The sequence below is a fragment of the Mirounga leonina genome, unplaced genomic scaffold (assembly GCF_011800145.1).
Source record: "Mirounga leonina isolate KUSES-001 unplaced genomic scaffold, KU_Mleo_1.0 Mir_92, whole genome shotgun sequence".
Lineage (NCBI taxonomy): Eukaryota > Metazoa > Chordata > Mammalia > Carnivora > Phocidae > Mirounga > Mirounga leonina.
This window is the reverse complement of record NW_023270852.1, coordinates 3,205,665-3,346,298: the sequence shown is the minus strand read 5'-3', so window position 1 is coordinate 3,346,298 and position 140,634 is coordinate 3,205,665. Positions and strand designations below refer to the sequence as shown.

Here is a 140,634-nt window from a genome sequence, read left to right as displayed (position 1 = left end):
AGGAAGGAAGGAAGGAAGGAAGGAAGGAAGGAAGGAAGGAAGGAAGGCAGGCAGGCAGGCAGGCAGGCTTAATCATGTAACTCACTGAGAATTCCTTAATGGCTCTAATCCTTTACATCCAGGACTAAGTCTGAAATCCTTAGCATGACAAGTAAAATTGAGCTCCCCCTAACCTTCCTAACCTCATTTTTTTTTTTTAAACCACTACCCTCCAGCCCACTTTGAACTCCAAGTATATCAAACTACTTGCATTTGTTACAGCTGAATCCTTGCCTATCTGTAGAACACTTACTAATCTTTCAAAATGCCACAAAGCCCTTCCTAACCTTCCTTCCCCACTCCCCCCCACTTTAAGAAAAATGACCAAATTTCTACACAGACTCCCACTTTACCTAGCACAAGCTTCCTTTGCACCACTTACCATTATATATTACACATATCTACTCTACTTATCTGTCTTCCCTTACTCAACCACAAATTACCCGAGGAGAGATCTTTTGTCCTTTGGTAGCTCCATCCCTTCCACAGAATTTGCTTAAAAAATGCTTATTGACTGACTGACTGCCTCTATATAAGTTAGTGCCTAGGTGGCCTGGGAACCAATGCCTATACAGACTTTTAGACTCAGTTCAAAAGTTCTCCTTTGGTAACATATCCTCCTCCTTTTTACAGCCTTCTGTATGGTTAGCATTTTTCCTCTACGATCCCAAAGCACACAGTATATAAACTAGCGCCTCTGACATTGTGTTGTACTTATATATTTTACTTATCTATTTCCTCCTGTTGCTTGGCAGTTTCTTGAGGACAGTCTATGGTTCATTTCTGTACATCCATGAATACAGTACAATGTTTAATATAATAGCAGATGCCCCCATAAATGATGAATGAGTGAATGAATGAACAGATGCAGGTCCTGTCCTCAAGAAATGTCATACAACTACTTATTACAGAAATTCTTTAATAAAAATATTCAAACATCACATGCTATAAAATAATTCCTTACCTATATTACCGAAAATTATTCCATTTTCTGTTGAGGCTACTTTAACATTAGCTTTAATATTTGCAAAATCATGAGGAGCAAGAGTCAAAGGAGATGGCTTTTCCACAAGTTTCAGATCCCCTGAAAAAACATTTAGATATGGTTAAAATATACATTAAATCACATATATATCTCATCATAAATCTTATCTCCCAAAAAATAAAATCTTAAAATGTATGCAGCTTAATAGCTTCTAGCAAAATAAGGAACAAGAGAAGAGTTATGATTCAAATATTTTGAGGACAAAATAAAGAAATCATTTAACACCTTATTATTCACATCAATTTGCACATTTTCTTTGAAAAGGTTAGCAGGTTCCTCAGAATAATTCTTTATTCAGTTTGTGGGTGTGTGTGTGTACACTCTGGGTTTACCATTTTATTTCAGTGATTGAGTATAAACTTCTCAGAAAGCTTAAGTCTTAAACTATAGACTCCACTACAAAGAAAGATAAAATAATCCATGGAAAGACTTATATACATTCTTTATACAGGCATCAAGCTATGCTGAGAAAGACACAGGGCAGAAGTATCTTTTCCCTTGATATCTTAAGGTCCTTTAACTATTGCTTAAGCCACATGGAATTTCCTAGAGGCACTGACTGTTCCTTCCTTCCTTCCTTTTTTTTTTTTAAGATTTTACTGGGACTCCTGGGTGGCTCAGTTGGTTAAGCGTCTGCCTTCACCTCAGGTCATGACCCCAGGGTCCTGGAATCGAGTCCCACATCGGGCTCTGTGCTTGGCAGGGAGTCTGCTTCACCCTCTCCCTCCAACTCTCTCCCCGATTGTGCTGTCAAATAAATAAAATCTTAAAAAAAAAAAAGATTTTATTTATTTGAGAGAGAGTGCAAGAAAGAGTGCATGAGCAGGGGGGAGAGGCAGAGGGAGAAGCAGACTCCCCACTGAGCAGGGAGGCCGATGTGGGGCTCAAGCCCAGGACCCTGGGATCATGACCTGAGCCGAAGGCAGATGCTTAACTGACTGAGCCACCAGATACCCTGGCACTGCACTGTTTCTATATACAGTTTATATTTTCCAACTTCAAAATCATTGTAGAAGTGGTCAGAGAGAGTATGATTCATGTGTTTTTATTAAGAAGAAAAACACATCTCAAGTTGCTAATTGTAATAATAATATATTACGTTGGGCACATGTGGTAGGTATCAGCTACAGACTCAGAAAATACCTAGTTCTGTTTTAAGGCAATTAAAAATTTAACTAAGTGAGCCATGTGGTAAATCTGTAACTTAAACAACTCTTATTTACAGCTAGAAAAACTGACATTTGCTAGGTTGAGCTTATTAAATAAATCCATCTGGATGTACCAAGAGCATAAACCTAAGAAAGTCAAGTATCACAGAGGTTCAGAAAATTGGAGCTGAAGGAGACTAAATATTAAATGTAAAACTAAGCCTTGATTAAAAATTCTTATACTAAAAAGATTTCTTATACAAAACTTGTACATATCCCTTAACAATCTGTCATAAAGACTTACTATGTAACACAATCTGTCCTTTATGGTAAATTTCCTTACCCAGAGTAGCTAACTCTAATGTGCAGTTCTGCAAAGTATCACTGGTTTGGTTTACAACAAGTACATCCAGGACAATATCATACTGGTTGACATGAACATAAGCTTCTGCATATACAGGATCTGAGAAACCTGTCAACTGGGTGACCTGTCGAACAAAAATAAAGAGAAAATTAAGTGACTGAGACAATTTAACCAAACATATCCTAGCCAAATGACTAAGTCTGTTAGGTAATTAACAGATGTGCTTAGATTAGACAAGTCATTCTGAAATTGATACAATAAAATTGTTGTATAATACAGAGATGGTAATTGCAAATGGGGCATTAGAAATAACAGGTACTAGAGTTTATAGCTCAGTAGGAGAAAGATGTTAAATATGTTGAGCAAATATATTAAACATGATCTCAATTTAAGAACTGAATAGATTTGGATACATTTTCAGTTAAATCCTTCAGTATCTCAGCTCACTAGTTGCTTTCCAAAATTTGAGAATTAAATAAAATCCAAATCTCGTGGTAGTCCCTGCTACCTAAATTCAGGAACTAAATAGATTATATACCAAGAAATGCTTGTAATTCCACAAAGATAAATTTTACATGCTCCCCCCCCACCAAATTTAAAAAAACAAAAACAAAAACCCAGAGTACAGCACTTTAAACTTAATATTGTCACCAAAACTACAGGCAAGAAAAAAAAAAGATAAAACTGGATTATATCAAAATGAAAAACTTTTGTGCATCAAAGGACATTATTAACAGAGTGAAAAGGCAACCTACAGAATGGGAGAAAATATTTGCCAATCATACATCTGATAAGGGACTTGTGATCCAGCAATTTCACCTCTGGGTATAACCGGAAAGAAATGAAATTAATGCCTCAAAGAGATATTTGCGGTCCATGTTCATAACAGCATTATTCACAACAGCCAAAAGGTGGAAGCAACCCAAATGTCTATCGACAGATAAATGGATAAACAATATGTAGTATATATTCATAATGGAATATCACTCAGGAAATTCTGACACATGCTACAGTATGGATGAACCTTGAAGACACTATGTTAAGTAAAATAAACCAGGCACAAAAGGGCAAAGTATGATTCTGCTAATATAAGGTACCTGGAGCAATCAAATTCATGGTGATAGAAAGCAGACTGGTGGTTGCCGGGGACTGAGAGGAAGGGAGTGTGGGGAGTTATTGTTCAATGGGCACAGAGTCTTAGCTTTACAAGATGAAAAACGTTCTGGGGATGGATGGCTGATGGTGACGGTTGCATAACGATGGGAATATACTCGGTGCCACTGAACTGTACACTTCAGGGTAGTTAAGAGGATAAATTTGATATTATGTAAATTTTACCACAATTTTAAAAAAAAATTTTATTATAAATTTAAAAATGTATAATTGTAATACTGTCGATGTCAATTCCCAAATTTAAGGGAGAGAAAGTGTTTTAGTAGTTCCAATTCTGCTACTAACCTTATCTTGGACCAATCAATCTGAGACAGTTTACTCATCTAATAGAAGGGACTAAACTAGATCACTGATTTGTAAATTTATATACTTTCAGAGTAGGAAAACCTTCCTAATAAAATCCTACGTGGAAGTCAAACACTAAGAATATGACTCGCCCTGTTTAAAGTAACAAGGGGCAGGAGAAACAGAGCAGGGTGTCAGAGTAGAGGCCAGAGCCCTGCTCTTTAAAAGTTTTGGTTTAACTTTGGGCACTTGGGTCGCTCAGTCAGTTAAGTGTCCAACTCATTTTTTTTTTTTTTAAGATTTTATTTATTTGACAGAGAGAAAGAGAGAGAGCACAAGTAGGCAGAGTGGCAGGCAGAGGGAGAGCGAGAAGCAGGCTCCCCACTGAGCAGGGAGCCCAACGCCGTGCTCAATCCCAGGACCCTGGGATCATGACCCGAGCCAAAGGCAGATGCTTAACCGACTGAGCCTCCCAGGCGCCCCAGCATCTGAGTTTTAATTCATTTTTCATGAACCTATCAATCACAGTGACTTGACAAAAACTGATGCTGTATAACAAGTTTGTTTTTCTTTTAAAAAACAGTGGGACCAGCCACTTCCTGATTACTACTTTCTTAAGTGGCCCATATAAATAATTCACCAGTGTATTTGACATTTTGTTACCTTGTTAAGTTTAGATGCTAGGGGATCTGCTGCCTCTTTCCTCTGTGTGTTGCCCATTGCTGCCAGCAAACTCAGCTGAAACTGATCTTCCTTGCAGTTCATTTCATTCTTTGCAGTTAGTTGCATAAAGGAAATGGGGTCATCGGGCTGTACTGTTACATTTCTCTTTTCAGATTCTTTCTGTGTTGAGAAAACAATATACACGTCTCTCTTTAATATGGAAAGAAAGACAGCTTTCTGTAGGCCTATAATAGGCAACAGCCCTCACATAGGACTGAAAAGCCAATAAAATTTTTTAAAAACCCACAAAGCACTTTTAGAACTTAATCATGTATACCTTACCTTCTGGGATAATTTCTCTTCTTCGAGTTTAGCAGACAACATGTGAGAAAGGGACTGTCTGCATTCCTTATTGAAGATGTCATTCATTAAAGGTGAACATTCAGACAAGACCTTGAGACACAGGGAAATTCGATCTACATCATCATCTGTAATTGGCTTCTTAGGAAGAGAGGATTTTCCCAAATGAAGGATAGTGGCCATGAGCAACATAGCCTCAGCAACAAAAGACTAGAAAAGTAGAGAAATGGATTGTTTACTGTCACGGTTCTCCAATTCAGTAATGTCACTTTATTATAACTCACAATCCAAGAAATAAACCTAATTTTCACTTCACCTGAGTAAGAGTTCAAACGCTTTAGATTTTTATCTCCATATATTTGATGCACCCTTTTCCTTCCTTTTTTTTTTTTTTTTAGATTTTATTTATTTGACAGAGAGAGACAGCGAGAGAGGGAACACAAGCAGGGGGAGTGGGAGAGCGAGAAGCAGGCTTCCAGCAGAGCAGGGAGCCCGATGCGGGGCTCGATCCCAGGACTCTGGGATCATGACCTGAGCCGAAGGCAGACGCTTAACGACTGAGCCACCCAGGCGCCCCTCCTTCCTATCTTTTTAACTGCCACCCTCTAATACTTTCATGAACCTTCAACTGAAAGATAACAACAGCTTTTTAACTGTTTTCCCTTACTCTAACTCCTTCACATGCCAATGCTATCTTTTTTTAAAATTCCAACTACAGGGATGCCTTTGTGGCTCAGTTGGTTAAGCATCTGCCTTTGGCTAAGGTCATGATCCCAGGGTCCGGGGATGGAGCCCCACATCGGGGTCCTTGCCCTACGGGAAGCCTGTTTCTCCCTCTGCCTGCCGTTCCTCCTGCTTGTGCTCTCTCTCTCCCTCTGTCCAATAAATACATAAAATCTAAAAAAAAAAAATTTTAAAAAAACCAACTACAGAAAAAGTTAAAAGAATAGATACACTTTACCAATTGCTTACATTATGCCATATTTGCTTTCTTATTCTACCTGTACATGTACACTTACTTTTTTGGCTAAACATATGACAGTAAGATTCTTCACCCCATAAGTACTTTAGCATAAATCTCTTAAGAATCAGGACAGTTACCATTCTCTACCTAAGAAACAGAATAATTCCCAAAAACTTTACACTGAAATTCAAATTTTCCTAATGTCACTAAGTGTTTTTATGGGTTTTTTGTTTTGTTGTTTTAGATTTTATTTATTTGACAGAGAGAGACACAGCGAGAGAGGGAACACAAGCAGGGGGAGTGGGAGAGGGAGAAGCAGGCTTCCCGCTGAGCAGAGTCTGACGTGGGGCTCGATCCCAGGACCCCAGGATCATGACCTGAGCCGAAGGCAGACGCTTAACGACTGAGCCACCCAGGTGCCCCGTGTTTTTATGTTTTTTTTAATACAGGATAAGCTTCATGCATTTTATTTGGCTGTTATTCTCTTTAGTCCCTTTTAACCTAGACCAGTCCCCCTGATTTTTTGTATTGTTTTCCACCACAATGACTTCTAAAAAAAAGGCTAGGCCAGTTGTTTTGTAGCATGTCCTTCACTCTTTTTTTTTTTTAAGATTTTATTTTATTTATTTGACAGAGAGAGAGAGACAGCTAGAGAGGGAACACAGCAGGGGGAGTGGGAGAGGGAAAAGCAGGCTCCTGGCCAAGCAGGGAGCCCGATGCGGGGCTCGATCCCAGGACCCCGGGATCATGACCTGAGCCGAAGGCAGACGGTTAACGACTGAGCCACCCAGGTGCCCCAAATGTCCTTCACTTTTGGTTAGAATACCAGATAGGTGATGTTTTATATCTCTTACTGTACTGTATTAGGAGACCCATAATGTCAGGTTGCCCCATTATTGGTGGCACAAAGTGATCACCTGCTGCTGCTATCTTAATCCTTATTGTGCACCAATCATTTCACTCCACACGCAAGTACCTTCAGTGACTTCCTACAGCCTTCATGTTGAAATCCGTGCTATCCGGCCTGCTATTCAAGGTTTCCACAAGTGACTCCAACTTGCTTTTTTAGTGTTGTGTACAATTATCCTGACAGATGCTCTATACCCTTGCCAACCCATCTTTGGCTAAGTGCTGATCTGCACACATGCATGAAAAGACTCCCAGAGGCCTGGGAACAAACCAGCAGAAGAATGAGTGTAATAATCCTGAGTCTGGATACAGGCTCCAGAAGAAGAAGAAAGGGGAAGGGACAGGAAAAAAATAGCTACAGAAATTGTGGCCAAAAAGTTCCCAAATTTAATAAAAACTATAAACCTGCATATCCAAGAAGCTCAATGAACCACAAACAAAGGAAACATGAAGAAAACCACACCAAGGCAAACCCTAATCAAATTACTGAAACCTATGATAGGGAGAAAATCTAAAACCAGCCAGAGGGAACAGGACACATTCCACACAGAGGCATAAGAATGACAGCAGGCTTCTCGTCAGAAAGCCAGAAGATACTGAAGCTACATCTTTATAGTAAACTGCAAGACAGAAGACAATGGAGTAACCTCTTTACAGAACCAAAAGAAAAAAACTGTCAATTTTGAATTCTATATCCACAAAGTATCTTTCAAAAATGAAGGAAAAATAAAGGCTTTTTCAGACAAACAAAAACCAAGAAAATTAGTTGCCAAGAGACCTCACTGTAAGAAAAGTTAAAGCAAGGGGTGCCTGGGTGGCTCAGTCGGTTAAGCAGCTGCCTTTGGCTCAGGTCATGCATGATCCCGGGGTCCTAGGATCGAGCCCCCGCATCGGGCTCCCTGTTCAGCGGGGAGCCTGCTTCTCCCTCTGCCTCTGCCCCTCCCCCCCAACTCGTGCTTTTGCTTACTCTTGCTCTCAAATAAATAATTTTTTAAAAGTCTATTAAAAAAAATTAAAGCAAATTCTTTAGCCAAAAGGTATATAAAACCAGGGAAACTCTTGGGGCACCTGGGTGGCTCAGTTGGTTAAGCGACTGCCTTCGGCTCAGGTCATGATCCTGGAGTCCTGGGATCGAGTCCCGCATCGGGCTCCCTGCTCGGCAGGGAGTCTGCTTTGCCCTCTGACCCTCCCCCCTCTCATGTGCTCTCTCTCTCAAATAAATTAAAAAAAAAAAAATCTTTAAAACCAGGGAAACTCTAAAAAAGGCATAAGTGAAGGAGAGTCAGGAAGGTGATAAACAACCCAACTTCTTCCTGCCTTGTACTACATGTAGCAAACTTCATGAACCAATTACTAGAAAACTGGTTCTCTTAAACAGATATCAGCAAATGCTCAAATGGTCTCCCAGTTTGGAGAACTGAGCAGCTATTCCATGTAAGGAAATCAAACCGGACTCAGAGATAAAAAATTTTGGAGACTTTTAAAAAGCAAAGAATTTATTTATTTAAAGAATAGACAATTTATTTAAAGAATAGACAATAGACAATTAAGAATAGACAATGACAAAAACCTAAATAAATAAAGTGTAACAGAGAGAGTTACAAAGTAAATTATTGCCCATAAATCAAAATAAATTGATAAAAAAGAGATAATACAGGGGCGCCTGGGTGGCTCAGTCGATAAGCACCTCCCTTCGGCTCAGGTCATGATCCCAGGGTCCTGGGATCAAGCCCCACATCGGGCTCTCTGCTCAGGGGAAACCTGCTTCTCCCTCTCCCACTCCCCCAGCTCGTATTCCCTCTCTCGCTGTCAATAAATAATAAAATCTTTAAAAATAAATAAATAAATAATCTTTAAAAAAAAGAGAGAGAGAGAGAGAGAATACACCTTATAATTTACTTGGCCCTCTAAATCTCACTTATGGCTCTTTTCATGATAGAATAAAAAAAAATCCTTTGAAAACTCCAAATCTAAAATGAAAATGTCTAATTATATGGGAGCTTAAGTAAACAAAGGAATCTAATGGACTATTACACAGCTATTAACTATTAGGACTAGGAAGGGCTTAGAGAAACATGGGACTGTTACAATGTGAAGTGAAACTGCAGTGCTGTAAAACACAGAATGAGCAATACTGGGGGAAAAAAGTGTTTCACAGAGAAAAGCCATATTAAACTTTCTGGAGGAAGAAAGGATTTTTATTATCATATTTGGGCAACGTAATTCTATCTTTTGATGTTTCTATCTATCTCCACTACAATATTAGTAAGATTTGTACTTCAGTCCTCTAACCATGAGTGATTTTTTTCTCATTAGTTTTTGTTACCTCACTCCTTATTTTATTTATTTTTTACTATGTTATGTTAATCACCATACATTACATCATTAGATCTCACTCCTTATTTTAACAATATTAAAAATGAACAAAAATAAAACACTTTCACAATCCTACCACAGAAAGATCTGTTTGAAATGAAGGCAAAAATTTTTTCAGACAAATGAAAGCTGAGAGAATTCATCATGAACAGACATGAATTATAAGAATGATTAAGTTCTTTAGGCAGAAAGAAAATATCACATGGAAATCTGAATTTACGCAAAGGAATGAAAAGCACCATAAATGGTAAATATGTGGGTAAATATAAGACTTCTTCCTCATTAAAAAAAATCTTTAAAAGAATATTAACTATTTACAGCAGATAAATGCATAAACAAAAACATCACATTATACAGGCTTAAAAGGGAAAAATTCTGATACATGCTACAACATGGATGAACTTTGAAGACATTATGCCAAGCAAAATAAACCAGTTGCAAAGGACAAATTTTGATGATTCTACTTATATGAGATATGTAGAATAGGCAAATTTATAGAGGCAGAAAGCAGAACGGTGGTTGCCAGGGATGGGGGTGGGGGGTGGGGAGGAGGACGATAGGAGGGTTATTGTTTACTGGATACAGTTCAATTTGAGATGATGATGAAGTTCTGAAGATGGATGATGGTAATGGCTGCGCAACAATATAAATGTACTTAATGTCACTGAATGGCACATTTAAAAATGGTTAAAATGGTAAAGTTTACATTATATATATTTTACCATAAAGAAAAAAAATACCAAAAAAAAAGTCACTCAGAAAGGTACTTGCACTTTGTCCTGTTCCCAACTCTCGACTTCTTACAACTAATTATGCTCCCCCCATACCCAAGCCCAGCCAAATACTAGATAAATAAGAAATGTTAAAAATAAATAAATAAATAAAAATAAAATAAATGATGTATATATATGTATATAAACACACACAAATAATTCTTAACTATTTACAGCAAAAATAACAGCAATGCATGTCAGGGTTGATAACATGACACACAGAAATAAAATGCAGGACAACAGCACAAAAGGTTGGGGGGAATGGAAATGGAGTGTAATGAGTATAAAGTCAGAATAGGCCAGAAGCTATGATGAAGGCATAAACTGTAGAAATGAGAACACACTGAAGAGACATTTCTGGGATAAAAAAGACAATGACTGACTGGATGAAAATGCTTGAGAGAGAGGTCTTTCCTTCTCTGGGCCTTGACTGGTCCTAGCAAGCAAATGACTTCATAAGCCCTTACATCTCTTCCACTGGACTAATCACAAGGTAACATTATTGTATTACTTTGTCAATTTTACAATAACATTGTATTACTATGTTCATTTCCCCCATTACCATAAGCTCTTTAATGACAAGAACTTCAGCATTCACTTTTAGGTCCTTCACTGTCCAATGCATATGGTAGGCACTCAACATTTGCTGGGTAAATGGAGGATAAATGAACGATAAATGAACTTACATTTTGCTTTTTCTTCTCCTGAACCAAAGCTACGTAGCGCAAGGCAATCTTGGTCAGAGTTGTAGCAAGGGAGGCAGCAACAAAGAAATCTCCATCCAGAAGGAAGCCTCTCAGGGGAGGTCTGCAAAGCAATCAAGGAAAATGAAACCCAACCATTTCTTAAGCAGCATGCAGTTTTTGCATAAATTATTCAAATAAGCCTATTTAACACTCTCACTGCCACCCTACAGTGAAGAGGATCTCAATTAGCTCCCTCTTTAGCTTTTAGAATAGAAAAAGGGAAATATACATGGTTTTACAACTTATCTTCAAAAGAGCTAGAGCCAAGTGAATATGGAAAGAGAAAATGATTCCGAGTGTATGTACTGGAGCCAATGAGCTACTTCAAATTCCAACTTATCTATTTATTGTGTCCCTACAGGTAAGTTACAAACCTTTCTAAGCCTCAAATTCCTCTTCCGTAAAATGGGGATAATAATAAACTGTATCTCAATAAGTTGTTAAGACTATAAGAGACAAACTACTTACTACAATGCCTAGCATATAGTAACAACCATTAAAATTTTAGGCATTATTTTTATCACGTTCGTTATAAAATTGGAGAGCAAAATAAGGCAGAAAATATTAAAATTTTAGTCCATCAACTAGAAGTGGAAAATCTTCAAAATATGTTTCCCAAGCACTAATACAGGCAACAAAATTCACAGTTACCTCCACTGAGCATTTTCTTTAAATCTTTTTTTAGGATTTTATTTATTTATTTGAGACAGAGAGAGAGCGTACAAATGGGGAGAGAGGGAGAGAGAGAGGGAGAGGCAGACTCCCCGCTGACTAGAGAGCCCAACATGGGGCTCGATCCCAGGACCCTGAGATCATGACCTGAGCCAAAGTCAGATGCTTAACTGACTGAGCCACTCAGGTACCCCTCCACTTAGCATTTTCCATGTGAGTTAAAATAATTTTAAACTTTTTTTTTTTTTTTTATTAATTTTATTTATTGATTCATGACAGAGAGAGAGAGAGGCAGAGGGAGAAGCAGGCTCCCCACAGAGCAGGGAGCCCGATGCGGGACTCGATCCCGGGACCCTGGGATCATGACCTGAGCCGAAGGCAGACGCTTAACCATCTGAGCCACCCAGGCGCCCGAGTTAAAATAATTTTAAAGAGAACAGTTATTTCAATGAAAACAGTTTTAAGGAGCAGAGGATTAAAACCATCAACACAATTCCTAGGAGAAATTAAACATCCTCCTTTCAAGTATCTTAAATGGCAAAGATTTCCATTTTGGTCAAAAAAAGCAAATAAGAGGAAAAAAATCATTTGTTCTATACTCAGGAGTAGTAATTTAAAAAGTATAGATGGTAGGGCACATGTGCTGTAGATTACCTTTCTTCCTCTTTCTTCGTGGGTCGAGAACTGCTTAGGGCACTCTGAGTTGCATAGGTGCCCATCTCAGTTACCAACTTCTGAACTGGCCCCACAGTTATTTCCTCTTCAGGTTTTAATTCTCCAGCTTCTTTCTTTATTTCTGACTCCACAATTGGGATCTACAAATCAATTGGAAATACCAATTTAGTAATAACATCAACAGCAAGCAAAATCGTATTTAAATATTCAATCATTTCTATGGAGAAGGCAATTCCACCAATGGGATTTTTGCAACTCTGCATTCAATTTTCTTTCCTTCCCAGGATGACGTAGTGGGAAGAACAGGGGCTTTGGCGTTGGATGCTACTTAGTTGTTGAATGGTTCTGGGCAAGTTAATTAAACTACTCGGTTTCTTTATCTCTTAAATGGAAATCTTAAATCTATCCATACAAGTTACTTAATAGGAAAATGCTTAGGACAGTGACTAAGACAAAGTACATACTCACTAAGCCTTATTCCTCTTCTCTATCCCTTCCTCTGAAATACTAACCAAAACAGCACCTGTTCCAAAATGAAATAAATCTGACTTATGTGTACAGAATAACTTTATCAACTACCTTTTTTTTTTTTTAAAGATTTTATTTTATTTGATCAACTACCTTTTAAAAAACCAGATGGCTACTATGTATTTATTCCTCAATACCAATCATCTAACTTAAGCTGTAAGAGTCTTCAATCATTATTGGTCAATTCCTTTTTTCATACGTGAAAAACCTGAAGTCCAGTCAGTTAATATAAATTAAGAAATTTATATCCAAGGTCCCAGAGTTAATTAATGGCAAAAGCAAGACTGTAACCCAGGTCTCCTGACAAGCACTATTCTTCCTATTCTACCATTTGGTTGTTTGGGTGAGGAAAACACTGCCAGTTTTAGTACACAAATAGTCTAATGTCGGGCGCCTGGGTGGCTCAGTTGGTTAAGTGACTGCCTTCGGCTCAGGTCATGATCCTGGAGTCCCGGGATCGAGTCCCACATTGGGCTCCCTGCTCAGCACGGAGTCTGCTTCTCCCTCTGACCCTCCCCCCTCTCATGTGCTCTCTCTCTCTTATTCTCTCTCTCAAATAAATAAATAAAATCTTTAAAAAAACAACAAAAAAAACCAAATAGTCTAATGTCAGCAGGTTCTTGTAATACTCGCATTCTCCTTTCAGAATATACAGGGCTAACACAGAGTTTTACAAGTCTTTTTCTTCTTTTCAAACACATAACCTTTGGTTCAAATAAAATCTTACCTGAAAGGGTAAATAAAACAGGCAAAAGAACAGGTGTTATGGCTCAATGCAGGGGAGAGGGATGCCCCTAGTTTCCCACAGCCTCTAAGCTTTAATTATCTGGGTAATTAAAACACATTTTTCAGTGTTTTTAACTCCAATACTACTAAATAAAAACATAAAAGCAAACCACCACATAAAAGTCAGATTTACTAAAGTAAAAATCACCATTTACAGTAGCATTTACTGAAGGAGAACATACCTCCCCAAGGGACCTGCGGACCTCAGTCATCACACTCTGAATGTCTTCCTTGGTACTACAGTATTCTCCCAGGATCCATAATGCTCCTCGGTAAATCCTAAGGGAAGAACAAGTTCTGAAACAGGGACATTGCTAACAAATCTTAAAGCAAAGTGAATTTAAGCTCAAGAAAGAAAGATTCTGCAGTTCCAAGAGACTATGGATGAAATTTTAAGAAAGAAATGTAACAAAGACACTAAGTTTGATTCTCTCCAGAAATCACAAGGATTAAAAGGAAAATAAGTATTCTCACCCATTATTATTAGGAACACTTTAAAATTGGTAAACTCATTAGTAAAAATAACAAAATGTCTCCCAGAAAGGTGTTATCCTCCATTTAGGACAGAGTTAAGGTAAATTTTATCATTTACTACTATAAAAAATGTACAACTTTGATATAAAAAGTAATTCACTTTTTATTTGTAGTCACTGAAAAGGCAGGATGCTAAACAGATAAGGAAGGAGTGCAAAGGATCAGTAATTAAAAAACTCCAGAAACATAAAGAAAGCAACAATTCTCTAGTTAAGAATGTTAAACTGAATGAAGTCTTTAGTTATCTTTTCCTTAAGATTTTCATTAAATTTATTCAGAAAACTTTTTAGAAACTAAAACTTTTTTTTTAAAAGGTTTTATTTATTTGACAGAGACAGACACAGTGAGAGAGGGAACACAAGCAGGGGGAGTGGGAGAGGGAGAAGCAGGCTTCCTGCGGAGCAGGGAGCCCGATGTAGGGCTTGATCCGAGGACCCTGGGATCAGGACCTGAGCCGAAGGCAAGACGCTAAACGACTGACCTACACAGGTGCGCCCCCCACCGCCCCGCAAAAAAATATTCTTAAAGGGTATACCTTCCTAGTTTTTCTCTTTCCTGAGACTGGCCTCCTGATATAAAGACTGGAGCTCCAGTAGGCATCTTAGCCATGTAGATGAGGGCCCACACCCTAGAAAGAACCTGGGTCCTAATGACTTATATTGTCCTAAGTTGTCATAACTGCCCTCTGAATCTTTTTTAAAGATTTTATTCATTTATTAGAGAGAGAGCACAAGGGGGAGTGACAGAGGGACAGGGAGAAGCAGGCTCCCCGCTGACCAGGGAGCCCCATGTGGGGCTTGATCCCAGGACCTGAGCCGAAGGCAGCCGCTTAATGACTGAGCCACCCAGGTGCCCCTAGGCTGCATTTTCAATCCCTCATTTTAATAAATACTAATGGGGGATATAAATAATGGTATCCAAAAAGTGATACACTTTAAAAATATGTTCCTTAGTCACTTGAGGATTCATCATGTTTTAGAGGAAATAAGGATAGAGAAACCTAGCTAAATCACACCTACAAAAGCAAACTTTTGCCCACAGATTATGGATTTACTGAGGTTGGGGTGAGGGGATGTCTACTGTGATACTTATATTGACTTTAGTATCTTGATTCATTTCTTCTCCCTTACATGTTCTATCAACTGACCCTTTATATTTTTATTTTTTTATTTTTTTTAAGATTTTATTTATTTATTTGAGAGAGAGAGAGAGAATGAGAGACAGAGAGCATGAGGGGGAGGAGGGTCAGAGGGAGAAGCAGACTCCCCACCAAGCAGGGAGCCCGATGCGGGACTCGATCCCGGGACTCCAGGATCATGACCTGAGCCGAAGGCAGTCGCTTAACCAACTGAGCCACCCAGGCGCCCTCAACTGACCCTTTAAAGATAGAAACTGATAAATTGCTTGCTTGACCTTAATTAATTTATTTTTTAAAGATTTTATTTATTTATTTGACAGAGAGAGACACAGTGAGAGAAGGACCACAAGCAGGGGGAGTGGGAGAGGGAGAAGCAGGTTTCCCGTGGAGCAGGGAGCCTGATGCGGGGCTCGATCCCAGGACGCTGGGATCATGACCTGAGCCGAAGGCAGACACTTAATGACTGAGCCACCCAGGCGCCCCTTGACCTTAATTTAAACAGACTTTAAACCTACTTGACAGATTTAATAGCATGAAAGACTTCAAGCATCTTCTCAACAATAAGCATTCTCAGGTTATCAAAGCGCTGAATGGCTTCACGAACAAACTCCAACACATCAGCAGCTGCTGCTTCATTATTGTCACTGAGAAATTCCATTAACTGAAAGGAAAAAAAGGAAAACAGGGTAAGTTATATAATTTTTTAAAAAAGATTTATTTATTTGAGAGAGAGGGAGGCCACATATGTGCACACAAGTCGGGGGAGGGGCAGAGGAAGAGGGAGAGAGAGAATCTCAAGCAGACTCCACACTGAGCACTGAGTCCGACATGGGACTCAATCTCATGACCCTGAGATCATGACCTGAGCTGAAATCAAAAGTCGGACACCTAACTGACTGAGCCACCCAGGCGCCCCATAAGTTATATAATTTTCACAAAGAAAATTTTAAGTTTTTTAGTTTTAGGGTTTTTTTTTTAGATTTTTATTTATTTATTTGACAGAGAGAGACACAGAGAGAAGGAACACAAGCAGCAGGGGTGGGAGAGGGAGAAGCAGGCTTCCCGCTGAGCAGGGAGCCTGATGCGGGGCTCGATCCCAGGACCCTGGGATCATGACCTGAGCCGAAGGCAGACGCTTAATGACTGAGCCACCCAGGCGCCCCGAAAATTATCTAAGTTTTAAGAAGTAAACAAATTTACAAAGACTATAATAATTTTTGAACATATAACAAAATGTAAGTTGAGAGAAAAAGCACTGCTATGTAAACAAAGTCACAATGTCTTTCCTGGGTTTTGTGCAGCCAAGCTTATTATAAAAAACTCACTATAAAATGAAAGCTGGAAATACACAACTCAAAATAAAGTAACTGGATACTCCTAAGTTGTAACTAAAAGTAAAATCATTTCAGAAAAAATCTGTGGCGTTCAAAGACAAAATTTCAAATTACAACATACCTCATTTATCTGACAGTGACAGAAGCCAATGATTCTAGGTACATATATATTTCCTGTAACTAAATCCTTCAACTTTTAAGAGGTAAAACTATTTGAAAGAAATACTTGTTTGTGCTACTGAATGATATATATATATATACACAGCATAATTTTATCATAGGTAACTGTAGCAAACACTGATTATAGTAATATGTGGAGGTATTTTTGTCATTATATTTTTGTGTTTACTTTTTTAATGAAGATGTAAGAGAAAGAAGTCAGATTCCTTATCCTTCTGAGCTTAAGGGTGAACAGAAAGGTCACTTCTGACCACAAGATTTAGTGATTCTACTAAACAGTTTAACTGCTAAACAACTAAACCTTTCTATTCTTTTAGAGAATTTCAAAATTAAAGTCATCAGAATTACATACCACAGGAATAACATTTGCAGCCATATCTGGAAATCGGACAGAACAGGAATGCAATGTTCTCACAAGGAGTTGTCTGTATTTGTCAGTATCTTCATGCTCAGACACATTATTTGTTTTAATCACTTCCTTCTTCAGAACAATAACCAACTAGAGAACAAAGTAAAAATACGTGGGAATTACATCATGTTTGGCCTGATGGCTTACAACAGTGCTGTCAGAGTTTTGTTTTACCTCTTCAACATTCCTAGAAGAGACAAGATCCAGTGCTAACTGCAGAGTTTTCTTGCGTACTTCTAAGTCTGGTGTGCTCAATACTCTCAGGATGTCCATAACCAGATCCTGAGAAAGAACAAAAAATCCAGAATTAACACCAATATTAAGAGAAAAAAATCCTAACCACAGAATAGAGGGTTCTGACCATCATCACCTTAATTCTTTCAATAATAAAATCACTGGTGGTGGAAGAACCAGATATTTTGGGTATCCTGATGTAACACAATATGAAGTATATAATATCACATATGATGCATTCAAACTGCAAATGTTTACTGTGACTCTATCAAGCTTTAGCTCAAACTCAGTTTATAGAAAATTCAGAAGTCAGAGAAACAAACTAAATGACACCACCAGAAAGTAATCAGATGTATCTACAAGGAGGGGCATCTTACAGGACAACTGGTCTGGTCTCTTCAACAAGCCCATATCATGAAAAAAATTAACTGCTCCAATTAAAACATCAAGGACATAACCCGGTAAGACATATGGTCATGAATTAGACAAGCCAAACAAAAGGGGTATTTCAGGGACATCTGGGAAAATTTGACTTTGGAGTTGGTATTAGATAATATTAAGAAACTATTAATTTTGTTAAGTGGGATAATGTTATTTTCGCTCTGCAGGAAAATGTAATGTTTTAATGGCACATACTTTAAAAAACACTATGGCAGATAAAGATTTTAAAATACAGCACAACTAATTTACAAATGATTTTACTTCTTTAAAACTTTAAAAAAATTTCACTGATAAAAAAGTTCTAAAAATCACGGGGCGCCTGGGTGGCTCAGTTGGTTAAGCGACTGCCTTCGGCTCAGGTTATGATCCTGGAGTCCCTGGATCGAGTCCCGCATCGGGCTCCCTGCTCGGCAGGGAGTCTGCTTCTCCCTCTGACCCTCCCCCCTCTCATGTGCTCTCTCATTCTCTCTCTGTCAAATAAATAAATAAAATCTTAAAAAAAAAAAAAAAAACAAAACTAAAAGTCAATTCCTATATAACTTTCATTTACACTCACAGTTGTTAATATTTTGCCACACATACTTTATCCCACTCTCGCTACACCTAAACATTTTAATGTACATCTCCCATGAATAAGGATAAACTCTTATATAACCACAATACAATTATCAAATTCAGAGAACATTGGTAACAATGATATCACATAATATACAGTCCATAATTCTCATTTCTCTAATTGTCCCAATCATGTCCTATAGAGCAAATTTTTTGTTGTTGCTCTGATCCAGAATAACATTGAATTTAGCTGTCATCGGGCTTTATTTTTTTTTTTTTTTTAAGATTTTATTTATTTATTTGAGAGAGAGACACAGAGAGAAAGGGAAACAAGCAGGGGGAGTGGGAGAGGGAGAAGCAGGCTTCCCGCGGAGCAGGGAGCCCGACGCGGGGCTCGATCCCAGGACCCCGGGATCACGACCTGAGCCGAAGGCAGACGCTTAACGACTGAGCCTCCCAGGCGCCCCAGGGAGAAGCAGACATCCTGCTGAGCAGGAAGCCCAATGCGGGACTCGATCCTGGGACTCCAGGATCATGACCTGAGCTGAAGGCAGTCGCTTAACCAACTGAGCTACCCAGGCGCCCCCATGGGGCTTTATTTTTATAAAAATCATTATTCTCACAGATTTCACAGGTATGCTGATAATTCCATAGAATTATCTTTTATTCTCAATCAGTTGGCATATTTTTCAAAAACAATAAATTATATTCAAATTAAAATGAATGTATCTCTATTGTTAATACCAAATGTAGTACAAATAGAAAAGATATAAGATAACACATTAATTCATATTAGAAATATTTTTTATGGCAAATACCCTAAAAGGCTATAGTGATTCAAGAGTTACACCTTAGCTGACCAAAATTTAAATTGCCCAGTCTCCAAGAATTTAAGTTAACCAAGATAGCAAAGCTTGAGTGTTACCTCAATTTGAAAAAGATTTTATCTAGGATTTCTCCGTTTCAGATAACATTTACCTGTAGTACTCGTTCATGAGCAGGATGCTCTTTTAATTCTATCAATCGATCCAGAACTATGAGCTTTACGTTGTTGTCACTCTCCTTAATAATTAAATCAATGTAACACTGAGCAGCTGCCTATATAAAAAAGAAACACATTTTAGGAACACATTCATCCATCTTAAACACAGAATCTGAAAATAAGAAAAAAAAAAAGTCCCCAAAGAAGCCAAAATACATTCACTACTCCTGCACTAAAAGTTTATGAATATTTCCCAAAGGAATGTGTCCCTCTGTTCCCTATATTCTAATAAATCTCATTATTTTCAAGTTTAAAAAAGTTAAGAAGAATCACAAGTTAAAAGGATGAAAAGGGGCTGTTAGAGGCAGAAATACTAACAGTCAAAAATTAAGGGTTGAAACTAAGGAACAAGGCAGAAAAAAGCTGAAAGAGTATCCCCCAAAATATAGCTACTGAGTATCTTTGAGTTTAGGTGCGAAGTCTAACACACCTGCATTACAGTACAGAAAAATCAAGGCTATAAAGATGACCCTGACTCATTAAAAGCAGAAGACAAAGGAGCAAATCTGAAAGAGCTCCCAGTGGCCAAAGCTGGAATAGTATGATCAATGAAACAAATAACAATAATGATTATAATACATAGAATAAAATGGCCATACTGATATGAAGAATGAAGAAGGGAGGGAGGGTGGGAGGTAAAGGGACAGCTCTTCTTGCGGGACTCCAGTTAAGAAATGTATAATGAGGGAAACAGAAAGTCACCATTAGAATATCACATTAATAACTGCTATACAGAAATGCTAAAATCAGTTGGTATAGGTTTGAAGAGAAATAGGTTATTTGCAGTTTCAAAGTATCTTCCCATGTTATTTACTGATTACAAAAGGAAAAATCATAACTTAACAGTGGAGATATCTGGCAGGCATCACCTTAACCAACTGATCAAGGTTAACATCACTAACAGTATTCCAACATCATGTACACTCCTTCACTGAGAAAGGTTCATCACTTCCATGGTATTCTTCCCCAAAATGCACAACCTCAATCTAACTGTGAGAAAACATTAGACATACTCAAATTGAGGGACATTTTACAAACAAATTGACCCAGTATTCTTCAAAAGTGTTAAGGTCATGAAAAACAAGAAAAGGCCTGAGGAAGTGGCACAGATTGGAGGAGACTAACACATGACAACTAAATGTAATGTGGGATCCTGGATTGAATCCGGTACAAAAAAAGGAGATTGGTGAAGTAAATTGGTGGAATTCAAATAACATCTACAGTTTAGTTAACAATATTGTTCCAATGGTAATTTCTTAATTTTGACAATTATACAATTGCTATGCAAGACGCAAACATTATGGGAAGCTGGTGAAGGGTAATGAGAACTTTGTCCTGTTTTTACAACTTTTGCTGTTTTGTTGTTCTGTAAGTCTAAAATTATTTCAAAATCAAAAATTAAAAATTTTTTTTCTAAGTATTGGCAGGTAAAGCAATCGAGTCTCCTATTAATACAAGCTGGCTTTATAGAACTATTCATTCTCTGACTATATTAGGGGTTCCTCATGTAGTCTTTTTTTTTTTTTTTAAAGATTTTTTATTTATTCGAGACACAGAGATAGAGAGAGAGAGAGAGAGAGCATGAGCAGGGGGAGAGGCAGAGGGAGAGGGAGAAGTAGGCTCCCTGCTGAGCCAGGAGCCCAATGTGGGGCTTGATCCCAAGACCCTGGGATCATGACCTGAGCTAAAGGCAGACGCTTAACCATCTGAGCCCCAGGCGCCCCCCTCATTGCAGTCTGGATACAGTAAATTAGAGAAGAGAAAGCTAACATTCCAATATTGAAAACATGCACTGTAATCTTTTTTTTTAGGATCCATCATGTAGGATCCAAAATTCATTTTCCCAGATCTAGGTTTTAACGTAATTAAAGTATGGGGAGAGATCTTAAAATACCAGTATCATTCTCCAGAAACTAGAAATATTAGCATTCTCTCTGTGTCTCCCTTTCTTCCCATGTATATGTATGAAAGCAGGAAGGAAGGAAAAAAAGATTGGACTATGTAAGGAATCCAATAATTTCACATTTATAAACTGTTATTTCTGTGCCATGTAATGCCACGTAATCACAAAGTAAACTGCAATGCCACTAAATCATTAAGCGCTGGGGTGCCTGGGTGGCTCAGTCAGTTAAGTGTCTGACTCCTGGTTTTGGCTCAGGTCGTGATCTTGGGGTCCTGGGATCAAGGCCTGCCTTGGACTCCAAACTTCCCTCAGAGTCTGCTTGAGATTCTGTCTCTCTCTCCCTCTGCCCCTTCCCTCCCCTGCATTCTCTCTCCCTCTCTCTCTCAAGTGAATAATAAATCTTTTAAAAAAGAGAACAAATTAAAAAATAAAAAAATAAATAAGTGCTAAGACAGCGTATCTATCATCTAACTGGCACCAAAAGAAATAAGCAGTACCTTGATTGCAGTAGGCGCACTAGAGAGTGTCACTAATGTTCCGGCAGCTTCATATTTTACAGCTGGGCTAGATGACTGTAATAAGTTATAGATGCAGCGAATGAAACGAGCCCTTTCTGATGGATTAGCATGACAGACCTGGAGAAGAGAACATTTAGGTTTCAACTGACTCCAGGGACACCTGCTTTCAAACAGATTTTTTTATAGATGTCAGCTTAGATGCTAGTTTTCTTAATCTGAAAACAAAGAATAATGATATAAGGGCATCTGAAGATGTCAGCCAACATGAGATAAGACACTGTGACTGGTAATTTCAGGAAGAAATAGGTTTTACTTCAGACAATTGTTACAGCTACTCATTCATTTATTTATTCAATCACAATTAATATTCTCACTCTTTCACAAAAGATTTTCAAATGGTTTATAATAAAAGATATGCATACTATACACAAGTGAAAAAGAACAAGAGAATGTAAAGTAACAAAATCAAGGACCAAGGACGCCTGGGTGGCTCAGTTGGTTGAGCGACTGCCTTCGGCTCAGGTCACGATCCTGGAGTCCCGAGATCGAGTCCTGCATCGGGCTCCCTGCTCGGCGGGGAGTCTGCTTCTCCCTCTGACCCTCCCCCCTCTCATGTGCTCTCTCTCTCCTCTCATCCTCTCTCTCAAATAAATAAATAAAATCTTTTAAAAAAAAAATCAAGGACCAAGTGCATTAATATGGGTACTGTGACAGGATATTAAATTTGGTCCTAAATTTTTACTCTGGATGTCATGTCAAAAAGGGAAACATGATGGATATCAATCTCAATAGCTAATAAAAGGAAAATACCTATTCTTAAAGCAAGAAAGATAACCCCTTTCTCAAGTACTATTACTTATTTATTTGGAACCATATTCCATACTGTGGAGACAACTAAAATTTTCTATGCTATCCTAAATATATTTTAATACCTTTACCCACGAAGCAAATATTCCTTATTCTTCCTTTTTTGAAGTTGGTTTTTATGTCAGATTTTCCTTTAATATATATATATACAGTCAAATCTCTTTTATTTAGGCATGGCTCAAAAACTATTTCCTCTTACTATAACCTGGATCCTGATAGACAAAGAAGTCTCTGAACAGCAGAGAATTCCTATTTTTGAGAGCCTCAGCAGCATCTCTAAACCATACAATGAATTAAAAAAAACTATATATTTACAGTTCTGGTTTCATCTTAAATGCCAAACCTAAATGACTGATTCCCTGTGTTGAAAGGGGCCCTTTTCTTTCAGAATCAAAGACAGCGGTCATCAGCAGTGTCTGCTGTGGGTACTTTGTCAATATTGTCCTATTTAGTAAAGTCACTCCTGATGTGTATTTTTGTTGGCCTCCAATGGTGTCAATAGCAAAATTGGAAGTTATTTACCTTTTATCAGAACATTAAGATACAATCAATTCTTTCAAAGAATATATCAAATTTAAATGTTGCCAATAAAGCACTTCATTTTAAAACCCAAATCTCATCTAGTTTTAGACTTCCTATTGGTCAATGGCTAACAATGTCATATTGATATATTTAAAATCTATTTTCCTTTACAAACAGGGAACACAGAAAATATTTAAAGCTTTTCTGATTTGTTTTTAGATTTCCAAAGTAGTCTGGTGTGTACTCAAGAAAAGATCTTGAATTTTTTTTCCAAAGCCTGATTCATAATCTATTCAGTTACTGAATAGTGCACGATGATTTCTCTGCTGCTGTATTGGGTCAAGCCATGAGTTTTTAATAGAATTCTTTTAGGAGGTTTAGAAAAATTGGAAGTGCTTGGAAAACACAATAAACCAAAGGAAAAAGAAAAAAAAGGCTTTCATAGATTATGCTATAAAATATTTCTACTACTAAAACATAATACCCCAGCAATTAAGCAACATTCCAGAAAAAGAGAATTTAACCTTGTCTTAAGCTCTTAGAGTGTATGTTACCCATTTTAGTCTTACCTTATAAATTAATTCAACAATAACCAACTGAAGAATGTCTCCAAATGTTTGAACTTGATCAATGCAAGTACTTAGGTAATCCAAAGCTCGATCCTAACAAAATAAAAATACATTTATCAAATTCCACCTCATTCAATAAAAGGACTTAATCAGTGCAACCTTTAAAAAACATACACAACTGAATATAAAAGAAATGAGGAACTCAGGGCAAAGAAAAATTAAATGAAGGGAAAAAAAGAAGGTTAACACATACATGTAAGAAATAAAGTCCAATACATTTCCTAGAAATGGGCCAAAAATTTGGGGTCTGAATTTTCTAGCAGCTAAACTGAGGAGAAAAACACTATGTATTACATGATTCAGAGTACCCATACAATCAAAACAAACCAGCTGTTTAGAAGCATGGTTATTCCTACTTCTAAAACTTAAAAGAAAAATCTCAACGATTCTCATATACTGAATACTGATATAGAAAACTATGACCTCAACAATATCTCTACAGCAAAAGTATCAGGAAATTTTATTGAACTTTTTCTGATTATGCCCCCCGTGTAGGTAAACAGCATAACACCAAATATATAGGTCAATAAAACCAACTGTACAAGAGGACAAAAGATCCTGGCCCAAATAAGGAGCTTTCTTATAATCTTGTTCACAAGATAAAATGACAGCATCTAGATTTCAGAGAAATGGACAGACTCCGTATCTTTCAGTCTTCATTATTTCCCACATTTGGAGAATACTGGACAGCAAAAATTCCAAGATTAAATGCCACCAAAGTATGCAGTCACTGCTGACCACCCTGCCATCCCCCCACCCCCCTGCCGATCCATACACTTTAAGCACTAGCAGAGCTGGATGTGGAGTTGACAGCAACTTATGAAATCTGAAGAGCCTAGTAAGGATACACATCTACACTGAAGACCACGCTTCTTTCACAGACATGGCTCAGGGTGAACCCTATACAAAGCTACCACTTTTCTCTATTAAACAATTTTAGATCTATACCAATAGAAGGAATAACAGGTTCAAGCCCCAAAACAGAGTGTTACAAAATATGGCCATAATTATTTCAATCTGGAAAAACTGTCAAGTGGCTATTATTAAATATCTCTCAGTTGTTTACTAAAAAATAAAGTATATACATAAGCAATTGTCTGGAGAAAGATTAAGAAAAAACTATTTTATACAAATTAAGTTCAAAAATCTAAAAAAACCCAAAATACACGAACACTTGTACTATAAAAAAATCACTGGGCGCCTGGGTGGCTCAGTTGGTTGAGCGACTGCCTTCGGCTCAGGTCATGATCCTGGAGTCCCTGGATCGAGTCCCGCATCGGGCTCCCTGCTCAGCGGGGGGGTCTGCTTCTCCCTCTGACCCTCCCCCCTCTCATGTGCTCTCTCTCTAATAAATAAATAAAATCTTAAAAAAAAAAAAAATCACTGACTAAAAACTTGATTAGGCCTATGTAAATACTTTTAATTATCATTTGAATACAGTCATAAAAGTATTTTTTAAAAAGTACTTCACCTGATCTGCATGAATTAACATCATAAAGGCATTCCTTTTGCAACTTGCATCCTTCTCATTCACCAGAAAATCATGTATCAGTTCAGGAGCATCAGGTATAAGATGTTCAAAATTCCTTGAAATAAAACAGGTAATATTCATATTAATGAAAACCTACTTTGTTATTTTAGTAACTGCCTGGACACTACTAAAATTAATCTTTATCAAGCTTTATAACACTGTCAATTGTTTTGCTTTTTGAAACCTTAAGTCAATTAGAACTGTGGGTAGAAATCACAAACTTACATCTTCATCTATTAAATTATCAAATTATATGCTTTCTACATTAATAAAGAAAAAGCTGACTTTTTCCACAGCTATCGTTCACCGGAATATCTCTAATAATTGTCTTTCATATACTTTATATACTTCATAAACTTTAGGAATACAAGATCAATGCTCATGATGACATTCTCAGTGTACTGAAAGAGTCTTAAGAATTATCAGGAATAAAAACAGTCCCTTGAGGGGTGCCTGGGTGGCTCAGTCAGTTAAGTGTCTGCCTTCGGCTCAGGTCATGATCCCGGGGCCCTGGGATTGAGCCCTGCATCGGGCTCCCTGCTCAGCGGGAGAGTCTGCTTCTCCCTCTTGTGCTCTCTTTCTCAAATAAATAAATAAATAAAATCTTTTTAAAAATAGTCCCTTGAATTGTATAATTATGCATTATAATTACTTATTCACTTACTTGCTAACTTACTTCCTATTCAGGAAAATTTTAAGTATTTGTAGTATACAGAATAATGAAACCAGCTTAAAAACCATCACCTGACTTCAACAATTGTTAATTCATGGCCAGTTCTGTTTCACCTATACCCCTGCCCACTTCTTCTCCTCCCATATTATTTTGAAGCAAATCCCAGACCACTTATCACTTCTTCTATAAATATATCGGCATATTATAATTGAGGATACTTTTTATTTTATTTTTTTTTAAGATTTTATTTATTTATTTGACAGAGAGAGACACAGCGAGAGAGGGAATACAAGCAGGGGGAGTGGGAGAGGGAGAAGCAGGTTTCCCACCAAGCAGGGAGCCCGATGTGGGGCTCGATCCCAGCACCCCGGGATCATGACCTGAGCCGAAGGCAGACGCTTAACGACTGAGCCACCCAGGCGCCCCATAGGATACTTTATTTTTAAAACAAATCATAATACCATTATCATACCTTAAAAAACTTAAAATTCCTTAATGTCATCATATACAGTGTTCAAATATCCCATTGTCTTATAAATGTCATGATTTTTGTGTATGCAGTCTAGTTTAAGTTCTGAAATTTGTGTAGTCTGTATGTATGTAACTTTCAAAGAACTCCACATTAACCAGAATACCACTTCCCCAAGAGATAACAAAATCTAATGTAACAATAAGAGAACTATGAAATAGAACAATCAACTCTTAAAGTACAAAGATATTTATAAAAGTTACATCCTATGTCTAAATAGATTGACACCAGTAATTACAAAAACCAAGCATTCTAGTCTTATCTAACTGGTTCTTTTAAGTCGTTTTTATTTTATTTTTTATTTTTTTAAAGATTTTATTTATTTATTTGAGAGAGAGAATGAGATAGAGAAAGAGAGCATGAGAGCGGGGAGGGTCAGAAGGAGAAGCAGACTCCCTGCTGAGCAGGGACCCCGATGCGGGGGCTCCATCTAGGACTCCAGGATCATGACCTGAGCCGAAGGCAGTCGCTTAACCAACTGAACCACCCAGGCGCCCCTCCCCGCCCCTTTTTAAAGATTTCTTTAAATCATTTTTAAAGTCCAAAATCTTCAGCTTTCAAAGAACAGGAATCAATTGAGAACTGCAACCTTTCTCATTAAAAAGTTCCCTCCTTGGGTGCCCGGGTGGCTCAGTTGGTTAAGCGACTGCCTTCGGCTCAGGTCATGATCCTGGAGTCCTGGGATTGAGTCTTGCATCAGGCTCCCTGCTCAGCAGGGAGTTTGCTTCTCCTCTGACCCTCCCCCCTCTCATGCTCTTTCTCTATCTCATTCTCTCTCTCAAATAAATAAATAAAATCTTTAAAAAAAAAAATTAAAAAAAAAAGTTCCCTCCTTAAGGCTTCTAAGGGTAAAAAGACAAGACCCACATTCCACACAAAGAGAATTCAAAAACAGGGTCAAAAACTCAAAACCTACAAGGGCTAAGCAAGTTAACTAATTAAGTGAGCTGAAGTACAACTGAGAATGATAGGCACTGTAAACTGCAAAGTATACAACTTATTTAAAGGGAGCTATTGTCAATTTCAGCATAATGTTGTCATGCAGAAACTAGGACCCAGGGTTGCCAGATCTTTTCAATGTTGACAACATAATAATAAGAAGAAGAAAAAAAAACATCGTTCAGGCTAAACAAACATTATCTGCAAGCTACGTACAATCTGCAAGGAACTGCTGTGGTACCTCTAGTCTAAAAGACTAAATAATCCTCACAAAACTAAGCCACAGGAGTACCTTTATTTACCTATAGATCGTATAGATGGCCAAAACAGCATTTCTTCTAACATAGCTGTGTCGGTGCTCCAAACAAGCACGGATAGCTGGCATTAAAGGTTCTAGCAATTCTGCTTCTTTCAATTTGCAAAGAAAACGAAGAGTGGATCCTCGAATAAATTCATTAGGATGCTGAAGATCCTGATAAAGTTTAAATATGAAATGTTGAGTTCCAGCATTTTACAAAATAACACACAATTAAGTGCAAAATTTCCTATGAAAAAAATAAGAAAGTAAGTTTATGGAAAAAGATCTAGATTATCAGACAATTTCCTTCAGATTCCTGTCAAATCAATTTTTACTTATCACATCAATGTCTCATATTTTGTGTGTCACTGGTTTTTTTTAATTAGTAACATAAAAATGCATGAAAAATGTCCAAAGAAAGTTACAATAAAATTTTTTACAGTAACTTTTTACAACTTCAGTTCCAATTATCAGTAACTTAGATCTTATCCCAGATTTAATTTTAAAAATTAAAACAAATCCCATTCCATGAATTTTACAATTAAAATCAAAGCAATATTCAGAAATAACCATGGTTTGGTTTACCTTTCTGTATGCATCACATACAAGGATCATTTCATGTAAAAGTCTCCCATCTGGAGTTGTTTTAGGAACAATTTCCCAAAATACCAGAAGTAATTTTTTGATGGTATGATCCTGAAGAGGTAGCACAAAACGAATGATGGTCATCAGAAGTCCAGGAAGCTTTTCACCATTCAGAATCATAATGATTACTTTCTTCAAAGCTTCAGTCTTCGACTTCACATCTCCTTTTTCTGATTCAAAAAAAAAAAAAGCACAATCACTTCAAAGGAAAATTCTCCAGATAATTTTACAATTCACAAAACATTTTCTCACTTTACCAGCAGTAATGATAATAAAGGCACTAAAGAAAGTGACAAGGGGGGGCACCTGGGTGGCTCAGTTGTTAAGTCTGCCTTGGCTCAGGTCATGATCCCAGGATTCTGGGATCGAGCCCCGCATTGGGCTCCCTGCTTGGTGGGGAATCTGCTTCTCCCTCTCCCACTCCCCCTGCTTGTGTTCCCTCTCTCGCTGTGTCTCTCTGTCAAATAAGTAAATAAAATCTTAAAAAAAAAAAAAAAGAAAGTGACAAGGTTCTCGACCTAGCTCAGCTCTGCCACAAACAAGCTGAATGATTTTACACAAGTCATTTATCTCTGAACCTCATGTTACTTTACATAGAACATGAAGGCACTGGATTAGATCTCTGGTCCCTAACCCATGGAGTTAATGTAGAAGCCACGAACCTGTAGGTATACCAAATGATGCATGTCTCAAACACAGATGTAGCTATTTTTCACAGTGTAAATAGATGCTGTTAGAATAAATGGCTTCTATCAACATTGCTTTTAGTCAGCTGTGTATTTCCTCAAAGTTACCACCACTATCATGAGGAGAGGAAGGGGAGGATCAGTGGCATTTGTTTTTAACATTAGATCTTCAAACTCAAAAAGGCTGGGAACTAATACACTAAACCCAAAATCCCATCATATTTCTACGGGACTATAAATCTTACGTGCTCGCTTCAGCAGCACATATACTAAAATTGGAACAGACTACAAAACTTCAGAATCTTTCTTAAGAAATCAACTAAAAAACTGGAATAAAATTAAAATGTACTAGATAAGTAGCCATTATTTAGAATTAAGGATGAGATATTTAAGATACTAGCTTGTTACTTAGCTTAAAGCAATTTACACTATAAACTATATTATGCAAAACAATCTATAATTTCATCATTATCACTGCATACTGAAGAATTTATGGTAAAAATATTTTGTGTCCAAAATTCAAAGGCAGGAATGTAGGAGGCAAGCACATCGCTACAACTGCTTAGATCACAGAAATAAGCAAATATCTAGGAGACGGGAGGACAAAGAGGGATGACGAAGTTTTTAATAATCTTACAGTTATCATGAGGAAAAGAACAGAACTAGGAATACATTTCCAACAATTAGAGCTAAGTGGCTATCAAATGAAGAGTTCCTTGTTGTTGCCAAAGAGACAAGAGACTGAATGACCAGCTGGTATTTACAGAAAGGATTTAAGTTTTCAAGAATTATAGTAGGTAAATCAAAATTTCTTTCCAGCCCCCAAGGGCTCTATATCTATTACTAGCTTGGTATGATATTTTCACATGTTGCAGAATAGAGAATATTCTCAGGTTCTCAATTTGTGTTCAATTGAGAACACAGTAAGGGTTCTTGCCAAACTTATTCCACAAGGGTGAACATTTTTGTTTAAAACACACTTTCTCATGTGTCTCTCCCTGCTTCAGAGTATCATATCTCCTGCCACATATGGAAAAAAATTGGTATTGCCATAGCAAATCAAGAAACAAACAACTGGGGGCGCCAGGGTGGCTCAGTTGGTTAAGCATCTGTCTCTCAGGGTCCTGGGATCAATCCCCGCATCTGGCTCCCTGCTCCACCGGGAGTCTGCTTCTTCCCCATCCCCCCAGTTCTCCCCCCCTGCTCGTGCATGCATTCTCTCTCTCGCTCTCAAATAAATATATAAAATCTTAAAAAAACAAAAACAAAAACAAAAAACTGTAAAATTATGGAGTACCAATCTGTGCAAACCTTCAGTTTTTAAGTCTGTGAGGATGACAAAAACAAAGCATCGGGAAAGGTGACAGTAGCCGAGAGCAATCACCCTGATAATAAGACAGATTGGGCAAAGTTTTAAGTGGCTAAAGTTGTATTTGCTGAGCCTAAATAGGTTTTCTTATCTTTGCCCTGAGCTTCCTTTCTGAATATTAAAAAAAGAAAAAAAGTTTTTTTTCCTAATCTGTTTGATAGCATAAAGGACACAAAGTCCAAAAGGCATAAAACTGTTATCATTATAAAGCTGATGTCTTCTTTCGTTCCAGTTTTTGACTACTTTTCCCAAATTAGCAAATCCTAAGGGTTTAGCAGGATAAAGCTTCACTTGTAACTACATGTTAAAAAGTTTTAGAAGTTTCATAGAAAACATGTAAAAAATCTGTATCATTTACAATTCAAGCCCCCTTAGCCCGATTTCCATTTATTCCAACAATTCAAACTGAGGTGAAGGATGTTTTTTTCCTACATCTTCAAACTTTTCAGAACTTCTTTTCTTCCATACACTACTAAAAATATGGAAAATTTCTGGGCGCCTGGGTGGCTCAGTTGGTTAGGCGACTGCCTTCGGCTCAGGTCATGATCCTGGAGTCCCGGGATCGAGTCCCGCATTGGGCTCCCTGCTCAGCAGGGAGTCTGCTTCTCCCTCTGACCCTCCCCCCTCTCATGCTCTCTCTCTCAAATAAATAAATAAAATCTTTAAAAAAAAAAATATGGAAAATTTCAAATATTAATTCAATTCGCCAAAATCTACCAAGTACTTCCTACTCCAGGCTATGTATGGTCATCAGATCTCATGTCCAGTGACTAAAAGCATAGGTAAAGTAACTCAATATTTCACAAAAAACGATTTGTTACTCAAACTGGAAACTACTTCTAAACTTTTTCTCACCTCAACTCTTAAGATACAGTAAAAAAAATACACATAAAATTTGAGATTTGAGACTACTTATTTATTTCTTGATAGGGGGAAGACAGTTAAGGCAGCTGTAATTAAGAAAAAGGTATTGTTACAATTAAGGGCAGGTTTTGTTCTTTATCTTCCCAGCTGTAACCTTAAGTATCTGGGAGTCTAAAAGTGAAAACTTTTTTTTTTTAAAGTAAGCTCTATGCCCAACATGAGGCTTGAACTCAAGATCCTGAGATCAAGACTGAATGCTCTACCCACTGAGCCAGCCAAGTGCCCCGAAAACTTTTAAATTATAAGAAAAAAAAACAGTAATGAAAGTTTATTCATTAACGTGCATTCCATTCTACTATCATACATAAACATGAAAAAAAAAAAAGATCTGTGGCTTTTGTATATAGGGGTATAGATTTAAGTGCCATAAAGGAGGGTTTCTTTTTCCTTCTCTAAAAATGGATCTCTTGGGTGCGTGGGTGGCTCAGTTGCTTAAGCGTCTGCCTTCAGCTCAGGTCATGATCCTGGGGTCCCTGGATCGATTCCCCCATCGGGCTCCCTGCTCAGCAGAGAGTCAGCTTCTCCCTCTGACTCTCCCTTTCTCATGCTCTCTCTCTCTCACGCTCTCTCTCTCAAATAAATGAATAAAGTCTTTAAAAAATAAATAAATAAATAAATAAATAAATAATAAAAATGGATCTCAATAGAAACCTAATATTAAGTAGCCTAAAATCAGGATATTCCATTACTGCTGATTAAGAGGTGGGACTAGGCAAGTAAAATATTGTCTCCTTTCAAATGGCAAACTACCTTCTAAAAGATACTTTCAAGATCTGAAGCATAATTTTCACTCTTCGTCTTAAACAGTAGTTACCAGTTTAAGTTAAACTTATTTTTAGTAGTTCAACGAAACAAGAACCATTATTTTGGAATGTGCATTACCTTGAAAAATTATTTTTCACAGAATCACTCACAGAAAGGATACAGAGTATACACTTTTAAAATCCAGAAATATACTTGTTTTCTTTTTGTATAAATGCTTTATAAAAGCTTAAACCTTTTTAAACCTCAAATACTCAAAAAGCTTAAAACTTTCTGGAAAACACATGTGTATTCCAGGGTTGACTTCATTAGTTCAGTAGGTGGTAAACCCAAAGAACAAAGTTCTTTTTAGTTTTACAAGCTAAGTAATATGAAGTTAAGTGCACAGAGGAATTGAGACATTCAAATACACATTCTCAACCTGTTACCTACAGAGAACCGTCAGCTACACTTAAGCATAACATATTAAACTACATAAGCCATTATGTTATTTTGAGGAATATCTAACAACTATTACATTTCTTTAGCTTTACTAAGCTAAGCTGAGATGCTGTTTTATTTCCAAAAACCAATATTGCAAGTCTAAATGTAACAAGTTTTTTTTTTTTCTTTTTCTAGATTTTATTTATTTGAGAGAGAGCACAAGCGGAGGGGAGGTGCAGAAGGAGCAGAAGACTCCCCACTGAGCAGGGAGCCTGAAGTGGGGCTCAATCTCAGGACTTGGGATCATGACCTGAGCAGAAGGTATAAGCTTAACCGACTGAGCCACCCAGGCGCCCCAAGTTTTCATTTTTAATAAGACCAAAGCTCTACTGAAGAGATCCTAGAAAAAAACTAAAATATTTCTAATTACAAATAAACTTGAAATGGAAATGAGCCTTTTATTTTCATTTTTTCTCCATTTAATTTTCATAGTATTATCAGAGTTTACCTAGATCATTTTTTAAGCTAATTTCAGATGGTGGTTCTGAATCCATGGGCACGTTAATTAACGTATAGCACACGTTCTCGGCAGCCGTCATGGTTTCCGGATATAATCAAACCTCGATACAAGATTTAAGGATGACTGATGCCAGAAAAATCTAGAAAAATAGAAGGATATCATTACAAGTAAAACAAAACAAAACAAAACAAAAACACAACCAGTAACTATCGTGATCTTTACTGTCTAAAGTTCATTCAGTTTGGCTGAGTTTTAAAGTATTAGAAGGGTAGGGTCAATTTATACTGTGTCCCATAAAAATAATGCCTATTTTAGTAAAAGACACGCCTGTCTGCCTCGCTCTAAGGTACAGACCCCACAACCCCGCCCAGGGCTTGAGAATGCTGTACTGCAACAACTAAGGCCCACAGTACAGTGACAGTCCCCCAGTCCCGCCCAACCACGTAACAGAACAATGGTTTTTAAACATAACACACAATCTGAATTGCTCAAGTTAAGAGACCCTGTGCACGAATACTCGGCTAAAAACCTTAAAACATTTTCTTGCGTTCATGGGTGGACCCGACTGTGTGTCGGTCAGTCAATCAGTATGCTGCACCCCCACCCCCTTCCCTTCCTCCAGCAAAGCAGCCCCCGGAACGATGAGCCCCGGGGCCCCGGGAGGGATTAGACCCCTGGCCAGTACAAAAGACCGGGAAAGGGCGTCCGGCCCAGAGCTTCCCAGCCCCCCGTTCCACTTCGCCAGGCCCGGACGCGAGCGGCCTAGTCGCTCCCCTTCCGCAAATTCCCGCCGGAGCGCCAGTTCCTCCGACTCAGCCCAGCCCAGCACGCCTCGGGGACTGGGGGCTTTTGGCCCGCTACCTGGCTCCAAGGGGCGGCGGCTACGGCAACGGTGGGACCGCGGACTCCGGCTCCAACCCGCAGCAGCAGCCGCTGCTCCGCACAGTCCTAGGCTGACGTGGAAGGGGGTGGGGTGACGAGGCCAAGCCACCTAGCACCTACGGCAACGCAGAGAGGACAAGCCTTCTCCGTCCTGCGCCTGCGCTCTGTAAGTATGCCGCAAGTTCCTTCCCTGTAGTCCACGGCAGTTTTAGGTGGCAGGGGCATCTGGGAAGACGTTAAGCTTTCCCTGCAAGCCAAACGCCGAATTAAGCGCTGTGGTCATTTACATGCTACCTAGAAATTGTTTCCTCTTCCAGGAACTACAACAGCCAAGGAAGGAAGGAAGTGCTCAGAAAGGGAAGCCCATTTTGTAAGGGCTGTATGGTCCAGGGGGAAAGAGCAGTAGACTGCGAGAACTGGAAGCCCTTTTGGAGCTCAGAGAAACAGGGAAAGTAACTAATTATTATCTGGGAAAGTCACTTCAGTTCTTCTAATAAGTGAGGGTAGATTCTGTGAAGATCCATTTTAGTTCTTAACGTCTCCAGTAGTCTCAATCTCTGCCTCTGCAGTTAGGCTGGGGTTGCTGGGACATCGAAGTCGCACTTTATTTCGTAATGGTCCCTTTCACGCTTTCTGAGCATCCAAGAGATTAACTTTTTTTTTTTTTTTCTCAAAAAGGGAGATTGACAGTCACTGTTTTTAAAGGATTTTACCTTTCTCCAAAAACCCAATTGTTACAGCTACTATCGGCCGTAGCACCTTCGGTATTGCTCATATGAGGTTCCATATGCCCCCACGTAGCACTTCCCCCCCAAAAAGTTTTCTGGCCAATTATTATTAAAGAAAAATCTTTTTTGAAGCCTTGAGCAAAATACTGTGAATAAAAGACATCTGACAGAACTCGCCCTTAACAGGTACACTTCCGTTAAGAAGATAGAACACAAATAGTCTCATGTATCTAGAATCCAGCTATTTGAGATTTCTTCTTTTTAGAACCATCAAGCAAAATATAAATTCTTTGAGCACCCAAAATATATCACAAAGGCCATGTGTTTACAGCACTTTCTAAGAATGTTCTTCAAATCCTATGTATTGATTTTTTTTAAAAAAACCTTTTATCTTGAGATAATTGCAGAGTGACCTAAATACAGAGATCCCATATATTCTTCCCCTAATTTCTCCCAGTGGTAACATTTTGCATACAGGTCAATACCAAATCCAGGAAGTTGACATTGATATAATTTACTCCTCATTCAGATTCACCAGTTTTTACATGCACTCTACTTGTCTATTTAGTTCTAGGCAATTTTACCATGTTTAGATTCATGTGACCTCAACCAGGCATGATACAGAACAGTTTTAAGGATCCCTCCTGCTATCCTTTTATACAGCCACTTCCCTCCTTAACCCCAGCAACTACTAACCTGTTGTCCCTATCTCGGTAATTTTGTCATTTCAAAGATGTACAATGTAACCAGTGAGATCGTTTTTTCATGCAACATAATTCCCTTGAGATCAACCCAAGATGTGTATACAACAGGTTGTTTCACTTGTGTATTCATGTTTAACATGAAATTTTTACAAGAACAGTATCTGGTTTCCAAGCCCACTTATCAAGAAGTGACAATCTGATGGCATGAAATGAGGCCCCCAAAAGCATAAAAACTAGATTTAGCAATAAGAAAGCTCAGCAGTGTAGAGCCACCATAGTGTAGGACCAACCATACCCACTGCAATCGCCCTGGAGGCTCATTGAGTTACAGAAGAAAATTTGAAGACTTATCCTGACCAAGTCATTAAGGAAACTATTAAATATGAAAAGACAAGAAAACATAATGTGTTTTATAAAACCTCATTTTAAGTCTGCACTTAAAATGTCATTGGCAGTGTATATACATTGTTGTATACTTTTTTTTTAAGATTTTATTTATTTATTTGACAAACAGAGAGCACAAGCAGGAGGAGTGGCAAGCAGAGGGAAAGGGAGAAGCAGGCTCCCCGCTGAGAAGAGAGCCTGATGTGGGGCTCCATCTCAGGACCCTGAGACCATGACCTGAGCTGAAGGCAGACGCTTAACCAACTGAACCACCCAGGTGCCCCACATTGTTGTATATTCTTAAATACAGAGCTCGTTCAATAGATATCAGGACCTTATATAGACGATTTCTTCCTGACTTATAATATGCACCTTGTCTTGGGTCTTATGTTTACTCTAGTATGTAATTGTATCATTGTGAATGCTTTTTTTTTTTAAGGTTTTTTTTTTTTTTTGAGAGAGAGAGAGAGAGAACAGGGGAGAGGCAGAAGCAAAGGGAGAGGATCCAAAACAGACTCCCTGCTGAGAGGGGAGCCCCACTCAGAGTTCGAACTCATGATCCTAAGATCATGACCTGAGCCAAAACCAAGAGTCCGACTGAGCCACCCAGGCACCCCTCATTCTGAATGCTTTTTTTTTTAAAAAGATTTTATTTGGGGCATCTGGGTGGCTCAGCCATTAAGCGTCTGCCTTCGGCTCAGGTCACGATCCCAGGGTCCTGGGATTGAGCCCCACATCGGGCTCCCTGCTCCACGGGAAGACTGCTTCTCCCTCCCCCACTCCCCCTGCTTGTGTTCCCTCTCTCGCTGTGTCTGTCAAATAAATAAAATCTTAAAAAAAAAAAAAAGATTTTATTTATTAGAAAGAAAGGAAGACCAAGAGCGAAGGCACTAGCAGGCAGAGTGGCAGGCAGAGGGAGAGGGAGAGGGAGAAGCAGGCCCCCCCACTGAGCAGAGCCAGACACAAGGCTCTATCCCAGGACCCTGGGATCATGAGCTGAGCCAAAGACAGATGCTTAACCGACTGAGCCACCCAGGTGCCCCCTCCCCTTTTTAAAGATGGAATGCTTTAAATTTGAGAGCAAAAGCCTTGTCATATACCAAGAGTCATAAAAAATTAGGTGTCTAGGAAATCAAGGCCTAAAGAAAAGGAACTTGTCCTCAAATCACAAAATGGCCAAACATGAGAAAGCTGGTATTAGAACCCGAATCCTGTCACCTACTTTACTGCCTCTTATTTTTTAATCATGAGTTCTTCAAAGCTGCACCTATAGATGCCTAATAAATTCCAGGTGAATTGAATACTATTTTTCTATCAGTGATAGGGTTTATGAAAGGATTATTATTAGGAATTTTATTGTTTATAATTATTTAACACAGATTAAACAGAATAACTAAATATAACACACTAGACAAAACAACAATGGAAAGGCATCACCATGAACAGACAGTGGAGTTGACTGAATCTTATTGGGGTGGAAACGATTTTAACATTCTAAGGTCAGTGCATAAGACTAACATCACATATTGAAAAGATTACTAAGGGGTACCTTGGTGGCTTAGTCACTTAGGCATCTGCCTTTGGCTCAGGTCATGATCTCCGGGTCTTGGGATCAAGCCCTGCCATCAGGACCCATGCTCAGCGGGGCTCTGCTTTTTCCTCTCCCTCTGCACACCCCCACCCCACGCCCTCTGTTTTAAATAAATAGAACTTAAAAAAAATAATAAAAAACTAAAAATAAAAAGATTACTAAAACTGCCTCCAAAGAACAATACAGATGACATTTTTTTCCCTAGGAGTACCAGTCAAGTAATTGGTCTACATTTAGAGAACAGATACAAAATGTTATGCATTATCTTTAAACAACAGAATCAGCCAACAAGACAGAGACTCACACAATGATAGGCAGAGGAAGAGAGACCTGCCTGAGGCTTTAAAGAGCAGATTATGAAATTTCCCACTTATGTTCCCTCCTCCAGACTATATAATAGCCTTTGAGTCTGAAGGCAGGTGGGACAACTCCCTCTCATTCACTACGTGTGTGAAAGTTGCACATGCTCAGTGCAACTCTATGGTAGGTCAAATGGCCACATGCTTCTTGTGGCCTCATCCCAAGCTCAAATGGCCAACTCCTGAGGCTACTTCCAGAACAGAGACCCAACACCTCACACATTCCTGTATTTAGTCAGGTCTTTCTCTCAACAAGGTTGCCAGAGTTCCTCTTAGCACTTTACCTTCAAGAAGTCAGAGAGATTTAAATCTACTAAAGCTTTTAAAGTTTTGGGCAATCTATGGGGCACCTGGCTGGCTCAGTCGGTAGAGCGTATGACTCTTGGTCTTAAGACTTGTAGGTTCAAGCCCCACATTGGGTGTAGAGATTACTTAAAATCTTTATTTTTATTATTATTTTTTAAAGATTTTATTTATTCAACATAGAAAGCACAAGCAGGGGGAGCGTCACGCAGAGAGGGAGAGGAGAAGCAGGCTCCCGGTTGAGCAGGGAGCACCATGTGGGGCTTGATCCCAGGATGCTGGGACCACGGCCTGAGCCAAAGGCAAACGCTTAACCAACTGAGCCACCCAGGCACCCCAAAAATAAAATCTTAAAAAAAAATAAATTTTTGGACAATTTGGGAAAAAAAACTAACATTTTATGAATTTTAGAGTGTACAAGGTGTTTCCACATAAATTCTCCCATTTAACCTTCACAATAATTCTCCAAACGGTAACTAATTAGTAGAATTAGATCTAAAATCCAAGTTCCTATCTACAAATGAACTGCTCCTCTCTAGAAAGATAGGAATCTCAGGAAATAAAAAACTCAAGGTTTCTTAGCAGCAAAATTTTTGGAGTGTTTTGTAAATCAGATTTCCTCGAATTTCATTTTGCATGGCCTAAGATAAAAATTGTTCTGCAGTATCTGCATACACCGCTCACAAAAATAATGCAAGGCAGTCTAAAGATTACGCCAGGGTGGGGCTGGGCATGATAAGAGGAAATGATGGTTTGGGATTAAAATTTCCCTTTTGTTATTTTTGCAAAAGTTCCCTACACTGAGACCAGAGCTATCACTACTGCCATCTGCTGGTTGTAAAGAAAAACCATTTAAAAACCTTGCTACTATGGTGGCTGGGAAGTGGTGGTTTCTTACATTTTAATAAGGATCTCCAGGGTTGAACCCAGCAATTTGTATTCTGAACCAAATCTCCATGGATTCTCATGTAGCCAGTCCATACATAGGGAATTGGCATAAGGCTGTGACAGATAAGAGGTATTATTTTCCCCCCTCACTAAACATAAGGCAAATTAATTTGTCAAACATGGCAGATGACCAGTTGTAATCTCATTACTATTTATAGTTGAAGCTACTTAAAAAACAAACAAAAACCCAATACACAGGCAGGTGAAACAATTTTATTTCACAGTTGTCTTTAAAACCACAAAGACACTATGTTCTTCATATAAAAACATCAGTACAGATACCTATACTTTCTAGAAAATGATTATATAGACCCTCTCAAAGAAAAATGCACACCATTATATGGTTTCAGACAAGTTGCTAGGGAAAAACACATCTGGACTGATTCCTACGTACAGATTATTGTCATCAGTACATGTTCCTGCATTCTTACAGATTTGATAATAAACATACAGACTGGCTTGTAACTTAATGTTCCATTGGTTCATCAGCCTTTTCTGCAGGTTCATCAGCAGGCTGAGCAGGCTGTTAAGAGGAAGAAAAAAGAAAACAGGTTAAAAAAAAAACACTTGACCAATATATACTTCTAATCACAATTATTATAAAAGAATTTACAAGAAAAAGGGGTTAGGAGACATTTTGGATACTCAATTTTAGTTCATTGTCCTGTTAAAATTTCTGAACAAAGGTGTTTTGTTTTTTTGAAACATAAATAATTTTAGAGGTCTGAAAACCTAAGCATCATTGAACAATTCCAGCATTTTATCATACTTTGTCTTGTTCAGGAATAAAGGATCAGTACTAGCCTTAGAATATAATCAGTACATTTTCCACATTCTCATCCTCTTTAGCACTAATAAACACAGAGAAAACATGACCAAACAAATCAGCTGTGTGGAACTCACAGCAACAGTTCTGGTTCTTATCAACAACAGTTTAAATAATGCAAATCCTACTCCTCCAAATAGTACCAACAATATCCTCTCCAAGTTGAAAAAAAACTCACACTATAGAAAATATTTCTCTCCAGGACACTTTATTTTCAATTACACAGCTATCAAATAAGTATCTATAAATAGCAACTGTGTATTCTAAATACACAACAAAACAGACCAGTATTTAATCTGAGATTTCCCAATACTTCCTGATCCTTTTCTCAATATTTGTAAAGGGCCAATTTAGTTTCCAAAGGGTCCCCAATGAACTTTCTTTCAGTCCCCTTTCCTACAGACTCTTGGCTGGCCTTATGATTTCCTTTCACCAACAGAATGAGCAAAACTGATGCTGTGCCACTCCTGAGCCTCAGCCTTTAAGAACGTCTAGCACCTTCCACTTTTGAGCTTTTGAACTTCTGCAAGCTCTGAGCTGCTACCCTGATAAGGAGACCCTGGTAAAGAGAGGCTCTGAGATTACATGGACAGTAGTCCAGCCATCTTAGCAGAGGTCCCAGCCTTCTAGCTGTCCCTCTAGGATATACCTAGAGAATATGAATAAAGAAGACTGTGAATAAAGCCATCTTGAAAGTTCCAGTCCCACTGCTTCAACAGAGTACAAGAGATCCTAAATGAGACCAGCAAAAGAATGACTTAATAATGAAAAATAGCAACAGATAACCAAATCATCAACCCCTGTTGTTTATGGAGATCACTGCCCCCTCAGTATTTTACATTATTCAGTTCTAAGTTTTCCTACTGCCATTTGAACTGCGAGCCTACTAAACAATTGTGGTAGGAACAGTAGTTTATGATAGAACTAAAGCCTCTGGTGTTATGATTAGTTATATACCTGTGCCTTTCTCTGTGGTCTTTCTTCAAGACCTTCCAGGAATGGAGATACATCATCATCATCATAAATCGTAAACTCCAAGTCTTTACCAACAATTCCAATGGAAACATTCTGGGGGGAGGGGGAAATTCAAAATCAAGAGAATTTATGTTGGAAAAATGCTTTTGATTAAATGTTGGGTGAAAAATGCAGAATAAAAGTTTATATAGCACTTAATAAGACTAAAAAATACTTAAGTATAGAGAAAAAAGGAAGAAGAAAACTAGCACATCCTCATAACTTGCAGATTTAATATTCACTTTTGCTAATCATGAGTAATGCCAAAGATCTATGCCACCTAGAAATTTGTAACTTGGCTCATAATGGAAATGTGTTGCAGACCAATGTTACCAGAGCAAGCAACTTAACTGGGAAGTAAGCCTAACTCCAAAGAAATAATCAGGTTTGTTTCTTGTGTAAGTTAAGACATGATGGTTCTTAACAAGGAAAGAGAGTAAGTTTTAGGTTCTAAAATGTTAATTTGGTGGGGTCTTGGAACTATTTTCTACATGTTAAAATTAAAGAGCAATTCTTAAAATGCTCAGTGAATGCTTACCAGTATAAAAAAGGCTCCTGTAAAATTAAAATTTTAGTGGAAATTTGAGGCGTAAGAATATACAGGCCTGGGTGCCTTGGTGGCTCAGTTGGTTGAGCAACTGCCTTCGGCTCAGGTCATGATTCTGGAGTCCCAGGATCGAGGCCTGCATCGGGCTCCCTGCTCGGCAGGGAGTCTGCTTCTCTCTCTGAACCTCCCTCCTCTCATGCTCTCTATCTCATTCTCTCTCTCAAATAAATAAATAAATAAAAATCTTTAAAATATATATATATATATACAGGCCTTCTCTCAATGATTTCACTAAATCATTCTCCATGATTCAGTAAAAATACGAAATCAGAAAGCCAAACAGCTGAGCAAACTCTTCCAAATTGTAAATGTCAACAGGTAACTGTAAATCCAAAATTTAAAAGACAGTCATCTTGGAGTGATGGCATTATGGGTACTTTATTTATTTTGGGGGGGCGGGGAGGGAGAAAGGAGAGAGAGAATCTTAAGCAGGTTCCACACTCAGCATGGAGCCTGATGCGGGCTCGATCTCATCATGACCTGAGCCAAAATCAAGAGTCAGATGCTTGACTGACGGAGCCACCCAGGCGCCCCTATGGGTACTTTAAACAAATAAAAATAATGTACATTCCTGATTTTGTTGGGAAAAAAAAATTATTTTTAGGATAGGAATAATTATTTTTAAAAGATTACACAGACTGTAAATTCTTCACATACATATTAAATAACAATTATCCAATCCTATAATAAAATGGATTTACAAAATGCTGACTGATCTCACTTTAGTTAATGATCATTAACCACAAGGAGGCCCATAGTGGTTCCTGCATTGTACTATACAGGTCCCTAGATCATCCAATCTCCTCTTCTCCTGGACATCTTTCTAGCATTTTCCATTCTTCTTGCTCCTTATTTCACTGAGAAAACAGAAGCAATTAGAAGAGAATGTTCACAAGCTCCCATAGTAACTACTGTTTCCTGTATCTATGTCCCTAAATTCTCTCCCTTCTTGTTAGTGTGAATGAATGATCCAATTTCCTCTCTAAGGTCTACCTTTCCACCTGTGTACTGTTTAAGGACATTGGTCCAGCAGCTTTTCTCATATTTATCCTATATAAATGTTTTCCTTTACACTGGATTATTCTTAAAACCAGGCAACAGACGTGCTGTAATTTCTCCCATCTTAAAAAACCAAAACAACAAAAAACCCTCACTACATTCTCTTCCAGCCAGCACCCCATTTCTCTGAACCTGCAGGAGAAAATCTCCATAAAGCTGCCTCCAATTCCTCTTCTCCCATTCTCTCCTGATTCCATTCCTTTCAGGCTTTGGGCTCACCATTCCAATGAAATTGTCTAGTCAAGTCCCCATCATTGCTAATCTAATGGTTAATTCTCATTCCACATCTTCCTTGATCTATTAGCAATTATTCATTCCCTCCTCCTTGAAATACTTTCTTCATTTGTTTTCAAGAATGTCTCACTTTCCAAGTTTTCCTCCTACCTCCCTGGTCATCTTTCTAAGTCCCTTTTTGCTGATACTCACCTTCCAATCTCTAAAGGTTAGAGTGCCCCTTGCCCAGGCCTCAAACTTTTTGTGAAACTATTCGATTCCTTTAGTGGTTTCATCCAGTCCAATCTCTAAGTGCCATTTCTACAAAGACTCCAACATTTGTTAAGTCTAGCTAGACCATTCTCCACCAAACTCCAGGGCATACACATCTGATGGCTGTTTACTTTTTTTTTTTTTTAAGTAAGTTTTACGCCCAACATGGGGCTTGAACTCATGACCCCAAGATCAAGAGCCGCATGCTCTACTGACTGAGCCAGCCAGATGCCCCAATATATACTTATTCTATATCACCAATAGACAGTAGGCATTTCAAGTTTTCTAAGTCCTAAGCTAACTGCCTGATCTTTCTCCACAACTCCTACCCCAAGACATGTTCCTTCCACTGTCTTATCCAGCTCAGTAAACCATAATCTCTCCTTCGTCTAATCAAGCCCAAAATCTTGAAAACAACTTTTTTTGTTGTTTTTACACCCTCACAACCAATTCACTAGCAAATATTTTTAGCTCTAATTATAAAACATACTCAAAACCGAACCACTTATTCCCATCTCCAACTCCAAGCTCCTTTACTTCACCACAATTTCTCATCTGTATTACCGTAAGTTTTAAAACTATTTTCACGCATGTTGCCCACTACAATCTATTTTCAGAATGGCGACCAGAATAACTCTTTTGAAACCTAAATCAAATCAAGTATTCTTCTGTTCAAACTCTAACAATCCACTCAGTAAATCCAAAGTACCTGCAATGGTTTATACATGATCTGGTCTCCATTATCTGACTTTATTCCTTCTCTTCCTCTTGATCATTGCCTCCAACACCCCTGGCCTTCTTGCCTCAATTAATATTCTGGACTCAAGGCCCTTATACTTGTATTCCTGGAATGATCTTCCTCCAGACATCTGAATCACTCACTCACTCACCTCCTTTAGATACTTCCCTCAAATTTCACTTTCTTAGTGAAGCCATCCTTGACCACCCTATTTTAAATTTCCCTCACCAAACCCCCTTCCTATACCCAGATGGTCCTCCTTTCTCCTCTTAACCTATTTTTTCTGTAGTATTTATCATTTTCTAATAATATTATATAATTCACTTATGGGTATATTGTCTATCTCCCCGATTTGGATGTATGTTCCATGAAGGCCAAGATGTTTGCCATGTTTATTATATTCTCAATGTCTAGTGCCTACACATGGTAGGTGCTCAATATTATATATTTGTTAACTGAGTTAATAATATGAAGATATTCCTACCTGCTGAAGAAACTGAAGGACACTGCACCTAAGACTTATTGGTTTTATTGCTTTATTCCAAAAAGAAATGTTTGAAAATTATTTCAAAATCAGATCATTTAGTGAATAGCTTAAAGAGAAAGAATGAACCAAGGCAACCATCTCCCAAATTAAAGAACTGTTAAGTATATACTCCTCTATTATATTTATGAAATAAATGATTGACCTGTAATGTTAAAATCTGAAATTGAAAAATATGATATCTACCTTTGTAGTTAGGTCCTGTTCTGCAGGAAGTGTCTCTCGTAAGGCACGCAGACCATGTTTAACCAGTTCATTCAAATTGCCTATATAATAAATCAACAATTATTTCTTAATTTCATCTTCATGCTAGGTGGCTTTTATTTGTCAGGTCTGTAGTCTGAAATTATGGTTTCAGTCACATACTAAATATATCACAATAAAAACAGCCAAAATTGTAATGTTTAGCCATATAATCTAATAAAAATAACATCACTATTACTTTATTTAATAAGAGAACATGATTTTTGTTACTAAATTTGACCTTTTTATGCTAAATTAAATGAGAATCCTGATTCACAAATGACACAGCACAAAGGTTTGTAGGATGTGTTCTATGGAAGGTATTTGCTCTTTATAAACAAAGTCTCCAACTCTTTCTATGTGGCCAGTATTAACCTGATAACAAAACTAGACAAAGATATCACAAGAAAATAAAACTACAGATCAATAACCCTTATAAATACAGACACAAAAAACCTCAACAAAGTATCAGCAAAATGAATCCAGCAACATTTATGTTTACATAAACATATGTATGTATGTGTGTATATATATATATAGTCTATATTATAAATCATGAGCAAGAGTGATTTATCCTAGGAATGCAAAGCTGGTTTAACATCCAAAAGTCAAATAATGCAATACACCACAATAGAATGAAGGGGAAACAACCACATGGTCACCTCAAGAGATGTCCAAAAAGCATGTGTTAATCTAAGACCCTTGCATAAGCAAAGCGCTTGAAAACCTATCCTATGATCACATCTTACATCAACCTTTTTACCTTTCTTTCCCAAAGGTACATTAATTTTTTACTTGTTTATGGACTACTTAATGTAGGAATGTCTGTGTGGCTAAAAATAAGATGAGAATCACAGAAAACTAAAAGTTGGTAACAGAACTTATAATTGGTAACCAAGTGGTTCTCAACTCTGGCTGGGGCACACTTCAGACCAACTGAACCAAGAGTTTTCAAAGTTGAGGACATCTGTATTTTCGTATTTGTATTTTGACAAAGGTCTACTAGTGATCGAAACTACTGTGATGACTAGATGGGGTAATAACCATATGCATAATAGAAATAATGAACACTCCATGGGCTTATTTAAAAACAAAATAAAACAAAAAACTCTGTAAAGCTGATAGTTTTCTTCATTTAGGATACTATTTATTCACTATATAAAGACTGGAGGGGACCAAAAAAAATCACTTACACTCCATAAACCCAGACATATGTCTCTCCAAGTAAGTACGAGCTGATTGAGAACGGGCTCCAATGGACATGGCTCTACAGTCAAAATAGTTGGCAGATGGACAGGTTTGGAAAATGTGAGGGCCCATATCCTACAAACAGAATATATATACACTATATAATTTCTAGTCAGTTTTTTAAAAATCATTAAAATATAACAATTCTATGAACTTACGTCATAACCAGCAATAAGCAGCCCAACACCATATGGTCTCCGGCCATATCGTTGTGTTGGTATCTGGGTCTCTTAAACTAGTTAAAGAAACTGTTCTAATAAGGAATAAAGTACTACCTTTATTTTCAAATTAAGCACTATTGACAAAGAGCTCTGTTTTTTTTTAGTCGCTGCATAATCCACCACAGCAAGAAGAAAATAAAAGAGAAATATTTCTTTGGCCTAGTGTTAAAAAATGTTAGGACTACCCACCAAACTCAAGAATAAGCGCTAGCAAAATGATCTCTTCTCATGTAGAGAACCTCATCTGTTTTGGCTATAAGGGGTCAATAATTTTGAAGGACATCTAGAACCACCAATAAAAAACTTTAAAAATCTTCTCTAAAAATGAGACTCGAATGGTTTTCCTCAAATTGGGCTTATCTGGGTCTGGAAAAGGGCTGACGAAAGAGCAACCCAATTCCTTATTTAGAGATTTTATGTATTTATTTATTTATCTGAGAGAGAGAGAGAGAGTGAGAAACAGCAGGAGATGGGAGAGGGTCAGAGGGAGAAACAGGCTCCCCGCTGAGCCAGGAGCCCGAAGGAGGACTCGATCCCAGGACTCCGGGATCATGACCCGAGCCGAAGGCAGTTGCCCAACCAACTGAGCCACCCAGGCACCCCCCAATTCCTTATTTAGAACACATTTTTCCATGGCAAAACGTCCCACAATTCTCCTTCTAAATTTTAAACATTCTGTTATTGAAAAGTAACTAACCTTAAAGTTTTCAAAATCTTACCTACGCTATGTATTATATGCCCAATAATTAACATAATGCTTAAGTATCAAAACTCTATCTAAAGTTCACATCCATAAATGCTACAAAAAAAGGATACTGCTTCCAATTAGAGATACAAGACGAGACACAGGAAGAGGTCTGTCAAATACAAATCTGGAATCCAAACACTCTTGGCGCATAAAATTACTAAAAAAGAAACAAGGAAAATTAGTTATTTCATATCAGAGTTATTTCAATCTAAATGAAGTAATTTCATTTCTTTTTGCCTGCTTCACATGGATTACATCCACACAAGGGAATGAGAAAGACATGCCACAAGGATGCATATTTATACCAAACTCTTGGGCCACCTGAGGTTTTTAAAAAAAAGATTAAAATATTCCTTAGCTCTAGATAAACTTGGTCTCTGAGCACTTTAGAGAACAGAGAAGGCTGAGCAAGAGAAAAAGAGCAAGCTCTCTTTTCTTACCCTTCCCACTGTGCCAAGATTGTCTTAATGCTAGGTCTTGAACCAGCTGAAGTTTCCCCAGTAGAGCAACTTCAAGAAATAGAACCTGTCCTAGGGCACTGCGACATGTTCTTGCCAAAAGTGCTTCTACCCACAAGCAGCACTCTAGAGGAGACGCTGGACACCAGACTTTTGAGCCTCACTGTTAACCCTGGCAAGATTCAAGCAAATGCAACCCTGGGGAAAAGGGAATTCATGCCTAACTATTAAAGACAAGAGGATAAACAGCAAGAAATGGATATGCACCTTTCCTTCCATGTTGCTTTGTCCAGTTTATGTGTATGTCACATCTGAGAATCAAATGTTGACTGCGGGAACCATGCTATTTGTTCAGTACTTTGAAGGCCATTTCCCAAGGCTATCTAAACTGCACTGCTCAACATGGCAGGTACTGGTTATATGTGACTATTCAGCACTTCAAAAGTGGCTAGTCTGAATTAAGAAGTACTGTAAGTGCAAAATACACATGAAATTTCAAAGACTCAGTGCAAAAACCAATGTAGAAGAGCTCATTAACCAGGTTTTTATATTGATTACATGTTGACATGGCAATATTTGGATAGATTGGATTAAATAAAACGTTTAACCATGCAACATATTTTACATTTTCAAGAGCTTTCAGAAACCAATAATGCTCTCACTGTATCGCCAACCCAAGAGAGCAGGGAGCTTGCCGGGTAATCTGAAAACTTAAAACAGTAGCACTACTATTTGCCCTTAATGCTTATATTCTTTCTTCCCTAATTAAATCACAGACTTAAGAAATTAGTTTTGGCTAACTACCTTTGATCTCCCAACACACATTCATATATTACCTGAAAGGCACTGTGTTAAATGCTCTACATGTTAGGCTCTTAAACAATAACCTTGAAAAATAAAATACTAAAAGAATTGATGGGGGAAAAAAAAAAGAGTCGATGGTTTAAGTCACCAGCCTCATCTCAAATACTAAGTGGTAAAGGTGAGAACGAAACTCAATCTGCATGACTTCAAACCCCAGCTCTTCATTTATACAACACCTCTCAACTAGAAGTAATCTCTATCTCCCCTGGACTCTCACAGAAATCTACCTGGTATTATAGATATACTACTAGATTTTAAGTTCCTAAAAGACGAGATGCATATCTGACTCACCCTTGTGTACCATGTGGTATCCAGTATTGAGCTTCACAAAAAATATATGTCTAATAAATACTGGCATATTAAAGAAAGGAAGGGTAGTTCCCCCGATCATTAGAAACCAGACAAAAGGGTCAAGCTCTTCTTAGACATAACATTGTCTCAAACAATATACCCTGAGTTAACAAGTATCACATTATTTGGTGACTTCTCTAAAGCTTTACTCTTAACATGGTTAATTCTAGTAGTTACTACTATAGGGATCAAGAAATAGAGTACTTAGTAACTGAGCCCAAATCCACTAAGGTATCACAATCTGAACTTAGAAACTCTGCCAGACAACTTCCTCAAATATCTTAGCTGGATGAATCAAAAGGGATGTTTCTTTTGTTTTTCATGATCATACTCACCATAACAGTCTAGCATCAGCAGTAAGTCCCGCAATTGAGATACCAATATGGTTGTCAACATGGAGAATTTTTTTCTGATGAGCTGCAAGCTCTGACTGTGCTCTCTAAACAGAGACATTATAAAACATAAAAACACATTTATAATTTTATTATTTATACAGTGAAACTTACATTTGTTAGTACCATTTTCTACATGAGGAAGATTTATTTACTGCCTCACTCACCTTCAATGCAACCAACACTGCATGGGTTTTTGATTTCAGACCAACTGTGGCTGAACCTTGCTTGACAGCTTCCATTGCATACTCAATTTGATGAATTCTGCCCTAAAGAGAAAACAACAACACATCTTAGAGTCATCTTACAAGACCATTTTATATATTTAAAATTGATCTAGTATTCCCAAATCTCAGGTGAATATAGTTAAATCTCAAATGATTTTTCTTTTAAATTAGAAAACTTACTTTAATGATAAATTTAGGTTCCAGGGATGTCTAAAATGATTATATTCCATTTTCTCACAGCCTACAATTTCATGAATTCCTTTCTTTCTTTCTTAAGTAGGCTCCACACACAAAGTGGGGCTCAAACTCACCACCCCAAGACCAAGAGTTGCATGCTCTAACAGTGAGCTAGCTAGGTGACCCTCTAAAGCTACTTCACAAGTATAAAACATTTTTACCTGAGGGCTCCAAACAGTGACATCATTGTCATACTGGTTGCGAAACTGAAAGCAAAAGAAAAAACACCTATTGATTTAAGAACATTACAAATTCCAATTTTTAATAAGCTCTATCATTAAAAAATGTTCTCCCATCTGTTTAGATTCAACATTAACATGTGCTGTTAATACAACCTCATTGGAAGATTACTCAGTTGCAAACATGAGATAGAAGTGAGGAGCAGATCTAGATGGGACCTAACTTCCCAACTTTCAGTTCTACGTAGCACTCCCTTTGGGTTCAATTACTAAAGCTCATAGTGTCAACTTTCCTTCCCTTCCCTGCTTATGCTCTTCCCTCTTTTTCTTTAAACTAGCTCATATGTCTACCTCTTTAAGTCTTCTCCATCTTTTCTCCCAAAATTCCAACATATACTCCCACCGGTTCTTTATCCACACGTCCTCTTCTACTTTATGATTATGGATATGGCAAATTTATCTTTGAATCCTTACTGCACTTAAAACAGTGCCTTGAACATATAAACATTCATATTGAATGAATAACCACAAGAATATTCTCAGGAAGTTAGACACTGACACAAATAGCTACAGCATCAGAACCATTACTGCTTTAATAAGGACATTAAAACAAGTCTACTAGCCGAATCTTGGGAGAATAATCGGGGGACGGAGGGGAGAGCGAGAAAGTTGAGTGCTGGAATGGCAGATAGGAGTCTGGAAGCCCTGAGGCTAGGTGGTAACCGTGATATCACCACTTCTCTCAGCCTCCGTTTATTCATCCGTAAAAATAGGTGAGTGGACAAAGTGATTGAAAAGAACCCCCCCCCTTTTTTTTAAGATTTTATTTATTTATTTGAGAGAGAGAGAGAGAGCACAACAGCCGGGGGGACGGGGAGGGAGCGAGAGGGAGAGAAGCAGACTCCCTGAGGGTCAGGGAACCCGACAGGAGGCTTGATCCCAGGACCCTGGGATCATGACCAGAGCCAAAGGCAGACGCTTAACTGACTGAGCCATCCGGGCGCCGGGAAAAGAACCCTTTCTGATCAAGCTCTTTGGGAGAGAGAAATCAGATGAACCCACAAGTAAAATGGACGCTGTCCTGGAACCCAAACCCTGGGATCAAGTCTGCACTAGCATTACAGTGAAGCCGAGAAGTCAAGTCCCTATTTCCTCCTCCCTCCCACACAGAGCACGAGGGTGGCGCCACTCTGGGCCGCTCAGAACCACACCACTGAAGGAACTGCAGGAGCGAACTCAGATAGCTGACCGAGGAAGTAGCGTCCCAGGCCCGCCAGAAAGCGAAACGAACCCCGGAGAATGGTCGCACGGAGTACCCACCGCCCCTCTCCCGGCCAGGCCGGAGATGCTGAATCACTGCCGGAACCCTCCCGTTGGCGGAGGTTCCCATGCCCCGTGGCCCCGGGCCGCTCTGAGGATGACAGGAGGAGCGGCTCGCCACCCCCTCGCCGGCGGACCTCACCCCCAACCCTGTCGGCGCTCAGAATCCAACGCACCATGGTTCCGGCGCGAGTCTGGCTGCGGCCTCCTGCAGCGGTGCGGTTTCAGGAAAGTTGCCGAAACTACCACTCGGCGATCTACAGAGAAGCCTTCGGGATTTTGACGGAGGCGGCGCAGGGCAGGGCAGTCTATCCCAGAGATATCGATAGACACCCAACGCTTCCCCGCCCTCAAAGCTCGCAGCCCCTCCAAAGTGGGCGGGGCCTAGGAAGAAGGAGGAGTTGAGATTGGCGGGAAATCTTGGGCTAGGAGTGCCTGCGGCAGCTGAGAGCTGCGGGGCGGCCTCTACGAAATCGCCCTTCTTGGATTCTCAGTGGTTATTGCCTGTGTGTTGCAGATTCCCGCCAGTTCCTCACCCGCCCGGCCGATACACCTGAAATCGATCGAGACGACGCCTGCGACTCCAGGTGATCCAGTGTGCCGCTGGACATCTCTCGTTCAGGGTCCACAGAGATTTGGGGTGTTGTCTGACTGGGAGAAGGACGAGGCTGTAAGAAGGGCCACAAAATAATGGTCTGTTTGTATGTGTCAGCCACACTCTTCGTCAAGTATGTTGTCTGTGTATATGCGTTTCTTTCTCCTTTGGAGTCCTTTTCTCTATTTCCTGGAGAAAACATTTCTCAAGGCTCTGTTGCCATTGATCACTCTATCATTATTGGTTTCCTCTACAAGACTTTGAACTCCATGAGGGCAGTAATGTCTTTCTGTGGTCTCAAAACCAAGCATGATGCTTGGTTTTTATGTGTGGGGTTTTTTTTTTTATGTAATTTTTTAATCTGGTAGATTAGACCCTGAAAAAAAAACTGGGGATTTACTTCTGAAACACATATTTTCTCTGTTGAGAACTTTTGGTAAATCCCCAGATGAAATACTTTAGTACAGTAACATCTACTTTGCGCCAATGGTGACTTATCTTCTTTATAAAGCATAAAAGATAAGTACCGAGGCTCAGGTAAGGTACGAATTGAAAGGATCCTTAATGATCTGAACTTTGCAGATGAAGTAACAGACTCAGATCACTTAAGTGATTTGCTCAAGTTCAGAGCAATTTAGTACCACACTCTTTTTAAACCTTTCACTTTTATATTTTGGTCTTTTTTTCCCTGTTAAACATTTTTAGGTTAAATACGACTTTCTAGTATTCTGCATTATGAATGTACGATGTTTTATTTACACAAGTCCGCATTGTTTAATATTTAGATTCCCCCCTACTCACCCACTCATTTATGAGCTTCTTGATAGATATCTTTATACTCCCCCCCCTTTTTTTTAAGATTTTATTTATTTATCAGAGAGAGAGCACAAGCAGGGGGAGTGGCAGGCAGGGGGAGAAGCAGGCTATACTCCTTTCTTTAGAATAAATTCCTAAAAATGGAATTGTAGGGTCAAATGAAATGGATTTTTCTAAAACTTTTAATAGAAAGTGCTAAGTTGCCCTCCAGAAATGTTTTACCAGTTTATACTCTGCACAATATTATATGAAACCTCCCTGGTGGTCTAGTGGTTCAGATTTGGCGCTCTTCACAATAATATATGAGGGTCTCCTCCTCCTCAAATTCACCAATGCTGGTTGTGGTCATTTTAAAAAATCACTGGCGCCCAGTGTCCGACTCTTGATCTCAGCTCAGGTCTTGATCTCAGGGTTGTGAGTTCAAGCCCCACATTGGGCTCCACACTGGGCATGGAGCCTACTTAAAAAAAATATATATATATATATATTTATGTATATGTATATGTATAATAAATATATAATTGTTTTTACAAATAAGATCATACTAAACTGTTTTATACTACACTTAAAAAATTATGGCAGGGGGCGCCTGGGTGGCTCAGTTGGTTAAGCGACTGCCTTCAGCTCAGGTCATGATCCTGGAGTCCCGGGATCGAGTCCCACATCAGGCTCCCTGCTCAGCGGGGAGTCTGCTTCTCCCTCTGATCCTCCCCCTCTCATGCTCTCTGTCTCCCATTCTCTCTCTCAGATAAAAAAAAAAAAAAAAGTTATGGCAGGGACACCTGGGTGGCTCAGTCGGTTAAGCATCTGACTCTTGGTTTTGGCTTAGGTCATGATCTCAGGGTCATGAGATAGAGCCCCATATCGGCTCCACACTCAGTGGGGAGTCTGCTTCAGATTCTCTCCCTCTTTCCCTCCCCCTCTGCCCCTTTCCCTCCTTGTGCCTGTGCGAGCGAGCGAGCTCTCAAATAAATAAACAAAATCTTTTCAAAAAAGTTATGGCCATGTTTTCATGTTCATTAAGTAATGATATATATTATTTTCAATAGTTGCATATATTCCATTGGTTAGAAATACGATAATTAACTATGGGTGAGCCATTAGATTATTTCCAAGCCTTTGCTATTATAAAAATACTATAATGAATATTCTTATACGTACACACATTTCCTGATTACCTCCTTATGATGAATTCATAGTAACAGAATTGCCAGATCAAAGGGAACCTGCATTTACAATTAGGATAAATATGGCTAAATTACAAAAAAGTAAAAAGTTAATATCAATTTATATTCTACAGTGCCTGAGAGTTCCACTTTCTTTATGACTTCACCAGCACTGGATAGGGTGAGTACTTTTTACCTTTACTAAGCTGATAGGCAGAAAAAGAAAAAAAACAAAACTTTAATTTGTATTTTTTGATTACTAGCAAAAAAAATCTTTTCATGTATTTCTTGGCCATTTATGTTGCTCTAGTGAATTGTCACTTAATTCCTTTTCTCAATTTATTATTATTAGTCATTTTCTCATTGATCTGTAGGAGTTGCCTTCCATTAACTTGTTACTGTGTTACTTTTGTAGAAAGAACCTGTTGAATGCAAAGAAAAGACACCCAGTGAAGCTAACTCAATTAAAAGTTGGGGGGTACAGCATGGGGATACTGTAAATATGTAACAGGGAATCACATAAATACTCAAGGATAGGAATTTTTTATTTACTGAGGTATTTCTAGTGCTTAGGACAAAGCCTGGCATAATAATAGGCACCCACTAAACATTTGTTGAATGAAAGAGTGATGAATCTCTTATTCCCAAACTTGCCCTTTTGGGTATTATCTCCTAAGCAAATATCTGGGGCTTTGTGATATATTATTCATTCACAGTGATTGGCTCTTATCAAAGCTCCACTTATGAGCCATCAGAAGGGGCATTTGGTTGTCCTTTTTGTCAAAACTGAAGGTCCTAAGTACTTAATAAAGTTTTTATATGACTTTCAGCTCTTCTCTGCATGTTTTGGGGATTTGGCTTGGGATACATCTTGGTCCTTAACCAAGAGCTGAAAAATTGGTCAGTAAAGATATTTTGTAAGAAGACTGGGTCAGCAAATGTAGCACTACTTCTTTCATTGGTTAATGTATGTCAGGCTTCTTAATTTTATTTTTTATTTGTTTTATTTTTTTAAAGATTTTATTTATTTGACAGAGAGAGAGCACAAGCAGGGGGAGCAGCAGAGGGAGAGGGAGAAGCAGGTTCCCCGCTGAGCAGGGAGCCCGATGCGGGGCTCAATCCCAGGACCCTGGGATCATGACCTGAACTGAAGGCAGATGCTTAACCGACTGAGCCACCCAGGCCGCCCCTATTTTTTATAAAAATATTTTATTTATTATTTATTTGAGAGAGAGTTGGTGAGAGAGAGAGTACAAGCAGGGTAGGGGGAGAGGCAGAGGGAGAAGCAGACTCCCCGCTGAGCAGGTAGCCTGATACAGGGCTCCATCCCAGAACCCCGAGATCATGACCTGAGCTGAAGGCAGACACTTAACCAACTGAGCCACCCAAGCACCCCTATACCAGGCTTTTCTAGAATCAAATAAAAAGTAAATGCTAAATAAAAGCCAAGTTGAAATTTTTCCCCATGGGCATGTAAGTCTCAATATGTTACTCTGGTTAGCAATTGTAATTGGTATATTGTACAAATGAGATATAGGCTGCAGTTTGCAAATAACTTACTATTTTCCCCCATATATTACAACACACCCAGTAGATGGTGTGCCTGGGTGGCTCAGGCAGTTGAGCATCAGCCTCTTGATTTTGGCTTGGGTCATGGTCTCAGAGTCATGAGATTGAGCCCGGAGTGGGGCTCTATGCTGAGTGTGGAGCCTGCTGAAGATTCTCTCTCTCCTTCGGCCCCTCCCACACTCCCCCAGGGCCCATGAGCCCTCACACTCTCTGTTCCTTAAAAAAACAAAAATAAAAACCATACCCAGTGAAGTTAATTCCTCCCTGCTCCTGGAATGAAACGGGGCACAAATATCACCAATATTAGCTAGTCAATTCAACAGCCTCAGAGCAGCAATTAATATGTTCAGTATAATAATAAAATCTTTAGGAATGAAGCCTCTTCCCTCCAGCTTGAGCCTGCCATGACAAAAGGGGAATGGTTGACTTCTTTTTTAATACCCTGTTCCATTACCAACACCCAGTAGGTTGGAACAGAGGGAAGGGCAAGAGAGTTCTTAACATGGCAAATACAGTTCTGTAATTAAGGGTTGATGCTCTCTGAGCTTAACAGGTGTTTACACCTGACACTTGTTATTTTATGCATTCTTTTTTTTTTTTTAAGATTCTATTTATTTAATTAATTGACACAGAGAGAGAGACAGCGAGAGAGGGAACACAAGCAGGGGGAGTGGGAGAGAGAGAAGCAGGCCTCCTGCTGAGCAGGAAGCCTGATGTGGGGCTCGATCCGAGGACCCTGGGATCATGACCTGAGCCGAAGGCAGTCGCTTAACCAACTGAGCCACCCAGGCGCCCCATACTTTATGCATTCTTCAGAAACACCTCTACCCTCACCTTACCCTGATGAGCAAATACTGGCAATCTCTTGCTTGCACTTGGGTAAATATATGTCATCTGGCAATCAGCTCAATGTCAGTTGCCAGCATCTGTGCTATATGCCTCAAGCTTCTTTCTGTGCAAGTCTCTACTCTTCCACTTGACTTTCTTCAGTAGCCCATATCTGATCCAGATATCCAGAATGGCTTTGCCTCACACCTCTGGGAGTATAGATTTTGATCGAACTCAAAACTCATCTTTGCAATTAGCCAGCCATCTTTGCTTGTCCGACTCCACTTTGCTTGTCCGATATTGGCTCCATGAAAGCAAGGAATTTTCATATATTTCATTCACTGCTGTAGTCACCTGTGCTTAGAATCGTACCTGTACTTAATAAGTGCTCTGTGAGTATTGAATGAATGATTTCCTCAATAGGATCCTGACACTAATCCACTGTGACCCCGTGGAACCCTCAACTCTAAGGGCTGTTAAGGGCCATATATCAAAGTTCCATTAAAGCCTCTCTCCCTAGGCATGAGGTGAGGAAAAAGCAATGTCAACACACTGCACACTGAAAACCCTCTCAAAATCTTCTAAACTTCAGCTTTTTTCTGACTTAGAAGTGGATAGACAAGTAAGAGTTACAAAAACAGCCCCCACCATTTTTTTTTCAATTTCCACTTTAGGTGGCCTTCCACTTTACTGTGGAATGTGGGAATAATTTACTTTCTTAGAGGCGCAGACAGAAGTGAAATACAAAGAGTCTCATTTTAACATCCTGCTACACACATACAACAATTGCACCTGTTTGTTTACATATTGTCTCCATCTATTAAATCATAAGCTCCTGAAGACACGGCCTATGTTGTATATATACACACATATATATGGTATCATACAAACTGGGTGCTCAATATAGTTTAAAAAGTTAGGAGTGGGGCGCCTGGGTGGCTCAGATGGTTAAGCGTCTGCCTTCGGCTCAGATCATGATCCCAGGATCCTGGGATCGAGCCCCACATCGGGCTCCCCGCTCAGCGGGAAGCCTGCTTCTCCCTCTCCCTCTGCTGCTCCCCCTGCTCATGCTCTCTCTCTGTATCTCTGTGTCTCAAATGAGTAAATAAAATCTTTAAAAAAAAAAAAGGAATGAATAAAAGTGCTTTAGCAGTAGTAATAATAATTCCAAACATATTGTACAGTACTAAAGATTAATTCTTTTTTTTTTTAAAGATTTTATTTATTTATTTGAGAGAGAGAATGAGATAGAGAGTGCATGAGAGGGGGGAAGGTCAGAAGGAGAAGCAGACTCCCTGCTGAGCAGGGAGCCCGATGTGGGACTTGATCCCAGGACTCCAGGATCATGACCTGAGCCGAAGGCAGTCGCTTAACCAACTGAGCCACCCAGGCGCCCCCAAATTAATTCTAAAACTGTCTTTTGAGTACTCTTCTAGTAGAAATCTTTAAATTTGGAAGTATTTTTTTCCTATTAAAAAAAAACTTTATTTTTTTAATTTTTTTTATTTATTTTTTATTTTTTTATTATTTTTTATTTAACAGAGATAGACAGCGTAAGTAGGCAGAGTGGCAGACAGAGGGAGAGGGAGAAGCAGGCTCTCCGCCAAGCAGGGAGCCCGATGCGGGGCTCGATCCCAGGACCCTGAGATCATGACCTGAGCTGAAGGCAGCCGCTTAACCGACTGAGCCACCCAGGTGCCCCCCAAAAAACTTTTTTTTTAATTGAAGTATAATTGACATATTAGTTTCAGCTACAACATAGCGATCTGACAATTATGTATGTTACAAAACGCTCACGACAGTAAGTGTAGTCACCACCCGTCCACCATACGAAGTTATTACAATATTATTGATATATACCCTATGCTGTACTCATCATCCCTGTGACTTGTTTATTTTATAACTGGAAGTTTGTACCTCTTAATCCCTAAATTTGGAAATGTTTATAGCAAATTTGTAGGATTGCTTGCTCCTTGATGTTTCTGTGCTAGGTGGTCTCCTTTGCCCCTAGAGATCTCCTTCAGCAACGTCCCTTTCCCGTCTGGCTTCTGGTTGAGCTCAGCTGATGGAGGGCACTAGCAGGAGATCAGAAGGCAGTGGGAGAAAGATCAGCGTATTTATTACCTTCCCTCCCTCCATATTGGCCCAAGTTGGCAGTGGTACTGTATCATCTCTTGCTGTTTCCCTGCCCACATTCTGATTACACTCTATTCAGTTGTGCCTTTTGAGTGTGCCATCTGTTTTCCTGCTGGGACCCTGACTGATTCAATCATATTTTAAATTTTTACAGGGTACAGGAGGTATACAATACTTTTTTTTTTTTATGTGAGAAAAGCCTGTTTTCTATTCCTGAAGTTGAGCTTATATTATACCTCTAAGAATGTTAATATTGGTAAGTCTGAAACAGCTGAAAAATAGAACCTAAGATTATGATATATGCCCTTCCCTGTTTTTTACCTATTCAGATATACAGGAAAAGAAGTCAGCTTACAGTTGGTTTTATAATTTTTTTCCAATAATAAAAGGAATACACATTTAAACTTTTTCAAATGCAAACACTATGAAAAAAAAATCCCTTATAATTTGTTAGGTGGAGAAAAATCACTGTTAAAATTTTAGTGATTTTTTTTCCCCTTACAATAATATATATCTAAAGAAAGGAAGAAAATTACCCTGAGAATATATTTTCTAATATTTATACTATGCGATACCTTGTATATGCATATGTGTATTGTAGGTATGGCTTTCACTCCATAGAAATAAATATTGCATTTCTTTAGATCATCCTGAATCTAGCCCTAAGCTCCCACCCTGCCATGCCGGTGGGAAAGTCAGTCTCAGTTACTGACATTTCCTGTCCACCTAAGATTGTACGAACTTTCTAGCGCCTTAATAATTGTGGAAGTACCTGGAAATTATTACTCTTTAAAGGTTTTATTTTTCATTTATTTGAGAGAGCTAAAGAGAGTGCACGAGTTGGGGGGAGGGGCAGAGGGAGAGGGAGAAGCAGACTCCCCGCTGAGCAGGTAGCTCCATCCCAGGACCCTGAGATCATGACCTGAGTCACCCAGGCGCCCTGTACCTGGAATTACTTAGTTGTCTGTCCACATTGATTTACTGCTGAGATTTCCTTTTATGCCATCTTCCCTTCTGGTCTGATGACACCAGTATTCCTTTACCACCCTTGGATCTCAAGAATCTGGAATCAAATGAGTGAATCTGGCAACCCCAGCACCCAGGTGCAGCCTTCTGCTTTGAGGTTTTGCCACCATCCTGGGCTCTGTCACAGAGCAAGACGGAAGACTTAGCTGCTCACTCAACCTTTTGGGTTTCAGACTTTCAAAGGCATTCCTGTCTCCTCCCCCCGCCCGCCCCCCGCCCTTCTCATTTCTAAAGACAGCTAGAGACTATGTTGTTTCTCTAAGCAGCTTTTGCTTTTTGCCTTACAGAAATATGAGGGTCTGGATACCTGATTGTATCGGAGCAAGGGGTAGGGGAATGGGAGAACATACAGAATTAAAATCTCAACAAAATAACCTGCCACAAAAATTTATATCAAATGATAAGTGTTTATTTTCCCCCTGCTTTTTAATTTAAACATTGTACCATAAACATTTCATGTCACATTTCATGCTTTTAAATGTCTGTATAACAGTAGGATCCTCCATCATACGAACGTATCATCATTTATTTAACTGACATTTAACTGATAGCTCACTCTAAAGGCAGCCTTATCTGTATTTACTACTACCTTTTTATTTTTTTCTAGTTATTCAGAAGCTAAAGTTCTCTTCTGGTAATAACTAAAGCTTGGAATAGAACAATTGGAACTAACAGACATAATTTAGAAGAGTAACAATTCAGAGTCTTATCTAAACTCTAAAATATAATTTCTCTCCCTCAGTATTACCAAAAGTGAGGCCTGTACAAAAGCCATTGGCATACTTGAGTTGTTTAGAAATATTTTTTCCAGAAATGAAGCAATTATTACAGAATGTCATCTAGATAGTTGAGTAACAATGAATGTTACATGTCCATGGGAAAATTTCAACTTGGCTCTTATTAGAATTTATTTTTATTTAATTCTAAAAAATCCTGAACTAACAAACAATGGCCTTTAAGTTAGAGAAGTAGTACTGCTTTTCTGGTCTATTCTTTCTACCAAATACCCTTATTGATCAATTTTGCAACTATTGGTTAAGAATCAGGGTATACCCTGAGCAGAGTCCCCACATCATGCTTAAAGGAATTGAAAACCATTAATACCCTAAGAGACCAAATGTCTCTTCTGGTTGGTCCACAAGTTGGGCTTTGATAGAAGGGCCTCTTTAAAGAGTCCAGCCAACCACCTTCATCTCAGAGTCACCAATATATGCATAAAAGGGAATGATGAAAAGGAAAATTTCCGGAATCAGATATTTTTCATTCATTCAATAAATATTTGTTGATCTTACTCTATGCTAAACATTATCACTAAGATACTAAGAATACCTCAGGAAACAGACAAAAATTCCAGAGGAAGAATATAATGAGATGAAATCAGAGAGGAAATGGGATGGGGGTTACAGATGTATAGGGCCTTCAGGCCACAGTAAAGACTCTGACTCTGAGATAGAAAGCTACTAGAGGGTTTTGAATACAGAAATGTTATGACTGACATTTTTTTTTTTAAGTTTATTTATTTTTAAGTAATCTGTACACCTAATGTGGGGCTCGAACTCAATGACTCTAAGATCAAGAGTTGCAAGCTCTTCCAACTGAGCCAGCCAAGCGCCCCATGACTGACATTTAAAAGAGATTATCCTGACCCATGTGTTGAGAACAGATTATAGGGGGCCAAGCAGGCTAACAAGATCAAGGCTCTTACAGTAATCCAAGTGAGAGATAACAATGGCTTAGACCAGAGTTGTAATGCTGAGATGGTGGGACCTAGTTGGATTCTGCATATATTTTGAAGGCAGAGTCAACAGTACTTTGCTGATGGACTGGATGTGGCAGGTAAGAGAAAGAGAGGTTTTGAAATGACGAATGTTATTGGCCTGAGCAGAAGGAATTGCAAGGAAAGAGAGAGAAGAGGAGCAGGTTTGCCGGGGGGGAGGGAGATGATGATGCAGTTTTGTATATTTCAACTTTGGGATGTCTGTTGGACTTCCTAGTGGAGTTAAGGCATAGTTCGTTGGCATGTGAGTTGGAGTTCAGTGGAGAGATGGAGGCTGCAGATGTAAAACTGGGAGTTACCAGGGCTCCTGGCTGGCTCACTCGGTAGAGCACGTGACTCTTGATCTTGGGGTTGTGAGTTCGAGCCCCACACTAGGTATAGAGATTACTTAAAAATAAAATCTTTAAGGGGCACCTGGCTGGCTTAGTCGGTTAAGTGTCTGCCTTCGGCTCAGGTCACGATCCCGGGGTCCTGGGATCGAGCCCCGCATCGGGCTCCCTGCTTGGTGGGGAGTCTGCTTCTCCCCCTCCCACTCCCCCTACTTGTGTTCCCTCTCTTGCTGTGTCTGTCTGTGTCAAATAAATAAATAAAATCTTAAAAAAAAAAAAAAATAGAGATAATATTGGCTAGTATCTTTTATGATTATTGTGATGACTAAGTGAATTTTTCATTTAAAGTGCTTAACACAGTCTGGCACATGGTAAATACTCAATAAAATATTAGCTTCTGTTATTATTTTATTTATTTATTTATTTTATTTTTATTTATTTATTTATTTATTTATTTATTTATTTATTCATGAAAGTCAGAGAGAGAGAGAGAGGCAGAGGCAGAGGGAGAGAAGCAGGCTCCCCGCCTAGCAGGGAGCCCAATATGGGACTCGATCCCAGGACCCTGGGATCATGACCTGAGCTGAAGGCAGACGCTTAACTGTCTGAGCCACCCAGGTGCCCCATAGCTTCTATTATTATTTTATAACTTTTTTTTAAATTTTATTTATTTATTTGAGAGGGAGAATGAGATAGAGAGAGAGAGCATGAGAGGGGGGAGGGTCAGAGGGAGAAGCAGACTCCCTGCCTAGCAGGGAGCCCGATGCGGGACTCGATCCCGGGACTCCAGGATCATGACCTGAGCCGAAGGCAGTCGCCCAACCAACTGAGCCACCCAGGCGCCCCTTCTATTATTATTTTAAAACCAGCATTTGTCATCCAAAATGTTGTTGGTTGCCTTGGTGGTAATATACTCATAGAATCGATATAGTAGCAATATCTATTATTTAGCTAGATAAAAAGTGGCAAACTGAAGTGTCCAGTGAGTGACTGCCTCCCCCATATAGAGTATCTTACATAAATAAAATAATGGGGCACCTCCGTGACTCAATCAGGTAAGCCTTCGGCTCAGGTCATGATCTCAGGGTCCTGGGATCAAGCCCCACATCAGGCTCCCTGCTCAGTGGAGAATCTGCTTCTCCTTCTCCCTCTGATCCCACCCCCCCCCACCGCTCATGCTCTCTCGTGCATTCTTTCTCTCAAATAAATTTTTTTAAAAAAAGAACAGTTTAAAAAAATAAACATTTTCAAAGGAGATTCAAGCAAAATTAAATATTTAGGAGGACTTCAAAAGCTAAGAAGTTGAAAAAAAAGGTTCCTGGCTAAAAGTGTAACTTATTTTTCATCATGAGGAATATACTCCTTAATCCCCATCACCTAATTCACCCATCTCCCTACCCACCTCCCCTCTGGTAACCATCAGTTTGTTCTCTATACTTAAGAGTCTATTTCTTGGTTGGCTGGCTCAGTTGGTAGAGCATGCAACTCTTGGTCTCAGGATTGTGAATTCAAGCATCATGTCGGGCATAAAGCTTAGTTTAAAAAAAAAGTCTATTTCTTTTTTTTCTTTGCTCATTTGTTTTGTTTTTTAAATCCCACACATGAGTGAAATCATATTGTATTTGTCTTTCACTGACTGACTAATTTTGCTTGGTATTATACTCTCTAGTTCCTCCATGTCGTTGCAGATGGCAAGATTTGATTCTTCTTGATGGCTGAGTAGTATTCCATTATATATATATACCACAATAACACCACATCTTCTTTATCCATTCATCAGTCAGTGGACACTTAGGCCGTTTCCATAGTTTGACTATGGTAAATAATGCTGCAATAAACATAGGGGTGCATGTATCCCTTTGAATTAGCGTTTTTGTATTTTTTGTGTAAATACCCAGTAGTCCGATTACTAGATTGTAGGGTAGCTCTGTGTTTAATGTTTTGAGGAACCTCCATACTGTCTTCCACAGTGGCTGTACCAGTTTGCATTCCCCCTAACAGTGTAGGAGGGTTCCTTTTTCTCTGCATCCTCGCCAACACTTGTTGTTTCTTGTATTTTTGATTTTAGCAATTCTGATAGGTGTGAGGTGATAGCTTATTGTGGTTTTAATTTGCACTTCCCTGATGATGAGTGATATTGAGCATCTTTTCATGTGTCTGTTGGCCATCTGTAGGTCTTCTTTGAAGAAAGAAGTTATTTTTATTTAGCTGCCAAGATCTGTGAAACACAATGATAGAGACTCTCCTTTAAAGCTTTGGCATTCAGTATGGCTGACTGCTATGAAAGTAAACATGTGGTTGGTAAAGTTTAAAATAAGGATGTCCTTCTTCAACAGATTTGAATAATCATTTGGTCTAGAAATTATTTCATCCTTTATAGGAAGATGTCTTCTGATTTTCAAAATAAACCACCTCTTATCATCCCAGTGAAATAAAATCCATTCTGATCTTTTTTTAATAGAAATCCACCCCAAGATTATTTGGGAAACCATTTTCTGTATTAAAAACAGACATTTCTTCCTTTAATAAGCCAAAGCCAGCATTTTTTAGTGTTAGAGTGACTTCAGCATTTCTTTTCCTTTGGCCTATTGCTGACGTGGCAAGGGTAACCATTGAAAAACAAACAAACAAACAAAAACCCAAGACATTTTAAGATGGAAAGAGCATTCTTATCAATAAGCCAAAATTTTTCATTATTCGTATTTTTTTTCTTTCCTCATGACAAAAGAGAAAAAAATTCAATCCCTAATCTACCAGTAGGCTAATAATTCTTTAAATATTGGTCATGATAAAAGTAACGTGCCCTTCACCTGGGTGGCTCAGTTCGTTAAGCGTCTGCCTTGGGCTGGGGTCATGATTCCAGGGTCCTGGGATGGAGCCTGGAGTCAGGCTCCCTGCTCAGCGGGGAGTCTGCTTCTCCCTCTGACTCTCCCCCTGCTTGTGCACACTCTCTCTTTCTCTCTCTGTCTCTGTTTCATGCTCTCTCTTTCTCTCTTACAAATAAATAAATAAAATCTTAAAAAAAAAAAAAAAAGGTAACATGCCCTTTAGGGGCGCCTGGCTGGCTTAGTCGGTGGAGTAGACAACTCTTGATCTTGGGGTTGTGGGTTCAAGTCCCATGTTGGGTGTACAGATTACTTTAAAAAAAAAAAACTTAAAAAAAAAAAAGTAAAAAAAAAAGTAACGTGCCCTTTAAAACCAATTGAATTGAAGTCCACGGTGCGTAATTCCCTTCTCTGCTGCTAGGTGGCAATTAATGCGTTGGAGAGGAAAAAAGTCTGCCCCCCTCCTCCCTTCCCCACCCAGAAAGATACGTGCATTTTCTCTTCCTTAAGGTAAGAATTCTCTTAAGGATAATATTCTCTTTCCTGTTTTGTTTTGTCCAAGTGAATTTACATTCACCTTTTCCTTTAATTGTTAAGAATAACACATACAAATCTAAAGCAGACTGCTATAGCTAGGGAAGAATAGATCATATCTTTTAAAGAGGGTGGTTTCCAAAAAGAGTGTATGTTCGTGAGTGATATAGAGTAGGAAGTTGCTATAATTTCCCTGCAGCATTTTTTCTTTTTTCAATTTTACTAAAGAAAATTTCCTGTGAAAGGACTTATAGCTGGCCCACGCCAACTTTATGCCAAATGTAATATAATTAAATATAAAACAAAAATGGAGAAGAAAAATAATTTTAAAGACCTAAAAGTAATTACAGTGTGGTAGAAGAGAAAGCTGCCTTTTTCAGGTGAACTATAGGAAAAACAATAAAATAATTCTTTATCAGAGACACACCCTGGTACAATATAAAAAACCAAATTTTTTTTCTGGACAACTTATTCAGATTTATCTATTCCTATCAAAATTATTTAAAGACCTACACATAATTTCTGTGTATTTATAAATCTAGGAGTCTGGCCTACAACCTCATAAAAATATGCTTACTCGTGTACATTGCTTTTTGTGACTTTCCTTACCAAAAGACTATATATATGTAGTTGGTGCTTGTGCCATAAAATTCAAAATATCAAATCCCTATTCAAAGAAGACTCAGTTTGGGTCTTAAAACAAAAAGACTCTCCCCAGGCTGAACTTAATGAAGCCTAACACCAAAAAGAAAAGCTGTTTCTGGCATTCTAGGCCTTGCCTGCATCCAGATGGCCTGTCTGTAGCCTAGCCAGAACCAAGCCCTTCCTGCTGCCTTTTCAGCTGGCCTTGGATGACAGCCCCAGGCTACACCTTCCATACCCCTTTAACTCCTCAGTGTCCAAGGTTTTTAAGAGATGGGATTTACAGTGTGAATTGGTCGAAAGAGTAAATAAAATTTTAAGCTTAAAGTTTAGTTTATAAAATATTTATCCACGTCACCTTCCCTGTCCTCCCCTCCCATAGGCTTCCTCCCAGAGTAGCTCAGCTAGCCAATTGGCATCAGAAGAGCACCGTTTGGAAGGGAGTGTGTGTGGGCAGCTTGCAGGTGAGGACAGGGCTGCCAAGGCAGACCATGCGGTTTGTCCTGTGCCTACACCCAATACCTGACTTGTGCCTTTCCAGAGCATTTGTATACACACAGCAGTTCTGCTGTTTAGGGTGTGGGTAACTTTAAAAAGTATTTTTTTTAAATAGCTCGTTGACAAGACTTAACGTTCCGCAAACAAGAATACGTAAATGGGAGATATAAAATGTGCATGGATTTAAGTGAGAGCTTCTCCGAAGTAGTTGTCCCAGCAAAACAAATCTACTCTGTGTTTTACAAGGACCCTTGGAAATCTTACTAGTGGCAGCCATTGTTTTCATCATGGGTTTTCAAAGGTTTGTTTGTATATGGGAATTTCACCAGAAGGTAATACACAAAGCAAACTTTACACTTGAAGGCAGTATTTCCCAATGGTTTTGCTTTTCTCCACATAGAGAGAGATGCTATTAATTGATTAGTAAGGGTGCTTCTAAGTTGGCCAGAATAGATATTTTTTGCAGGAAAGCCTATGACTCTCTATCCCTTTCCTTCTTATTTTTGAATCTCATTTCTTAGTTCTTTGCTCACTGTTATTTTTAATTATTATTATTATGCCCGTTGCCAAGCTAGTTCACTTTCCCCAGAGTTGATTAGAGACTTGAAAAATCTAGGCCAACATAAAGTCCTGGTTTCCAGGTCAGACTACATGAACAAAGGGGTAAAAAAAAAAAAAAAGCTAAAGTGCTAGCATTCACAAAACCCTTAAAGAAAACAAAACCAAAAAACGCAAAGGAACCTAGAACCATAGAGAATGGAGTTTAAAAACAGGAACCCATGGAAAGAAGAATGAAAGGATAAAAAACTATTACAGCACTGAGATGAAAAGAAAGTATTTAAAAGAGTGAATACAAATAGGTCTGGTATACCAGTTGATTTTCAGTGTTTAGCCTGGAGTGCTGGGTGTCTGCTCCAAGCAATAGAACCTCTCTCAACAGCTGACGTAAAAGAGGCACTCTGGCCCTGCTTCCCGTTTGCGGCTTCGGAACTGAAACACTACCCTTGACCCTCTCCACCCACTTCACTCTGTTCAGGTCCTCACTCACCTGATTTCAGCTTCACCACTTACTTCTCTCCGTTTGCCTGGCCCACAAGCACACAAGGTTGTCTTCTGTGCCATGACCTTGTCTCCTTGCAAATAGGATCATGAAAACTGGGGCCTCTCCATCCAGCTATGTTGTCTGAGGCTACCTCAGGCTACATTCCTCCCTGTTGGACCCACTCTTCGGGATTCTTCCTCCCGTGAAAAAGACAGTGAACCAGACAGGCATTTGGGAAAGATCATATCCTCAGGAGAGATCAGATATCACCTATGGTTCAATGCACATTTCCAGAATACAGGCTGAGAGCACCTCAGTGCATAAAGAGCAAAAAGGCCCATCATTTCTGGGCATAAATGTTTGTTTTTCAGTTTTACACATATATATTTTTAAAGATTTTATTTATTTGACAGAGAGAGAGAGCACAAGCAGGGGGAGCTGCAGGCAGAGGCAGAAGCAGGCTCCTGCTGAGCAGAGAGCCCGATGTGGGGCTCCATCCCAGGACCCTGGGATCATGACCTGGGTCAAAGGCAGATGCTTAACTCACTGAGCCACCCAGATACCCTCAGTTTTACACACGTTACCTTACTAACAATTGATACCTGATGGATTACAATCAGATTTTCACAGAATGATAAAATAGTACTCCCCCCAGGAAGTAAATTGGGAAAACAATTTATGAAAGCAAAAAAGGAACTAACAAATCAAAGTAGACATCAATTTTTCTTCTTAGGAAGTCTGAAGAAAAACCCAATTAAACAGGAAGATTGTTTTCTAATAAGTCATCTAATGTTGGGTTTAATGCTCTTTTTTTAAAGTGCTTTTTATTTCCGTGAAAAGAATTTTACTTCCCCTTTCATTTTGAGGAGAGGGGCAAAAACTCGGGAGTATCATTCCTGCATTCCAGTATAAAAAGAAAATTGCTGGCATGAGAAATGTTTGAATTTATGAAACGTAATAGCTTTCTTTCCTAATTAAAATATTGCATTTTTCTTTACTTCTCCCCATCACCATGAGAGTATATACATACGTGTGTGTATATGTGTGTGTGTGTGTGTGTATATATATATATATATATATATAGGCATCCTTGCATGAAACCCTTTGACCAGATTTCACAACTCATAAGAAGTCTTTATTTAGTTTCAGTCTTTCCAAATAAGCCTGTAAGTTTCTGACAGAGCAAATACCAGTTTGGTCCTCTCTGTCCTCTGTCCCTTGACCCCCTGCTGAAACCTGGCTCAGTCTATTCACCTAAAGAGATGAAACTAGACCCTATTTCCACAGCGTATTTTTGTTTTTATGCAGGGCCACACAGAGCCGTGGAGAGTTCCAGGCGGGCCCAGGAAGGAGACAGATTGGCTGCTGTCCAGTTCAGGGGGCTCACGGGAAGTTGCAGCTTCCTTAGCCTCTCACAGACAGTCCCTCCCGTGCTGACCTCAGGCCCTCGAGCCCTGATGGTGCTGCCTTTCTGCCCACACTCATCCTCTTCCCCACACTGTTGGTACCTTTTGGAAGGGGGGAAAAAGCCTGAGGAAAAAGGGCTGGGGAGAGGAAAAGTGAAAGTCCTGACTTTCAAACCTCTTAAGGATTTTCTCCCCGTCCTTGATAAGAGATACTGTTAATTTAAAAGGATGTCAATGTATGACATGCGAAATTTGCAAAAACATGGAGAATTTAGCATGGCCTATGCATCATGGTAGTTTACAAGCCTCAAAAAATTATGCTAGCCCTTCTGCAAGTTTCCTATAGTCTTTTTTAAACTCTGTATTTAATGGAACTTTTTGCAGACGGTTTGCTGCCCTTTTGTAATTATTATTATCAGTAGTTCCATTGTAGAGAAATAGATTCCAGGAAAAATTACAATGATCAAATAGGTTATAGAATTTAATGCTAAAACCTTTGAAAATGCAAATGATTTTTTCATAATAATTTGATTAATTTTGAAAGAGACCTAAGCAACATGTAACACCTTCTAGACCGTGTTTAAAATTTAAGAAAAAAGTAAATAATATGGAGCAACAATTGTAAAATTACCTTTGTCAGTGCAAAAGTAAAGATTTGATTGTATTTTCCTGATTTTTCTTCCCCTTTGATGACTTTAGTGCCAGTGGCTCAGTTGCATGCTTGGCATCTTTCCTCCTGCTAACTTTGTACAAATAATGCCCTCCCTCATTTGGGGGTGTCTATTACCCTTTCATCTGGCCTGTTCTATTTACCTTCCAAAAGCTGGCATTCAGCTGAAACCAGAGGAAAAAAAATCTTTTCCCAGTTTGTTGGCGACTTGTTGAAGGCAATTGACTGCTTTTCAGTAGAAAACATTTCCTTCCCCTATTGTGTCACCTCTACCCCTTAAAACACTTCATAAAGCTCTGGCTGAGCCCTCTCGTGATTGCCAGAGCATGGCTTCCTTTAAAAAAAATACTTAGAAGCAACTGGTATTTTCTTAAGAAAAGAGTCATTGATCTCTGCCTATAAGGTCTGCATGATAAAAGGCACCATAGAACTGGAAGGGGCTTCTCAATTCAATCCCACCCATGAATTTACCAGGGGAGGGAACTGAGGCCCAGAGAAGTAAGAGTATTGTCCAATTTCTAAAGCAAAGATTCCTCATTGTTTCTGTACCATGAAGCACCTTGTCAGTCTGGTGAAGCCTATGGACTCCCTCTCAAAATAATGTGGGTTTTTTTGTGTTTTTTTTTTTTTAATTTTTTTTTTTTTAAGATTTTATTTATTTATTTGACAGAGAGAGCGAGAGAGCACAAGCAGGGAGAACAGTAGAGGGAGAGGGAGAAGCAGGCTCCCCGCCAAGCAGGGAGCCCGATGTGGGGCTCGATCCCAGGACCCTGGGATCCTGACCTGAGCCGAAGGCAGACGCTTAACGACTGAGCCACCCAGGCGCCCCGTTCTTTTTTTTTTTTTTTAAGATTTTATTTATTTGAGAGAGAGAGAGAGAGAGCATGAGCAGGGGGTAGGGGCAGAGGGAAAGGGAGAAGCAGACTCCCCGCTGAGTGGGGAGCCCGGCATGGGGCTCCATTCCAGGACCCCGGGATCATGACCTGAGCTGAAGGCAGACGCTTAACCGACTGAGTCACCCAGGCGCCCTTCAAGATAATGTTCTTAAGAGCATAAAATGAGCGGCACCTGGGTGGCTCAGTTGGCTGAGCCGTCAACTCTGATTTCGGCTGGGGTTGTGATCTCAGAGTCCTGAGATCCAGCCCTGCGTTAGGCTCCGCCCTCAGCAGCAAGTCTGCTTGAGATTCTTACTCTCCCTCTCTTTCTGCCCCCCCTCTGCTTATGCTCTCTCTCTCCCTCGAAAATAAATAAATAAAAAAATTTTTTTAAGAGCATAAAATGAAGTATATGAAGTTGGACTCCTTCCTCACACCATCAACAAAAGTTAACTCAGAATGGATCAAAAACCTAAATGTAGAACTAAAACGATAAAATTCTTAGAAGAAAACATCAGTAAACATTAGTATAACTGTAGATTAGGGAATGGTTTCTTCTGCCTTTTTAAAAAGAGCTTTATCAAAAAATAGTCTATATATACACCATAAAATCCATCCATTTAAAATGTATACAGTTTGGGGCGCCTGGGTGGCTCAGTTGGTTAAGCGACTGCCTTCGGCTCAGGTCATGATCCTGGAGTCCCGGGATCGAGTCCCACGTTGGGCTCCCTGCTCGGCAGGGAGTCTGCTTCTCCCTCTGACCCTCCTCCCTCTCATGCTCTCTGTCTCTCATTCTCTCTCGCAAATAAATTAAAAAAAAAAATTTTTTTTTTAAAAATTTTAAATGTATACAGTTTTAGGGGCACCTGGGTGGCTCAGTCGTTAAGCGTCTGCCTTCAGCTCAGGTCATGATCCCAGAGTCCTGGGATCGAGTCCCATATCGGGCTCCCTGCTCCGGGGGAAGCCTGCTTCTCCCTCTCCCACTCCCCCTGCTTGTGTTCCCTCTCTCGCTGTGTCTCTCTCTGTCAAATAAATAATAAAATCTTTAAGATAAAATAAAATATATACAGTTTTAGTATATTTACAGAGTTGTGCAGCCATTATGGTCTAATTTTAGAATCTGATTTATCGATTTACTTATTTTAATTTTTTTTTTAAGTAATCTCCACTCACTGTGGGGCTTGAACTCAGAACACCAGAGATCAAGAGTCAAATGCTCTTCCAACGGAGCCAGCCAGGTGCCCCACTTATTTATTTTTAAACAATAAGGAGGATTTATTGGTTTATGTACAGAGATGACCAAATAGTGAGACCAAGGTCTGGATTTTTCTAAGTCTACCTCTTACTTTTTTTTGCTATTTTTAAAAAGTATCTCTCTTTGATTAAGTCACATATTATATAATCCACTCATTTAAAATGCATAATTCAATAGTTTTTGGTATATTCACAGAGTTGTGCAATCATTACAGAGGCAATGGTTTCTTAGGATATGACATCAAAAGCACAAACCAGAAAGAGAAAAGGTAAATTGTACTACTTCAGAATTAAAAACTTCTCTGCTGCAAATAATAGCAAGTCATTGAAAAGGCAACCCGCAGAATGGGATATTTCCAAATTATACATATGATAGGGAACTTCTATCCAGAATATATAAAGAACTCTTACAGCTCAATAATTAAGGGCAAACAATCCAATTAAAGAATGGGCAATAGATATTTCTTCAAAGAAGAAATACAAATGGCCCCTAACTGTGGAGCCTGCTTTCAGGGAAATGGGCTTCAGCAATGGAATGTAGAAAAGGCCCATCAGGCGACCCACCTCCAGATATCCATAGGCCCTAACTAACCAATGGGCTACTTAACAACCAGGCACAGTCACCAAAAAAGGGAGAATTCCATATGTTGCCATACCTCCTCACTTGCCCCTTTAAAAACAGCCCCCACCCACTGCTTCATTGCAGACGGCCCCTCCTCTGCTGTCCTACCCGCCACTATTCTGCCCTCAGCTACCCTGCGGTATATTCAATAAACCTCTGTCTCCTTTGTTCTGCATCAGGTGAGTCCTTTCACTGCCCACACCACTGGCCTCCACCCTATTGTTGCCCCACATTTGGGGGCCCCCCTCCGATCAAGAGACACCCCATTTAGACACCACAATAACCACATGAAACAATGCGAAGCATTATTAGCCATTAGGGAAATGTAAATCAAAACCACAAGGAGATACCACTTCATACCTACTAGACTGCTATAAACAAAAAGATACACAATAACAAGAGGAAGAAAGGATATTGAGAAATCAGAACTGGCAAACCCTGCTGGTGGTAAAAAATAGTGCAACCACTTTGGAAAACAGTCTGGCAATTCTTCAGAAGGCTAAATATGAAATTACCATATGACCCAGCAATTCTAGGTATAAACCCATTATAAATTAAAACATCCATCTACGTAAACAATTGTGCATGAATGCTAATAGCATCATTATTCCTAATAGCTAAAAAGTTGAAACAACCTAAATCTCCATCAGTGTGAATAAACAAAACATGGTATATCCATTGCGATGAAATATTTTTTGACAGTAGAAAGAAATGAAGTCCTGATATGTGTACAACTTAGATGAACCTTAAAAACATTACATTAAGTGAAAGAAGCCAGTCACAAAAGACCACATATTGTATGATTCCATTTATATGAAAGGTCTGGAATAGGCAAATTGATAAAGACAGAAGTAGATTAGTGGTTGTCTAGGGCTGGGGGCTAGAAGGGAGGAGAGTGTAAAGTGATTGCTAATGAGTATGGGTTTCTTTTTGTGCTGATGAAAATGTTTTAAACTGGGCACCTGGGTGGCTCAGTCGTTAAGCATCTGCCTTCAACTCAGGTCATGATCCCAGAGTCCTGGGATCGAGCCCCGCAGTGGGCTCCCTGCTCCGCGGGAAGCCTGCTTCTCCCTCTCCCACTCCCCCTGCTTGTGTTCCCTCTCTCGCTGTGTCTCTGTCAAATAAATAAATAAAATCTTAAAAAAAAAAAAAAAGAAAGAAAATGTTCTAAGCTTAGATTATAATGATGGTTGCATTGTTCTGTGACTACAGTAAAGCCATTGAATTGTACACTTTAAATGGGTGAATTTTATGTTACATGAATTATATCTCAATAAAGATGTTTTTAAAAAATAGAATACGTAAAAAAAAAAAAATAGAATACGTAAGAATCCAAAGGAAACCAATTCTATCAAAATGCAATTATCAGAATATTAAAAAACAAATACATGATATTGTAAGATATGTGCTTCCTTATTAACACATTAAATTTTAAGATATAGCAGCAAATCTATTAACTACCATAATTTTAAAGTAGTGATGAATGGTTGTGATATTTTGAGATATCAGCAACAAATGTAAAAGCAATAAGAAAATATCTGGCTTCTATTGGTGAAATCACAAGTCCTACTAACACTGTGGTTTCTTGTCTATAGTAATAATCAAAGAACTACATGGCACCTTTAAGCCTACAAATGGGAAGAAATAACAGAGGAGAGGTTGAGGAGGTTTTGCTGAATGAAATGCTAAATTTCAACTAATAATGATGTAATTTTTTCCCTTACAAATTCACTGGCATCCTGAATTCTGTCTATAGAACCCCTGGGGGTTCATCAAGAAAGTCAGTGAGAAAGCTGGTTTAAAATCAATGCTTCGTGATAGCCCAGTACCCCATCTAACCTTACTCTTTTTTCTCTTTTAATAAAGGGGAGTAAGTAGAAAAGAATGAGTTTTATTTAAACTGCTAGAGTGAGTCATTTCTAAAAAGAGAGGGCCCCAAGGTTTGCTTGCATGGGAGTTTCTAAAGAAAAAAGGATTTTTGGCTATGACCTTCCCCTTCCTACCCTGTCCCAGCCCCACCACCACAACCACAATCATCAAATGATGCTAGAATGCTTCTTCTCCCTTTCAATAGAATACATTGATTTCAAGAAATAATGGTTATTTAGAACTCCAGTGGAAATGTGAATTTTGCAGTTTTCTCAGAGGTAATTTTTTTTTTTAAGATTTTATTTATTTATTTGACAGAGAGAGACACAGTGAGAGAGGGAACACAAGCAGGGGGAGTGGGAGAGGGAGAAGCAGTCTTCCCACCGAGCAGGGAGCCCGATGTGGGGCTCGATCCCAGGACCCTGAGATCATGACCTGAGCCGAAGGCAGACGCTTAATGACTGAGCCACCCAGGCGCCCCTCAGAGGTAATGTTTTCAAGAATTTGCCTTTGAATGCCTGGCAAGGCAGGGACACTGCTGGCAGAGTTTGAATCAGTGGGAAATGGTGGGGTAACCAAGCTCCAACCACTGATTTTAGATTTCGCAGAAATTTAGCCACTTGCCGACTTACAGAGGAGTTTACCAGGGCACGCCATCAGTAGAGACAACAGTTAATAGACATGTGGTCACAAAGAGGTGAAATGGAGGCAAACAGTTAAGTTGTTTGCCTCCATTACATCCAGACAACAAATATCAGATGATTACAATATGTACACACAAATAGAGTAAATAATTTTTTTAAATGAGAACAGGATGTGTGACATTTCTGCCATTATTTGGCAAGGAAGTTTTTGGGTCCTTCTGTGAACTATACCTTATTTCCAAATTACTTACACCATGCAATGTATTACTGCCTGATAGAGTAGTAGGACTTGGACCATGGATTGGGATTGGCCATTAAGACTAGTGGTCACTTCTTGGGGTGCCTGGGTGGCTCAGTTGGTTAAGCGTTTGCCTTCAGCTTAGGTCATGATCCCAGGGTCCTGGGATTGAGCCCCACATCGGACTTCCTGCTCAGCGGGAAGCCTGCTTCTCCCTCTCCCACTCCCCCTGCTTGTGTTCCCTCTCTCGCCGTGTTTCTCTCTGTCAAATAAATAAATAAAATCTTAAAAAAAAAAAAAAAAGATCCCAGGCGCGTGTTGGGCTCCCTGCTCAGCGGAGAGCCTGCTTCTCCCTCTCTCTCTGCCCGTCCCTCACACTCCTCTCTCTCTCTCTCTCTCTCTCAAATAAATAAATAAAATCTGAAAAAAAAGACTAGTGGTCACTTCAGTATTGGAAATGAAAAGGTTAGACACACCATGATTTTTCTGAATTAAAGAAAAAGAATGTGTTTTGACTATGGGGTTTTGTAATTCTTTCTGTCATCAAAAATTCTCTGGGCAATATACTTTATATACCAAAGCACTAGAGTCAAAAGGACAGAATATTTAAAATTGACATTATCTGGAAAACCCAGGTTGAATGGGCATCATAGTTATACATATCCCAAATCAAGAGAATTGGAATTGCACTAAAAATGGATAAGAAACGGGGAAGGTCAAGAACAAGATCATCAGTTGGGGTTCCAAAAGAAAGCAAGGTCATGAGTTCAAATCCCAGCAGCTGAGGTCCAGAGATCCAGGTACACACTCAGAGAGCAAGGATTCGGAAAAAACACCAGTCAGAAAGCAATAGAAGAGAGGCAACCACATGAGCTGAAAGGCTCTGGGGCATGAAGGTAGGAGCCAAACACCCAGGGCAACGCTCCAGTTCCTGGAGCTCCCCAGGGACTGAGGGAGAGGGACACACAGGCAAGACAGCACACTTAAGGCCCCATAACAGAAGAGGTCCTTCCTCAAGTCTAAAGATTTGCTGATTCTAATTGGGACAGAGTTTAATCCCTACAAGGCTAACCTGAACCTGCAAATTGGAACAGAGGCTGGGGAATAGAGAAAGAGATGCAGGCCAGCAGCAGCTGCTTCAGGTGGGCAAGATCCTGACAAATCATTACATATGTGTGTATACACATATATGCACACACCCAGTTATATATCAATAATAATAATAGCAATAATCATAGCTGATGCTTATATAGCACGTTACTGTTAATACTTTACTTATATTGATTAATTTTGATAACATACCTTCTAAGTGGTACAATTATTATTATGTTCATAATGCAAAAGAGGAAAGTCGAGGAACAAAAAAGTTAAGTGATTTGCCCCAAGTCACATAACTAGAAATTGATCAGTAGAGGTGGGATTTCAAAGTAAGTACCGCCTTCGGTCTTCCTCTCTACTCCGTAGCCTTCTTGCGTGCGAGCGTGCGTGTGTGTGGTGTATACATACCCATACACATAGGAGTATGTGCTTGTGTGCACACATATCTTTATATATGTATGCATATTTACATGTACACACACACCTGTGTACACATACAGTAGTGAACTGGGGCTTGTTGGTACTGACTCACTAGAGCCACGTGTACACATCTCTTCCCAACTTCACATTCAGTGGCATCACGTTGATGGCTTGAAATTGGCCACGGTGGGAGTATTTACAGCATGGAAATTGTCAAAGGCTGTAAATCAAGACTACTTATTTGAAGGGCTGACATACCAGCATACCACTGGGTATACATATCACATAGATATATTAAAAACCACACATAAATTAAAAATCCCCAAATATAAAACAAAGTTTAAAAATACTGAGATTGCATAATAACTTTATTTTGACCTACTTTCCCTCATACTCAGCCTAACTGATTAAAAGATCAATTAATGGGGCGCCTGGGTGGCTCAGTCGTTAAGCGTCTGCGTTCGCTCAGGTCCTGATCCCAGGGTCCTGGGATCGAGCCCCACATCGGGCTCCCTGCTCAGCAGGGAGTCTGCTTCTCCCTCTCCCACTCCATCCGCTGTGTTCCCTCTCTCTCTCTGTCTCTCTCTGTCAAATAAATAAATAAATCTTTAAAAAAAAAATCAATTACAAGACTTCTTTAGAAGATACTTGCTATAGGGGCACCTGGGTGGCTCAGTCGCTTAAGAGTCTGCCTTCAGCTCAAGTCATGATCCCAGGGTCCTCGGATTGAGCCCCTGCTCATCGGGGAGTCTGCTTCTCCATCTCCCTCTGCCCCTCTCCCCTGCTTGTGCTCTCTTGTCAAATAAATAAATAAAATCTTTAAAAAAATGTGAAATTAAATTTCATTATAGGAAATAATGCCTTGATACTGCTCTGTGGACAACACTATCTGATAGGTCCCTAGATCTGCTATGTTGCTAAAAGGAAAATACTGATTAAAAAAAAAGCATGATTACTGTTTGTTTTTCAGCTAGACTCAGGATAGAGTCAGCGGTGAAAAGGATACATTACAATGTCTCAAGGCTTTTGATGAAATGGGCCTATGGGTTGCTGTGAATTTTAATATGCAACTCATTGCCTGGGATCTGCACAACTTCTGTTGTTTGACTTAATACAATCCTCCGGATGTGGATCGACTTCCTTTGCTCAATATTTACTATTGTTTCATCCGCAATGAAATGGGAACTATAAGCTTTTGATAAGTGGGCTGAAAGGCTTCTAAATCTCACTATAGCCTCTTAGAGTGAGTCCCATTTTGTGCAGTAATCTGATTTTATAATTTCCTGCAGTGAAAATTAAACCTAAGTAGATATTCTTGTCACCTCATGGAACATGGCAACAGTAGGCAGTTCTCCCTGTGCCCTGGGTTCCTCCTGGCCAAGTGAGTGTCACAGAATGTGTGCAAGACCGGAGCTCTGGCCAGAGCCAAGAGGACAAGAACAGATTCTGTCCTGATGCTCCAATCCTGATGTAATAGGATGGAGTCAGTAGGTAATAATGATACATGAAACTGTCCCAGCAAAATAAAACATGTTAACTCTTCTAAGCCTCATCTTACCCTAATGCCTGGTGTTCTGTATTTCACAAAAAAATGTATCTTGGGTGAAATGGTCATCTGAACAAGATTCTGAGCACAGTCATTACTTGTAATCATGCTGAGAGCAATGAAGACCATATGACTTCCCCCTGGGGCTATGACTGCATCTCTTCATCTCAAAGGACAGAGCTGAACACAACTAGGTTATTATTATTATTTCAAGTTTACATAAATAAAAAAGGGTCAGTATGCATGAGTTGGAGGAAAGCAAAGCTCAAAGTAAATATATTCATGTATTTCATAAACATTCATGTGTTTCATAAATAGTCAAGGAATCAAAATAAAACAGCACAACTTGATAGAAACATTATGCTGTTTTACCCCCAAACCAGTTGAACTGAACTTTAAAAAACTTCATTTTCTCATATACTGCCTTTGGAAGCCTAAAATTATCCTGGAATTACTCAGGAGCCCTAACATTCTAATGGCCTAGCTATTTATCTTGATAGATAAAGCTATTACAAAATCATTCATGAGGCCAGTTGGCTGCTATTTTTTTTTCTTGCTTTATTGCACTTAATGATTTGATTAAGATTGGAAGATGTCATTAGAAATGATGAGTACCCTGCTTGTGCCATTTTGAGAAAAAAGAGAAGAAAAATAAGATTGAAAAGAGAAGGAAAAAGCAAGCAGAAGTTAACTAGAGAATATAAGGTAACTAAACAGTTTGAGGGAACAAGTGTAGTCTGAATTTGATTCTTGCTGCCATGGGTGATAGAACTAAAACTTTTTATGGGAAAAAATGACCTTGAAAGCTATTATTATTGTTACTCTTACTACTAATATTTTATTCTGTGAAGTAGAAAATAGGGTAATTATTCGTAATATACCCATAGATAATATATGTGGGGAATTACCATAAAGATTGCTTTTAAGCACTTTTAAATTCAGAGAACAATCCTTTTGTTAGAACATCCCAGGCACCTGGGTGGCTCAGTCCTTAAGCGTCTGCCTTCAGCTCGGGTCATGATCCCAGGGTCCTGGGATCGAGCCCCATGTCGGGCTCCCTGCTCAGCAGGAAGCCTGCTTCTCCCTCTCCCACTCCCCCTGCTTGTGTTCCTTCTCTCTCTCTCTGTCAAATAAATAAATAAAATCTTAAAAAAAAAGAACAAAAAGAACATCCAGTATCGGGGCACCTGGGTGGCCCAGTCATTGGGCGTCTGCCTTCGGCTCAGGTCATGATCCCAGGGTTCTGGGATCGAGCCCCTCATTGGGCTCCCTGCTCAGCGGGGGGCCTGCTTCTCCCTCTTCCGCTCCCCCTGCTCATGTTCCCTCTCTGTCTCTCTGTCAAATAAATAAAAATTAAAAATTCTTAAAAAAAAAAAAAAGAACATCCACTATTTCTTTGCAGAGTGGGAAGAAATGTCATGGACTTGCTTGTCCTATACTAGATTATTGATATATCTGAGGTTTAGATATCTCAAATCAGCACACATACAATAATCCAAAAGCGATATTGTTACCCACTAAAACATAAATACCTAGGAACATGTACAGTGAAATCACTTAGTACTTAGCCGTACACACTCCACACTTAAAAATATGTGTATTCAGTGATATTATTCTTGGATCATTTGTATCCAGCAGATTTCACCCATCATCATGCATACTAACAATTATTCTTCAATGGTTACAATGATGTAATTTTTTAAAAGTACAATTATTTAAAAAAATTTTTAAGATAATTCTTTTGGATGCTTCTGTGTTTAGAATCCCACATTGAAGATCTAATATAATTAGTTTTGTATATACCATTATCAGGATGTGGCAGGTACAGAAAGAGTAACCCAAGAACAAAGAAATTATATGGCTCTTTGAGAGTTTAATCTAAAGTCCCTGTGCAACTGACTGGAACAGATCTATGCAAAATCATCCCAAAGAGACATGAATCCTAGGCCAGCAGGACTGGCCTGTTATTTGAATAAAGAGGTGGTCTGTTGTGGAAGCATAGAAAAAGGACAGTTTCTAGGACAAATGGTGGTGGTGTTCATCCAAGTGCTCTCCTGGGAGAGAGAGTCCTAGCCAAATGCCTCTGAATATTGTAACTCCATTGGCAAGGACATTCTCAAAGTGAACATGGACCCAGGGGACTATAGCCAATGAACTTCCAGTTTTTCCAACTCCCTTAGCATGATGTGAGTATCCCTACCGTGGGATTGATACATCAGACTACAACAGTCTGACCCACTTATTTATTTACTCATTCATTCTGCCTGACCCCTTTAAATGTTGATTGTTCTAATTTCCCTGGTTCTGATTCCAGGCTTGTCAAGCAACAGGCTAATTAGAATCTTGAGTATCTATGTTAAAGAGGGCAGAATGGGGCGCCTGGATAGCTCAGTCAGTTAAGCATCTGTCTGGTTCAGGTCATGACCCTGGGGCACTGGGATTCAGCCAATGCCTGGGGCACTTGGATTCAGCCCCATGCCAGGCTCCCTGCTCAGCGGGGAGTCTGTTTCTCCCTCTTCCTCTGCGCCCCGCCCCCATCTCGTGCTCTCTTTTGCTCGCTCGCTCTCAAATAAATAAATAAAATCTTAAAAAAAAAAAAAGAGCAGAATGAGCTAACATGTGAATGTGACCTATTGCAGTGATACTCATTGCTTATTGCAAATTAATTAAATGGCATTTCTGGTTCAAATGTAGTTTTGGCAGAATGATTTGTTAAAATATTAATTTTATTTTGTTCTCCCTATATTTTCCCCCACATTTCAGAAGATAGTGAGACTTTGTAATTACCATGGGTATTTTGGCAGGACCCAAAATAAAAGCCACTTCAAGTTAGTGTTTTTTTCCCCACTGTCTGGACAAGCTAACCTGATTGATCAGGTGATGCTGGGTGTCCTGGAGGCCTGGGAGAGAAAGGATATTAGAGAAGTAAGAGGCTTCTCTAGGAGTTAACCTGAGGCAGGGGAGGAGATTTCAGAGCCTGAGAAGGTGCAAGACCTCAGGGGAAAAAGGCTGCATGGAGTTCGCAGGGAAGCTGCCTTCCAGGCAGTGAAGACTACTGAGTCCCAAGTATCACAAAAGCCACAATCACAATTTTGGGGAGTACCCTTCAGACTACAAGAGTGGGTGTCTGTGCAGACACCAGACCAACGATTCTTTGCTTTTGCAAAGAATTACTTAGGTTGAATTTCCTCCAGCTTATAAGATGGGGGTTTGGAGTTTAAAGTAATTGATTTTTTTTTTTTTTAAGATTTATTTGTCAGAGAGAGAGAGCATGAGCAGGGTGAGCAGCAGGAAGAGGGAGAAGCAGGCTCCCCACTGAGCAGGGAGCCCGGCGCCGCGGGGCTCGATCCCAGGACCCCGGGATCACGACCTGAGCCAGAGGCAGACGCTTAACCAACGCAGCCACCCAGGCGCCCCAAAGTAAATTGATTTAAAGAACAGAGAGAAATTTGGCTTTTCTGGCACATCTGAGTGTGACTGAGATTGTCATTCATGGCACATCAGTCTTACGAGCTCAGTTAATGGAGAATCCATGTTCAATCTGCAAGAAAATCAGGTTTTGGGGCTGAAAAGCTGAGGGCCAGACACGGGGCTATGGTAAGAAGTGCCACTTTGTAAGGACTCTTGGAAATATGCTACTTGCCTTCCTGAAACAGTGAGCACCTACAAAACCACCCTGCATTCACATGCCTCTTTCCCTTCGCTGTATTTTGAAAGAAACGCTATTCTTAGAGGAATTTTTACAATTTCTACCAATCCTTCAAATATTTAAATGATCATTTTTATACAATCTAGAAACAGCTTGCTAAGTAAAGGTAACTTTAATCCCCAAATTGATAACATTTTTCATAGCATTTGTTTTTCCTTTTCAACTTTAGTTTGAGGTAATTGTAGATTCACAGGAAATTGCAAACACAATACAGGGAGGTCTAATGTACTCTGCACCCAGTTTCCCCCAGTGGTTATGACAATAATGTAAAAATCAAATCCAGGAAATTGACCTTGGTACAATCAATAGACTATTCAGGTTCAGATTTCACAGTTTTGTTGTTTTTTTTTTTTTAAGATTTTATTTTATTTATTTGACAGAGAGAGACAGCGAGAGCAGGAACACAAGCAGGGGGAGTGGGAGAGGGAGAAGCAGGCCTCCTGCGGAGCAGGGAGCCCGATGCGATGCGGGGCTCGATCCCAGGACCCTGGGATCATGACCTGAGCCAAAGGCAGACGCTTAACAACTGAGCCACCCAGCGCCCCCAGATTTCACAGTTTTATATGCACTTGTGTGTGTGTGTGTATGCACCTGTGTGTTCCCAGGAGTGTTGATTGCTTCGTCATGTGATAACTGTATGTTCAGTTATTTTAAGAAATTGCCAAATTATGTTGCAGAGTAGTAAAACTATTTTACATTACAACCAGCAATTTGTGATAGAGCCAGTTTCTCTGTCAGCACTTGGTTTTGCCACTGTATTTTATTTCAGCCATTCTCATAGATGTTTACTGAAATCTCATCATAGTTTTAACTCGCATTTCCCTAATGGCTGATGATGTTGAATATATTTTTATTTGCCACTGTATGTATCTTTCCAGAAATGTCTTTTAATTTCTTTTGCCCATTTTTTTTTTTTTTACCTAAAGATTCTATTTATTTGTCAGAGAGAGAGAGCAGAAGCAGGGGGAGTGGCAGGCAGAGGGAGAAGCAGGCTCCCTGATGATCAAGGAGCCCGATGCGGGGCTCGATCCCAGGACTCCGGGATCATGACCTGAGCCGAAGGCAAACCTGTAACTGACTGAGCCACCCAGTTCTCCCTTTTGCCCATTTCTAATTGGATGGTTTTCTTACTATTCATTTTTGAGAGTTCCTTATGGTCCTTTACAGATGTTTGGTTTGCAGTACTTTCTGCTATTAATACATTTTGATTTGTAACTACTTTCTCCCGATATGTGTTTTATCTTTTCATCCTTTTAACAGGGTCTTTTTGACAAGTGTGCTCTTTTTTTTTTTTTTTAAGGTTTATTTATTTGAGAGGGAGAGAGCAAGGAAGCTACATGCGCATGGCGGGGGTGGGGGTGGGGCGCGTGGCAGGGAGACAAAGAGGGAGAAAGAAACTCCAAACAGACTCTGCACTGACCACAGGGCCCGACTCGGGGCTTGATCTCACAACCCTGAGCTGAAACCAAGAGTTGGTCACCTAAGCAACTGTACCACCCAGGTGCCCCAACAGGTTTGCTCTTAATAGAGCAGAGCAAACATTTTTAAGTTTGATGAAGTCCAGTTTGTCACATTTTCTCTTACTGAGTATGCTTTGAGTATCATATCTAAGAAATCTTCACCTAGCCTTAGGTTCTGCAGATTTTCTCCTTTGTTTTTATCTAAAAGGTTTATAGTTTGACATACTACATTTAAATCTATGATCCATTTTTTTTAAATGTTTTATTTATTTATTCATGAAAGTCAGAGAGAGAGAGAGAGAGGCAGAGGCAGAGGGAGCAGATGCAGGACTCGATCCCAGGACCCTGGGATCATGACCTGAGCCGAAGGCAGATGCTTAACCATCTGAGCCACCCAGGCGCCCCTCTATGATCCATTTTGAGTTAATTTTTGTATAAGGTGTGAAGTTTACATTAAAGTTCATTTCTTTGACTATGGACATCCAAAATTGCTCTAGCACCATTTGTTGAAAAGACTATCTTTCCTCCATTAAATATTTTGTACTTTCATCAAAAATCAGTTGGTTATGGGGCACCTGGGTGGCTCAGTCTGTTAAGTATCTGCCTTCCACTCAGGTCATGATCCTAAAGTCCTGGGATCGAGTCCCACATCGGGCTCCCTGCTCTGAGGGGAGTCTGCTTCTCCGTCTCCCTCTGCTCCCCCTACTTGTGCTCTGTCTCTCTCTCTGTCTGAAATAAATAAAATCTTAAAAAAAAAAAAATCAGTTGGCTATCTTGTATGGACCTATTTCCCTATACTATTCCATTAATCAACATATTTATCCCTTCACCAATATCTTGGTGTTTTGTTTAGTATAGTCTTATCACATGCGATCCGTTTTCAAAAAACATTTCTCTGAATAATAGCTATCTTTTTCTTTGAGTGTTTATATATGCCAGGCATCGCTTTAAGTGCTTCATAAGCATAAATTTATTTAATCCTCACAGAATCCTACAAAATGATAATATTTAGGCCTATTTTATAGGTGAGAAAACTGAGTGCAGAGTAGTTAAGTAACTTTTTTTTTTTTTTTTTTTAAAGATTTTATTTCTTTATTTGAGAATGAGAGAGACAGAGAGCACACGAGATGGGGGAGAGTCAGAGGGAGAAGCAGGCTCCCCGCCGAGCAGGGAGCCTGATGTGGGACTCGATCCCGGGACTCCAGGATCATGACCTGAGCCGAAGGCAGTCGCTTAACCAACTGAGCCACCCAGGCGCCCGTTAAGTAACTTTCTTAAGAGACGGATTTGGAACTCAGGCCCACCCCCTAGCCACCATGTTTCACTACCTCTCTGAAGTGAACAGATTTTTTTTTTTTTAAAAGATTTTATTTATTTATTTGACAGAGAGAGAGACAGCGAGAGAGGGAACACAAGCAGGGGGAGTGGGAGAGGGAGAAGCAGGCTTCCCGCTGAGCAGGGAACCCGATGTGGGGCTCGATCCCAGGACCCTGGGATCATGACCTGGGTCGAAGGCAGAGGCTTAACAACTGAGCCACCCAGGCGCCCCTGAAGTGAACAGATTTTTATCTCTTCACAGAATTGCTTTTACTGCAGTCTGCAGTGGCATTTTGTCATCGACCTACGTCAAGAGACATCATAAGAAACAGCTCAATGAAACTTATTCTTGCAGTTCCTGGAGGCAAGTTGATGAGGTTGTGGTTCACTATGTCACATGATGTCCTCTTTAGGAGGACAGATGGGAAAAATGTCTCTCGGATCTCAGTACCAGGAATAGATGTATTTCTCCTGAGTAAGTGGTTTGTTTTTATCTCTTGGACATGGTCAATCTGTATAAATGATTACATTTCCCACTTTGTGCTGTCTGCTAAAAAGCTCAGAACCAAATTTTCAGCCTATCTTTAGCAATGATGTGGACTAGATTCTAATATTACTTCTGACTTCATCTTGTTTTTTTCTACTCTAATTTTCTCTTCTTCCTTATTTCCTCACTCACATTTTTTTTTCAATCTTTTTAAAAATCAAAACATAGAAACACATAGTATAAAAATTAAATGCAGCAAAACAAAACGGCAGTCCCTTTGCCCACTCCTCCCCACCTGTGATTTCTCCTCTGCAGAGCCAGCTATACTCACACCTTTTAGCCATTTCTTGTGGTTCTTACTCTTTTTTTTTCCTTGACTTTTCTTTCGGTTTAGGTCTTATCTCCTGATTTCCTATTGCAAAGGGTAGAATTCTCTTTTCTTATATCTACCCTCTACAACACACACCCTTCACCTACAACCATCCTCCCATTATGATTATATCGCAGTTTTGGTTAAACTCATTTGCAGTGTTTGCATTATTATGCCTATGGAAATACCATTCACAGGTGAGCTGTTCACTTTGTATCTTATAATAATTTTGTTTTCCCTTAGGTTTCTAATTGTCTTTTTTAAACTTCAGTTTCATACAGCAATCATTAATTTCTGCCAAAGGCTTCTGACATAATTATAAATCTCTCACTTCATCAGTTTTGTGTGTTTTTTTTTTCCCTCACAGACTTTCCATCATCCAGCTTAGGTCTAAACCTGTTGCTCTCTAGGCCAGCTGTCCAGCTGTCATCCTGGTGATGGGGTTTTGAAATATAGGTGAGGTTCAGTGGGGTGGAGTCCAGAGACCAAGAAAGAATTTTTGAGGAGTCTTTGGTGCAAAATGGTGGTTTATTAAGGGGGGTGCAGGACCCGTGGGCAGAAAGACCTTTTGCCCTGGGGTTGTGAGGGATGGCTGATTATATACTATGGGGTTGGGGGAGGTAAGGAAAAAGGGAGGTTTCAAAAGAACTTTCATATGCTAAGTAGGACCTACAAGATAGGCGAGGCCTTGCCATTGTCAAGTTATGGTTGTTTTTCCCCTCTAGCAATGCATTAACATTAAGATAGTTGGGAGATTCCTGGAAGAATGTCACCCTTGTCCCACCCAGGAGTGGGGGGTGAGGAGAGGTTTTAGGGTGTCGGCTTATGCTCGGTCTTCAGCCAGCCTTCTGCTCCCTCATCACTAAGATTTCCCTTTTACATCATTTTAGGAATTTCTTCTACATCTCTCTTTTGTTGGATCCCTTGTTTGCCAGATCTCATATTTTACTTTTGGTTTTATGCACTTGGTTTGGTGGAGCTCATCCTGCAATAGCTTCCTGAGAAAAAGTTCATGAAACGTAAATATTTTTGAGACCTCACATATCTGAAAATGCCTTTGTTTTAGCAGTACTCTTGAATGAGAGTCTGGGTATAGGATTACAGGTTGGAAATGATTTTCACTCGGAATTTTAAAGGCATTACTTTTTTGTTGTCTAGCTTTCCACCTTGCTATTGAGATGCTAACACCTTCCATGGTTTTTTTTCCTCCTCTCAGGGAAGTTTTGAGATCTTCCCTTTCTCCCTAATGTTCTGAAATTCACATCGATGCACCTTGGAACAGGGTCTCTTCATACACTGTGTGGAATGAACCCAACACAATGGGCTCTTTCAATCTGAAATCACATTTCCTTCAGTTTTGAGAAATTTTCACGTATATTCTTTTTTTAATGTATGTTCTTATTTGTTATCCCTTCCCTTTCCCTCCATTTTCTCTTTTCACTTTCTAGAACTCTTAATTGAGTTGTTGGATCACTTGAACTGATGTAATGTTCTTCATATCTTTATTTTTTTTCTGGGAGATTTTCTTTTTTAGTTTTTTTAAATAGATTTTATTTATTTAAAGAGAAAGAGAGCACAAATGGGGGCGGGAGGAGGGGAGCGGCAGACAGAGGGAGAAGTGGCTCCCCACCCAGCAGGGAGCCCGATGCAGGACTTGATCCCAGGACCTCATGACCTGAGCTGAAGGCAGACACTTAACCAACTGAGCCACCCGGGAGTCCCTCTGGGAAATTTTCTTAACTTTGTCTTCTAACTCTTCTATTGAATTTTTAAATTTCTGCTATCATATTGTTATTTTTAAAGCTCTGACTGTCCCTTCCCTCCATTCCTGGTTTTGTTTTGTTTTTAAAAGGCATCTTGTCCTTGCTGTTTAAATACTCCATGGATGCAGTATTTAAATTTTAGTGTTTGAAATTTTATTTACTACATTGTCTTCTCCCTCTGAACTCTTTTTGTTTGTATTTCACATTATTGACTTCTCATGAATGGCTGTCTATTCATATTAAAGAGGGAGACACTTAAATGCCCCCTGTGAATGGGCAGAACCTGTTGGCTCTTGGGCTTCACAGTTGATCACATTTCTTATTTGCAGGGGAGGGACCTCCAAATGTCATTATGCAAAGATCTTTTCTCTTAGGCTGGTCAGTCAGAGAAATTTTTTTGCATGGGAATTTATAAACTTGCCTTCTAGCCTTCTGGGAGCTTATCAGGGGAAAGGGGCTGGAGGGTGGGGTGAGGGGAGTTCATCATTCCTTGTAGACTTTCATTTAGTTCTCTTGTCTTCCACTGTGCCTGGTGCACCAAGCCTGGAGCCTTTGACCCAGCCTCTCAAAAGAATAAACTGCTTGGCCTCTTCTAGGGTGGTGGAAGGGTAGTCACTTTGCTGTGCTGTTGGGAAGAAGATCTGGCATTTTACTGGTCATTGTAAAGGCTTCTAAGCAATCTTTTCTTTCTACCCCACATTCCCATCTTCAGGGGCATCTGATGCCTCCAGTTTCAGGGTATTCCAGGATTCTGTGGTTCAATTTATCTTACTTCTTTCTGCCTTCTTTGATTTGTCCCTGTGTGAGGGAGCCTGACTCCTGATTCAGGAGCAAAACAAAAGAAGTTAAAGTCAGAGAAATGGTGCCTATGGTCAGGTACAAAAGATGAGCAAGAAACAAGACAGGTTCTGAAACTGGAGGAGTAATTGTATTAAAAGTCACAGTCTTTGTCTACCTTCTCTACATATTTCTCCATTTGAAAAGACTGTACTTGGAGATAATGTGCTCAAGAGGAGGGCTAGTTCCCTCTGCTGACCCCAAATTCTGCCCTGAGGGAGAGGCAAGGCTATGTCTGGGAGAATGAATTCCAAGGTCAGAAACCTGGAGGTTGTAGAAAGATTGAGAAGTGTGCCCAGGCTCGAGAACTAAGGTCAGCTGAGGAAGGAGAGGGTCCAATTTTATGTGGCTCTTGATTTACAAGTGTCCAAGAGGGCTTGATGTCTGAAAAGAGCCACTGGGGAGGGGACCAGGTTATGGTTTCCAGCCTCCCTGACCAGTTGGCCTTTGAAGACTGGCCCGTTGATAGAAATCTACTGGTTGAGGACATTTCACTTTATTACACTAAATATAGTGGGCCTTTACAAAATTTGGAGGCCTTCCTACACAAAGAGAATGCTGTTAATACGCTCTCCATCCAAGGGCATGGGCTCTGGGTTGTTGTTCCAGTGGGATGTGCTGCAAGACTCAGCCAGACTAGCAATCTGCTGCCAACTTTGGCCTCTAGGGAATTTGCAAGAAGGAATGGTTGTGTCCCTAATATCACATTTAATAACCTTAAATAGGGCTAGGTATAGCCTGGCTTCACTTAAGAGATGACTCAGAGTTGGTACACAAGAAATGTACTAAAGGAAGGAAGGAAAGTAAGAAGGGAGGAAAGAGCTTAGTTCTCATTTATAGCTTTGTCATTCAAAAATTTTAAAGTGTAATAATAATAATAATAAAATTTGAAAGTGCAATACAGAGATTTACAATAAAGGGTGTTGAAATCCCAGAGGGCATAGGAACTTGAAGATGCAGTGGAGTAAGAAGTGGCTTAATCTGATCATGAGAGAAAGTCAATGAGGACAAATGAAAGAAACAGAAGATGGTGATTAGTAACCAGAGGAATTTAAGTTCCCCTCCTCCTAGTGACACTGAGGGATTCCCACAACTCCTTCAGCATCTGGAACTTACTGGACTGTGGGTGGAGGGAGATCCGTGACAGCTAGTGTTACCAGTAGCTTTCTGGAAAGGTGGGATAGAAATACTTCCTGGAATGATGGCCTGGCACAACCAGAGAGCTGAAGAAGAAGAGAAATGAGCATGAGACAGAAGCTGAACTGGAAGGCTTCCTGGCTGCTTCTAGTATTCAGCACCTGCAACAGGGTCCCAGGAAAACAAAGTCTCCAAAAGGAGAAGCAACAGTGTCAGTGTTGCTGGTGAGGTCTGTGAGCTTTCCAGATGTAGATCATCCAGGGTTTCTTAATTTCTATATATATGATAGCCACACAAAGCCTGTGTGTTAGATGGTATTTTCTGTTTAAAAAAAAAAAACACACAACAAACTGATACAACTGTTGCATACTGAGTTGCCCAGAAACTGACTCTGAGATGGAGATTTGCATGCAGGAGGCTTACCGGGGAGCACCCAGGGATTCGACGGCAGTAGAGGAGTGAAGGAAATAAGACTGGATAGGAAGGACTGAATGGTAGTGTAGTCACAACAAAGGCCTTTCAGCCAGTCCTGTAGGGAAGTGTGTCCTGCTTTGAAGCAAAGTGGGCTGAGCCTTCATACCTGGGCATGAACCAGTCATTATGATGAGGGAGCAGAAGGCTAGCTGAAGACAAAGCATAAGCTGACACTCTGCATCCTCCCTCTACCCCCCACTCCTGGGTGGGACAGGTGTGACAGTCTTCCAAAAATCTCCCAACTATCTTAGAATTAATACCTTGCTAGAGGGGAAAACAACCTAACTTGAAAATGGCAAGGCCTCTGATATCTTGTAGATCCTCTTTAGCATATGAAAGCTCTTTTGAGGAGCGCCTGGGTGGCTCAGGTCATGATCCCAGCATCCTGGGAAACAGTCCCGAGCCCCGGAGCCCCGTATTGGGCTCCCTGCTCAGCGGGAGGCCTGCTTCTCCCTCTCCCCCTTCCCCTGCTTGTGTTCCCTTTCTGGCTGTGTCTCCGTCAAATAAATAGAATCTTTTTTTTTTTTAAAGATTTTTATTTTATTTTATTGAGAGAGACAGAGAGAGAGCATGAGAGAGAGGAGGGTCAGAGAGAGAAGCAGACCCCCTGCTGAGCAGGGAGCCCAATGTGGGACTCGATCCCGGGACTCCAGGATCATGACCTGAGCCGAAGGCAGTCGCTTAACCAACTGAGCCACCCAGGCGCCCCAAATAAATAGAATCTTTAAAAAATAAATAAAAAATAAATTAAAAAAAGAAAGTTCTTTTGAAACCTCCCTTTTCCTTACCTCCCCTAACTCCCAAGTATATAATCAGTCATCCCTCACAACCCCAGGGCAGCAGCTCTTTCTGCCGACAGGTCCTGTCCCCGTGCTTTAGTAAAACCACCTTTCTGCACCAAAGATGTCTCAAGAGTTCTTTCTTGGTCGTCAGCTCCAGACCTCACCCCACCGAACCTCACCTGTATTCCAAAACCACATCAATTAGATGTGGGCAAGGTGACTCTCTGGTTGAGGACAATATCAGAAGAGACACTCATCTGAGCCATCGGCTTCTATTTCTAGCAGCTGAGGGAATGATTGCCTTGATCCAGAAAGAAGGATCTGAGTGGCACCCCATAGCATCCATTACAGCAAACCCTTTGCACTGGATCCACTCACTTTGTATAATAAAATCCGAGAACTCCTCCAGTACCCCAGGTGGTCTCTTTTGCTGGGGAAGAGGAAGGTTAGTAGGACAAACTACAGCTATCAGTACCCCTGGTACTGCTCCTGGTCTGAAGGTTGCAGCTGATACTTACCTCCCTACTCTATAACCCATTTTTGTTTCCCTCACTCTCAGCTCCCTTTACCATCACAACTGGCAAAGCATTTCTTGGTCAATTACCAGGACCTCTAAACCCACAGAGTTTATAGAGTTGCTGGGACAAGAAGCATAAATACCACAAGTGGGTCACTGTGAGTGATACAGCAGGGCTCAAAGCCACTCCTACTTCTTTCCCTTAAATTCCAGAACCATGTATGATGCCTCCTGAGAACACAGGCCCATACAATAATTGTTGATTTGCATGAACATCTCGGAAGACCTTTGATAGGTATTCATCTTTGAAAGATATTCAGAATGGTAGCTCAGTTGTACCTTCAAAAGGCCATTTCATCGCTGTCAAGCTGACAGCTTCTGTGTAGCGTGATGTGAAACAGAAGAGTGGATCCCAGGGTCATGGGCCACTGCTGCAGCTACTCTGTAGTGAAATGGGTTCCTGGGTCCAATAAAAATATTACCCAGGATTCCACTGGTTTGGTGGATCAAACACTCTGCATGCCCTCAGATGGTAGTGCTGGCTGAGGCCTGAAGACAGGAAAGGCAAACCGATACCCCAAATATGTATCCGTTCTTGTCAAAATGAAATCACTGCCCGTTCCGGTGTCATCAACTTGCCATCAAGTGGCTGGTTGCTCTCCCAAAAGAATGGTGCTGTACTGGGGGCTCAGGCTTGGTATCTCTTTTTTTTTTAAAGATTTTATTTATTTGAGAGAGAGAATAAGAGAGAGAGAGCAGGAGAGGGGGGAGGGTCAGAGGGAGAAGCAGACTCCCTGCCGAGCAGGGAGCCCGATGCAGGACTCGATCCCGGGACTCCAGGATCATGACCTGAGCTGAAGGCAGTCGCCCAACCAACCCGGCCACCCAGGCGCCCCTGGGCTTGGTATCTCTTGATGGCAGTTTGGACAGAGGGAGAAGTAAACAGTGAATGAGTTGCAACAAAGGCTCCCATAGGGAGCTGTGGGCCGAGGTGACCCATCAGAGGTATACTTCTTGAGGCAAGGGAGTCTGGCCTTTATTATCCTCCCCCTCCCCCATCATTGGCCAGACATTAAAAGAGGTTGCCCTCAAGGAAGGGGCACGACCTTCTTTGAGGGAGGGCAATTTTTTTTTTTAAGATACTTATTTATTTATTTGACACAGAGAGCGCAAACAGGGGGAGCTACAGACGGTGAGAAGCAGTCTCTCCACTGATGTGGGGCTCGATTCCAGGACCCTGGGATGATGACCTAAGCCAAAGGCAGACACTTAACTGGCTGAGCCACTTAGGCGCCCTGAGCAACCTAGCCTGGGAGGGCAATTCTTGAAGAGAATTGTCACCCAACTCCCCTGTGACGGGTGGTGGAGTGGGGGTGGGGGGTAGGTGGATGAGTGCCTCAGTCCGGAATGGGAGATCTAGGGAGGTAGCCTACCGCAGAATCCACTACAATGACTAAATGGTAGGAGTTTCTGTTCTAAATTTCAGGTATTCCAAGGAGTTCTGGAATGGGGATGGGTTGGAGTAAGGAGAGAGATTTGTGAGATGTATCACCTGTCAAATTTCATAGTTGATTATTTGGAAAATTCGTTGAAAACTGCATATTTTATGGTTTTATGTTGATCCAGGTAAAAAATTTCTAAACAGATCAACAAAAAGTACAAAGAAGGCTTTTATCATAAAATATTCACCATTTAGGAGATTCTGCTTGCTTTTTAAAAAAAATCTTTATTGTTGTATAGACATAATAATGTTTGTGTAGTCTTAATGAGAAGTTGTTTTCATACTATTTTAATTTCTGTTTTTTCTTTTCCATGAATACACATTGTTCATGGATTTATTATTTTTATTATAATTCAGTATTCTTCCATATTAATATATCAATGTTTTCATAATGTCTTATTCCCTCTATTTGGGACATTTGACTTACATCCAGTTTTTCACAATAAGTAATGCATATTTAAAAGACAATTTTCAAGGGGCGCCTGGGTGGCTCAGTCAGTTAAGCATCTGCCTTCAGCTCAGGTCCTGATCCCAGGGTCCTGGGATCAAGCCCCACATCCCACATCAGCTCCCTGCTCAGCAACCGAGTCTTCTCCCTCTCCCTCTGACCCTCTGACCCTCCGCCCCACCTCCCCTCCTGCTCTCGCTGGCTCTCTCTCTCAAATGAAATAAAAAAAAATCTTGGGGCACCTGAGTGGCTCAGTCGGTTAAGCATCTGCCTTCGGCTCAGGTCATGATCCCAGGGTGCTGGGATCGAGCCCCATGTCAGGCTCTCTGCTCTGCAGGGAGTCTGCTTCTCCTTCTCCCTCTGCCTGCCACTCCCCCTGTTGTGTTCTCTCTCTCTCTCTCTGCCAAATAAATATATAAAAATCTTTAAAAAAAAAAAATCTTAAAAAAAAACAACGCAGTTTTAAAAATCTTTCTCTTTTTTTTCCCCCCAAAGTGGAACTAACAAGTATATTCCCATGTTGCTTTTTAGGAAGGTTTTCTTAATCTTCAGTGCTATAAGCAATTTCGAATGCCTGTTTACCCCTTACTATGCTAACATTGGATTTTTCTCACTTGTATTTTTGATAGTAGAATGAATTGTCAGCTCATCATTGTTTTAAATTCAGTTTCCTAATTATTAGTGAGGCGGAGAGTTTTTCCAAAGTGTTTATTTACTTTTTGTATTTTTTGTTATTTATAGCTTTTGGCTATTTATCTTTCCCTAAACGGGTACTGAGTTTTAATATTTCTTTTTTTTTTTTTAAAGATTTTATTTATTTATTTGAGAGAGAGAGAAAGAGAGAGAGCACATGAGAGGGGGGAGGGTCAGAGGGAGAAGCAGACTCCCTGCCGAGCAGGGAGCCCGATTGCGGGACTCGATCCAGGGACTCCAGGATCATGACCTGAGCTGAAGGCAGTCGTTTAACCAACTGAGCCACCCAGGCGCCCGAGTTTTAATATTTCTATCAGTCCCTTATATATTATAGATAATAAACTGTATTTGACTTTTCTTTTCAGTGGTTTCTCATTCCATTGCTCTTTATCTTGAATTCACTTTTTAGTTAAATAGTTGGCTTTGTGTTTTATAGCATAAAAACCACACTGACCTTGCCAGTAATGATTTCCTTAAGTGCTTCAATATTCCAACATTGATACCTTATTTTCTTTGAGGAAAGGAATATTACTGGATTGTCTTCTATGTTTAATGACAGATTTTTGAATCTTTTATCTTCAAATGAAAATTGATTTCAGTTTAACTCCTCCAAAGAAAGCTATTGTGGCAAATAGTGTAAATGGGGTCATATATTTATATTCTTTTAAATGATATCTAGTTTCTCCTCTGGCTTAACAGGGATTCATTTATTTGTTGTTTATTTCGACCAATTTTTCATGTACTGTTGTGTAGATTTGAATTTATTTCTCCAATTTTTAATTTGGTCAATTGTCTATTTTTTTTTTCAAGATTTATTTATTTATTTGAGAGAGGGGAGCGGTGAAGGGCAAAGGGAGAGAGAATCCCAAGCAGATTCCCTGCTGAGTGTACAGCCCAACTCGGGCTAATCCCACAACCCCACAACCCCACAACCCCATGACCCCAAGATCACAACCTGAGCTGAAACCAAGAGTTGGATGCTTAACCAACTGCACCACCCAGGTACCCCCAATTGGTCTACTTAAAAAAAAAAAAAAAATCTAGTACTGTAAGCCTCTTCCCTCTAAAATATATGCATATGACCATAGGTATATGCATGTAAATATGCAGACAAAAAAGTCTGGAAGATTAACCATGGATGGTTGGATTACAGATGAACTTCATACTTTTCTTGTCATTTATCTATAAATTCTAATATATAGTACATTAAAATTAACACATATCACTTCATTGCTTAAAAATGGAGAAACTCTTCAAACAAAATGAAGAAAACAAAAATATCAATCATGAAATAAAAGGCAATTATTAGGAAAATAAGAAGAAGGGGCGGGTTGGGGAATATGTCACATTGGGGGCAAACTCAGACAAATTGTAATTCCTCTCAAGTCCCTTTCTGTGATTATGCTTGACACCGTCCAAGCCCTCTGTGTAAGCTCATTTCTGCATAGCTGCCCCTGACAGTTCTGAAATGTCCACTTCTGTCCCGGCCTGTCTCAGTCCTATTCCTGGAGCCTTCTACCTGTGACTGCAACCGTAGTGCCTTTGGTGTTTGACCCAGTTGGTTACCACAGTGACTACCAGTAACATTGATTTCTTTCTAGATTTCTAATACCAGATTTTGCTCTTTCCATGTTTGGGCAACTGTTCAAATCTCTTTGTAGTTCTTCCTCAATTATCAGCCCTCCTCACCTCCATACTGCCCCCCCCCACCCCAGTTCTACCAGCTTCTGGGCTGTACCATTCTCAGCTGCATTAGAACGTTTGGGGTGACAGACCATCTGCTCAAAATAGCCATGCCCTGGATGTGGGTTTGTTGGACCACAAATGGATATCTGCCCACAGAGAAACAGCTTGTGATTTGTGCACTTGAATGCTCAAAAAACCAAACTAAGCTCAGCCCTGGAGCTGGCTATGTAGCAATCAGGGTCCAATTGGGAAAATAGAAACCACTGTGGCCATGTTAAACGGAAGGGATTTAATTCAGGGAATTTGTTGGAAAACTGGGAAAGCAAAAAAAGGGAAACTGGAGATTTATATTTCAGGAAACAGCCAGTGCTTCTGAGACTGGGCGAACACAGTGAAGAGGTGGCATGAGCATCCTCCAAGGCTGCCAGGGCTGCAGGAGCTGGAACTGCGGGGGTAGGTGGGAGGTGCTGTCACCCAGCCAGTGCCCAGAGCTGGGGGATCGCAGAGGCACTAGGAAGGGTTCCTGAGATCTGGAGAGAGTTGCCTTGGTTCATAATTTTCGTGCAGTGAGGCTGCAATTCTGTTTCCATCCTCAGTGAGGTGAAATTACTTATTATAGTCTTAAAATAAGCCTCCTTTTACTTGAGCTACCTTGTCACACAAACAAACCCTCCCAAGACACCCATTGTGGTCATCAGCCTCAGCCTCTTCCCCCATGTTTTCCGTCACTGCGTTGACTCAGAACAGACCCTCCATTTGGGAGTTGAGCTGCCTGGGAGTTGTGATCTTTGCCGCTCTATGGCATCACAATGTTTTCAAATCCAGGAAAGGGAAGTTCTGCAACATTATCTTTTTTCCTCCCAGAACACAAGCATTTTTGTATGCTTTTTTTGCGGTGCGTTTTACAATTGTTTTGCATTTTATATTTGCAAAACTCTTAATGCTCCACTAATTAGCACTGCATTAAATCTGTGAACGGGAAGTGTTACCTTAACATTTGTTTAGTCTTTCCAGTTATGAGCAAGGTTAACTCTCCATCTTGTTTGATTTCCTTTTACTGTGTCATGAAGGTTTTGAAGTTTTCTTTATAGTTTTTATCAGGTAGACATTAAAATATTTAGTGGGGATTTGGGGTCTTGGTTGTGAAAGGATTTTTTTTTTTACACTTTCATTTCTGGCTGTTGATTATAACAACTACCTATTTTAAAATCTGTTTATGTTCCCCCTGACCACTTGAGGAAATGAGGAATTGTCCAGTGTGAGAAGGGGTGCACAGCAGAGATGGATTTGTGTCACCTGTTCGCTTTGACGTGTTTGTGTCTCTTGTGGACAATGTTTGAGTAGCATGTGGCCCTTGTGAGCCATTGGGGGGTGTACCTTTCCTGTATTCCTCCATGAATGACCCAAGTTAAATGACCTGTGCTAGGACCAAATCCATGGACTTAAACTCTCTGAAGGCACAGACAGTACAGACCTTTGCTTTGAATATTTCATCATTTCTAATAATTAGAGCTACATGGACTGCTTTGGAAAATACTGATTTCTATGACTGAAATGACTAATAATTTGGAGTTTGGTTACAGGTTTCAAGCCATGGATTAAGGGTTGGTCTAAATAATGTCCTAAAAATATGGTGTGCTTTGAAAATTGCACATACAATAAGTGTTCACTATACAAAAATGAGAAAAATGCCCATAAGTTTAAAAAAAAAAGGAAAGCAAAAGAATGCTCATAATTCTACTACTTAGAGATGACTACTGTGATTTTGGTGTCTTCTAAATGGTTTCCTATATCTGATGTATAGGATTATACAAATAAATATGCACATTCATGGGACTTTATAATCATGTGAACCAATTCGTATAATCTCCTCTTACATATTTATGTCTATCTATATCAACATTGACATCTCTATCTATAATCCTATTAGTTCTGTTTCTCTGGAAAGCCCTAATTAATACACCCAGTTTCCTCCACTGGTAACATCTTGCAAAACTGTAGTACGTATCACAACCAGGATTTTTTTTTTTTTTTTTTTTGAGAGGGAAGGGGGTGCTGGGTAGGGGCAGAGGAAGAGAGAGAATCTTAAGCAAGCTCCATGGTCAGTGCAGAGCCTAATGTGGGGCTCGATCTCACGACCCTGAGATCATAACCTGAACTGAAACCAAGAGTCGGACGCTTAACCGACTGAGACACCCAGACACCCTTCAGCCAGGATATTGATACTGTACAGAACATTCCATCACCACAACAATCCATGTTTCCCTTTTATAAGGCAACTCTGTCTCATTCTCCTCACCCCCACAGGGTCTTTTATCCCTGGCAGCTAGCAATTTGTTCTTCATTTCTATAATTTTGTTGTTTCAAGAATAGTCTATATAAGTGGAATCACACAGCATGTACTTTTTTGGCTTTTTTTTCAACTTGCATAATTCTTTTTTTTTTTTTTTTTTAAGATTTTATTTATTTGAGAGACAGAGACAAAGAGAGCAGAGGCAGGGGCAGAGGGAAAGGGAGTAGCAGACTCCCTGTGGAGCAGGGAGCCCAATGCGGGGCTCGATCCCAGGACCCTGGGACCATGACCTGAGCCGAAGGCAGACGCCCAACCGACTGAGCCACCCAGGTGCCCCTGCATAATTCTTTTTTTAACCTAGCAAAATTAGTAATTTTTTCACTTAGTGTAATTTCACCTAGCATGCCAAATTTAGCTATCAATATGTGTTCTTTTTTTATTGTTGAGTATTCCATGGAATGGACATACCCAATTTGTTTAACCATTCATCCACTGAAGTACATCTGGGTTGTTTTCAGCTTTTTGCTATTATAAATAAAGCTGCTATAAACATTCATGGACAGATTTCAGATTTTTGTGTGAACAGAAGTCTCCATTTATCTAGGATAAACACTTGGGAATGCAGTTGCTGGGTTGTATGGTAGTTGAATGTTTAGTGCTTTATGAAACTACCAAACTGTTTTCCAGAGTGGCTGTACCATTTTACAGTACTACCCACAGTGTATGAATGATCTGGTTTCTCTGCATCCTAACCAGCATTTGGTGTTAACCTTTTATTTTAGCCATCCTGATAGGTATGAGTTTCCTTAGTAGGTATAGCGCCTGGTGGCACAGTCAGCTAAGCATCCAACTCTTAGTTTCAGCTCAGGTCATGATCTCAGGGTCCTGGGATGGAGCCCTGCATTGGGCTCCATGCTAAGCATGGAGTCTGAGATTCTCTCTCTCTCTCCCTCTGCCTCTCCCACTCATGCTGTCTTTTTCTCTCTAAAATATATACATAAATCTTAAAAAAAAAATAGTTACAGTGCTATTCAAATGACCTATTTCATTTTGGGTGAGTTGTGTTAGTTTGTGTTTTTCAACAAATTACTCCATTTCATCTAAGTTGTCAAATTTATGTGTGTAGAGTTGTTCATAGTATTTTTTTAAAAATCATTGATTTCTCTTGCCATTTGCAATGACATGGATGGAGCTAGAGAATGTTAAGCATAAGTCAGTTAGAGAACGACAAATACCATATGTTTTCACTCACCTATGGAATTTAAGAAACAAAACAAATGAACAGAGGGAAAAAAGGAGAAAGAGAGAGAGAGAGAGAGAGGCAAACCAAGAAACAGACTCTTAGCTATAGAGAACAAACTGATCGTCACCAGAGGGGAGGTGGGTGGGGGGATGGGTGAAATAGATGATTGGGATTAAGGAGGGCACTTGTTGTGATGAGCACCCGGTGATAAATGGAAGTGTTGAATCACTATATTGTATACCTGAAACTAATATTACACTATATGTTAACTAACTGCAATTTAAATAAAATAAAACCTTTTAGAATTAAAAAAAATATATCGATTTCTGCTATTTGTTATTTCCTTTCTTTTGCTTTGGGTTTATTTTGCTCTTTTTCTAGTTTCTTTTTTTTTTAGATTTTTATTTATTTATTTGACAGAGAGAGATAGTGAGAGCAGGAACACAAGCAGGGGGAGTGGGAGAGGGAGAAGCAGGCTTCCTGCGGAGCAGGGAGCCCAATGTGGGGCTCAATCCCAGGACCCTGGGATCATGACCTCAGCTTAACAACTGAGCCACCCAGGTGCCCCTCGTTTTCTAGTTTCTTAAATGGGAGCTTAGAAGATTGATCTGAGACTTTTCCTCTTCATGCACATGGTGTTATAAATTTCCCTGAAAGAGATATTTTCTATTGTATGGGGAAACCTTAGTGTACCTGCCATGTGTATAGCTCCTTACTGAGGAATTCAGTTCAATTCAGCAAATATTTATGGAGTGCTTGGGCAAGGCACTGTTCTAAATCCTCAGTATACATCAGGGAACAAAACAGACAAAGATCTCTATCTCTGTGGAACTTGCATTCTAGCTGGGGGAGACACACAATAAATAATAAGCATCATTTAGACAGTATGCTAGAGAGTGATAAGTACAGGAACAAAACGTACTGCAGGATAAAAGGGAAGGGACTTGTGAGGAACGATAGTGTTTAATACTCCAGTTCTGACAGTACTCCAGTACTGACAAGTACTAAATGTACTTGATACTAAAGGTGAAGTATTGAATAGGTTGGTCAGGCCGGCCTTTCTGAGAAGGTGAGATTTGAGTAAAGACCTAAAGGAGTTAGTGAGGCCAGTATCTGGTAGAAGTGTGCTTCAGACTGATGGGACAGCTAGAGCAAAGGCCCTGTGGTGGGAGCGTGCCTGGATGCCTGGGCTATCTGAGGAGAAGCAAGGTGGCCAGTGTGACTAGAGCGGGGTGAGCACGGGGGGAAGTGGTAAAGATGAGGTCAGAGTATAATGGGGGCCAGGTCTTTGGGTCTTGCTCTGAGTGAAATGGGGAGCCACTGCGGTATGTGAACCAAAGGAATGACATGACTTGGTTTAGGTGTTCAGAGAATCACTCTGGCTGCTATGTGAGGGATAGACCATGTGTAGAAGCAGGTGACCTCTTAGCAGGCTGCTGCAGCGATGCAAGCGAGAGGCAGTGTGGCCTGGAACAGAGTGCTAGCAGCAGGAATGGTGAGAAGTGATTACATTCTAAATCTAATTTTGAGGGGCGCCTGGGTGGCGTAGCTGGTTAAGCGTCCAACTCTTGGTTTCAGCCCAAGTCGCCATCTCAGGATGGTGAGATAGAGTCCCACGTGAGGCTCTGTGTTCAGCACGGAGTCTGCTTGAGACTCTCCCTCTGCCCCTCCCCCACGCACGCTCTCACTAAAATAAATAAATAAATCTTTAAACATACATACATACATACATACATATGTTTTAAGAGTAGAGCTAACAGGAGTTCTTCATAGGTTGGACTTGGGGCGTTCAAAAAAGATAGGTATGTGGATAACCAGCTTGATCTAAATCCTTAAAGGTAGGTGACCGTATTCCATACCATATGCACCCTTCCTACCCCTACAACCCTGCTCACAGCTTATTGGACAATGGCAGGCACTTACCTAGGAGCAGCCGATCAATAGGCTGGACATTAGTCTATAGAGTGTCCTGGGCACGAAAGTTTTGCCCAAAAAAGTGGCAATTAACTGTGCCAGTGATTTTTCTCTTTCAGGATTCAGAACTGGAGAAATAAGAAAAGACAATGTGTGAAAGCAGAAGCCGACTCGGAGAGAGGCAGTATTCAGACTTCATGAGTAAGCAGAAGCTGTGAATAAACAAGAGCTCTGAGGGAACAAAAGCCACGAGGCAGCACAAAGACACACAAAGTAATGACGGAAGTGATAGAAGATAACTAAGAGAGCATCAGATTCTCAGGAGAAAGAGTCAGGGGCCAGGCCTGGGTCAGGGGCCAACCCTGGAGCCAGAGGTGCGGTCACCTCCTCTGTTACCAGGGGCGGGGGAACGGTGCTAGACAGACAGAGACTACAGGTGTGCCCCAGCGTGTCATGTCAGGCTGGGATCGGCTCTGTGGAAGCCAGAACCACACATGAGCCCAAATTACGAGGGTCCGAGGAAGCCAGAGAAAGCAGAGGAAAGCTGTCTCCCGAGAGAAGCAGAAAGTGTAGCAGACGCCCAGAGAGAAGCAGGGATGGCAGATGACGCAGCCACGTGAGATAACTGCACAGCATCTCACCTTCCTGTTTCAGTCCTATCCCGGGCTGGGGGTGGCATCCTGGCGGGGCTCATCCCTGCACTTCAGAGCCCCTGGAGAGTACCTTTTGTTTCAGTTCCTTTTCTACTTGAGTTGGTGGGAGTAGTTTTTGGTCTAGGCTCCCGGGATGGTACATTTAGCTGGAAATTTCTTGCTATTATGTCTCAGGATCGAGCATGGCAGACAAGGTACAAAGGTGAAAATGCAAATATTTGGGTAAAGAACTAGCTGGAATCATGTGAAGCATTTTACATACCTTGTCTCCTTTAATCTGTAGGGTCAGAGAGGTAGCATCCCGGAGGCTCACAGAGGGTAAGTACGGCCCACCTTCGTTATTCACTGAATCTGGATTTTCAAATTTGCCTACTCCCTAAAATTTATTTGTAACCCCACATCAATACCCGAGGTGCTTTCCCAGTGTTCACAGACGTGTGCAGAGTGGTAAAAGAATTGAATTGTTTTAGGCACACGTTCCCAGCTAACATAAAAAAGGCAGTACTTGGCCGTTCTGTTTCAGCTCCCACACTGTTAGCAAGGTTCCCGTTTCCAGTCTCTGTAGTGCCACATTTTTCACATTTTGTGCTGATGTTGGTGACATCACTATTTCAGATGGCCCCCAGGCGTAACGTTGAAGTGCTGTCTGTGCTCCGAAGCACAAGAAGGCCATGACGTGCCTTACAGAGAAAATGTGTTCAGTAAGCTTTGTTTAGGCAGGAGTTATAGTGCTGCTGGCTGTGAGGTCAGTGTTAAGGAACCAATAATATGTATTAAATTGTCTGTCTTTAAACAGAAACAAACATAAAATGAAGTTATACATTGACTGGTTGATGAAAATGTCATGACTGGGGGCCCACAGGAATCTAACCCTGTATTTCCCCGGGACTAATAGTTCAGTATTTGCTAATTCAGTATTGTAGCAACTTTATAGAGCATAACTACCATGAAAAACAAGAATCCACTGTACCATGTGCAGGATCAGTGGAACAGTGTGGATGCCCAGCTCCAAAGCCATGCCTCTCTGATTCATGCTCATTCCATTCCACCATGCCGTGCTCCAGAAGAGAAAGAAAAGCTTCTCTGCTCAGCTTCCAGTGCTCTTTCCACTGCACAATGCTGCCTTCTCTAGAACTTGTTGCCTAGTTGGGAAATGAACAGGTGTGAAACGACCATAGAAACCATAGTAGGATGTACATTAGGGCTGGGACAGTAATATGTAGCACATTTGTCCTCACTCATCCCTTAAATATATGTGGCAGGCATCGTTCATCTCCCACAGCCCCTTTTCCTGCTTGAGCCCTGATGGAGTTTCCACAGTCCTCAAGACAGGGTTCCATGCAATCACTACCATCTAATCAGAGTTGGCATGTTAAGATGAAACCGTTAACTTCCTTGCACGATAACCGGCATCCTTAAAGATTAAGCATATACTCGGAGGATCTGAGTTGCCAGGCTTAAGGAACTTTAGAGTTTAAGCAAATGTATCAGTCTGTTTCAAAGCTTGGACCCCATGGTAGCTCTGAGTGTCTGGTGAACTCTCTTTGGAAAGGCTTTCTGGATTTCTTTACATAGGACTTTGCTCCTGAAAGATGCATCTTGATGGGAACCATCTTTCTTGTTCATCTCTGAATCACCTTGCCTAGAGCACTGACTGGCATACAGTTGGTGCTCAGTGATGTTTGTTGAACAAAGGCCTGGGCACCTAGACTGACACCTATCTTCCCCAGGAGGAAAGAGCTCTGATGTAGGCTAGTGACAGAATGGAATCCTTAAGGGCACAAAGCAGGGCAGCCACGGCTGGGGGGTTGGAGCTTTTCAGGGGAAGCAGTCAAGAAACTGTAAATGAAACTGAACTGGAGCTGCATTCTGTTGAATCTCTCTGCCTCTTCTTTATTTCTCTTTGTGCTCTCTCCTATGGCTTACCTCTTTATTTCTGGTACGATGGATCTGGGAATCCCAAGCAGGACGGGGGTGGAGGCATGTAGGGAAGAGAAGGCCTGGGGTGTGGCTTGAGCTGGGAGCTAGTTTGGACTCTGAACTAAAGGACCCCAGCCTTTAGCTTCTAGATCTGCTGGGCACCAGTGCTGCCCATTCTTACACAGGGCTCAGGATGCTTACCACTCCATCAGCCTAGCCCGGTCCCTGTCTTCCTCTGCCCTCTCTCCTTTCCCCTTCTCTCCTCCATCAGTCATGGCAAATGGGGTTTGAGAGGGAATACAGAAGAGGGGATGGGAAGTCAGGCCAGGAAGAGAGGGATTATTGGACTGGGAGCCCAAGAAGGGAATGACATTGAGTACACCAATATAGCATGGGAGTTAGGGTGGAAAAACATGTTCGATTGCTGAACCATGTTTGCTATTTTAGTGCTGGAAGTGACTTTAAGTCAGAATCTCTGCCCTGGTGTTGGGAGAGCTACAGAAAGCTGGAGCTTCCCAATCTGCAGCTAATTGTGGAGAAGTAGTGTGGTACTCAAGGCCATGGGAGACAGTGCATGGGCTTTGGAGTTAAGATTGAGCTGGGTTTCTGCTTGCTAGCTGTATAATTTAGGGTAGGTTCATTAATCGCTCTGGATTTTACTCCTTGTACCTATAAGATGAAGATAATAATAGTGTGTACCTTATGGGATCATAATGACTAGAAGAAATGAGGTTTATCGAGTTTTGTGAAGTGTGCTTAGGAAACTCAAATGATATCTATTGTTATCATTAATAATATGATCATCTTGTGTTATTCACTTGCATATAGGTATTTTTTTTTCTTCTCAGCTCTGAAGATGGAAACAAAATAGACTGAGTTTCTGAGAATTTTTAAGAGCAAGACAGGCACTCAGTCTATCTGAGAAGCAGTTCTGATAGCTTAAGTGTCAGGAAGCCTGTAGAATTCCCCAGCAGTGACTATAATGGGGGCTCTGGAGACCATTAGTTTCCAAGATCATAGGGTAACTGACTAGGAAAGTTTGCCCATATTGTGTGCTGCCTTTTCTCTACAGGTTGGGATTGTAAGGAGTGGCCAAATCCAATTTAGCCAACAAACAAGCCAATAAGCCAGAGAGCTGGCTATTAAGCTACCGTAAGCCCTGACACATTTGGCTTTACCTCCCCAGTTTCTGTAACATTTAGTTTCCCACGGCTGGGCTCACTGGTGCAAAATCCCCCTGACCCCCCAATTTTTGCCTATCACCTGTTGTATTAGTTCTTTATGCTGCAATTACAAATGATCACAACCTTGGTGGCTTAAACAACCCAAATTTATGATCCTGTAGTTCTAGAGATCAAAAGAGCAAAATTGGCGTCACTGGGCTAAAATTGAGGTGTCAGTAGGGCTGTGTTCCTTTCTAGAGGCCCTGGAGGGGACAATCTTTTTCCTTACTTTTCCAGCTTCTAGAGCCCACCTGCATTTCCTGGCTCATGGCCCCTTTCCATCCTCAAAACCAGCAATGGCAGGGTGAGTCCTCACATGGAGTCACTCCACCCTCTATGTCTGGCATCACATTTCCTTCTGACTTTTCTGCTTCCCTCTTCTATATTAAGGACCCTTATGATTACAGAGGGCCCACCAGAATAATCCAGGATCATTGCCTTATATTAAAGTCAGCTCATTTGCAACGTTAATTCTATTTGCAACCCTTGCCATGGTTCCATGAGTTCCCTTGCCCTGTGACGTGATATATTCATAGGTTCCAGAGATAGCATATGTGTATCTTTGGGGGCTCTTATTTCACCTTCAACAACCATTATCCATTATGTGCTGCTCTCTGCTTCTAAACCAGAATTTAGAATTTAGTAAACTCCCTCAGATCCCAGGCTGGAGCCATCTTCTTTGTGATGGTGTCCATGAATCCCATGCTGGAGGAGTTGTTCTCTGGCCTCACTGGCTCCCTTCACCTAATTTGACCTTTATATAAACTGACCCGAGGTGCCATACACTGAGCATACAGGTACTCTGGTTGCTCTGCCCAAACTGCTGGGTAGGAGAAACTTTTCTTTATTTCTTCACATTCAGATTTTTTATTGTGATTGCCAGCTCATAGATCCAGTTTTTCTTTGATGAATGCTTTCAAACGTTAGGAAGCTTATCTGTCCATTCTGTGTCACAGCCTTATCTGATAGTACTTTCATTAACTCGATTAATGCCTGAGGACAGTTTACACAAACTACAATAATCATTAGCTGCCAGTTCCTAAAACTACTCAGAGGTGCCAGAGCTGTTTAGATATGTACATAAAGGCACGCTATGCCTTCTCAGATACTTGCATAAAGGCACACTCATCTACAGACACAGTGATCAATGTGGTGGGGAGAAGATCTTCAACATCTGTTCGGATGTGCTAGATGTCTCCAGGGTAATGTATGGAAGTGTTGAATTACTATATTGTACCCCTGAAACTCATATAACACTGTATGTTAACTAACTGGAATTAAAATAAAAACTTAAAAAAGAAAAGAAAGAAAGAAAGATGTGCTAGATGTCATCTTATTTTAACGGGAAGGAAACATTTACTGAGAACCTGCTTTGGTGTTGGAAACTTTATATCTTAAACTTACTTTAATTCTCATTATAATGCAGGAAAACAGCTTTTATAATCCCCCTTTTACAAATGGGAAAATTGTGGCCAAACATCACACAGCTAGTAAGATCTCAACATTTCACACCTGGACTGCCTGTTTCTAAAACTCTTTTCTTTTTTTAAAGATTTTATTTATTTATTTGACAGAGAGAGACATAGCGAGAGCAGGAACACAAGCAGGGGGAGTGGGAGAGGGAGAAGGAGGTTTCCTGCGGAGCAGCGAGCCCAATGTGGGACTCCATCCCAGGACCCTGGGATCATGACCTGAGCCGAAGGCAGATGCTTAACGACTGAGCCACCCAGGCGCCCTAAAACTCTTTTCTTTCCCCTTCACCTGACCAGCCTTAAAGCAAGGGAATGGACCAAAATGGGGATGTTCAAACTGAGATGACTGGATAGAGCCCTAGAGTTTTATGGAGGTACCCAGAGACTCCTCACATGGGAGTGAAGGTGCTTGGTGAGAGGCAAGCTGAGTGGGCTGGGCTTTGGGCTCTTCCCACCTACAATCAGGCCAGCTCTGCCATTATTAGTTCTACGTATTGGGATGCAATGTAATATTTCAATAGAAAGAAAGATGGGATGGAGTTCTGCTAAAATAGCCTCTTGAAGGCCATTAGACTGAAATCTGACCACCACGTCCCTGTAATTCTGGAATTCTGTCCTAATTGTCCCCAGTTAATTAACCAGTTCTTCCAATGCCAGTACCTTGGGTTTTCTCTGAATGTGATTAGGGGCTTTGCTCTCTAGAATGAAAGAGATCATCTCAGTTAGTGAGTGATACAAGAATTTTTTTTTTTAGATTTTTATTTATTTATTTGAGAGAGAGAATGAGAGAGAGAGAGCATGAGAGGGGGGAGGGTCTGAGGGAGAAGCAGACTCCCTGCCGAGCAGGGAGCCCGATGTGGGACTCAATCCCGGGACTCCAGGATCATGACCTGAGCCGAAGGCAGTCGCTTAACCAACTGAGCCACCCAGGCGTCCCTGATACAAGAATTATTAAGGTACAGAAGAAGCAAGATTCTCTAGGCACTTTGCTGCATCGCAGACTGAACGTAAGCTGAGGGCAGAGGGCAAGTCCGATTCATGTTAAAGACAGTGCTAAGCAGGCGCTAGACAGTGGAAGATTCTACAGAAAAGGAAACCGTCATAGTGATGGGGAATGGGGTATGAGGATATACACAGATATTTTGAAAATCGTCCCTTTTAGGGACTATATGGTTAGGATATTGATATGCTCCCTTCTGAGAGTCTGCCTTGCCATGCCAGTAGTTGGCTTATACTGAGTCAATATGAGACTCTCAAAGCAAGTTCAGTCTCATTAGAGTATCACTTACTTAATTCTGTAAAGGAGATAACAACTTTGAATATTTTAAGTCAACACCTCATAGGCCACAATGTCTGGGATGAGTCACTATCTTAAGACAAAAGATCGTATGTGGAATTTAAGAAACAAAACAAATGAGCAAAGGGGAAAAAAGAGAGAGGTAAACCAAGAAGCTGACTCTTAACTATAGAGAACTGATGGTTACCAAAGGGGAGGTGGGCAGGGGGTGGCTTAAATAGCTGGTGGGGATTAAAGAGGGCGTTTAACTTGCTGTTAGGAACGCCAGGGGGCTGTGTGGGAAGTGTTGAATCACTATATTGGACACCTGAAACTAGTATTACACTGTATGCTAACTAACTGAAATGTAAATAAAGACTTGAAAGAAAAAGAAGACAAAAGATAGAATGAAAGCTACATTTTCTCTTCTTTAAGGGGACACTCTTACCCCTGCTTCCCTGAGTTACTCCTCAATGAAGAATACTAAAATTAACTAACATGTATTGATGGAACTCTTGAATATTTATAAGCACTTGAGTCTTTAACATAGCCTCAGACTGTCCTCTCCAAAACACCTCGCTCCTCTCTCCTAGTAATAGGATTCCCAAGTTTTAGCTGTGCCCAAGGCTGCCTGGTATTTCCCAACCTCCCTTGCAGCTAGATATGACCAGGCAACTAAGTTCTTGTCCGTGAGATATAAGCAGAAGTGTTGTATGGCAGCTTCTGGCAGTTGTCCTCAAAAGATAAATGGTACATGCTCTTTTCCTCTTCTTCATCCCATCCTCCATCCTGCTTCCTGGAACACAGATGTGATGGTTGCCGCCCTAGTTACCATCTTGGACCATGAGAGCGAGGGCCACACTGAGGAATGAAGAACAGTGAGATGAGCCGGGGGTTCCTGAGAACATTGTGGAGAAGCTCTGCATTTTCTAACTCAGGACTTAATGTGAAAGAAAAATAAAATATTGCTTAAATCACTTCTATTGTATTTCTGTTTCTCAGAGCCAATGCTAATACAAACTGATATGCTCTACATACTAGGTATAATATTATTCCGGTTTTACAAATGAGAAAACTGTGGCTTAGCCAGATAAATCATTTGTGAAGGTCACCCAACTAGTAGATGAAGGAATTAGGGTCTGAATCACAGTTTTTGCCAAAGCCCATGTGCTTTCCTCCTCCTCATTGTTCACTGTCAGACCACGAGGGTGATAGTGTTTAAATTTCTCTGGTTGACAAGAGCCTTTCAGCAAAGCCCTCTGGCAGTGTCTGGTCATGAGACTACAGTCTTCAACTTGCCCCTCCATCATCTCTTTCAAAAGTAAAATCCACAAGTCACAAGGGTCATGGTGAGACTCGATTGCATATGGCCTTGAGAGTCCTGGGATGTCACAGCAGCCCCCAGGCATCTGATTTGCATGAAGATTCTTAGGCCTTCTAGGAGAAATGGTGTAGAGGACCATCAGAACCAATGATTGGGGCCATAGAGAGATGGTTGGCACCCTTGAACACAGAGGGGATGATGAAATAGGCCCTAATCCTAGGAGGAGGGCAGATGCCTGATGCTGGAAAATCAGAGGACTATCTTTCCCCGTTTTTTAAAAAGATTTTATTTTTATTTTTTTTTAAGTAATCTCTACACCCAATGTGGGGCTTGAACTTACTACCCCAAGATCAAGAGTCAAGCAGGCCCCACCGACTATCTTTTTTTTTTTTTTTAAAGATTTTATTTATTTATCTGAGACAGAGAGAATGAGAGAGACAGAGAGCACATGAGAGGGGGGAGGGAGAAGCAGGCTCCCTGCCAAGCAGGGAGCCCGATGCGGGACTCGATCCCGGGACTCCAGGATCATGACCTGAGCTGAAGGCAGTCGCTTAACCAACTGAGCCACCCAGGCGCCCGCCCACCGACTATCTTAAGGTGAGAGTCAGGTGGTGCTGGGCAGTGGAAGGGTATATCCATCTTACTCTGGGCACAAATCAGATAGGTGAGGGAGGCTGAGATAAGTGGTATCATCAAGGGAGTCCCAGACCAAATCAAACCTTAGTTAATGAAAAGAGCTTCATGGTTATCTGAGTCCAAATGCACTTGTTTAGATGCCAGACTACCTATGATTTGTTGGAAATGCTTTCACTCTGCGGAGGAACAATTTGATTCGCCTCCTCTGTCCGCCAGTGTTGATCACCAATGGACCTAACATTGGTATGGTGATCAACACTGGGGGACAGAGGAGGCAAATTGACAGCACCAGCAGAAATGATGGAAAGGGAGAAAATGGACCATCTTGCTCTTGACTAACTTGCTCTTGACTTGCTCATCTCCATCAAGGGGAGAATCACAACGGGGGGTTGGATAAGGGCCTGATGGTTGGTTTATTGAAAGACCTAATAGAGGCATGACCTGGGGCTCATATGACAACAGATTCCTTAGGAACTTAAGGGGCCTATGGCTCAGGTCATGATCCCAGCATCCTGGGATTGAGCCCCATGTCGGGCTCCCTGCTCAGGGGGAGTCTGCTTCTCCCTCTGCCCCTGGTCCTGCTTGTGCTCTCTCTCTCTCCCAAATAAATAAAATCTTTTTTTTTTTATTATGTTAGTCACCATACAGTACATCATTAATTTTTGGTGTAGTGTTCCATGATTCATGGTTAATAAATAAATAAAATCTTTAAAAAAAGCTATGTTTCATAAACCAGACATAAATCGACAAATAGTGTATGATTCCACTTATATGGAGTACATAGAGTAGTCAAATTCATAGAAACAGAAAGTATAACAGTGGTTGCCAGGGCCTGGGGCAGGGGAAATGGGGAGTTGTTTCATGGATATGGAGCTTTAGTTTGGGATGATGAAGAAGTTCTGGAGATGGATAGTGGGGATGTTGTACTCCAATGTGAATGTACTTAATACCACTGAACTGCATGTTTAAAAATCAGTAAATGGTAAATTTTGTGTATGTTGAACACACATACAAAAAGGTCTGTTTTAATGTGCACGGCATATGCTTTTTCCCCAAGCTCTACCTCCCATTAAGGAGAGGAAGCCCCAGGTAACCTCCAACTGTGGCTAGAAATCCTGTACCTTTTGCTCATTCCTGCCTTGACCCTGTTTTCTGTTCTGTTTCTGCATTTACTTGCTCCTGACACTGGGCTTCCATTTCTGACCATTCCTTGTTCCTTGGACTTAATGCAGATTTGGTATCTAAGGCTCAGTTGCTGACATATATTCTTGGAATACATTTGCTCTTTTTCCTGTCTCAGTTATATCCCAAATGCTCTGGGGAACTCTGTACCCCAGCACCCTGAAGCTGTCCCTACCTCCTGGGCCTCAACTTTTGCTTGTGGCCCTACGTGGCCTAATCTGGCCTCTCTCAAGTGCAGATCAGATACCTAATCACTCAGGACCACACTGCTGTCTCTCTTCCCTAACCCCCTAGAGACTAGGGGGTTAGGGAAGAGGATCTACAATACTTATCTACATCCTTCCTTGTGACACTCCTTGAGGGAGTGATAAGAGCTGAGGCCAGAGCTGACCAGGCCACTCTGACCAGCCCCAGAGACGGGAGAAACTAGCAGGCAGGCCCATGAGTGCACAGTGGCTTATATGGCTAGCCTAAGAGTCAGGTGGTTCTAGTAGCAGGACCCACAGGCCATTTTCTGTTTTGCTTTCTTTCCTGCTCTTACCCAGATGGAAGCTGAGGCTTCCCTGACCAATGAGAGCTAGATGAGATGGTCTCGACTACCTGATTCCATAACATGGAGTAACACAAAGCTTTCCCCAGCCTTTTGGGAATTTTCAGAGGTTTCTACTTTCCTAAACTTCTCTGCCTCCAGCCTTCTGCATCCGTGTGCTAGCTCTAACTTGCCCCTGTTCAACCCAAGTTTTTTGGTTTTGTTTTGGGTTTTGGGTTTTTTTTGCTTTAGATTACCTTTATGTTTTTGTTGTTTCTTTTTAATTTAAATTCAATTAAGAAACATAATGTATTATTAGCTTCAGAGGTAGAGGTCAGTGATTCATCAGTCCTATATAATACCCATTGCTCTTTACATCACATGCCCTCCTTTTTTTTTTTTTTTAAAGATTTTAATTTATTTTTTCACGAGAGACAGAGACAGAGAGAGAGAGAAGCAGAGGGAGAAACAGGCTCCCAAGGAGCAGGGAGCCCAATGTGGGACTCGATCCCAGGACCCTGGGATCATGACCTGAGCCGAAGGCAGACGCTTAACCATCTGAGCCACCCAGGCGCCCATCACATGCCCTCCTTAATGCCCATCACCGAGTTACCCCATCCCTCCACCCCCCTCCCCTCCAGCAACCCTCAGTTTGTTTCCTATGATCAAGAGTCTCTTATGGTTTGTCTCCCTCTCTCATTTCATCTTGTTTGATTTTTTCCTTTTCCCCTATGATCCTCTGTTTTGTTTCTTAAGTTCCACATATGAGTGAGATCATATGATAATTATCTTTCTCTCTTTGACTTATTTCGCTTAGCATAATAACCTCTAGTTCCATCCACATCATTGCAAATGGCAAGATTTCATTTTTGATGACTGAGTAGTATTCCATGTGTGTGTGTGTGTGTGTGTGTGTGTGTGTGTACATCTTCCTAATCCATTTATCTGTGGGTGGACATCTGGGCTCTTTCCATAGTTTGGCTATTGTGGACATCGCTGCTATAAACATTGGGGTGCACGTATCCCTTCGGATCCCTACATTTGTATCTTTGGGGTAAATCCCCAGTAGTGCAGTTGCTGGGTCGTAGGGTAGCTCTATTTTCAGCTCTTTTTTTTTTTTTTAAAGATTTTATTTATTTGACAGAGAGAGAGGGAACACAGCGGGTGGAGTGGGAGAGGGAGAAGCAGACTCCCCACTGAGCAGGGAGCCCGATGTGAGGCTCGATCCCAGGACCCCAGGATCATGACCTGAGCCGAAGGCAGATGCCTAACGACTGAGCCACCCAGGCACCCCTCTATTTTCAACTCTTTGAGGAACCTCCATACTGTTTTCCAGAGTGGCTACACCAGCTTGCATTCCCACCAGCAGTGTAGGAGGGTCCCCCTTTCTCCACATCCTCACCAACATCTGCCATTTCCTGAGTGGTTAAATTTTGCCATTCTGACTGGTGTGAGGTGGTATCTCACTGTGGTTTTGATTTGTATTTCCCTGATGCCAAGTGATGTTGAGCATTTTTTCATGTGTCTGTTGACACATGTTTGATAAGTTCTTTATAGATTTTGGGTACTAGCCCTTTATCTGATAAGACATTAACAAATATCTTCTCCTATTCTGTGGGTTGTCTTTTGGTTTTGTCAGCTGTTCCTTTTGCTGTGCAAAAGCTTTTTATCTTGATGAAGTCCCAATAGTTCATTTTTGCCTTTGTTTCCCTTGCCTTTGGAGACGTGTCTAGCAAGAAGTTGCTGTGGCCAAGGTCACAGAGGTTGCTGCCTGTGTTCTCCTCTAGGTTCCTGTCTCACATTTAGGCTTTCACCTATTTTGAGTCTATTTTTGTGTAGGGTGTAAGGAAATTATTCAAACCACGTTTTGTCAAAAGCTAGAAAACTCAGCTTCTTCACATGTTACTCCCAACTAAAAAATCTGTGGGTGTTACATAGTGGGCGGTATTATTACTACTGGCTTACTGATGGGGAAACTGAAGCACAGAGAGGACAATGAACACTTAAATTTGGTGGACTTTACTAAGCCTTTTCAGGGCAGGTGCTATTACATTGTATGGTACCCCATATAGCCCACTGCCGTCTTGTATGACTTCTCTCCCCATTGCTTTCTCTACCCTAACTTTATTCATCCCACAGGGCCTCCAAATTTCAAATTCTCTTTCCCTTTTATGCAGAGCAGATTCCCACTCTCACACTTTATACTCTCACAAGCAGTTATCCAAATATTTCTTCTCAAGCAGTTAATTCTACCCTAATAGGAACACCAGTGCTAACCTTTAACTTAACTGTAATACAATTTTCTCTACTATTACGTTCTTTTAGTTTTGAATTTATGTCAAACAAGCCAAACATTATCAAAATAAAACTATCAATGTGATCCATGCCACTCAGAATAAATTAAAAAGTTGAAACCCTTCCAAATCAGACCTTCTGTGATAGCCCTTCCTATATTTATGCCCAAATGGATACCCATTTTCTCCAACCTCCTTAGATCATGTAGCAGTTCCTAAATCTGGCTGTATATTTGTCACCTGGGGATCTCTGACCAAACCACAGAGATTCTAATTAAGTAGATGAAAGTGGGGCCTGGAGTTCTGCATCTTCACTGAGGAAAAAATCCCTCAGTCATGATTTAGGATCACTGATTGGACTAGCCTCATTTCAAGGGCTCAATAGCCACATATGGCTTATGTCTACCATATTGGACAATGCAGATATGGAACATTTCCATCACTGCCTAAGGTTTTAGTTGATGGTGCTGACCTATACCATATATTGTCCATGGCACTATGATGTTTAGCAAACATAGCCCTAGCCCCATCCTTCCTTTACCTTCCAAATTCTTACCATGCCATCTGGACTGTCATTCCCTCGCCAGAGAACCCTCTATAGCCTCAGTACCTTCTCTGACTGTTCCGTCTAACTCTTGGCTTTATTTGATTTCCTCCATTCAGGACCAGGATGTGGTGGTGGGTCTCCTTTGCTCCCAGTACATGCCTCCACACTCTCGTGAAAGACTCAGCCATTGGAGGCTAATGCCATTTGGCTATAATTACTGTCCACCTTCTCTTTGCTTTACTGTCAGCCTCTTGGCCATCTCATTCATGGAAGCCTTTGACATGTGGCTCACAGTGTTCCTGTTTACCTCAAAACTTGCTGTCACCTCAAATAATGCCAATGTCCAGCTAACAATTGGCCTCTCAGTTCCTTGACCTTCTCATCTCTAGTAAAAATGATAAGAATAAAAGCTAACACTTGCTACATGCCAGTCACTAGTCTAAGAAATCAGCATTTCATGTATTAACTCATTTGATTCCATGACAGTCCGGTACGATCGATCATTCTTATTATCATCTCCATTTTACAAATGAGGAAGCAATTTAAGTAAATTGCTCACGGTCATGTCACCCATTAAGTAGTGAAGGTAGGCCTAAACTCTAATCCCAGAGAGCATGCACTTTGTTACTCCAAATTTTCTCTTTCCAATGATGTTTTTTTTTCCATTTCAGCTCCCACGACCCACTTTCACTGTCGTACCGTGAACTCTGCCATCACTTCTACCTGTGTCACCTTCAAATCACTAATTAAGGTATCCCAGCCTCTGGCCAACTTCCTCTCCCTCCAGCAGGTCAATAAATACAATAAAAGTAATGATAATAATAGCTAACAGTTATATAGTCTAAGTGCTTTTCACATGCTGACTCATTCATTCCTCACAATTCTGTGATGAAGGTAGGTATCAGTACTACTACTGTTTTACAGATGAGGAAATTGAAACACAGAGAGCTAAAGTAACATGTGCAATGTCACACAGCTTATAGGGGTCAAAGACAGAACTGGAATCCAGTCAGGCTCCAGAGTCCTCATTCTTTTTTTTTTTTTTTTTAAGATTTTATTTATTTATTTGAGAGAGAGAGAATGAGAGAGAACACATGAGAGGGGATAGGGTCAGAGGGCAAAGCAGACTCCCCGCCGAGCAGGGAGCCCGATGCGGGACTCGATCCCGGGACTCCAGGATCATGACCTGAGCCGAAGGCAGTCGCTTAACCAACTGAGCCACCCAGGCGCCCCAGAGTCCTCATTCTTATCTGCTGTGTTAAGGATGATAAGCCTGGAGTGGTGGGGGAAAGCATTATCATCTGGGGACTTTTTTTCAAAGTACCCATGCCTACCCTCCAGTTCTAAATGTTTGCTTGTTTATTTTGAAAGAGACTCTCAGATGATTTCGACGTTGGCCTCATATTGAGAACCACAAATTAAGTCATTTCAACCATCTACTAATATGGCCTTCTAGTCAAATTCAACCTACTGCTATCCTACCCATCTCAGTCAGGACTGCTTCACACAAACAGGTTAGGGCTGGGCCTGGAGGCATTGTGACCAGCACGACTGAATAAAAAGGCGTCAGTACCAATAGACTGGAGGGCCTGCAGCGAGCAGGGATGGGCAGATTTCTTGATGCCTACATAATACTTGAATAGTTGCTTTTTTTCCCCTCATGTCCATCTGATTCGATCAGGAGCCAGGAAGAGAACCAACTGCTTAGCTGGGGATTGCTCGGGGCAGCAATTTGCTCCCCAGTAATGTGATGGCTTCTAAGGCAAGAAGAAAGCAGAATGAGAGTTAAGCAAAGAAAGTATTCTTGGCATAGGTCCAGAGGAAAGGCAGTCTGGCTGAAACAGTTCAGTTCCCTTGGCCAGGAAGCAGCCATCTACGTAAACAGGAAGTAGAGAAGGTTGGGGGATAGGGCAGTGGTTAGTTGGTGAGAACAGGCGCTGACACCAGATGGGTGTCAAGTGGTTACATTCAGAAGAGATTATGAGACAGGCCCTGACTTTGCACGTTCACCATCCCTGCTCTCTCCTGGGAGGCCTTGTTTCACTAGGGTGTATGTCTGTGCTGTATGTGTCAGGTCTTGCTCTTAAAAGGATAAATCTTTGAGGGCGCCTGGGTGGCTCAGTCGGTTAAGCGTCTGCCTTCGGCTCAGGTCATGATCTCAGGGTCCTGGGATCGAGTCCCGCATCGGGCTCCCTGCTCCTTGGGAGCCCGCTTCTCCCTCTGCTTTTCTCTCTCTCTCTGTCTCTCATGAATAAATAAATAAAATCTTTAAAAAAAAGAAAAAAGGATAAATCTTTGAGCACCTGCCTTTTTTGCCCGTTGTCTGCTGGCTCGTTTTATTTTATCTCGTTTAATAGTCTAAACATTCTGTGAGGATAGGGCTACTATTTCCATGTTTTCAGGTGAGAAATCCTCATAAAGATTAGGTTACCTTGCCCAAATTACACCACTATACACTTTTGAAAATTATATCCTCTCTGAGAAGTGACCATTAAGCATACCCTATTAGAAAGAGAGTGTGTAAGTTTTCTAAAGATGCCATAACAAATTGCCACAAACCTGCTGGCTTAAAACAATATATTTACTTTCTCAACCTTCTGGAGGCCAGAAGACTGAAATCAAGGTGTTAGCAGAGCCACGCTCCTTCTGAAAGCTCTAGAGGAGAATCCTTCCTCACCTCTTACAGCTTCTGGTGGCCCCAGACATACCTTGCCTTGTGGCTGTAAAACTCTAGTCTCCTCCTCCAACTTCACATGGTCTTCTCTTTGTCCCCATCTTCTCTTCTGTCTCTTTTAAGGCCTCTCATCACTGGATTCATGGCCCACCAGGATAATCCAGGATGATCTTATCTCAGTATCCTTAACTTAATTACAGCTGCAAAGAGCTTTTTTCCAAATAAGATAACATTCACAGGAGCTAGGTATTAGGACATGGACATATCTTTTTTTTTTTTAAAGATTTTATTTATTTATTTATTTGAGAGAGAGAAAGCAGGAGAGTGGGGAGGGTCTGAGGGAGAAGCAGACTCCCCGCCGAGCAGGGAGCCCGATGCGGGACTCGATCCCGGGACTCCAGGATCATGACCTGAGCCGAAGGCAGTCGCTTAACCAACTGAGCCACCCAGGCGCCCAGGACATGGACATATCTTTTTGGAGGCCACCATTCAACCAGATATAGAGGGTCTCATTATTCAAATATCAGTGCAGATCTTGTAGTATTTTAGTAACAGTCATGGAATTGAGAGGGCCATTATCTTGATTAGAGTGCCCATGGCCAGATCCCTACTCTTTAAAAGAATAAACTTTTCCAGAGGTGCCTGGGTGGCTCAGTCAGTTAAACAGCTGACTCTTGATTTCAGCTCAGGTCATCTCAGGGTCCTGGGATCAAATCCCACATAGGGCTCTGCACTCAGTGGGGAGCCTGCTTCAGGATTCTCTTTCTCCCTCTGTCCCTCCCCAACCCCTCTCTCTCTAAAATAAATAAATAAATCTTAAAAAAAAAAACAAAAAAACTTTTCCAAAATGCTGGTCTCCCCAGCCAACCCAACCCATCCTCCCAAACCTTAGGCTTATCACAATTTCAGGAAAAGAGGAAAGTATCTCCTTGGAATCCTCATCTTTCTTCTTTGCCTGCTAATTCCTACTGACACTTCAAGACCAGTTTCCCTGCCACTGTATCTGCAATTCATCAACAAGCCTCCTCGGTCCTTTCCATGAGTTGTCACCTTCCTCTACTGTGATTTCAAGTCACTCTATTTGTGGGAACTTTTTGACCTCTGTCTTATACAACCTCTCTTCAATAGTTTAGGAGCTCTCAGAAAGAACTGTATCATATTCATCCCTGAATCCCTGATGCCTAGTAGGTGCTCAGTGAATGTTTCCTGAAAAATGAAAGGCCTGGGCGCCTGGGTGGCTCAGTTGGTTAAGCGACTGCCTTCGGCTCAGGTCATGATCCTGGAGTCCCGGGATCGAGTCCCGCATCGGGTTCCTTGCTCGGCAGGGAGTCTGCTTCTCCCTCTGACCCTCCTCCCTCTCCTGCTCTCTGTCTCTCATTCTCTCTCTCTCAAATAAATAAATAAATAAAATCTTAAAAAAAAAAATGAAAGGCCTGTGTCATCATGGATTCAAGACTAAGATACTTGGTTTGGTGACAGTGGGACCCAGGATTTTACTCTGTAAACTTGTCAGGCTGGAGATACAGACAGAAAAGAAACAGAGGTAGTCCTAGAAATCAGTCTGGAAGAGCACAAGAAGAAGGAATTGTAGAAAACTGTGTTATCCAGTTTGGGAGCATAGTGGTGATGGTTTAAGACAGATTGGGAACCCTCGGGCCATTCACCTATGTTCAGCATGAAGACCATGGAAGTGGGGAATCATGTTGGGGTTCCCCATCAATTTCAATGACAGCGCATCAGAAAGGTTGGGGATGATGGATGAGCTACAACTAGAAATTGTCAGTACTGATACCAGGGAGGTATGTAGTCATGGGATGAATTAAGGGAAAAAGCACAAAGGGAAGTATGTGTGAGAGACCATTCAGGAATTTCCTAAACAAGAGAATGGTATGATGTTGGGTCCCATTAGCTAGTACACATGTATTGGTTAAGAGTTTAGTATGTTCTTGGTGCCTGTCACTCTTAGGTGATTCTGAGGAGAGTGTATCGTATTACCCACCTCTGGCATTCATTCATTCAGGGCATCTGATCCATAGGGTGACAATAATTAATGAGGTCTTGGTTTGAGAGCTCTTAAAATGAAGTTAATAACCTCTGAATCAGTAGGCTCAAGTAGCACAGTGTAATGATTACCAATCCCCAAGGTCTAAAACCAGAGTGCATACCAATTGGACAAGTTATTTAACTGCCTCAATTTTCTCTTTAGTAAAATGGGTATGATAATAATAGTATACATCTCATAAAGTTGCTTTAAAGTCACAGTGGGTTATTTAAGCCTTTAATAAGAGTAATCAATACGGATTACCTATTATTACAATTATTAAGAGGCAAATATAAAAAGTTCTATCAAATCATCAAGTTATACACCTTAAAGTTATACAATTTTATATGTCAATTACATCTCAATAAAGCTGGGGGAGGAAGAGGCAAACACTCTACATTGCCACCTTATGAACTGAAATAGTAATAGTCATCCTTTTCTAGCATGATGGGACATATATTAGTTAAGACTCTTTCAGTTGGGTTTCAAATTACAGAAACCCAACTCAAACTAGCTTAAGTGAAAAAGAGGGCTTTCTTGACATGTCTAACTGAAAAGCCCAGGGTTCTCTGTACATCAGCTTCAATATAGCTGGTTTCAGGAGCACAAAGTGACATTATCAGGACTTGGCTTCTTTTTATTTTTTATTTTTTTGTTATTATTATTTTTTAAGATTATTTATTTATTTATTTGACAAAGAGAGACACAGGGAGAGAAGGAACACAAGCAGGGGGAGTGGGAGAGGGAGAAGCAGGCTCCTGGCTGAGCAGGGAGCCCGATGCGGGGCTCGATCCCAGGAACCTGAGATCACGACCTGAGCCGAAGGCAGATGCTTAACGACTGAGCCACCAGGTGCCCCAAGACTTGGCTTCTTTTTATCTCAGCTTTGCTTTCTTCTCTGCTAACTTTATTCTCAGGCAGGTTCTTTGAGTAGCAGCAAAATGACTGTTGGTAATGTCAGACTTGCATTCTCACAACTGAACAACCATGGTAGAAAGTTCCAGAAGGGTGCCAGGGTGGCTCAGTCACTTAAGCATCTGACTCTTGATTTCGGCTCAGGTCATGATCTCAGGGTTATGAGATCAAGCCCCACATTGGACTCCATACTAAGTATAGAGCCCCTTGAGATTCTCTCTCTTCTTCTCCCTCGACCCTCTCGCCTCCCCCCAAAAAGAGAAAGATCCAGCAAAAATTCTAGCCCTGATTCTCATTGGCCTAAATTGTCTCACGTGCTTACTCCTCAACCAATCTCTGTCTCTCCGTGTGGTGAGGCCTAGATCATGTGCCTACCCCTAAGTGAGTAGAAGGGCTTTTCCACGCAAAGTAGGGTCTTGCTTACCAGAAGAAAACCAGTAGAGGCAGATAGGGATCGTTTCAGATTTTGTGGAACCTGAAGCTTTATATTTTGGGCACTCTTTAATAAAAATAATACAGAATTACAAATTAAAAAATATGTCTGAAACTGAATTTTATTTAGACTGAGAAAATAAACCACAACCAATTACTGGAATCTCGGAGATTCAGGGAGGAGAGCTGGCCCTTTGAACACAGCTAGATAAATATCAAATCATTCTGGAGTCTTGGAGATTCGGGTTCTTTTCTTCTGAGGTCCGTTTAGGCAATTTGTCAGAAATGCTTATATATAAAAATGCTTCTTGTCGGGTGGCTTCCTCTCCCCATCCAGAACACTCCATCACTCCTGGAATTTCCCGGCACATACAGGGACCCTTGCAAGTGAAGAGCTCGGAAGCTTAAACTTGGTCAGCTTTACAACAAATCCACCTCTGGACACAGGGCAAGCAAAACAACAGATGTCTGTTTCTTAATAGCAAATTCCTTGTTTTTTTTTTTTTAATTTTTTTTTTAAGATTTTATTTATTTGCGAGAGAGAGAATGAGAGACAGAGAGCATGAGAGGGGGGAGGGTCAGAGGGAGAAGCAGGCTCCCTGCCGAGCAGGGAGCCCGATGCGGAAGTCCCGGGACTCCAGGATCATGACCTGAGCCAAAGGCAGTCGCTTAACCAACTGAGCCACCCAGGCGCCCAGCAAATTCCTTGTTTTAAAGAATGGCAATCTGGACATATATCCGAATAACTCTGCTCAGGCCACCACGTCTGGGGAACCTTGGGTCTTGGCAGAACAAGTGATCATCATTTTGTACTTCGTGGCATCTGCCAAACCCCGCCGGATTTTTGCTGCGCTGATTTTAACAGCTCTGCACTCACGTAATTCACTGCTTTAAAGGGCCATGTTTTACTTGGCAGGGCTGCTTTCAGAAAACTTACAGGGACCGTTGGCCCCAGGAGTCCAAAGCTGAACCTGTCCCGCCACAGCCCTGTCCTGATTTCCTCCTCTCCTTCTCATCTACCTTTTCTTCCACCTCTTCTCTTCTTTCTCCTCCCTTTCCTCCACTTTTTCTTCTTCCTTCTCCTCTTTTGCCCTGATTATTTTGACAGATCTTTGAGTTCAGACAGCACATCACACATGAGGCCTAAATTATGAGCAAATTCCACTGACGTCAGGCCATTTGTACATCCAGTGAACTTGACTCGATTTTTGGCATCCCTAAGCTGTGTCCATTGGAGATGCAGACAAGTGCCTTCAGGGCAACAGAAGCATTCCAGATGGTGGTGTTCGGAGAGGCTCCCCAGCACACTACCTCCCATCTGGGCCAGTGCTCCGAGGGGCCATAGGCCACTCTCGGCACATCCCCACAGCTGCTGTTGACTCTTGGAAGGAGAGCAGCAAACATACTGTGACTTATCAGGGGAAACCTGCAGATGATTAACTCTGGGCCTATTATACGCTGCATTTCCACCCAAGCGGACTCCAGGCTGGCGGTAAAAGCAGGGTATGAGAGAGGACAGGCACAGTGGAATATCAGGAGTTTGGCAGCAACCAAAAATGTTTTCCCCAAGCAAAGGAGACACTTGAGTAGGAATAAAAAACATTTAGAGATAGACGAGCGTGGGTGCAGGTCTCTGCTATTTCCCTCTTACCTGTGTAAACTTGATGGATTGTGGTAGATATCTGCCACGCATTCTTTCCCACACTCCTACTTCTGAAAACAGCAGACTCTTCCCTTTGGGACACTCCTTTCCTACCCCCTGTGGCCTCAGGGATCTATCTTCCTACACTGGGGGACCAGTTTCACCGTCACAGCCCTCTGGACATAGCAAATAAACACATGGTTTATGCCAGCCCATTGTAGTCCTTCCTTGAAAGTTTCCAAAATGTAGAGTGCCTGGGTAGCTCCGTTGTTTGAGCTTCTGGCTCTTGGTTTTGGCTCAGGTGGTGATCTCATGGGATTGTGGGATTAAGCCCTTGGTGTCCTGTTCCATGCTCAGTGGGAAGTCTGCTTGAAGGATTCTCTCCCGCTGCCCCTCCTCCTGCTCCCTCTCCCCCTGCTTGCACTCTCTCTCTCTCCCTCTCTCTCTCTCAAAATAAATAAGTAAATCTTGGAAAAAAAACAAAAAAGACAGTTTCCAAAAGTTCTAAATTAAGTCAAAGCTCTATAAGAATATTTACATACCTTACAACTGAAAAACGAGGAAGAAAGGAAAATAGCTGTCACCCTAGCAGGGAGAAAGAAGACATCCAAATTTAAAAAGTTATGCCTCCACTCCTCTGAATCGCTGCCGCAGCTTCCTAGATTTATGGGGGCAATGTGGGATTACACATATGTGAATTTTCCTGGTAGCCTGAAGGTTATCCTTTCAAGGGTAAAAGGACCTCTTAGTATTTTTTTTAACCATATTATTTGCAGACTTTTCTAAAATGTTTTAGAAACTTCCCTTACTTTTAAAGTGGGAAATACCACCTTTAACCTCTTCTGCATGGCTCAGGGTCATCAAAATGAGGCTCATTTAGTAGTCTGTGTGATAATATAGTTTGAGTCCTCTTTTCTTTTCTTTTTTCTTTTTTTTTTTTAAAGATTATCCCACCCTGCACTTCCTAACTCCTTCCTGCTTGCCCCAGCACCGCAGGGTGAGCCCCCAACAAGAATGGGCTTCACGGACAGTCCATGCTCCATTCCCTTCCTGTCTTGCGTCCCCCTTCCTGACAAGCTCCTGCATTCCTCTGGCTCCTGAACTTCTGTTTGCTTCCGGCTTGTAGCCCAGCAGTTTCCCCTTAGATCTCACCTGCGATACAGCTGCTCTGGGGCTGACCTTTGGTCCTCTTCCTCCTGTGGAAGAGGAAGGCCACTCTGCCTCTGCCCTTGGGCCCTGTTCTGCCTCCAGCTGGCACTTGCACTGAGCCAGGCCAGGGTCCCATGACAAGGGATCAGATGTTAATGCTCCTGTCTCCTTTCACATGCTGAAATGAACTGGGATCATTTGCCACAGGGACAAACAATCTCACACACCACCATAACCCCCAAAGATTTTAAAACAGCAGAGGGCAGAAGAAGGGTTAGAGAGGATATTTGTCCCCACTGCAGAAGGCATATCCTAGTTGGGCAGTGTAGATACCAGTTCTCTGGGGAGCATCAATTGCCATTTTTACTCGTTCACTGGGTTACAGATGCTGCTTGGGAATGGTCAAATTTCCAAGCCTGACCACTAAACTTGACTGCTGGCCCCTATCTTACTGAAGCCTAGCTTTCTCTTGTTCCCTCCCAGCTGATCCAGGAGCCCACGGCCACCCAGGTTACAATATTTTCTTTCTGCTCCAACAAGCCCATCTCTTCATCTCCATAAAAAGGGCTTCAAGATGAGTTAGAAAAACATGAAAATGTATGTGTGTACATGTCAAAAATGGATCTTAAACTGTTTTCAAGGGTAAAGGAAGCTAACATGATAAAAATTACTCTGAAAGAATAGACACCCTTTTAAAAAGCAAATGCAAAGGATGAATCTTGCCAAATTAAATGCTGAATTAAATATAAACTTCCGACTCCCATTTTAGAAGTTCAGAGCACCCTGACCAATTCCATGTTCTCAGTGACCTGCTGGGTAGTGGCTTCTTGCCTCGTTTTACAGGGAGCTGGACCATCTGCCTGGCCAGCCAAAGAAAACACATATGAGCCCGGCCTGGAGGCTCTCTTTCCCTTGAATGCCTCTTGCTTACCCCATGCCCTGTTATGCTCACTCTTGGTCTCTCATCCCATGGCATACTTTATTTTTTTAAAAGATTTTATTTATTTATTTGAGATAGAGCGAGCAAGAGAGCACAAGCAGGGCAGAGGGGGAGTGGGAGAGGAAGAAGCAGGCTCCCTGGGAGCCCATGCAGGGCTCTATCCCATGACCCTGAGGTCATGACCCGAGCCGAAGGCATCCACTTAACCAACTGAGCCACCCAGGCGCCCCCCCCCCCCACCTTGGTGTACTTTAATCCTCAATCCTGGCCACACATTGGAATCATCCAGAGAGCTTTTAAAAAAATCTGATGTCCAGGCCCAAACATAGCCAATTAAAACAGAATCTCTGTGGCTAGGGCCTGAGCATAGCATTCCCCCTACAACAGTTTACTGAGGAAAATTTCAGACATACAATAAAGTTGAAGAAAGTTTACAGGACATCTGAATATCCACCACTTAGATTTCACCATTATATTATACATGTCTATTCTTCTGGTAACATTTTACTACTGCATATCTATCTATCTATTAACATTCTGCTGATCATCCATTAATTCATCTTATTTTTTAAATATATATTTTTTTATTTTTATTTTTATTTTTTTAAAGATTTTTAAAATTTATTTGACAGAGAGAGAGATAGGGAGAGCAGGGACACAAGAGGGGGAGTGGGAGAGGGAGAAGCAGGCTTCCCGAGGAGCAAGGAGCCCGATGTGGGGCTTGATCCCAGGACCCTGGGATCATGATCTGAGCCGAATGCAGACGCTTAACCGACTGAGCCACCCAGGCGCCCCTCTCTCCATTTTTAAAAGTTTATTTTATTTATTTACTTGTTGAAGTCATCTCCACACTCAACCTGAAGGCAGATACTTAACGACTGAGCCACCCAGGTGCCCCTTTAAATACATTTTAAAGTAAATTGATTACCAGGGCATGTGGGGAGGAGAGGATGGAGAGTTATTGCTTAATGGTAACAGTTTCTTTGGGGTGATGAAAAAGTATCAGAAACAGATAGTGGTGATGGTCGCACAGCATTGTGAATGTAACTAATGTCTATAACTAATGAATTATACACTTAAAATGGTTATAATGGGGTGGCATGGCCGGCTCAGTCAGAAGAGCATGTGACTTGGGGCGCCTGGGTGGCTCAGTGGGTTAAGCATCTGCCTTCGGCTCAGGTCATGATCCTGGCATCTAGCCCCGCATCAGGCTCCCTGCTCCGCAGGAAGCCTGCTTCTCTCTCTCCCACTCCCCCTGCTTGTGTTCCCTCTCTCACTGTGTCTCTCTGTCAAATAAATAAATAAAATCTTAAAAAAAAAAAAAAAGAAGAGCATGTGACTCTTGATATCAGGGTCATGAGTTTGAGCCCCACCTTGGGTGTAGAGATTGCTAAAAAAAAACTTAAAAAATGGTTATAATGGTATATATATTTCAAAGATTTATTTATTTGAGGGAGAGAGAGAGAGAAAGAGAGGGTGGAGAGAGGGGCAAAGGGAAAGGGAGAGAGAGAATCTCCAGCAGAACCCCTGCTGAGTGTGGAGCCCGCTAGGGCTCAATCTCCCAACCCTTAGATCATGACCTAAGCTGAAACCAAAAGTCAGACGCTTAACCCACTGAGCCACCCAGGCACCCCATGGTATATTTTATTATATACACACACACATTTGTGTATAAATATTGTGTGTGTGTGTGAATACACATTATTTAACCACAATAGAACATTTTAAAATCACAGATAATTATGTTTCACTTTCTGAGCTTGGATAGTGTATATGTGTTTGCTTTTCTTTATTCTTTATACTGTGCACATATATCATAGATAACTCCATCTTACCTACTGAGTAGAAAGACTTTTAGAAACAATGAGTAGTATTCTTTACCGGCAGGAAAATCCCACTTTCTTTCCTTCACCTACAGCAGTTCTTTCTTCAGGAGCGTGAAGTCTGTCCCTCACTACTTCAGCCACCGCAAATCTCCCTTTCTTCTGAATTTGCTTAATATCTTTGTCGTTCTTCCTAGCTCTAATTTGAGTACTATGTCATTTCCTGGTCCTTTCATCTCAGGTAAAGAGGTAGCTCGCTTGCTCTGGTCTCAGCTCGAACCTCACCCTTTGGTGCTGTGCTCTTGTATTGCCTCTCATGGGCTCTCTTGTGTGTTGGCTCTTGATAGTTAAGGCCATGGGACACACCATCAAAGCTCGGAAGCAGGGGAAGAGAGAAGCCGGAGTATTTCTCACTCTTTGCCTGCTTTCTGTGGAATCTGGTGGGGTCCCACTGGACAGCCTCTCCCTACCTGGCCCCAGTTCTCCCTTGGGCAGTTCCAGCAGCGCTTCTAGCTTCCTCTGCCTGACAGCTCAGGTTTCAGGCCTCTGGTAACACTGTCTTCTCCCAGTTTCACCCACGCAGCAAGGGGAGCAGCCTCCTGATTTTGTCAAATCTCTGGGTTGCTTCACCATTCCCTGTTTGGCTTGTTCACGCTTCCATTCATCCTTTGTAAAAAAATAAATAAATAATAATAATAAAAATAAAATTGCCCTTCCTCTGGAAACCTATTTATTCTCCAGAATAGATCCCAATTGATACAATGTATAGTAAAAAAAAAAAAAAGAAAAGAAAAGAGCACAGGCTTGGAAGCTGCAGGGACCTAAATCTGAATCCTGTGGCTTACTCTACAAACATGCACAAGTGACTTAACCTCATTCTGTAAACTTGGGGGGGGGGGCGTCACAAGACCTACCTCATTGGGCTGCTGTGTTACATCGTGTATGAGCCCACATGGCTGGCTCCTGTGCCATAGTTAGGACTCTTGTCAGCGGCGCTATTGTTACTGGCTTCTAACCTCCTTGACAGCATGGCTGTATTATTATTATTATTCTCTTTGTGTCCCAGTGCTTTATGTAAAGGTATTTGTCACATTCTTGGCTCTTAAAATTTTATTTCATCAGCAACTTATTGAGCACCTGCGCTGTGCTTGCAGTTGTCCTAGGCACTAGGTCTAGGAGACGTGATGAAAACAAAGGCCTTGCTTTCAATGTGCTTACAGTCTCATGGGAGTAAGAGACACGACAACAACTATGGAAAGGCAGTCCGACAAACACAGCACATCGGGGCACATGTAACATGGGTGGGTACATGGCTGAAAGAGTGAGGGACTGACTCTGCTTAGGAATATCAAGCCCAACTCTAGAGGAGTAGGAACCCTGCTGTCTATGAAGGAAGAGAAGACTTCCCACAAGAAACAAATGCAAGGAAGGGGAGCTCCAACTGGGGGAATGGCATGAGCTAATGGTAGAGCTCTGAACGTACATGTAGCAGTTGGAGCACAATTTGTCCAGCCTGCTCCTTTAACGGGGATATGTGGAGGGAGACCTTGAAATCCTTGCTAGCTCCTGGGCATGGACTTGATTCTGCAAGTAAACAAATCAGGAAAGTTTTGAGGAGAGGAATGATTTGATCCATCTGCAACCTAAGAAATAGAAAAGTGGAGTTTGGGCAGACCTGTTAGCAAGTTCCTGCGATGGTCCTACTGTGGTAGGATTCATAGCACTTGGGGACTGATACAGGGGATGAGCAGGAGGGTTAGTTAATATTGTCTCTAGGCTGGCATTTCTCAATCTATGCAGCAGAATAATGTCTCATGAATAACAGCAATCGTTATAGCTGTTTTTTCAGTGTACTTAGAAAAAAATACGTAGATATACATTTCATACACTGGCCTGTCATTATCATATAAGGCTCTATACGATCTGACCCAGATGACATCTTGTACCTCATCCCAGCTCTTCCTCTTGCTTAGTGTACTCCATCTCTTTCAGCCACTTTTCTGTTGCTCAGAGAGGCCAGCCTTGGTCCTGATTCAGCGCCTTAGCAGTTGCTATTCTATCTGCCTGGAAGAATTTTACTCCAGACCTTTGCTTCTCCTTATATGATCTGGCACTTTGTTTCTTACTACTCTCCCTTTTACTTACTCTCCTTTGAGCATTCTATCCCTTTGCTCTTCTTGAATATTATCAGGCACGCTGTGGCCCCAGGGCTTTTGCACTTGCTATTTCTTCCTGCCTAGAATTATCTTCCTCTAGGTTTCTGTAAGATTCACTTTCTCATCTCTTTCAGGTCTTTCGTTGCTTATGTGTCACCATTTCAGTGAAGGATCCCTGCAACCCTGTTTAAACTTTATTTTTTTTAATGTTTTATTTATTTATTCATGAGAGTCAGAGAGAGAGAGAGAGGCAGAGGCAGAGGGAGAAGCAGGCTCCCCACCTAGCAGGGAGCCCGATGCGGGACTCGATCCCAAGACCCTGGGATCATGACCTGAGCCGAAGGCAGACGCTTAACCATCTGAGCCACCCTGTTAAAACTTTAAAGTTAAAATGAGGGGCACCTGGGTGGCTCAGTCAGTTAAGCATCTGCTTTCAGCTCGGGTCATGATCCCAGGGTCCTGGGATCAAGCCCTGTTTCGGGCTCCCTGCTCAGCGGGGAGTCTGCTTCTCTCTCTGCCTGCCGCACCCCCCTGCTTGTGCTCTCTCTCTCTGTCAAGTAAATAGATAAAATGTTTAAAAATAAATAAATAAAAATAAAGTTAAAATTAGACAGTCTTTCCCTTTCCCCCCCTGCTTTTCCCCATAGCGCTTGTTACCATTTTGGCACACTATATATTTTCCTTTTTATTTTTGTCTTCCCACACTGGAATGTGAACTCTTGTTAGCACAGGTATCCTGATCTAATTTTGTTTCCTGTTCTTCTGTGCCTGAAACCGTCCTGACACATAGTAAGTGCTCAACAAACATTTGTTGAATGAATGACTGAATGAGTGGAGAAATGACTCCAGTCTCATTCTGTCTCAGGTCTCAGGTAAAATGCCTTCCTCAGATATGCTTTCTCCAACTTTCCCATCTAAAACAGCCATTCCCATCCTAGTTATTCTTTATAACGTCATCACATTTTCTTTTACTCATAGTTCTTGTCACTACCTGAAATTATTCTGTTTATTTCCTTGTTTATTGTCTGTCCCCTTGCTCCTCCATTAGAACGTAGGCTCCAGGGGCGCCTGGGTGGCTCAGTCGGTTAAACGTCTGCCTTCTCCTCAGGTCATGATCTCAGGGTCCTGGGATTGAGCCCCGGGTCGGGCTCTCTGCTCAGCGGTGAGTCTGCTTCTCCCTCTCCCTCTGCCTCTGTGATCCCTCTCTTACTCTCTCTCAAACAAATAAATAAAATCTTAAAAAAAAAAAAGAAGAACGTAGGCTCCATGAGACCTGGGACCTTAGCCCATACTAGGTAGTCAAAAAATATTTGTTAAATGAGTGAAGAAAAGTTGTGCTAATAGCTTCCCACGGATTATCTTACCTTCTCACAGCAACCCCCATTAAATAATACCATTAGACTCTTTTCTTGAATGACAAAACAGAGGTTTAAAGCATTTACACACCTGGGAGGTGGTAGAACCCAGATTTGAACATAAGCAGTTTGATTTCAGAACTCATTCTGAGTTAATTTGTTCAACTGGAAGACTTGTCAGAGCTTCTGAATCTACAATCCATAAGAGAAGGAAAGAAAACATATGCAACATTGCCAAACTTACCTGACCACAGAATCCTCTTTTCTGGTGGAATATTCCTAGAGTTTTATGGATATATTTTGGAAATGCCTTTATAACTTTCTAACCAATTTGATTGGGAACTTGGTAGAGTTTTATTTATGGATCAATAGTGTAACTGCTTTGTAATCCCATGTGGCCTAATAATGCCTAAGAGGTGTGGTGGGATGAAAGAATGGAAGTCTTCTCCACGGGGAAGTAAAAGGAGCCCAGGTTTATTGTCAAAAAAGCAATAGAAGAGAAAAGGAAGGAATGTAGGTGAAAGAGACAAAAAAAAAAAAAAAAAAAAGGTAATCCCAGTAAGGCACAAAGATCACCTTTCTTTCAGCAAAATCTGACTGTTCAGTATGTGGGCCTGAGTAAGTCAGGCAGCAGAAAATTGTTTGGCCTGTAGCACAGAGGAGCCTGCAGATCCTCAGCAGATGAGTAGACATTGGTATTTGTTTACTCGACATGGTTTCTTTCTTCCTCTTTCTAACAGAACCCCATGTCTGCCCTTGTAATTCACCCTCTCTCACCCAGCTTTGTGCTTCCTTATCTCCCTGCAAGTGAATGGTGTAGAAATGAAAAGGTCACCTTATACATTTCTGGTCAGCAACACAGAAAGGCCGGACCGCCTGGGGACTTCTGGGAAAGTACCTGTCACTACCCCCGCCAGGAAAGAGACGCATAGACAGAGGGGGGTGTTGTGTCTGTGCGTGATGCCTGGGGCTAGGCAGAGCTAACCGTGGTGAGAGGGCAGAGCAGGAACATGGAATATTCTCTCCTTAGCTTTCTTATGGGCTTTTTTGTTTATTTTTGAGCCAGGTATCTTGTGGGGCATATTAGAGGGATTGACTTTTATATAAGGAAATAAATTCGTCCTTTCCATTGAGTAGTATCATGCCATGCATTATTCAGCTCCAGAATTTCAGCCACGACTCCCTATTTCAGGTGACTGTCAGTTGACTGTTTCAGGAAGCAGGGGCTGGGCCTCAGTTACACAGGCCGTTTGCACAGGCTGTTGCAACGGGGCTGGATCCGTGCCAGCTCAAGGGTGCTGCCTAAATTGGTTAAGAGCGGGCCTTGTGTTAGAAACAAACGGGAGGGGAGTAGCTATCAGATCAATGGTGTAATCGTGGAGTAAAGATCCCCTAGGTACTGCAGATGAGGATTTTAGGGATTCTTCCCGTTCCTAAACTAAGTTCTCATCTCCTGGGTGCCCAGCTACATGGCTGTCCCTGGGTCTTGCGAAATTCCTACTTGAAACCTGCAGTGTGTGCTGTCCTTCTCTTCAAAACAGGGGGCTGGTTGCCGGTGTCCTTGTCTGAGATCCTATAGATAGATAGAGCCTGGAGGAGATGTAGACCAGGTCAGACTCAGCTCTCTTGCTTTTTTTCTTTTTTTAAAATTTGGGGCACCTGGGTGGCTCAGATGGTTAAGCATTTGCTTTCGGCTCGGGTCATGGTCCCAGGGTCCTGGGATCGAGCCCCGCATTGGGCTCCCTGCTTGCTCAGCGGGGAGTCTGCTACTCCCTCTCCCTCTGCCGCTCCCCCTACTTGTGTTCTCTCTCTCCCTTTCTCTGTCAAATAAAAAAAAAATCTTAAAAAAAAAAATTCCATTGTATATATATACCACATCTTCTTTATCCATTCATCTATCGATGGACACTAGGGCTGCTTTCATAGTTTGGCTACTATAAATAATGCTGCAATAAACATAGGGTGCATGTATCCCTTTGAATTAGTGTTTTTGTATTTTTTTTTTTTAAAGATTTTTATTTATTTATTAGAAGAGCGAGCAAGAGAGAAACAGCATGAGAGAGGAGAGGGTCAGAGGGAGAAGCAGGCTCCCCGCTGAGCCGGGAGCCCGATGTGGGACTCGATCCCAGGACCCTGGGATCCTGACCTGAGCCGAAGGCAGTCGCTTAACCAACTGAGCCACCCAGGCACCCAAGTGTTTTTGTATTTTTTGAGTAACTACCCAGTAGTGCAATTAATGGATTATAGTGTAGTTCTATTTTTAACTTCTCAAGGAATCTCCGTACTATTTTCCACAGTGGCTGCACTAGTTTACATTCCTACCAACAGTGTAAGAATGTTCCTTTTTCTTCACATCCTCACCAACACTTGTTGATTCTTGTGTTTTTTATTTTAACCATTCTGATGGGGTGAGGGGATAGCTCATTGTGGTTTTGATTTGTATGTCCTTGATGACGAATGATGTTGAGAGTCTTTCCATGTGTCTGTTGGCCATCTGGATGTCTTCTTTCGGTAAATGTCTGTTCATATCTTCTGCCCATTTTTAATTGGATTATTTGCTTTTTGGGTGTTGAATGGTATAATTTCTTTATGTATTTTGGATACTAACCCTTTATCGGACATATCATTTGCAAATATCTTCTCACATTCAGTGGGTTGCCTTTTATTTTTGTTGATTGTTTCCTTTGCTGCACAGAAGCTTTTAATTTTGATGAAGTCCCAATAGTTTATTTTTGCTTTTATTTCTCTTGCTCAGGAGACATATCGAGAAAGATGTTGCTGTGGCCAATGTCAGAAACATTATTGCCTGGGGGCGCCTGGGTGGCTCAGTTGGTTAAGCGACTGCCTTTGGCTCAGGTCATGATCCTGGAGTCCCAGGATCGAGTCCCAGGATCGAGTCCCACATCGGGCTCCCTGCTCAGCAGGGAGTCTGCTTCTCCCTCTGACCCTCCCCCATCCCATGCTCTCTCTCATTCTCTCTCACATAAATAAATAAAATCTTTAAAAAAAAAAAGAAAAAGAAAAAGAAACATTATTGCCTGTGCTCTCTTCTAGGATTTTTATGGTTTTCTGTGTCACGTTTAGGTCTTTAATCCATCTTTTTTATTTTTTTAAAGATTTTATTTATTTATTTGACAGAGAGAGACACAGCGAGAGAGGGAACACATGCAGGGGGAGTGGGAGAGGGAGAAGCAGGCCTCCCGCGGAGCAGGGAGCCCGATGCAGGGCTCTCTCCCAGGACCCTGAGCTCATGACCCGAGCTGAACGCAGATGCTTAACAACTGAGCCACCCAGGCACCCCAGGTCTTTAATCCATCTTGAATTTACTTTTGCATATGGTGTAAAAAAGTGGTCCAGTTTTATTATTGTGCATGTAGCTGACCAGTTTTCCCAATACCATTAGTTGAAGAGATTATCTTTTTTCCATTGGATATTCTTTCCTGCTTTGTTGAAGACTGATTGACCATATAATTGTGGGTTTATTTCTGGGTTTCCTATTCTGTTCCATTTATCTATGTGTCTAAGTGTGCCAGTGTTACACTGTTTTCATTACTACAGCCTTGTAATGTAACTTGAAGTCTGGAATCATGGTATCTCCCGCTTTGCTTTTCTTTTTCAAGGTTGCATTGGCTATTCAGGGTCTTTTGTGGTTCCATATAAATTTTAGGATTTTTTGTTCTAATTATGTGAAAAATGCTGTTGGTATTTTGATAGGGATTGCATTAAATGTATAGATTGCTTTGGGTAGTATAGACATTTTAACATTTGTTCTTCCGACCCATGAGCATGGATTGTCTTTCCATTTCTTTGTGTCATCTTCAATTCCTTTCATCAGTGTTTTATAGTTTTCAGAGTACTAATCTTTCACCTCTCTGGTTAGGTTTATTCTCAGGTGCAGTTGTAAATGGGATTGCTTTCTTAATTTCTCCTTCTGCTGCTTCCTTATTAATGTATAGAAATGCAACAGATTTCTGCACATTGATTTTGTATCCTGTGACTTTACTGAATTCATTCATCAGTTCTAGTAGTTTTTTGGTGGAGTCTTAAGGGTTTTCTAGATTATCATGTCATCTGTAAATGGTGAAAATTTTACTTCTTTTTTTTTTTTTAAAGATATTATTTATTTATATGACAGAGAGAGACAGCGAGAACAGGAACACAAGCAGGGGGAGTGGGAGAGGGAGAAGCAGGCTTCCCGCTGAGCAGGGAGCCCGATGTGGGACTCGATCCCAGGGTCCTGGGATCATGACCTGAGCCGAAGGCAGACGCCCAACGACTGAGCCACCCAGGCGCCAGAAAGTTTTACTTCTTAATAATCAGTTTGGATGCCATTCATTCCTTTTTGTTGTCTGATTGCTGTGGCTAAGACTCCCAGTACTATGTTGAATAAAATGGTGAGAGAGGCCATCCTTGTCCTGTTCCTGACCTTTAGGGAAAAGGTCTCAGTTTTTTCCCATTGAGTATGATGATCCCTGTGGGTTTTTATTAAGCTGAGGTATGTTCCCTGTAAACCTACTTTGTTGAGGGCTTATATCATGAATGAATGTTGTGCTTAGTCAAATTCTTTTTCTGCCTCTACTGAAATGATCATACGGTTTTTATCCTTTCTCTTATTAATGTAATGCATCACAGTGATTGATTTATGACTATTGAACCAATCTTGCATACTGGGAATAAATACCAGTTGATCATAGTGAGTGATTTTTTTATTGCATTGCTGGATTGTGTTTGCTAGTATTTTGTTGAGTATTTTTGCATCTACGTCCTTCAAAGATATTGTCTGTAGTTCTCTTTTTTGGTGATGTCTTTATCTGATTTTGGTATCAGGGTAATGTTGGCCTCATTGGAAGTTGTCCTTCCTCTCCTATTTTTTGGAATAGTTTGAGAACATGAGGTATTAACTGTTCTTTAAATATTTGGTAGAATTTGCCTGTGAAGCCACCTGGTCCTGAACTTCTGTTTGTTGGGAGTTTTTGATTACCTAGTCAATCTCCTCTCTGGCAGACTCATCTCTTGATAGTAACTCTGGGGAAATGGCAACTCCGTAAAAATAGAGCAGGGGGTTCTCCCTGGCCAGATAGTCCTGTTTGCATGCTCCCTTCAGGACAATAAGATAGTAATGGGCTTCAGACTCTGATTTCAACAGATTTTTAGATGCTTTAAGGAGTGAAAGTGAGCACTTCTGCCCCTCATCCCCTGAATTTGCTCAGGTAGCTTGTCCAAGGCCACACATGTCGTTAGTGGAAGAATGAGGATTAAAATCCAAGTTGTCTAACTCCCAGCATCTGTGCCCATGACTATGACACTAAGTGAGACCTTTCAAAGTTTGTGCCAAGTAACTTCATACATGAGAAAATCCTGAGAAGGGCTTGTAGAGAGACAAAGATAATGAGACTGATCCTCACTCACCTTGACCTGTCATCATTCCCCACCTTTCACTTCCACCCAAAATTTGAAGCCTTTCACTCTCAGTATAAAACACTGGTTCCTCAATATATATGCATAGCTTTGTGCTTCACATCAAGTATAGCACAAATACATATGTGGGTCCCATCTCAGGCTCAAGGGGACCAGCTTCCTGGGCACATATATCATTTGGATCCCTCCCACCAGAGGAAGAGGATCCAGCAGGATGGAGGAACCCATGAACAACTAAACTTTGGTTGAAGAGGGAATCTCCATTACTATGATGAAGCTGGTTTCCCAGAACTGGGCACTTGGGCAAAGCCATCTGGGACAGTGAAATGGCTGGGCTATCATCAAGCTATTGAAAGTAGCAAGGAAAGTTGTCCTATTCATCATCACCTCCCTGGGAAATTTGTTTAAGAGCTAAGAGTGGACCTTGTTTCTTATTCTCTTTCTTGACTTAGTGTATTCATTCATTGGGTAGAAGGCGCTGTGTCAGGCTTTCTAGCTCACTTTAGACCTTCAAAGTCATGAAAGAATGATAGTTATAGAAACTTGTTTATATATAATAATAATAATAATAATATATAAAAATAATAATTATTATCTTAATAAATTTATAATCTTGAAAAGGCTTACAATTTGACCCTCTTTTGGAAGAAGAGATGGGAAATCATGCTCATAATCCTGGAGTAGCCATATTTGGACAGGTGCTAAAAATGACAGCTGGTGGTACAGTGGATGAAGTGGTGATGAAATTTAAATGAATAAACTTGGATAGGCAAAACAAGAAGCTGTGGTTATTGATCTACAGTACAGAGAAAGAGAAAGACAGAAACCAGCTTGCGCTGAATGCTAGTTGCATTTACGCTGAAAGCACAAAGATAGTGAGTGTTTCTCATTGATTAGATGTGAGCTCTGCAGAAGAGAGCCAACCTGGAGCCATTTCAAATTTCACTCAAGAGTTCTCCTCAAAAAGTTGAAGTGACCCCAACAAAGGGCCAGTTCACCTGATTCCCACTGCTGTGGGAGGAAATATAAGTGACCAGCTGGAGGTAAATATTTTACCCACAGTACAGGCAGTTCAATGTGGAAGCCTCCAAAGTGCCCAGAAACCACCCACAAGAAGAAGAGTCAGCTTTGAACATCACCTAGAAAGAGACAGCTTTAAACATTTGCCACAGCCAGAAAAAAACAATGCCAAAGTATCTTGGTGCCAGTCAGGTAAGACATTTCCTAGTCTTTAGTTCTTATTCCTCCCCACTGTTTTAATATTGGAGGATCTAGAGGCAGCCCAAGGGCAAGTGGGGACAGAGGAGTAGAAGCACCAGGTAGGGAAACAGAGATGGGGCTAATGAAGCCCCCTCTCTCACTGCGAGCACCTTGTCAAGGGGAGAAACTTAACTTTAAATGGAATTTGGCATTTCTACTTTTACTAGGAGTGTCCTAGTCTGAATTTCTCCCAAAGGAAGGACTAGCACCTCAGGATGGGCAGTGTGGACAAAAGGGAAAGTTGTTCTTGACTGCACCCTAAGAGTCCACTGACTCAAAGTGCCTGCCATAGTGTTTCAAGTTGTCTTTTTCTGTCATATGCAACTGAAAAGGTTCTAGTACCATACTGAGTATTCCATGCATAGATTAAATACCAAATATACACAAAAACAGATTTCTTAAAGTAACGTCTTCAGATTCTAGCTCTCTCTGCTTATTGCAAAGGACATTCAGTAGTCAGAAGAAATGTATTTTAATGTTGGAAAGGGCTTGCTAAGGGTGCTTTCTCAAGGGATTTTGTAGGAAATCAAACATGAGATCGTATGCTTTCTCAAGAGAAAATTAAGCATCAGTCACCTTTTTCCCCTTACAGAGGAATCAAGTGACAAGCTGTATGTATCCCTCTTAACAGAGCTATGGAACTAAAGCATCTCTTTGCCTTTGGATTCCTGGGACATTTCTTGATGCTGATTTCCAACTCACAATTTTATGGATCTATTTTTTCTGTTGCAACATCTCTGCATTTTGAACAAATTCGTTTCTTGAATTTATAATTAAATAGTTGACCAGCCTAAGTCCAATAAAAATTTAATTGAGGCCACATATTTGCTGCTTTTAGCATGCCTAATAATTTCCATCTTTTCTTATTCAAATAGTCATACGTATTAGCATTTTATTTTTCTGCTTTCTACTCATTTTTATAAAATAGGTTTAAACAAAATATTCAAATCATTGCATAAGCCAACAATGCTTTACAGATAATAATACAATCCAGACAAAATAGGGCCAGTGGCTAATGATACCATCATGAAAACTTTATTAATTAGCAAATGTTTGAGAGTCCCAACTTACGCATAGAAAAGGTGGGTTGGGGTGCTTGGGTGGCTCAATCAGTTAAACATCTGCTTTTGGCTTAGGTCATGATCCCAGGGTCCTGGGATCGAGTCCAGCGTCAGGCTCCCTGCTCAGTGGGGAGTCTGCTTCTCCCTCTGCCTCTGCCCCTACCCCTAGTTTGTGCGCGTGTGTGCTCTCTCTCTCAAATAAACAAATAAAATCTTAAAAAAAAAAAAAAAGGAAAGGTAGATTATAAGATGTCAAAAGACAGTGTCAGGGTCTCATTCATCTGAGGGTCACTAGTATCTAGAAACATGATGCTCAGTAAATGTTTGCTGAAGGAATTAATTCCCTTCCTAATAGGTATGGAGTAGATTTGTAAATTTGGTAAGTTTTACCTGATTTTTAAGATATGTATTTAATCATGTTCATTCTGCTTCCTTGACTATTATGTTCAAACCATTTGAAATATCTAGATTCAAGCCTTCCCAGGTTCCCAACACAAAGATGAAAATATTGGGGCAAACACAATTTTGGACTACTGCTTGTCATGTGCTAGAGGTCACATGAGAGAATAAGATAGTTAGAAGTTGTTTTCCTTCAAATCCTTTAAAGTATTTGTCAAGACATTCAGTGAGGGGCGCCCTAGCTGGCTCAGTTGGAAGAGCATGGGATTCTTGATCTCGGGGCCATGAGTTCAAGGCCCACATGGCGTATAGAGAGCACTTGAATAAATTAAAAAAACAATTTCTTTTTTTAAAGATTTTATTTATTTATTTGACAGAGAGAGACACAGACAGAGAGGGAACACAAGGAGGAGGAGTGGGAGAGGGAGAAGCAGGCTTCCCGCTGAGCAGGGAGCCCGATGCGGGGCTCAATCCCAGGACCCTGGGATCACGACTCGAGCCGAAGGCAGACACTTAACGACTGAGCCACCCAGGCACCCCAAAAAATTTTTTCTAAAAAAATTAAAACAAAAGACATTCGGTGAGAGATTTCAAATGTGACAGTTTAAAAGTTTAAAAATAATCCAAGATAAATAAGTGCAAGACAACGGAACCAAAACTTATGAACACTACTAACGTATTCAGTAGTGGATGTGTGTGTCAAAAGCTTTCCTTATGAAAATAGCACTATAATAAGAAATGACTAAATTAAAAAGCATGGAAGCTAAGAACTCAATTTCTTGAATTCTAATTCTGCCGCTTGTTTGCTGTATGATCTTCGGAAAGTTGCTTGGCTCACCATATCTCTGTTTCCTCTTACGTAAAAAGGGATTAATAGTACTATCTCCACATGAGAGTCTAGAACCAGTTGTGATACAGAAAAGGAGAAGATAGATGGTGATCAAAATATCACCTGCTAGGGGCGCCTGGGTGGCTCAGTCGTTAAGCATCTGCCTTCGGCTCAGGTCATGATCCTGGAGTCCTGGGATCGAGCCCCTCATTGGGCTCTCCGCTCAGTGGGAAGCCTGCTTCTCCCTCTCCCACTCCTGCTGTGTTCCCTCTCTCGCTGTCTCTCTCTCTGTCAAATAAATAAATAAAATCTTTTTTAAAAATGCATTAAAAAAATACCACCTGCTAAACGGCTAAAGAGAATTGAAGGTGTGGCTTGGAGATATGCAACACTAGGCATCCTGATACGGAATCACAGTCATACATTGAGTAGCATTGAATCTGCTGGTCTCCCCATGCAGGAGCCTGCCTCTGTAAAACGTATGGTGTGGAGAAGCAGAATAGAATGCATGCTCTCTGTGGATCCTGTGTTAAAATGAGGTCCGAAGGAGCTGAGATAAGCATTTTAAAATTCTTCTTCTTAACCCATCAAGATGAGAAGTCATTCCTCTTTCCCTGTGAGAGGATTGAGAGGAGTATTATATTAGCGAAGCTCCTTCTATAATCATTGGGGTGGGGGGACATTTCCTCGATTTTTGTTCTCTTAATCCATTGGGATTAAGAGACCATTTTGCTTGTACTTGAGCAGGCCGTGGCTATCCCCTTGGGGGAAACAGATCAACAGACTATCAGGATCATTCTATTCTCACTTTCATAAAGCTATTCCTCCAACACTAATTATGCTCCTGTATGGCTCCTCCTGATATACTCCAGCTAAGTAGTGTTGCTTCTGCCTTCAGAATGCTCTGAAATAGGCCAGATGAACACATTAAATAAATTAACCTAGAGGCAACACTGTGCCCAAGGCTGAATCAATTTCCTATTTTATTTCCTAGGCCAAATTATGTCTAGCCAAGTTGTCCAATTACAGTTGACCCTTGGACAATGCAGAGGTTCAGGGTGCTGACCTCCAACACAATCAAAAATCCATGTATGACTTTTGACTCCCCAGAAACTCAACCACTAAGAGCTTACTGTTGGCTGGAAGCCTTACCAATAACATAAACAGTCAGTTAACATGTATTTTGTATATGTGTTTTTTACAGTGTTCTTACAATAAAGTAAGCTAGAGAAAAGAAAATGTTAAGAAAATCATAAGGCAAAGAAAATACATTTACAGTAGTACTGTATTTATTAAAAAAATATTGCATTTAAGCAGACCTGCACAGTTCATACCTATGTTGTTCAAGGGTCAACTGCACATATGTGTTATTCAGGTCCACTGAGAAGCAGATTCCAAGAAAAGACCAAACATGTAAAAGATCTACAGGGAGAGGGGATAGAAGGTGAGGAGAGCATTCAACCCACAGCACTGGTCTGACACCTGTGCAAGAAGAGAAGGAAAGGATTTTTCCCACTCCTGGAGAGGAGGAATCTTAGACTGCAGTGCAGTTCCTAGAAAGGTTAAACCTGACTGATGGGGAATCCTTGAGCCAAAGTTGCTTGTCGGAAGAGTTCTACACCTCATTGAAAAGCGCCTGCTTTAGTACCCCAGCCATCCTCAGTCATTGGCTGGGAGCAGTTAGCAGAAAGGATGGCCTCTGCGGGAACATGATGATGGCATGCTCCCTGCAGCAGGAGATCTGAGCAGTGTCTTTTCAGGGTTGCAACATGTATGTAGCTCATCAGAGGTTCCACAGTTTGACAACATAAAGATGCTCCTCATAGTATATTAACAATAAGATGCTTCACATCTGAATATAGACCCCTTCCCATGACCAGATTCCAGGGAGAAATTATAGTAAAATTTAAAAAGATTGGATGTTCTTGCAAGTTAAGTCCAAGTAAGTTCAAGTCCCAAAGGATTAAAGTCCTGGGGCACCTGGCTGGCTCAGTTGGTAGAGCATGTGACTCTTGATCTCAGGGCTGTAAATTCAAGCCCCGTGTTGGGTATAGAGATTATTTAAAAATAAAATCTTTTTTTCTGGGGTGCCTGGATGGCTCAGTTGGCTAAGTGTCTGACTCTTGATTTCATGCAGGCTTGGAGCCATCCCCCCCCCCAAAAAAAAGTCCAAAACTCATCTTCCCCAAATTCTTACTCTCTCAGTCTTAGTCAAGTTGTAGGTTTGGGTTCCCTGAGCAGCACTTCTGGAACGGATGTGGTGCCTTTGAAAACTCAGGATTAGAATCTGCCTTCATGGTCCCCACTTTATAAAGAGTCCAAAGAATTCCTAGAACATACAAGATTATAAGAGTTCTAGTCAAAAACCATACAACTTAGAAAGCAAACCAATCCCTACATCATAATGCAGCTATTACAGGGAAATTATGTTCCCAGATGGGTGAGGCCAAAGATTATATCAAAGGTGGGTAGTTGGAAATAATCTGGGTTTTCATTTCACCAAGATTCATTTATTCATATCACAAGTAGTTATAGAATAGCTACTGTGTTCCAGGAGGTATTCTAGCAGTGAATGAAAAAGATGAAAGTACTTGCCCTCACGGAACAAAATTGTATTCCATTGGAGAAGGCATTCTTTACATGGGACAAATAATTAAATATGTAACATATTAGTGACATGATAAGGAGAAAAGATAAGTAAAAGAGGAGGCCTTGACATGTTGGGAGGGGATTCGAATTTTAGCTAGAATAGACAGGGAAGGTAATTTTAAATAAGAACCTGGAGGATGTTGAAGAGCAAGCCAGGAGGATATCTAGGGAGCAATCATTGTAGGGTAGAGGAGATAACAAATGCAAAGATGATAGGTAGGAATGTTCCCAGAGTGCTTACCAAACAGCAAGGAGGTCTGTGTGGCTGGAGTACAGTGAGTAAGGTGGACAGTGCCTAGGGAAGAGATCAGAGGGACAGAGAGGGACAAATTGCATGGAGCCTTGTTAGTGTTCACTCTGATGAGCTGAGAAGCCACTGGAGGGTTTAGAGTAGAGTGTTGACTTGAACTAACAAGGTGATCCTGGATGCCATGTTGAGAAGAGACTCTACAGGTCCAGGTGCAGAAGCAGGAAGATCATTCAGGAAGCTGTTGCAGGAATCTAGGGATGAAGTTATGGTTTGGACCAAGGTGATAGAAGTGAGAGGGATGACAAATGGTTGGGTTTCCCTACCTAGTATGATGGCAGTCACTTCCAGTTTTCTGGAGTGGAGAAACTGTGGGCTTAAACTCAACTGTGAGAAATCACCCATCAAAAAATTAATCTCTCACTTCCAATCTTGGAGGAAGAGATACATCTGCATACCATCTCCTTTCTCAGGGAGTGGCATTTGTGACACTTCCAGCTTCTAAAACAGTTGAAAAATCTTCACAGATGGCAGCCCTAGTCAATAGGTTGTTGTTGTTGTTTGTTTGTTTGTTTTTTAAAGATTTTATTTATTTATTTGACAGAGAGAGATAGTGAGAGCAGGAACACAAGCAGGGGGAGTGGGAGAGGGAGAGCAGGCTCCCCGCCGAGGAGGGAGCCCGATGTGGGGCTCGATCCCATGACACTGGGACCATGACCTGAGCCGAAGGCAGACGCTTAACGACTGAGCCACCCAGGC

At 40.8% G+C, this 140,634-nt stretch overlaps 2 protein-coding genes and 2 long non-coding RNA genes across 6 annotated transcripts in view; 1 reads left to right on the top strand and 3 right to left on the bottom strand.

The window, feature by feature from the left end:
• COPB1 (COPI coat complex subunit beta 1) overlaps nucleotides 1-34,138 on the bottom strand; it is a 38,783-nt gene extending 4,645 nt beyond the window's left edge. Inside the window, exons 1-18 of the mRNA XM_034995649.1 lie at nucleotides 33,973-34,138; nucleotides 33,100-33,250; nucleotides 28,368-28,597; nucleotides 27,787-27,956; nucleotides 25,284-25,398; nucleotides 23,753-23,845; nucleotides 21,774-21,911; nucleotides 19,310-19,429; nucleotides 17,276-17,383; nucleotides 17,045-17,191; nucleotides 15,694-15,839; nucleotides 13,689-13,785; nucleotides 12,172-12,332; nucleotides 10,786-10,906; nucleotides 5,060-5,287; nucleotides 4,718-4,897; nucleotides 2,576-2,720; nucleotides 1,004-1,123 (exon numbers count right to left, since the gene is read on the bottom strand). Coding sequence (XP_034851540.1) covers nucleotides 1,004-1,123; nucleotides 2,576-2,720; nucleotides 4,718-4,897; nucleotides 5,060-5,287; nucleotides 10,786-10,906; nucleotides 12,172-12,332; nucleotides 13,689-13,785; nucleotides 15,694-15,839; nucleotides 17,045-17,191; nucleotides 17,276-17,383; nucleotides 19,310-19,429; nucleotides 21,774-21,911; nucleotides 23,753-23,845; nucleotides 25,284-25,398; nucleotides 27,787-27,956; nucleotides 28,368-28,597; nucleotides 33,100-33,190 — 2,410 coding nt within the window. The 5' untranslated portion in view covers nucleotides 33,191-33,250; nucleotides 33,973-34,138. The remainder of the gene's footprint in view (nucleotides 1-1,003; nucleotides 1,124-2,575; nucleotides 2,721-4,717; nucleotides 4,898-5,059; nucleotides 5,288-10,785; nucleotides 10,907-12,171; nucleotides 12,333-13,688; nucleotides 13,786-15,693; nucleotides 15,840-17,044; nucleotides 17,192-17,275; nucleotides 17,384-19,309; nucleotides 19,430-21,773; nucleotides 21,912-23,752; nucleotides 23,846-25,283; nucleotides 25,399-27,786; nucleotides 27,957-28,367; nucleotides 28,598-33,099; nucleotides 33,251-33,972) is intronic.
• Nucleotides 34,139-39,203: 5,065 nt separating this feature from the next.
• On the bottom strand, nucleotides 39,204-51,038 carry PSMA1 (proteasome 20S subunit alpha 1). Of its 2 annotated transcripts, XM_034995629.1 has the most exons (10): nucleotides 50,950-51,038; nucleotides 49,436-49,480; nucleotides 48,978-49,079; nucleotides 48,754-48,857; nucleotides 46,814-46,902; nucleotides 45,935-46,005; nucleotides 45,722-45,851; nucleotides 44,472-44,551; nucleotides 40,794-40,904; nucleotides 39,204-39,533 (listed from the first exon to the last, which is right to left on the bottom strand). In XM_034995629.1, exons 1-10 carry the CDS (start codon nucleotides 50,950-50,952, stop codon nucleotides 39,477-39,479), a joined length of 792 nt encoding a protein of 263 aa, XP_034851520.1. In that variant the 5' UTR covers nucleotides 50,953-51,038; the 3' UTR covers nucleotides 39,204-39,476. The 2 variants fall into 2 exon arrangements, with proteins under 2 accessions (XP_034851520.1, XP_034851521.1); XM_034995630.1 differs by lacking the exon at nucleotides 40,794-40,904.
• Nucleotides 51,039-51,091: 53 nt separating this feature from the next.
• LOC118004316 lies at nucleotides 51,092-107,350 on the top strand. Of its 2 annotated transcripts, XR_004677534.1 has the most exons (6): nucleotides 51,092-51,360; nucleotides 53,485-53,531; nucleotides 99,949-100,030; nucleotides 100,766-100,800; nucleotides 103,863-103,929; nucleotides 107,181-107,350. It is a non-coding gene; the product is annotated as an uncharacterized LOC118004316 (long non-coding RNA). The 2 variants fall into 2 exon arrangements; XR_004677533.1 differs by lacking the exon at nucleotides 103,863-103,929.
• An 11,949-nt stretch (nucleotides 107,351-119,299) lies between these two features.
• Nucleotides 119,300-122,201, bottom strand: LOC118004317. The gene is made up of 3 exons (XR_004677535.1): nucleotides 121,742-122,201; nucleotides 121,132-121,174; nucleotides 119,300-119,384 (listed from the first exon to the last, which is right to left on the bottom strand). It is a non-coding gene; the product is annotated as an uncharacterized LOC118004317 (long non-coding RNA).
• Between the last annotated feature and the right edge of the window lie 18,433 nt (nucleotides 122,202-140,634).

What these genes read in the sequence shown, in the direction of transcription:
- PSMA1 (XM_034995629.1), bottom strand. An exon ending in CAGTGTTGGTTGCATTGAAG is followed by an intron (nt 48,858 to 48,977) that starts GTGAGTGAGGCA and finishes GTCTCTGTTTAG; the next exon opens with AGAGCACAGTCAGAGCTTGC. An exon ending in TGCTTATTGCTGGTTATGAC is followed by an intron (nt 45,852 to 45,934) that starts GTAAGTTCATAG and finishes TTCTGTTTGTAG; the next exon opens with GATATGGGCCCTCACATTTT.